At 48.3% G+C, this 123,674-nt stretch overlaps 1 protein-coding gene and 1 long non-coding RNA gene across 3 annotated transcripts; both read right to left on the reverse strand.

The window, feature by feature from the left end:
* Positions 1–5,040: 5,040 nt before the first annotated feature.
* LOC132071565 (uncharacterized) lies at positions 5,041–7,825 on the reverse strand. Its single transcript, XR_009418142.1, has 2 exons — positions 7,744–7,825; positions 5,041–6,287 (listed from the first exon to the last, which is right to left on the reverse strand). It is a non-coding gene; the product is annotated as an uncharacterized LOC132071565 (long non-coding RNA).
* A 5,287-nt stretch (positions 7,826–13,112) lies between these two features.
* Positions 13,113–111,198, reverse strand: GALNT14 (polypeptide N-acetylgalactosaminyltransferase 14). Of its 2 annotated transcripts, XM_059468160.1 has the most exons (15): positions 111,070–111,198; positions 77,232–77,401; positions 53,550–53,648; positions 45,367–45,434; positions 42,893–42,958; positions 40,954–41,075; positions 36,642–36,729; positions 35,935–36,019; positions 34,513–34,616; positions 29,761–29,887; positions 26,414–26,506; positions 24,586–24,669; positions 23,314–23,458; positions 15,676–15,795; positions 13,113–14,736 (listed from the first exon to the last, which is right to left on the reverse strand). In XM_059468160.1, the coding sequence occupies exons 1-15, from the start codon at positions 111,196–111,198 to the stop codon at positions 14,578–14,580; spliced, it is 1,659 nt and encodes a 552-aa protein (XP_059324143.1). In that variant the 3' UTR covers positions 13,113–14,577. The 2 variants fall into 2 exon arrangements, with proteins under 2 accessions (XP_059324143.1, XP_059324144.1); XM_059468161.1 differs by lacking the exons at positions 13,113–14,736; positions 15,676–15,795 and adding an exon at positions 21,844–22,269.
* Positions 111,199–123,674: the final 12,476 nt, after the last annotated feature.

Consider the following 123,674-nt stretch of genomic DNA (forward strand, 5'->3'; position numbering starts at 1 on the left):
AAGCTGGGGGAAAAGTTCACTGCCATCATTTGTCAATAAGCAGCCCACAGCTGTTCCTTCCCAGCTCTGGATGATATTCTTAAGGCATAGGCCAACTACTGAGGATTTTAATGGCTTATTATTTTTAGCAGTACAAAACATTTTAAGGTCACACTCATTTCAGTCACAAAATAGAAACACATCAAGCACCTCAATGCATTCAGACCAGCTAATCAACACATCAGCACAGGCAGGATTTTGAATCTCAAATACCTCACTTTGAGGTGCTCGCAGGCTGAAAAATTCATAAATCAGAAATGACTAATGGCTGTATTCAGCAAATCATTTCAGACAGCACAACTGCATTGGAGAAGCCCTCAATCTGTCCCTACAAGATCAGGAATGATAAAAGGAGGTGACTTTGGGTGTCCCTCTCTGGTAAATGTGTTACCCATGGGGAGCCCCAGTTGTCTGGCCCCCCAAAAACCATCCCTGAGGAGCTGGGCCAGCCTGTGTCCAGCTTAGGCTGTGCTCTTGGCATTAATTCCAGCAGTTGCCCTGCAGGAACCCTCAGGGAAAAGTCTGCAGAAGTTATCAGATTTATTAAAAAAGAACCACAAATCTCTGACACTCCATCCCTGTGGCTGGCTCAACCCTGCAGGAAAAGCAACATCTGCTCCTGGGCTGGTGGGCTGCTGTCTCCACTGAAATGCATGTGGGGCTGTAACAAAGCATTGGGAGGATTTAAAATTAAAATTGCTATGAGGGCAGACCTGCAGGGTGATCCCAAACCCCCTGTCCCACTTGCTGACCCCACAGAAAGGCTCCCATTTGGGTGGGAGGAGCTGCTGCAGGCACTGGAGCAAAAGAGCCCCTTCCCCTCCCTGTCTGCTGCGCTCCCCCAAAATCACCCAACAGGGAGGACCCCAAACCCCAGATGTCACCAGCTCTTTTCCCTGGCTCTCCAGAGGGGCTGCCAGGGAGGAAGGAAAGCCAGGGCACCCCAGGAATCCTCCTCATGGCTTCCCCACCATCCAGGGCTGTGCTACAGCCCATTCTTGTGACAGAAAGCAGCTGTTTGTCTTCCCATCTAAGCCTGGCTCCTGCAGCAGAGACACCACCTGAGCTGGAACACAGGTGACTCTGCACATTTAAATCCCCCACACACAGAGCAAAGATGTCCATCCATTCCTGGCCCTTCCTATGAGGGACATCTCCTGTGCAAGAACACGGGAAGGCCAAAACATGCAAAGGACAGGCACAGAACAGCCACCAGTGCTGAATGAGAGCACCTTGTGCCACGCTGAAGCACCTGCCAGGTCCACTCCCTCTTCCCCCTCCTGCAGAGATCCAATTAAAATGAGCAGCAGCTGCAGCTCATGGCTGGCAGATCAGCCCCATCCAGCCATGCTGCTCAGTGCTGGGCATGGACTTTGGTGTCAGGTACTCTCCAATCAGCTGAGCTGCTTCTCAGGGAACAAAACCCCAAAAAACCAAAGAAAATAAACCCTACCACACTTTTTTTTTTTCCTTTTTTTGGGGTTGTTTTGTTCAGAGCTTGGCTCCACTGGTAGAATTCTGCCAGACTCCAGGGCAAATCACTCACAGCACAGACAGAGGGTTTTCACTGGAGATCAATGTAATTGCTAGCATTTATCACTTTAATAGTCCAATGAAGGTGAGATGTAATTAGAAAGGGTGTCAATTGGAATATGGAGTTTGTTTTACAATTACCTATACAGTGGGTAACCACTGGCACAGAACAGTGCAGTTTATAAAGTTGGTAATATGTGGCATAAATGTTCATCACTGGGTGACTTAAAGTGACCTAAAGCCACCCTCTGTAATTGCTGCCTTTTTTTCTTAAGTGCTTGAAACAAACACGAAAAGGTTGAACTCCTCCCAAGGCAGCTTTTGCAGCCAATGAAGATGGTTTATGCCCATGAAACTGAGCCCATAGAACTGTCACCTCATCACCATTCCCACTTGCAGAGTGATCAGCAGTGATTTTGCTTGAGTGAGTTTTGTCTGTGTAAGCAAGCTCAAATGAATGCAACAATCATAAGAACTCCCAGCAGGGCCATTGCCAAAAAGAAAAAAAAAAAGCTTTTTATGTGTGCTTCTGGAGCCTTTCTCATCAGACACACAAAAAGGTAGAAATTGACTGAGAATTAAAAGCAACTCATGAAATTATTTTTCTCTGTTTTACTCAAAATAAGCATTTGGGTAAAGTGAGTTTTATGCATTTGGCAGGATGGCTGACCCTTGTTTAAGGCAGAATGTCTTAAGGCATAACACTTCTCCTGGATAAGGATCTCCTGCTGCTAAATAGACACCAGGGCTCGTTGCTTGATGGATATTGTGCAGTAATGAGGACTGATGGTGCTGTTAGCAGACAGCCTGACGCTGAATGGGAGACCTGAGAGCCACAGCCAGGAACCACAGCACAAAGTGTGGCTCTCCCCAAAGAGCTAATCTTGCTTCTGAATGAGAAAACAACGCAGTTTTGATTTGTATAATCTCTCGAGGGTTGGTCAGGGTACTGGAAGAGTGGTTACTTCTGGGAAACCAGGCCTTCCCCCTCTGCAAAATGGAAATGCAGACTTTGGTCCTTGTCTAATACCACGAGTGTACCCTACCCTGGCAGGTTTTCCAGGTGTCAGGGCTGTAGGATTAACCAATAACTGGCTGCGCTGCCACCCCTCTGACATTATCTCAAATGGCATTTAATTTGGTGCAGGAGACTGACAAGAAGCAATGGTGAAAATTTTACCTTAAAAAAGTCAGAAAGAGCAAAGATGTGGCCTGGAGGTGTAACAATTTGTGCTGTGGATGAAAACAGAGGGTCTCATGCAAACGGAGGGATGTGAGGTGCTTCCATCTGGTTCATCCTGAGAGGATTCCCCAAGGTCCTACAAACCCATCAGTTTGTGGATTCTGCAGCAGGGGCTTAGGTGGGGGTGGATTCCTAAAGCACTCCCAGATTGTCACTGATATATTTTATGAAAAATCCTTTTGTTAGGATCTTTTCTCCTGAGAAGCTGAGAGGCCTCAGAAATGAAATGTAAACAGTAATTATCTGCTGCTGTGGAATGCAACAGGTGCATCTGTGATTGGTCTCATGTGTTTTTTTTAATTAATGGCCAATCACAGGCAGCTGGCTCAGGCTGTCTGGTCAGTCACAAGACTTGATTTCATCAGAAGGCTAGCAAGGAATAGAAAGGAATGGAATGATAATACTTTCTTCTAGTATAGTTCTAATATATAATTTTATTTTAACATAATCTTCTTTTATATTTTCTTTTAATATTTCTTTTAATAAATATAATTTTCTTTTAATATTAATATATATGAAACAATAAATTAATATATTTGTATATTTTCATATATTTTATTTATTATTATAATTTATATTTATATATTACTATTTTATATATTTGTACATTTTAATATATTATTTATACATTTTCATATATATATATATAATATTATAGATGAAATAATCAATCAGCCTTCTGAAACATGGAGTCAAGACTCTCATCTCTTCCCCTGTCCTGGGACCCCTGTGAACACCACCACACCAGATGACACTCCTGTCATTAGCTGACCATTTAACACTCTCACCAGACGGCAGGAAGCTCTCAGATGTCCCAGAAACATCACCCTGACAGCCCTGAAGGGAATCCCTTTCTGCATGAGGTGAGCAGCTGCTGTGCTTTTGAGAGTGTGCTCACACCCTGGTCACTCTGGCTCCTGACACACAGTCCCAGCCTGGTCTCCATTTCCCAAACAAGGTGCTGTCACCTCCTGGTGGCACTTATTGTCATGAGGCCTTTTAAATTGACTTCATGAAGCTCCTTAAAATTCAGTTTGAGACCTTATTCCCCATTTCCTGTACTTTGTGTAGCCATCTGAAGCTACAGAAAAAGGACATAAATAAACATTTCAGAGAGGCAGCGTTTTGCAGGTCACCTCACAGGGTTTTGGGTGCCCTCACAAAGAAGAGATGTTAGCTCAGATACTCCCCATCCTGTGGCCAGGTGAGCACAGCTTCTTGATATCATTACATGGACATCCCTCACATCTGCACTGGGTGCCCCAACAGGTGGGACCCTGCCAAAACGTGGAGGCCACATGATGACAGTGATGGCTCAGAGAAAGTGATGCTGCTAATTGCAGCAATTAAACAGTAATGACATAACTAATGCAAAAATTATGCATGGCCCGAATCCAAGCCATTGCAGTGCAAGAGGAATTCATCACACCTGGATGAAAATCACTCCTGTGGAGATGGTATCATATCTGCTTTTATGACTTGATCAGGGATAATGGTTATGGGGAATTCAGGGAACACTGGCAGCGGCAGGAGCAGCTGATGGGAATGGCAATGAAACACAAAAGGACTTTAAATGTGAATGGACAAATTGAACACTGAAGGTGAAGAGAACTGAAAAAGTTGTGTTACAGCAAGACCCTCCAGATTCATGCCCCAGACCAAAAAATATCTCATAGAGTGAGATGCAAAGACTGCCTTCAGTTGCAAATAACATTCAAATGGACACTTGGTATTTCCCTTTCCAAGTGCAAGGCAATAATGAGGAAGAGAAAAGTCAACTGGTTCATTTTCTTTTTACAAAGCAAATTTTGATGAAGAGAAGGTTTAAAGATCAGCGTTAATTCAGTATCATCTACAACCTGCATTTCTAGTCTAGTATGTTTTCATTCTTGTAAATTAAAGAAACTAATCTGAGAAATTAAAGAAAATAATTTCAAGTGACATAAAACATTAAGAAATTTCAGTGATATCGCTTAAACCTCAGAAATCAGGTATTCCCAGATAGCTGATAAAAACAGGTGAAAAAACGAGTCTGATGCATTTGCTTCACCCCTGACTCAGCTCTCAGTTCATTCTGCAAATTTGGCTTCTAAAATTTGAAAATCCACTTTGTCTTATTTCAAGGTATCTCCCAACAGGGCCATTAGGAGGACTTGTCAAAAATATGGCTGATTAGGCCTCATGAATTGCAAAGAAAAGATTTTTTTGGTGATGTTCAAAGCCAGTTGTGCCAGCCCACAGTCAGATCACTCAGAGGGCTGTGCCCAGGAACTCTTTCCCACATTTAAACCAGATGTTTCTGGAATTGCTGTTTGTGCAGCAAGAGCAGAGCTGCAAAATCTAAGAGTTCATGCTACAGGTTGAGAGCATTGTATGCTTGTTGGCCCAGAAATACTCTGGATTTGCAAAGCTGGACTGAAAACATGGTCAGTCCCCAGCCTTTCCCACAAATCCAGCCTGAAATATTACTGCATTAAGTGGTGTTTTACTTGAACTGTGTTATTTATGCTTCCATACTGGGTGTCTTAACGTGGCGATAAATAAAACCAAAATGTTTGCGGTGTGTTATCAGACATTTTACTGATGGATCTCCCTATGGACAAAGGCTCCAGGAAAAGGGAAGGGCTGAGGAGTCTCTGAGCTGAGAGCACACAGTGCAGAGCTGCTTTCAGAGGGTTTGGTACCCTGGCCCATAAGCATCCACTTTTAACCAATCCTGTGCTGAACCCAGAATTCTTTCTCCGATTTCTTCACTGGAATGAAGTCACCAGGGAGTTTTGAGAGTCAAAATTAGCATTTTGTTGTACAGCTTTGTCCTCCAGTAGCTTCAGACACTTTGGTTTGTTTGTAGCTAAGCACAGAAAGCCCTGAGGTCCAGTAAAGCAGACTGAGGGTTTGTGCTCAGGCAATAATGCAATGTATTGGCCACGGGGCTTTATGAACATACCTTGTTTGGTGTCTGAGGAGGAGTGATGGTTTTCCATTTAGACTGTGGAGTCTACTGCTTAATAATAAATACACTCCTGACATTGCTAAATGATAGCCTGCTTCTAATAAACCCCATGCTGATGCCTGTGTTGGTTGGAGTGGGCAATTCATCTTGCTGGGCTGTTAAAACTTTAGCTGAGATTACAGAGACGACATGAATCAGACACGATCAGCACGTCCCCTGCTGCTTTGCTCATTTTCTCCCCATAACAAAACGCTGGCTGGTTTTCTCTTCACATTGCAGATCTTGTTATTAGTTGATTTCATTATTAATCGCTCCTGAGGCTTGGGAGGCCTTTTCCAGGCACATCCATAAGGGATCCACGTGGTCCACAGTGAAGCACACCCCTGCACTTTCATGCTCACGCTTCTCCCAGGCTACTTGATATCAAGTTGTAATCCCTTTGTGTTACTGAGTACAGCCTGCAGCCACACTCTGAACACACAAGAATGAACTGAGAGCTCCAATTTTTCCCTTGATTTGCTACCAGAAAGAAAGAGATGGGAAAAAAAAAATAGAAGAAGAAAGGAAAAAAACCCTTATTATCCTCAAATCTAATTACAGCCTCAATAGCTCCTGAGGATTTGGCTTCATGAAGTGGTTCATAAAACCTTCCTTGTCATTATGCCCACTAACACCCTTTGGTCTCATGCACTGATAAGGGCTTGTGTGAGCAATTTTAAATGAGCTGATAACATGCAGGATGCTCCAGGCACAGCCAGGTGTCCTAGAAAGAGCAGCCCCCAAGGAACAATTCCTGATTACCTGGACAGACCTGGCTTCCCACTCCCCTGGGTCCCACCACAGGTAACAGCTCCCTGTGCTGGGGCTGGCACGGGGCCCCAGGAGGGTCACACCAGCAAGGGAAGGGGGCACAGGACACCACCAGGGATCCCCCACGGGCAGCAGGGACGGGGCCCCAGCACAGCCCTGCACTCCTGAGCACACAGCACACCTGAGAGAGCAGGCAGAGCTCTCAGCTCTGGAGCCATTGCCTCTCCAAAGTCACAGCCTGGAGAGCACACAGGCCCTTCCTGCACATCCTGCCCACCCACAGCTCTGCCATCATTATTTGCCAAAAAAAGTTGAAGTCAGGTTAAGAACATGTTCTTTTTCTTTCCCCAGTCCAGTAACTTCTTACAAAATCCGTTTGAGGCACCACAGGTTTTTCCTTTCCCTTCCGGATGCTTGTGTTCTCAGGCACCTTTTGACAACTACCATTAATTACTGTGATAGATGGACACGGCACCTTCCATTTCCACAGCCAAACCAGCAGAAGCTTTGCTTCCTACCATCAAAAGCAGCAAGCCCAGCTGCGAATGTCACCCTGCTCCCTGCAGAACAACCAAAGCTTGGTCAGCCTCAGTCTTTCCCCTACAGTCTCATGGACAACCTGAGCTGGCATCTCTCGCTAGGAACCCATTGCTCCTGGTTGGAGGAATTCTCAGTGTTCCTGACCCACCCTGAGGGAAAATGGCAACGCAGGACCCACAAAACACACCCAGTCTGAGAACTGGAGCTGACAAACCTGTGCTTAGGGAAAAGAAGGGATGGCTCCAGCCCAGAGCTGGACTGCAAATCCACCTGTATCCTCAGCCCCACAGGGCTTCCCAAGCCCTGATACCTCTTAGATACACTACAAATTAGATGCTAGCACACATCAGGGATGCCTATTACAGAAGGCCAAGGGATTGGGAGAAGCAAGGGAGGAAAAAGTGGTGGGCTTGTTGTGCTTAATTTTTTTTCCTCACTGCTTTTCCCTTTAAAGCATATTTCCTCTCTTGCTCATTCTGTAGGTTGGCTACCACACTACCTAAACAAACAGGAACCAACTGAGCACCTCACTGGGAGGACTGAATCAGACAGAAGATACAAGACACCAAATCTATCCAGAAAGAAAAGAAAGCCACATAGGTGACCCTCCAGAGCCACTACTTACTCAGCAGCAGCACAGGCAGAACCTCCCAGGCCAACTTCCAGATCAGCAGGAGCAGTTCAGCATCTTATTTCCAAGGCCAGACCCTCAAAGGTGATAAAGCTGCCTCACTTGCCTGGGTTATATGCTCAGTGCTAACACCACCAGGCCTCCCTAGTGCCTGTAATGTGATTGGGAAATATGATACACCTGTCCTGAATTAGAGGCGATGGGTTTATCTCATTTCAGAGCCAGCTCACGGATGGGTGGAGATCAGATCAGCTGTGAGAAATTCCTTTTATTGTGTGACTTGTTACTTGCAGTAGGGTGAAAACATCTTCTAAGGCGATCTTCTGCACTCTGAGGGATATCTTCTTATCTCTAATGCAGTTTATACAAACCAAATTGGTTTTTACTTCCAGCAGCTTTCCCTAGAAGAAAATCAATTTGAAGATGCAACGGCTGCGATCCTTCACGCCGAGGATCCATTGCAGACACACCAATGCATGCTCTGGCAGCACACAGCTGCAGAGACAGCATGAGCAGTGCCTCTTATCAACACATGGGTCCTGTCCAAATCAAGGTTTCATGTCCAGGGCACTGAATAATCCACTGCCACACTGTTAATAACAGTTCCATTAACAGAAGTGAAAGTATGTTGTAACCAGATAAGCAAACTCCTTTTAATCCCTCCAGCGTTCTGGGGCAGCCATTTCAAGCGCTGGATCAGTCATCAGCCAAAATAAATCCCCCCTGGAGGTGCAGGGTGCTAATCTGAGATCCACCCAGACTCTCTGCACCCCTGGGTGCAGGTGTTTCCATGCTCAAATCATTTGAATTGTCCTTGGTTGCTCCCCACCATCCACATGTTGTAAACCCATCCACCCCTGCAGTGTCAGCCAGTGCTTCCCACCACTGCCAAACTTCCAGGAAACCTCCTTTGCACCTTGCCTTCTGCACAGATCCCAAGGATTAGTAAGGAGGTGATAGCAGCCTCAGTATGGGAAGTGCTCTCTCCCTTGTTCTTCTTCTTTTGGTGAGATGATCATTGCTGCACATCCTTGTTGTCAGTGGCCTCAGGCAGCTGGAGTCCAGTAAAACTTGGAAAAACCATCTAAATTGTGTGGGCTTAGGCCAAGAGGGTCAGAGATGATGTCAGTAATACCTTGGATCTGGTTGTGACCACACATTCATCTCTGGTACACAACACAGGCTGGATGTCCATGGGGATGATCCAGGAATTGTCAGCAGGATCAGAACTCATGAAAACTGCTCAAAGTGCCTGTAATGCTGATTCTTCTGAAAACATACCAAATGCCAGCACACCACCACAGCACCAGGATGCCAATCTCCATTACAAGAGGCTCACACAACTGTTCCAAAGCTGTGGAAAGGAGGCAGTAGGTTTTTATCTGCCTGCTGCAGAGACACAGACACGTGGATCCATCAGATATTCAGGACCACCAAGTCCATGCTGAACCTGACACGAGCACAGCTGGGGCCACAGGAGCAGTGCAGAGTCTTGGGTTCTTTCAGAAAACTGTGGATGGGGGGACTTTGTTCAGGTGCTGTGTTATAAACCTGTCCCCATGGTGCAACTCTGAGTCACTTAAAAATGGTCCTAAATAGATTCCTACTGACTTGCAGACTCCTAAACCTTTCACCCTGGGAACAGTCCTAATTTCGCAATATCATTCTTTTATTGCACCTATCAGGTTACATACAAACTTTCAGTGCTCCTTCTCCTTTATTTTCTCTTGGGTTGGTTGGATGGCTGGTTGGTTTTACAACTGACAATTTAACCCTCTGCAGTAGCAGTACCTCGTCTGGACACTTTTTCATGTAAGTCACAGGAAAATGAGAGACATCACTCATTGTGAGGGATACATAATTATTACATGTGTGCTTACGCAAAACCCAGACATGGCTTCTTTTGTACATCACACAGAACCAGTTTGGGTTTCTTTAGTGCCCAAGCAGTATCAGGGAAAACAAAACAGCCCCCAGCTCCACAAAGGAAGCATTCTTACCTGTAAATTTATGTGTTGCTCTTTGTCAGCTCTGTGCTAACATGCAGCTCCATTCGAAGCTTAATTAGACTCAGTTGGAGAGGCAGTAGCTTGCAACAGGTTTTTATTCTTACAGGGTTCTTGAAGGCACTTCCAGTGATAAACAGAACAGTGGACATTGGGAAAACATCCATAAATCTGGAAAAATGTCACTGGATTTCAGCATGTAAGCCTCAGCAATAAGCCTCAACATAAGCTGGACACCCATACCACAGGCTTCCTCTAACTCTGCAGCCATGCAAAGCAGCTGCACATTAAAACTGGTGCTGGACTGATCATTCAAAATCAATTTAGCCAGAACATTACTGAGCAGCAGAAGTTTCTCCTGTGGCTTGTGTGAAACCTCCTTGACTTTGCTTCCTTTATCCCTTCTACAAACAATACCAACCCCCAGATTTCACTGAAGCTTTTAAGATCTGCAATGTGAGCAGTGCAGATCGCACTGCAGAGTTGTGACCAGAGCCACGAGGAACAGCAGCCTCTCACAGCACAGACCCTGCTTTGCTTAGGGCATGGGGCTGGGCTGGCCCTGCCTGGCAGCTCTGCCCCTACTCCCTCCTTCCCTGCCCCACAGGATGGGAGAGACTCTGACTGAAGGGCAAAAGGGAGAAACACTTGTGAGTCAAGATGAAGTCACTCATGAAGGAAAATGAAATTAAATGAAACAACCCCAAAAACAACCAAGTGATGCAAAGGCAGTCAGTCACCACTCGCAGCCTGATGCCCAGCCAGACAGGGACCTCCTGTTGCAGAACTCCATCCAGTTTTACCTCTGAGTGTCACATCCCATGGTGTGAGATGTTTCTTTGGTGATTTTGGGGGAGCTGTCCCAGCTGTCCCCTGTCCCAGTCCTTTCCCCAGCCTGCTCACAGGGGCAGCAGAGTGAGAGATGGAGAAGACCTTGGTACTGTACAGGCACTGCAATAACCAAAACATTGCTGAGTGTTACCAACACTGTTTTGGTCACCACTCTAAACCACAGGACCTTACAGGCTCCTCATTAACTCCATCTGAACCTTTTTATCTGTACAGGCAGATAAAAGGGTCCATGTTGACTGCCAGCCCAGCACTGCTAGTGTTACATGCAACAAAAAAACAATCCTTGGCTTTTTCTCTCTTCAAAACACCTGGTCTTCACTAAAATTTAGGGCAACTGTGGCAGGGAAATGAAGTAAGCCATCCCAAGCCACTCCTAGGAGCAGGAGAAGGGATCAGCACTCAGGGCTGTGCTTTTCTTGAACCACCACCAGCAGTTCTCCAGTCTTCATCCACCAGCCCCATTTTGCTGTTGCACTGCTGGATAAACAAAGATCCTTGAATTCAGTTTCCACCTCCTTACCACTAAATAACCACCTCAGCATGTTGTAACCTGAGGCTCTGTGCACAGATGATTTGTGCTTTTACCTTATGGTACTGCACTGGTGCAGAGAGAAGATGAGCATGAGACACCTGGAAATCACACAAGCAGCAATGTAAGGACTGCAAGACTTCCCCAGCCCAACTAAAACCAGACAGATTTGTTCTCATGGGAACATGGATCTCCTTTGAGAGGGAGAGGATGTGCTTTTTTCGACTTTTTCTGGTGTGTTTTGGGGTAGCATTAGTTGGCTCTTTAAAAGCCAGTTCCAGCCTTGAGTTTCCTGCTCTGAATCTAAATTTCCCAAGGCACAAGAAGTGACTTACCTGGAGATCATAAAGGCTGTCACAAAGCTCAACAGCCAGGATTAGAATCATATTTTCTGCTTTATCTTATGTTCTTTCAAGTCATTGCAAAACGTTACCAAAAAAAAGCATTGCCACCAAATGATGCTGGGGCTTAAGCAGCACTGGCGTGGGAGCCCATCTAGATCCCAATCAGTCACATTGTGCCTGCTCACAGCATGGCAATCATTTGTCTAGGCATTGAAAAAACACAAAGCAAGAAAAGTTCATCTGTTTTCAGCGTATTTTAATAAAGGGAAGAAACCTGAAGGTACGAGTTGGATTTCAGCAGCGAGTTAACCTTTTCCCTGACGCCATGCGAGGTTTCTCTGCAGGGGTGTCAGGCAGATTTGCTAAAAGCCACACTGGGGTTAACTCTGGAGACTGCCAGACCATGGCCAGCTTTATATAAAGCTCCCCAGGAGTCAGGCTGATACTCTCAGACTTCTCTGAAAACACTGCTGATCCATAGGGATAATCTCATTTCCTGGACCATGAAATAAGCTGTAGCCTAAGGGTTACAGCTGATGGCTGTGTGAGACACCATCACCAGTCTGACAAGTGCTGCTGCTCCCCAGGTCTGGGAGGAATGTGGTGGCTTTTGGGCCTCCAAGAGACTTGGCTGAACTTGGCTGCTGCTCTCTGGTAAGGGACACCATGCTTGTGCTTCCCTCTCCACTGTCCCTAGACACAGTGATCACTGAGAGCATGTTTTGGAACAGGAGGGGTTTGCTATAGCATTTGTGTTTCCCAAAAGGCAAGAGTGCTGCAAAGCTGGTCAAACAACTCCTTCCAAAAACACATCCCTGCAGATCCCATGGGTCCAGGTGCCCAAGCACACACACATGTGTAGTGAGGTAGCTGTTTCTGATAAGGCAAAGAGCATTTAGAGAGCTTTGGCTGTCAGGAGAACAGAGATTTTCAGCTTTGGTGGAAAACAGTAAAGCTAGATAGGTCTGAGGTCCTGCTCAGAGTGTACCTGCCAGGTGCTGAGCTTCCAAACCCATGCCAGGCTGTTCAGCAATTTGAATTTTCAGAGTTGAATTGCCAGGCTGTGGGCACAGTGCAGGTGTGAACGTGTTAAGCTTTGAGCTCCTGGGAGCTGCCTTCCCTTGTAAACACTAGACAGGGAATTACCACCCCTTGCCTGTCATCACCATTGTGAGGATAACATGTGATATGTCCCTGTTCAATTAAGAAGGAGCCCGAGGTCGCTGCCCCCCTTTGTGAAACGGGTCCATCCCTTCTGAAGCGCTCCCCTTTGTTTCCTGGCAGAGTGGTGGCACAGAAACAATGCCACCTCCCACCACGAAATGACAGCTTGCTCCAGCCCTCTCAGAACAGAGGCCCTTGAGGCTGGCACCAAGCGAGCTTGATGAGGTCAGTAATCACTGCAGCACATGAAAAGCATTTTGCACCAGTGACCTTTTGCACATAAAGAGCTATACTAGTTTTGCTTATAAAGCCGGGAAGATTTATACACACGGCTTTCTCCCAGCACTGAGGGAGGAGAAACTGAGGCAGTAAAATCCTGAAAGCCAGCAATTTATTCAAGAAGGGATGCTGAGAGCACTTGAAGGCTTAAAGCTTATGGTATTTCACCTGCAGTTTGCAGCACAGGAAACAAAGGATAGGATTTTCACTAAATCCTAGCATTTTTAGACAGAAACGATGTATTTTTTTTTTTAAGTCACATTGACAGTCCTGTGGAAGTTCTCTTTGAGAGCTGTTACTACACAAGAGCTGTGTGTACCTGTTACCTGTGGCTGTAGTGACAGCTGCCCTGAAAGACAGGCTGGAAAGGACTTTCTATTCCTAACACCCCTCCTGAGCTTGTCAGTCCTTCTCTCCCCTCAGTTCCACACAGAGGCAGCACCTGGCATGATCTCTGGTAAAAGACATCTCCAAAAGCTGGGAAATAATAATATAAATAAAGGAAATAATTTCTGCTATGCTAAGTGACTTGGAGACAGAGGGACATCGTGGCCCAGGCCACCCTGCTCACCAGTGTGAATGGGGAATCCCAAACCTTTTCTTCAGTACTTTACATTGTGGGCTACAAGGTAACTGGGAAGCAAACCCAGGTAATATCCCTCTTCCTTTCTTGGAGCAGTCTCTAATTTTAATTAAAAATTAAACCTTCACCATTCCATCAGTAGCAGCATTTTATGGGTGTCCCTTCATCTGTAGTTTGGAAACTGGGAAACAGAAATATGACACAATTACCTTAAATTAGCAAAAATATTACTTTTATGGAAGAAAAGTGAAAATCTGAATTAGTCCAGATCTGAAGCAGAGCAGTGAGAGACACACAGCAAAATTTTAGGGGATTTTTCAGTGACCCACGGCCTTCAGTGAGGAGAAATGATCACGTTACTGCCTTTCCTCCCAGCTTGACAGAAACGTATATCCTTTAATCTCCCACAGTGAATCCTCTGTTTGCTTGGGCTTTGGAGATTCAACAAGCGCCGTGTGCAGTTAGCACAGAGCAGGATTCCCCCTTCACTCCCTGTTTTGATCCTGGCCACAGCCACCAAGGACTGCTCTGCCTCTGGATACACAACAGGGACGTGCATCAGGCACCAATTCAGAGGTGCAACACAGCTCCACCCATGCTGTCTGCAGAAAACAGAAACATTCACAGCAAAGTGCAAAAATAATTCAGTGTCTTCCACTTGATCCCTGGCAATGTTTCTGAGCATCCCTTGGCGCATCTCACCTTGTGCACCCACCTCAAGCCCCAAGAGCTACTGAGATGCTTGTTTTGCTCAGCCCAAGTCTCCTTTAGGCATTAAAGGCTCTTCTACCTGTGTTTCCAGGGAGATTAATCGATGCTGTGCACACTGAGGTTCTGTGTACCCCAATACCCCTCTAAAACACTTCAGGCTTCTTTTTCTGCCATCCCTCCTCCTTGACCACAACCAGGCCAATACCAGCTGCATGCCTGGCGGTCACCATCTGCTGTTCCACCTGGAGTGCAGTGTCCCATTTTTATCTGGATGCTTCTCCTGCAGGGTTTGGATCCGAGCCCCATGCGGTGCCGCCTCAGCCGCGCGCGGCCACGTCCCGGTGCCCGTCCTGCAGCAGGTCACGACATGAGCATGTCCCAGCGCTGGCTCATGGCTGTGCTCTCACAGGGGTTGATCACCAGCTCCCTGATGCTCTCGTGGGTGTCCCCAATGCTCTCAGTGTCCAAGCAGAAGCGTGTGGCTATGTGCTCGATGTGCGACCCCACCTTGCCCCAGCGCTGCGGGGAGACGACAGGAGACAGGGGTGAAGGAGCTGCCTCTGCTCACCCTGCCTTCACTGCACTGCTGAACTTCAAAACATCAAGGCCACAGCTGCCATCAAGCCCCTGTGGCCTGATCCTGGCAAGTACAAGGTCCCCAAACCCACATTGTCACTGTGGTATTTTATGAAAAATCCCTTTGCTGGGATTTCTTCTCCTGGGAAGATGAGAAGCCTCACCTTCTCCGTGTTGTGCTCCTCTGGAATGTGATTTGGAGAATTGTTTACCCAGCATGTGAATTGTTTTTACTTAATGACCAGCTGTGTCGGGCTCTCTGGTCAGTCATGGGTTTTTAGTATTCATTCTTGTCTAGCCTTCTGATGTCTCCTTTCTCTTTCTCTAGTATAATTTTAGTATCATAATATAATATAATATAATATAATATCTTAAAATAATAAATCAGCCTTCTGAGAACTTGGGAGTCAGATTCTCATCTCTCACCTCGTCCTGGGGACCCTCACAACACCACAGCACACACCAAGCAGAGCATTTCTCCCATCAGCAGCACATTCATTTAACTCAGCCTCTGCCTGGCTTCAGGGAGATAATATATTACTAACAGCTTTTTCCCCAGGTCACTGGTTCAAATGCCAGCTCAGTGATTAACTGCAGGAAATGTTAGCATCTGCTGCCTGACTGGCAGCCCATGTGAACTAAATTGCCAGTTTGGGTTTGACTTCTGCATTGAAGTGTCCAGATCACCACCCTCACTAATAGACATCCTTATCAACACACTCATTTAAGAGGCAAAGGGCTGAACAGGCCAGAGTCTGTACTCCCAAACTGACTGTGCTTCCCAGATGAAGTCAGAGCACAGTCCATTTAATGTGCAGTAATACTGTGATGAAAGAAAGGGAACTTCAAAGGAAATATGGGGGATCAGTGAAAAGGGCTCACCTGCTTGTTGTCACCTTCTTTACAAGGTGACAGCAGCACCTGGGAACCAGGGAAGAGCGTGTACACAGACAGACAGAGCTGCTGCTGGCGCACGTGGTGGTTGTATGTGTATGTCCATTCCTGCACAGAGGAGGAAAAAGAAAGGTGGTGAGAGAGCAGTGCTGATTCTTTCTATTCTTTTACCTGGAAAACAAACACTTTGGCTTGGATCCTGCTCTTTACAAAATCAAACACAAACCTCACTGACTTCAAGAGGCACCAAGAGAAGTCATTGGGATGTTTCAAGCCTCCCCAAAATTGCAGTTGTCATTGAGGGACTGCAGGTACCCCAGAAAATGCCTACAAAAGCTGCTGGAAGAACATGTTTCATGAGACAAAAGATTCCATTGCCAGAACTGGGCTGTGGTTGGAGAACAAAAGGATGGGAAAAAAAACAGAAGAGAGGCAGGAACACTACCAACCACACAATGTGCAATCCTATTTTTTCAGGGAAGAGCAGCAGAGATGCTTTGCAGCTGTCAGTGGGAGACAAGAGGTGATACACAGCAAATGCCTGCAACTCCTGGGGTTCTGTTCCCAAATATCACAAAAATATCACAAAAGAGGAAAAGCTCTGCTTTCTATCAAGGCACTAGGACCAAATTTCAAAGGTTTGCTGAAGTGATTGGCTGTAATCATTGCTGCTCTCATTCCACTGGGCTGACCTGGAGGTTTTTTCCTTTTGCTGCTTTTTCACGTTCACCAGTGTTTTATCAGCTTGTCGGCCCCAGAAATTGGAGGAGCAGAGACTCTTTGTCCTGTGTGATGCTTACCAAACTACAGGAGATCTCTGGGATTGCCATCTTTTTCACCAGTGGATGTTTTTGGGAGAAGAAGAGGAGCAGCTGATAGACTGATGAGGATTTGCAAATGTACTGGACAAAGCACCATGGATGTACAGACACAATGCTTAGCCCAGGAGTGTTTCACAGAAGTTTACTCCAATATTTATTCCAGCTGAACATTTTCTGTCACTCACCTGTGCTCATATTACCCAAGAGCACCTCCTGAGAGAATCCCAGCCTCTCAGGCTCCCTGTTATTTGTGTGTGTGCACAAGCAGACAAGAGCTGGTTTGGCTGATGGGAAACCACAAGCCATGCTTTTACATAACCCTGGAGAGGGACTTCTGGACCAGGTGTTTTGCTTGTAACTTTCTGTGAGCATCAACTTTGAAATTAGAAAGAGCAGGGGGCTGGAAGGGTTTTGTGAGGGCTCCCATCCAGGGTGCAAAGCAGGATGAGCTTCTGCTGTGTAAATGGCTCTGAGCAGCAGATGGAAAGCAGTTTCTGAGCTGTGGCAGGGCAGGTGAGCAGGGCTGGAGGACCAGCAGCAGGCTGGCTTCACTAACATTGCAATAACCCTGCCAGAGACAGCAAGGACAGGGAGCACAAGGCTTCCCACAAGAGACCCCAGGAGCCATGGCAGATGTTTTAGCAGGGTACAGGCTATGAAAACTCTGAACCTGCTGGGAAAGAAAAGGTGCAAAGAGGAAGCAGAACAGCTGGGAGCTCAGCTATGGAGGAGTCAGAGCTCCATGAGAAGTGATGTGAGCAGCAGTGTGGGCAGTGGAGGGGAAGGCAGTGCTCAAACATATGGCTGTTAGGCTGGGGCTGGAAAAATGGGGCTCCTGGGAGACTTCAAGCCTTTCTGAGTGCTGGAGGGGAATGTGAAGAATGGCTGCCCTGCTCTCAGAGCTGGGATGCCTGCAGTGCCCCTGACTTTGAATGGTGGAGGTTCTGGGTTGCATTAGCATGAGTTATTAGAGCAGGGACACGCTCCTGGTCCTTTGGTATTTGTCACAGTCAGCAGCTCTAACTCTTCTCCTCAGCTTCAAAACAGACAGCTACAGGCATTTCACTCCTGGGAATAGAAATCCCACTTTCATTCAGGTTCTTAGCCACCTGGAAGGGAAAACTTGCTTTTGCACAGCAGACCCAGCTCCACAAGGACTTCACACTGTGATCCTCATACTCTGTGCTTCTCAGCCCACTATTCCCCAGCAGCTCATGGAAATCAAGCCTGGCTTTCTGAACAGCCTGCCCACAGCCTCCTCAGCAAGAGCTGCCCAGGATCTGGGTACACAACAAGCATTCATTTCCAAAGCTGTAATCCACACCCTCCTGGCAACCACTTTTCCCTGTCACATGGAGCAGGGTTTACTTGATCCCACAGTGAACACGTCCCAGACATCCCCACCACGCAGGCTGTCAGCTGCTGTGTAAACCACCAGCCTGGGAAATCAGGAGCCAAATTAGTCCAGCATCTGTGAAGAACCAAACCCTACGGGGCAAGCTCCAACATCTGTTCTTGGCACCCACGCTGCTACAAGCTGCTCTGAAAACCTGCTTTACATTTTTAACCAATTGCTGGTCATTTTAGCTCAGGACAGGGCTGGAGCTGCACCCATGAGGCTCCTCAGCAGCAGCCAGTTAATGCTGTAACTTGTGTGAATGTTGAATTCTCCAACTAACCCAGGCCATGGGACTTTTTTGTTTGTTTTACATCTTTACCTTCTTGCTTCACTGAGGTTATCTCACAGAAGAAGACTGCTCCTACCAGAGGTTCTCCATTATTTTTTTTCCAGACCAGGCTATGTTCAAACCCTCAGAATATTCACATTTTCTCAAGGCAGAGCCATCCTCTCACCCAGCAGTGGACTATGGGACAGGAAGGGTGGTGATAACCATTTTCCTTGAGCTGTTGTTCATCCTAACAAGTGAGGGCTCCAGAGCTGGATGTTCCACATCCAGCAGCAGTTCCACAGCTGACACTGGATCCTACCCTCCTGCCCCCAGGCTGTCCTTCCTCTGTCTTTATCTCAGCTGACAGATTTTCACACAGCTCATCTATCTCGGCAGAATGGCTTTTTATGGAAGCCAGCCCTGTTGAAAATGTTTTAACTAGCTCTAATCATGTCTTCTTCCCTTTCAGCCCTAGATGAAAGCCAAGGAAAATTATGCAGAAAATGAAGAAATTTGAAGGGGAAGGAGGAGGGAAGTCAGTTGAACACCACAGAATCCATGAAGGACTTTGAGTTAAAATATATGCCCATGGCCACAGAAATTTTTTTTCTTACCCCTTATCTTCCCTTATTTTTACGAGTTGGGATTAATTTTTTTTCTTTTTTTTCCCCATGAGGAACTACTTTATCTCCTAATCCCTGGCACAATGACATGGCCAGCAAAGCAGAGGTTGTGGTGGATGGGGCAGCCCATGGCACTCCTAAGGAGCCCTGCAAGGAGCCAGCCTGGCTCCAAGGCTGCAGAATTGCCTGAGCAGATGCCATCAGTGTTTAGAGCTGACCCAGGGCCAAAGAAAAACACATCTATGAGGTTAAACAAGATTTCCTGCCTTTTCAAAGGCAAAGATGGAGGCGTGGTGGAGCCAGGAGGAAGAGAGTGAACTTGGTGAAGAGAGCATCACCAGCTGCACAGCACAACCAGCAACTCCCTTCCTCCAGAGCCTCAGATAACACCAACCCCTCATCTGGGGCTTGTGACTCTTTCTCAAGGCTTCAGCATCATCTGAGCCGGCACCTGTCACTGCTACTCAGCATTACTGTGAACTGAGGAGATTATTTTCCAGAATGACCTTTGGCTTGGCATAGCCTGGCTGGCAGATGGAGCAAGGAGTCCCTCAGCCCAGAAGGAGCAATCCCACGGGAGCCCAGCATTCCGTGACAGCCAGGCCTGTGCTGCCCAGAGAGGTCAGCCGTGCCCTAAAGCAGGGGTAGGAGCAAGAGAAAAGCTTTTCTGAAGAAGGTGGAGCAATCTAATAATTCAATTATCCTCTTAAAAATCCCAGGGAAGGACTTGCCAAGGCACGAGTCACCAGAGGATACCGACGTGCTGCCCTCATCAAAGACCCTGGGATGCAACTGGCACTTCCACACATCTCAGGAGAGGGATAGCAAAGTACACCAGGTGCCCAGGACTGTCTCTCTGTTCTTCTAAAGTTCTTCTGATGTTTACAGTTTTGTAATGGAGTTTCTCACGCACTTTTCATGTAAATAATAATTGTTTTGCATTCCTTTCTGGAAGAGGATGGACTGTTGGTTTGACCAGTGTAGTTAGAGAGGTGGCAGTTTCATCCTCCAATCCACAGTCACCTTCAGAATTCTACAAATACCGAGGTCCAGAAATAAATGTGCCTTTTTTTGCCTTCGACATCTCAGCATGTGTCGTTCATTTCATGTCGTATTGTGGCACAGGACAAGCTGGGTGCAGAGATGACACTGCTGTCCCCTGCTCTGCTCACCCAGCCTGGCTCCCACAGCTCCAGCCAGCCCACAGCTGGGGCAGGTCATGCCCATGGAGGAGAAGAACAAAGGCTTTTGAGGGGAGGAGGGTCAGAACAGAATGTTTATGGTTGAGGTGTCTCAGGAGGGTCACAGTCTGGACAGATGCTAAATGCTCTCCAGAAAAAGGCCAGATTTACTCAGCACACAGAGGACCTCAAGCCAACTGGGATGAGCATCAAAGCCACACCAGGCAGGTCATCAGACTGCCTTTCCTTCCATCACTCTGCCTTTTTTTCCCAAGAAGAGCCAAGGTCATGCCACTCAAATGTAGTGGCAGCCGCTCAGCTGCAAAGCCCAGGTATTTTGGGGTGCAGGCCCAGGAAATGGATGCTGCAGCCTTTCCCCTGTTTCCTTGCTTGTCTAAAAGATGCCTGAGCTTTACATTCCTCTAGCAGCAACTGCTTACACGTGTGTTGTATCCAGGTCAAAGCATCTTCAGATTTTTTATCTGAAGTGTGTCAGGTTTCCTGAAACTGCTAATGACTTAAATAAATCCCAGTCAGATGTCTTTTCCAAACTCTATGAACTAATACCAGCTGACACTTGGTTTGAAAAAAAAAAAAACCCAACTATTCACATCTTCATTAGATAGATGAGGACAAAATTATGGTCAATTATTTTCCCTCAGATGCATTTCTCTCGTGAAAAACTAAATCAATCTGTTCATTTAGCGAACGAGACGCAACAAGGCATGGAGGGCTCCAGTGGGCAGGAGCACAGGCAGAGCCAGCTGTGCCCTGGGCCCTGCACAAACATCTCTGCCTGTCACTAGCTCAGAAGCACCCTGACAGCCACCCTGAGCTCCTCAACCACCTCAATCACCCTCTGAGAGCCATCCCAGGGGACAGAGCCCACCCTGACTGCTGCCAGGCCTTCTGCAGAGGGAGGAAAGGGCCACGTGGATCCCCAGGATGGGAAGACAGAGCTCTCCTACACAAAGATGAGGGGTCTTCTTATGCCTCAGTGCCCCTTTCAGTAATTCAGGACCAACACCAGACACCAGCAGGAAGGTATTTTGAGACCTCATAAGGGTGTAAGTCTGATTTCACCACTCATCTCAATTTACCCCAACTATGAATGTAGCCAGAGGTCTCACAACACCCTTCCCCTATACTACAGTTAGAAAATCCTAAAATAAAGAGCAGTTGATTGCCATCTGACAGTCCTGTGCCTCTCTCCTCAAACCATGATCTTCTCACACCCAGTCTCAAGACTTCATGCATATAATGTTGGTAAAGGGCTGGGGCAGCCCAGCAGGGAGACAGCTACGGAAAGGCAATCAAAGCAACCAAATTATTGCTACTATAATAGTGATAATAAAGAATTTGGACAGCCGGGATATTTTCACGGTACTTACTGAGTGCCAAGAAAGCACAGCTTTGATTTAGCTAAGCCTATTTTTCACAAAATGAAGCTTAGGGTAAACAAGACGTGACTTCAGTGCGTTAAAAGTGAAGATTATTGCTCTATTCTGGTATATCAAATGCAAAACCAAGTAGCATTCAGGACTGCTGCATAATCAATCCTACACAGCCTGGTGACTGTAACACCCACGTCATCCACAAGTTCAGGTGGTCTTGTGGCAACTGAGTCATTAAAATATAAGTTTCACAAAAAAAGTTTAAATATCCTGCTTTAATCTGAACTATTCTCCACGGGTAGAAGTAACAAAGAACTATCCTAGAAAGACAGAGAAAGATAAAAAGGAAAAGGCTTTTCTCTGTTCCTGCTGTGTACTGAGTGCAGTCATCCTGCAATCTGTTTGTAGTGCATTTTTCTGTTCCTTTGCAAAGTCAGTCCTGGATGTGCACAAGAAATAGAGTTGCCATCCAGTGGGAAGTGTTGACCTATTGCAAACTGCTGCAGAATCAGAACAGGAAGATGAAAAGTTCGTGGCGTGAAAAATTCCAAAAATTTACTGCACAGAAATGTCAAAACAAAATGTGTTTGGTAGGAATGAAACAATCCAACTTGTTGGCATGACATTTCTCATTTTAAAATACCACATCAAATTGGTATTTCAGAAAGACCAATACCATTTCATTTTGAAACACTAACTTGCAGCAGCATTTTTCATTCTGATTTTCCCAGATTATTTTTTTTAGAACAGCAGATTCATTGGAAGCTGCTGTTGTTAGAATACTTTTCCTTTCTTCTGCAGAGCTGGCCCTGAAAAACATGATGACCTGCTCTCACCAGCTTGCTGTTCGTGTGAAAAGTCCATGCAGCAGTGGAAGAAAAAAAACCCCAATTCTGGAACATGGAAACCAGAGAAAATGTAAGAAGCGTTACTGTGTGGCACTTGCAATTATATTAACTACATTTTCTGAACTGAACTAATATTCAAGTAGTCATTGTTGATTTTGCCATGCTGTGAAACAGATATTAATTTCCTGCCTACAGACAGGCATGCAACTGCATTTGAAAGAGATGCACATAATGACATGCTTTGTTTGCACACACAAATCAGGGGTATTTTAAGCAATCTCCCCAAGCTGGGCTTTTCATATGCACAGCTACCTTGTTTGAATATGTAACCATGAGGGTTAAGGATGTACAGTTGAGAGGAAGCATGCACACCACACCATTTCCTACTGAATTATTTCATGGCAACCATGGAAAAGAAAGGGATTGTTATCCTCCCTCTTTTATAGATGGCAGCACAGAACTTACTGACATGCCCAAAATTGCAAAGGTGAGTTTTGAAGCTGTGTCTATCTTCAGGGTCTTGCTCCAGAAACCCTCCTGCAAGGCACATGTGCCTGCTCTTGGCTCTAAAATCTCCCAGGGAGTGCTTTTGAGAACATCAATTCATACAGCTTTTTCTCATCTCAGTGAGACTGAAAAAAACCTGAGATCATCCTCATTAAATCCTCGCTAGTTTAATGGGCAATCCAATATTGAGAGAATGCAGACTATGAAGTTACAAATGCCACTGCAACTCAGTCCATTCTGAGAGAAAAAAGGCTGAGAAACGAGAGGAAGTTGTAATTCTCTTTGCCTTTGATCTGTGCAGATGAGCATGTTCCTGGGCAGTGGGAAGAGCTCAGCATGGGCTCCCATGGAGATGAGTGGGACAGGCTGTCCTGTGGCTCCTGCACCAGTCCCTGCTGCTGCCCAGGGCCTCCACCAAGGTCAGGTGGAGCTGCCAGGGTTTAATGACAGGCTGCCTAAGGAAATACACTGGCAGAATGGTAAATCCTCCAACAGAGCTTCAGCAACCTTAAGAAATCCTCTTGAAGCTGCCCCCATGGCATCTTCCCATCCAGCGCCATGAGGATACACAACACACCTTACCTGTGCCTTTGGCACTGTGCCCTTGGTGCTGTTACAAGGATTCAAGCTCAGGATGGGGAACTCCTGCTCTTCAGACTTGTGTGACTCCAGACAGCTCTGCCTTTGCCTGATGATCCCGGTCTGGTAGAGCGATTCCTCGGGAATCCTGCGGGAACAGCGTGAAAACGACATTGTAATGCCCCATGCACAGCTGCCCCATGCACAACTGCCCAATGCACAACTGCCCCAGGCATAGGGAGGCTCTGTGGGGTAAGGCTGCACCATTTCACCTCCAGAAAACGAGGGGTGGCCAGGTCTACCACAATAGTGAAGCACTGAGAGCAGCATGTGGACAGGGACGCTGCAGGAGCAGCGCTCGGAGATGGATGGCTGACCTTTGTAAGAGGAAAAAATAAATAACTGCACCAGGCAAACAGAGCAGCCAGAGCCAGGCTGTGAGCAGCTTTCAGCTTACAGGAGAGGGGAACTTCATAACAAACTGTCACAGAGCCCTGGCATTGCCTGTGAATGCTGCTGTGCAATGCCACACATGGCAAAAAAAAAAAAAAAAAAAAAAAAAAAGTAGTAAGAAAATGGTTATAAATTATCATTTTCACACAGTGATTCTGCACTCAGCTACTGCATCGGCAGATCCCTGAAGGTATCTCTAGAACTTTACAATCCTTTCTGAGGATGGCTCCTGATAGAGACCAGGGGAATGAATGCAGTGGTTTCTGGAGTAAATTGGTAGCTAAAAGATGTCTGTGCAAAAGCAACAATATTCATCAAAGCACTGGGCTAGGAGCAAGGCAGAGACATCTGAATCCAAGTCATAAAATCCTAGTGTGAATGGTTTCACAACAGAGAAGCTTGAGTGCCACAGAACAGTGTGAAAGGACTGGAAATTAGGTGCTTCTTTAAGGAGGAGTCATTAAGTACTGAAACAACCCAGCAGAAGCTATGGTGAATTTTCTGCCTTGGGATACTTTTGTAAGGAAAACTCTCTTATTTCCCTACACAACCTGTTCCCCAGCATGGGCAGGAGGACACCTAATGAATTCCTAGGAACAAATGGACATAACTGATGCTTTGTGCCTCACCAGCCCTGCAGCAAAGAGATTGGAAGAAGCAGGTATCACAGAGTGTCACCCTGTGAGCAAGCTGTGCAGCACAAAATTCCCTCTGCCCTTCTGTGAAGCCCAGGGGAGGGGTGCCCATGTCTCTGGGGGCAGGAGGGAGGGATGGAGCATCCCACTGGCCTGCTGGATGCAGGTGGAGGTGGCACATCCGTACCGAAGTTCGGGATAAACGTTCTCCAGGTACCACTTGAAGCTGTGGCATTTCAACTTCTTCCTCAGCTCCACTCTGCTCTGGATGCTGTGGGAAGAAAATATCACAGAGATACAGTGGAAATGATGAAGGTGAGATCCAACACACCACAAAGGGAGGATGAGAGAAACCCATCAGAAATGCACAGGCAGCAAACGCAGGAGCATCAGCAGCTCTGGTTTCTCTGTGTGTGAGCCTGAGCAGTTGTTTTGATCTCTGTCTCTTTGGAGGTCTCACTTGGTAAAATGGCATGATGACATACTGTCATTTTAACAAGGGAGTCTGGAGCTGAGAAGGTTCAGGGAAGAGCACGGTCATTTAAAAATTATCAGTAAAAAATGTATGCTACTATGCAATAACCCTTACCTGAACACATCAACATATTAGGAAATTAAAATATGCTGTTTGCTATTCTAAGTTACTCTTGGTTTGCAGGACTACAGGAGGCCTTGATTTGCAAGAGCACCTAAACATGCTGGTAAGCCAGCAGAAGTTCATCACACAGTGAAACCTTTTTTCTTTTATTAATCAGGACAAAATTTCTGCTGAGGGACCATGCTGTACAGTGACATTTTCAAAACTTCAGCTCTTCCCTGGGCCAGCCTCCACCTGTGGAGCTGTTATGAGCTGGCTTTTATGGAATAGCCAGAAATCACCAGTACACCTCCTTTTCACATAGGTCAACTTCTCTATACCCTAGGCAGAGGACAGAGCTGCTGCTTCATTCTGTGCTGATGGATGGGAGGAGGATATTAATTCAGATGAAACAAGGGAGTCCCCAGGACTTCAAATTATTTATCCTGGAGATTGAAGAGTGGCCACAAGGAATTCAAGTCTGGACTCAGAACCTCCTGGAGTCTGAAGGAAACTTTCTAAGGCAAAGAAAACGTGAAAATGAGAAATGCAACACAAATATTTACAGTCCTCCTGAAAGGCAGGCATCTCACTCCTCACAGAATGAATGGCAAACTCCCTGCACACAAACACTTGTTGCCTTCAAATAAAGCATCAGCAGGCCAAAAACTTGATGATTTTCCTGCCTGTCAGCTGCCACCAACACCTCTGGACTCTCCTACCAAACTCCAGTCCAGGATCAGAAATAGTTCTATGTAATGCAAAGGACAGGACAGAGGCAGAGAGGGTTTTCCCCCACCTGGGTTTGGTTCACTCACTGGAATAAACCAGCACAGCATTTAACCTGGCACTTTATCAACTTCACTGCTGCAGCACATGCCTATCATCAGTGATTTACTGTCACTACAGAAGTGATGTAGCCACATTTCTCTTCACAGAGAAAAGCAAGGCACAATTCTTCCCAAGAACATTTCTGGGTTTCACATTCTCTGAACATCAGAGAAAGGAAAAACAATTCTTATCATTTGCTGTGCCTGTGTTTGTGCAAAAGGAGAATGCAATATAGAGATTGTTTACCCATAGTGATGGTGTTTTGTTTCCTTGGCTGTCAGGGCCAGGTGTGTGTGTGTGTGTGTGTGTGTGTCAGGACTGTTGGGTGACAGTCACGAGTTCTGTGCAGTGTGTGCAGGGTTGAGTGCTTGGCAGATTCAGTTCAGATGTAATGCAATATAGTATGGAATAATATAGTCTAATAAAGTAATTAATTAGCCTTCTGATATTGATGGAGTCCTCCTCATCATTCCTCCTTCCTCAGGGCCCTCTCAGCACAGCTATAAAGCAACACAGCTGGTTTTCCACAGCAGGGACATCTCTGTGGGCACCCACTGCAGCAGGCAGGGCTCAGGCAGGGCACAGGCAGCAGGGGAAGGATCCTTACTTCCCAAAAGGCCTCCCCTGGGCTGCAGGCCGGGCAGCATAGTAGTACTGCTTGAACTCGTCCATCCACACCTCGGCCGTGCGCTTGGTGTTCCTGGGGAAGGCAAGGGGACACGCTGAAACCAGGGGGACATCTTCCACAGTGCACCAAGTGACCCATCTGCCCTCCTCCCGGCCTCAGCTTCACCCAAACCCCCTCTGAGCCAACCCATCCCTCACTACTACAGAAGGTGCTCCTTCCTTCCCATTACTCCAAATCAGGCCAAATAAAGCTTGGATGAAGAATTCACCATTTCAAACTCAGCTGGATGCTTTGCACCCACCAGACCCAGAACTGAAGGTTGTCTCAAGCATCATATCCAAGGCGGGAGTGCCTGGGGTTTTATTTAGTGGATGGGATGGGGCTCTGAAAAGTTTGCCAAAGGTTTGCAAAGATTTCCTTTGTTTCAATCCTGAATGGACTCTCCTGCTTTGCACTCCTGGATTTCACTGAGGCAAACCTCAGCATTCAAAACTTACAGAGAAAGTGATCCCACCCCAGTGCTGCAGCATGAGTGCCACACTCCCACATGAGCCAAGCGTCTACAGAAGGTTTCTGAACCTCAGCAAATCTTCTGTTGGCTTCAGATAGCTCTAACTCCTCTTGCAAATGGATTTCCTGCTCCATGCCTATCTGCCTGTCCCTGCCCTGACTAGGGGAGCTCTCCAGTCTCCTGCTCCAAGGCAGGCCAGTGCCTCCAAGCTATTGCTGCCACACCACTGAGCTGCTGTGGGCAGGCTCTGGACCCAGCCAAGTCTCAGGTGCCTAGAAAAGGGTTATTGTGCACATGAAGCCAGCACTGCACTGGAGCCTGAGCTGTCTCTCACACTGAAATAGGGGCTCTGTGGAAAAGCAATCAGTATCTGGCAGAAAGGTGGAGATATCTTTTGCTAACACCTCTATTTAAACAGAAGTGCTACAGAGCCTCAGATTGCCAGGAGCTGCTTCTCCTCTCCGTCTATACCCTGTAACATTAAGGCTGATAGATACCCTAAGGTTAATAACATCCCAGCTCCTGATACCTACAGGTACATTTCTCCAGACTGACTCTCAGCTCCTTGCTGATTCATGGGCTCCCTCCTCTCTCTCTCTAAGGCAATAGTCTAAGTGCTCTTGCTCAAGAGATGACTAAATCAGTGTCTACATCTGTACCTAACCTTGCCCAGCGCGCAGGGCTCCTTTGTTTGGCTTCCCGATCTCATCTGAGTTTACAAGAAACACGGGGATAAGTGCCAAGGCTCACACCCAGGCATGACACAGCCATCCCTGAAGTCCCCAGGGCCCTGTGCCTGGCAGGGAGGCACAAACCTGTACCCATCCAAGCTCCCCTTGCTCCTCCTGCAGGTGACGCAATGCAGGTGCCACCTTCTCACTCTGGTTTTGACAGGAGACGTTTTGTCACACCCCAGCCCCTCTGAAGTAGTCCTGCTTCACTAGCAAAAGCAAGAGCCCTCCTCTTGTGATCCTCAAATTTGTGCTCTGCTCCTTGATGATGCCCTGTTCTGTCACAGCCATCCCCTTCCACCTCCACCCACTGGAGCAGGTGTTTAAACATCATAATTCCAGAGAAGCCAAATGTGAGGTTTCAGAATGTGACCTCATTTTTTAAATAGAAATAAAAATGTTCTATCTAGTTTTCTTTAGTTAATATTGACAAATAATTAGTATGTACAGTTAGTATGTACATCATTAGGATCTGTACAGGTGTTAAAATGTAAGATTAAGATTTCCCATGTTTTTCCTATCCAAAAAGGGTGTTGGGGCAGAGTTGTAATTTTCAGAGGGACAGTTGGCAATTAGACACTGGCATTTATGAATGGTCATATTACACAGTTGTTTTTTTTTTTTTTAAACACCTGCTCCAGTGGCTGGAAATCACAGGTGTTAGTGAGATGCTGTCATGGACATATTTTATGAAAAATCCTTTTGCTAGGATTCTTCTCCTGAGAAGCTGAGAGGCCTCAGAAATGAAATGTAAACAATGATTATCTGCTGCTGTGGAATGCAACAAGTGCATCTTTGATTGGTCTCATGCGGTTGTTTTTAATTAATGGCCAATCAGAGTCCAGCTGTCTTGGACTCTCTGGTCAGTCACAAGATTTTCTCATCATTCTTTTCCTTTCTTTTCTAGCCTTCTGATGAAATGCTTTCTTCTATTCTTTTAGTATAGTTCTAATATATAATTTTCTTTTACTATAATATATATAATAAAATAATAAATCAGCCTTCTGAAACATGGAGTCAAGATTCTCATCTCTTCCCTCATCCTGGGACCCCTGTGAACACCACCACCACAAGATGTGTCATTTGCACTCCCCCTTGTCTGAAGCAAAGGCTGAGGAAGCTGCAGAGAGCCTGGGTCAGCAGCAGCCCTGTGGCAGACAGCTGGGTCTTCACAAATGCTGCTTTCTGACAGTGGGAAGCCCACACTAAAAGGAAAGCCTGCTGTGTAAGCACTCACAGCTGCAGGTTAGCTCAGAATCAACCCTGCATTTACTGTAAGTGCCCCCAGTGCTTTTCTCTGTCATTCACTTAAGCAACAACGTTCAGCCTCACACTCTTAAAATGGAGGAAATCCTTCCTGACCTCACCAGCTGCTCTGATCATCCTTCCCATGCATATTCCCACTTCTGGATTTCCTCCTTCTTTCCCTGATATTTCCAGGATCTTAGCCCATTCCAGACAGCCCTTTCAGTGCCTGATTCAGCCTGTATTGCTGTGTGTGAGGAGAGGTGCCTGCCCTTCAGCTGGTGTGCCCTGACAGTCCCTTTGGTCCAGGCCAGCCAGGTGCAGCCCACTGCTGCCTCTGCTCAGCAGAGAGCACCAGCCTGGAGACAGAACCACCCTGCCCAGCAGGATGTGTGGCTCCCATCCCCGAGAGGCACTGGGAAACAAATTTTCTGGTTCAGCTGAGCCACACCGAGCCCTCCGCTGAGGTCACTGGCTACTGACAGACATTGCTGGCAGCCTCATTTTAGGTCATTAGAAATGTGTTCTGGTGACCTCAAGGTCTAAACCAGCATTTGCTGTCCCAGCAGTCAGTTCTCAGGGATGTGCTGGGGCCATCCCTTCATTTCTGTGCTGATGAAAGCTACCACATAAATGTCCTATTTCTGTCATATTCTCAACACTGGAGAAATCCTATGGGACAGTTGTATTGACTTACATTTTCTTCAGCTTGAGAAATTCCTGCCCAAGGATATTTCAAAGTTTTCCTAACAAACTTTCCTGCCTGTTTTCTCTGCTCCCCTCTCTCTCTACAAGGGTAAGTCACAGAAAAAAAACCAAAGCAAGTACAAACCACTTACTTGATGTACGTATTGGCATTTCCCTCTGGAAAGATGTAGGGATGTTTCTTCCTGAACACGTGCCCAACACGGCTGCAGGGGATGATTTCCAGGCTCCCCCCACACATCCACACACGGAAAGAGATTTCTGTAAGAGAAGCAGCTTCAGCACTTTGTCTTTCTGTCCTAGAGCAGTCTGAATCCCGGTGTTAGCTCTTATTTCATCCTCTGCAACATTAAACTGGGCTAAATCAATTACCAGACTGGCTTTCCCAGGCACAAGGGCCTTAAAAGCACATTTCAAAGCTTCTTTGCAAGCTGTTTGAAGTCCGTGCACTCGAAACCTGCCTCCAGCACAGCAGGTGCAATCACAATGCTCTCACAATGTGGGACCACAAGCAGGTCCCTTTTCATACACTGCAGAATCTTCTCACACTTTTGTGCCTCCCTCATTACTCCTGCACTGCCTCTTTCAGAGTCACTTCCCTCCAAAGGGCTCTCAAGTTCACCAGGAGAAGCTGTGAATTCTCTCCATTAATGACCACAAGTGTCATTATCTTTATGAATCCACCACTGACTCTGCAAAGTGGACAGAGAGCTGTGCATCCACTGCCTGTCCCAAAACGGACAGGAGCTCACCCTGCCCAGGTACTCTGGGCCTTGAGTGCCAATGCTGCAATCAGGTAAGGCACACACCTGCACACAAGCAAAGGCCAGCGGTGGGAGGCATTATCCCAAAAATCTGGATAAGCTGTCAGTGTGGGAGATGTCTCCCAGTCACTCCAAGCCACTCTGTGGTTGGCCCACAGGGCCCTTGTCAAGGAAAATGTGGCACAACTGACAGCAGAAGTTATAAAGCCCTTGGCAGGGAGCTGGATGAGGTAGGAAGGGTAAGCAGCATGGCTGATCTAATGGGTCCATCTGCTCCTGATGCTTATGAAGCCATGAATCTGTAGCTCTATTGTCAGACAGTACCAGCGCGGAAAAGAAATGAAATTAAAATGAAAAGGCTCCTGCAGTTCTCCGAATCCTATTTTATCATCTGTTGACAGTGCAGAGCTATATGTAGCATGTGTCTACTGCAAAACTAGTAATTCCTTTTCACACACATCCTCCTCCATTTAACTACAGAATTAAGACGGGAGAACACCCATTGTCTTTGCCAACTTGTGCTCCCAGCAGTCCCCTCACGTATGCCAGCACAAGGATGGCATGTCCCCAGGTTGGATGCTGGCAAGACAAGCCCCTGTGGCAGGAATGGGGCAGTGCCAACAGAACTCCTCCTCCTCCAAGGGTTTAGAAAGCTTCCATCCCTTCAAGAATGCTGACAGCTTCAGGGAGCAAAGGCCAATTGGAGCAAGGACCCCAAAAGCCCCCTGAGCACACAGGGCTCAGCCCTGAGCTGCTGCAGAGGTGGGAGCCAGGTTCATGGTGCTTCCAGCACACCCGCCTGCTCCTGAGCTGATGGGAAGGGAAGGCTGACACAGCTGCAAAGCCTTCTTGCCTCAACGCCTGGATCCAAAATTCAAGGCTTTGATCCCACCCCCAACAGCTGGTCCTGGCAGCAGGGACAAGCAATGGCAGGGGTGGGAAAGCACAGCAGGGAGCAGTATTCCTTCCCAGAAACTCCCTCCCCTTCCCTTCACCGCCGTGTTTACATGCAAGAGCTGCCAACAGCAGCTGGAGCCTCACCACTTTCCCCAGTGCTGGGTATTAAGAGGCCAATAAAACGTGTCCTTGTGCCATGTCCTGGTGCTATATTGGGAGCTGGCTTCATCACAGCTGCAGGGAAATGAGATTATGGCAGGAGGTGGCCACTCTGAGCTGCTGCTGCTCTCGGTTCTCCTCGCTGCTGTCACTTGTCTGTGTGTCACAGCACTGGCCACTCTGCTGGCACTGCTGTGTCAGTCATAAGGGCACCCAATACAAGGGGACAACCAGCTGAGCAGCTCCCTGCTGTGCTGAAAGACTCACAGCATTCACTCCTTGCCTGGTTTTTTCAAAGCCTTGTGAAGAGGTCATCTCTGTGCATTGTGAACTGGAATGAGGACACAGCACAAAGGAGATGCTGAGGAGTCTGAGCTCTCTGCACCCTGCAGAGCCTGCTCCAGGTACAGCAGAAACAACAAAAGCACAGATTTCCACAGGAGCCAGATTTCCATCCCTGGAGCCATCCATGGCAGGCAACAAACAAGATCTCCAGACAGGCAGCCAAGAGCTAAGTGCCCCAAGGGAAGGCAGACTGAAGCACCAACTAAAGTAAGGTACAGGGTCAGCTCAGAGGGGCCAGGGGAGCAGAAACCAGCTGTGTGCTTCCCTTGACCCTCAGGAGATGTTGCCAGTACCCTAGGAGGGGGTGTGAGCAGTACATGTTGGGGTGTGCTGGAATTGGCCTTCATTCTAGCACTTCTTGCTGGCCTGCAAGTCCTTCTTGCCACTACTCATCTACAGGGAATTCAGTAAACTTAAGATCCAAACACCTACTGTGTCCTCCTTCAAAGGCAAACACGCTGACTTTTGTTCTGCCTGATGGGACACTCTGCCTTCGACTGTTGCACCTGCAGGAGGTGGAGCTGAGAGCCAGGCATTCTTGGGCTTCTTGCCCATTTCCTGGGCTTCTGCTCCTGGGAAAATGGGCAAGATGGGATCTGCCCTGCTGCTAAGCAGACCTGCACTTTGCTGTCACAATGTTAACCTTGATTTTGCTTTCCCACAGGAGGCCGTGGTACCCCTGTATCGCTGGCTGGGGGGGTACAAATCACAAATGGGATGGGACTGCTGGGAATGTGCCGTGAGCTGTTTTCTTTTCCAGCATCAGTCTCATTACATCGTTATGACAATGAGAAGATGCCACCAGCTCACATTCTAGGCAGCAGACAAAGAACTTAATGTTACAAGTCACTTTATAAGTTTTTTGATCACACAAAGCAAAAGCACATTGACAGTAGTTCTATCCAACTACTATAAGCACATGTACCTTTGGTTAAAACAATGCTTGCTTATTTCAAACACAATACCTACTTGTAAGCCTTAAAACACAATGCACAGAGCTCAATTATTAAGCTTCAAACTTCCTAATACCTTGCTAGATAAACTTTTCTGTAGCTTAGAGAGTTATTCTAGACAAGCATTAATACACAGACCATTGTTCTGTTTGTCCTTGCTTTTCTACAGTTTAAATAATTTTTCTGCTGACCTATCTCACAGCTGCTGCTTAGCTCTAATCACAGTTCTACTTCCTCTGTGGCCTGCCTTTTGCAGTTTTCCCAAAACCCTCTAATTTTGTAGATTCCCACACCCCTGCAGCACTGCCAGTGCATGTTTGGTCAGGAGCAGCCTGCTGGGCCATAGCACCAGCAAGGGAAACCCCTCCTCTGCACTGCAGGATGGGTCACAACCAGGCACAAGGAGCACAATGCCTGCTGTCACAGGGCACGGGACAAGGATGGAGCCAGGATGGAGCTTCTCCCAGGAGCAGGCTGTCCTATCACTGCTCATCTCCCAGGAGCAGCTCCTGCTGGCTGCTGTCAGACACAAACAATGGGCACAGACAGACAGACAGCAGGTCAGGCACAGCATGGCAGCTCCTCTCCTGCTCTTCTCCTGTCCAGTTCCCTTCCTGAATGCTTTGTTTGGGCTACTGATCCAGCAGGGAAGGTGGGAGGGCTGCCACTCCTCTCCCAGGTTTCCTCACAGCCACCCCACTCAGATACTTTGGGTCACTTCAAAGGCAAGACAGAGAGAAAGCATGAAAGAGAGAGAGATTCCTACTGCATAACAAGATAGAAATAAATAAAATACATCCAGAGGGACAAGGCATGTGAAGGAAACACCAGTGCCAGGCAGTGGATGGATTACTGCGAGGCAGCAGCATCTGCTCCCTTGGATGAGTGACAGCATGGCTGTGTGTGCTGAGACACAAGAGCCTTCCTTCCTGGCCAGCCCCACTCCCCAGAGGTGCAAAGCCATTAAAGCCAGGTTCTGATCTGTCTGCCTGACACTGAGTGCCTCCCCCTTCTTTCCTGTTCTGATCCACAGCATCACTGCAGCTTCAAAGGGAGAACAGCACAGCCCCATCCAGCTCTGCTGGACAAGGGACAGGCTGTTACCTCTTTCATGTGCCCTCTCAAGTGTGCTTGCAGGAGATTCTTTATGTCCCTCTTGTCCCATGATAAGGGCCAGAGATCACAGAATTTAAGTGAGCTCAACCCTGTTTTTTTGGTGCAGGAAAAGTGACAGTATTAGAGAGAGCTGGGCAGCCCTCAGCCACCCAGGGATACAGGAATGGATAAGCAGCCCTGGTGCTCTGCCACCTGTTTGCTGCATGCTGATGGAGCTACAGCTTCACGTACTCTGCCAACTCAAGGAGGGACTGATATCTCAGTTCATAGCTTGGAAATGCTGTCATTAATGGATTAAGACAAATTCTTTGCTTTACTAAAGCAAAAATAAGATCAGGAAGGAATAGAAGGGTGCATGTAGTGTTCTCTCATCTGTTGGTAACACCAAAGCTGCAAACTGTGGGGTTGAAGGTATTTACCTACAGGAAATAAAGCAGCATGGAAGGCAGGCAATCCCAAGTGCCAACAACTGCTCACTTCCCATCATTCGTGGTTGCTGGATCTCTCACTCTCCTAAGATCACAACCTATGAATGTAAATGAGGGAAACCACCCAGAACATTCAAAGGGAAGCCTGAAATTACCTTGTATCCATCCTGACTCAGAAAGGAAAGCCAATACAGCAAGGCACAGGAGGATGAAGAACAACTCACCGAAGTTCTCTCCGCCCCAGATGTCCATGGCACTGTCGTACTTGCCCAGGTGGTTGAACCAGGCCTTGTCGATCACAAACAGCCCCCCAGCAATGATGGGAGTCCTGAACAATGCACAAGGACAAGAGGACACACTCTCAAGCACTGCTGCAGCACCTGGATGCACAGAAGAAGCCCTTCCCTTTACCTCCCCTTCCATGACCAGGACATCACCTTCTCACCAAGAAACGGACAAAACACCCCAAAATGCATCTGGAACCTTTCTTTCAGCCACCTTGGTGTTCTGCTGCCAATCATCAATGGCCTGGCACTTAATGACTGGCTAATGCACCCGTCAGCACAACTCCTACAAGCCCAAAGTTGACAGCCCTGATTGTAGGCTTCAGCATCAAAAATGCACTTAGCACTCGGGGGTTGTTCACTCAGAAGGGCTTTTGCCTGGAGCCAGCCTATTAAGAGCACCATTCCACTGGGGAGAAGAAGGCAGAGCCAATTCAGAAGGGCTTTTTAAAAGCCATCACTAGCTGTGTGATCTTTATTTCAAACCAGGGTTATTTTTTTTTCCCTTTGGATTAGCTAAGGAAACTGCACAGAGAAGGCCCGTGGAGGAGGGGAGGGCAGGCCCAGAAGAGAGCTTGAGGAGACTTGCTGCTGGCTGGCACAAGTCCCTTCACCATTCACTTGGAGACAGTGTGGATGCTTGGGAGGAAATGGGGTGATTGCTGTGCCCAGGCTAATCTCCACAGTGCCCTACAGTGATCAGGAATGCAAGGCCAGCCTTTGGGAAGCCAGTGAGAGCTCCTGTTAACAGCAGCATCCTAAGGAGAAGCAGTGCTCTTCTCCCCTGGGAGCCTTCTGAGGCCCTGAGCTTCCCCCAGCACTTGGGGTCTTCCAAGCCTCACATCTGGCTGGGGCTGCAGACACCAGCACCAGGCTTGCTGCCAGCAGAGATTTCCAGCAGAAATCTCCATCCCATGTCATGAGGACAGATGCTCCTGTTCAGCTTTGCTCCCTTCCCTGCACATCCCCATTTCTGAGGAATCCCCAGTGAGGTACAGAAGAGCAGTGCTGATCTGACTAGACACCAAGTTTATCATGAGGACACTGCCTTATTTTTAAGTGGTAGCTGAACTGAGAGAAGTAGCTGTCCACAGCACTGGGCTTTTTCCCCTAACCATAATCCCTAGCACTACCAAAACCCCAATAACCATAAACACACCCCTTCCATCTCTGTGGCATTCTCAGGCTTCAGTGTTGGAGGGTGAAGCTGCACTGCAAAACCCAGGAGCTTGCTAGAGGTACCAGAAGTTCAGAGCTGTCCTGGAAGAGATTCCACACTGCTGTGGAGCATGGGGACACACGTGAGGTCACATGAGAAGCCTGTCCTGCCCCTGGGGTGCTTCCTTTCCCCTCCTGACTTACTTAATGGGCTCAGTGGGATCAAGTCGTTTGGCCTTCTGCTCCGGGGAGAGCTGCTCCCATTTGAAATGCAGACTCCAGTCAAAACCTAAAACCAGAGTAGAGAAGTGCCATGGGGAAATTAGAAATTGATACGGGTTAGGAGGCAATGCAGGCTGCAGAGGCTGTGTTTGATGGAATGTTTTCCCCACCTTCAAATAACTTCAGCCACAGAGATGCAGCTCTTGAGAGGAATGTCCAATGCCTAACATATTTCACTACTACAAATGGACAAGAAACAGCACATTGCATTACAATTTCAAAGTCAAGTGCGCCAAAGGCAGGAAAAGTCAGAATTAAAGCTGCTGCTGAAACCTAGTCCCCCTGTGCACGCTCTGATGGACACTGTGTGCTCCAAATAGCACAGGCATACTAATCAGCACTACACCTGCATCCTCCAGTTGCTGCCTAGCCATCTCCCATCTCCTCCTGTCGCTTCCAGTGCTGCCCAGGGTGGCTTTGACGTGACCCTCCTTTCCTGGTTGACCACCTCAGCCACTGCAGCAAGCACACTGCTCACACCATCCCCCCTGTGTGTGCAGCAGCAGCACTGAGCAGCGCTCATCTGCTTTTCTGTGAGGCAGCAGGAGACAGAGGTGTGGTGCAAAGGCCAGTGCACACTCCCAGCACAGAATGGATGCCCACAGGACATGCACACAGCTTGGACTCACCTCCCCTGAGGTCTGAGGAAGCTGCCACATAGGCAAAAGTGTCCAGGTTGATGATGTCAATAACAGGACTGACCACCCGGGTGGGATCCTGCAAAGCAGAAGCAGAAACACCCCTGACTTCAGGTGACACCATCCAAACTGGGCAAGGGGCTCCAAACTCCTGGGGACACCAAGGGCCTGCAAACATTGGTGTCATTCAGTTTTGCCTGGGACAAGCGTCCCTCACTGCCTCCTCCTCCTCCTCAGACTGTGCAGCCAGCTGGGCTGGATGCAAAGCTCCTTCTGCCTTTTACAAATCCACCAAAATATTCCCCTTTCACCTCCCTTAAATACTTTTAACAGGATTTCAGAAGTCAAGTGACAAACAGGCAATTGAAATGACAGAGGAAAAACACAGCCAAATAGCTTAAATTTGGGTATGTTTTTAAATGCACCAACTACAGCAGCACAGTTAGTTTTGCCTAAGTTGTGAAAGGGTTAAAAAAGAAAGACCTGATTTATTCAAAATAGTTGGTGGTGATTTAATTAACATCTTGTTATGGGCAAAGAGATTATACAAACAGTTATGAACAAAAATATCTACAGGAGGAAGAGACTCTGACAGCTTTGACTGGTCTCTTATCTCCCTTTTTCTTTTCAAAAACCCCAAACTCCAATTATAGCTCAAACTTCAAGGTTTTACCCTCACCAGATCAAATTGTTTTTCACAGCTATACAAAGCAAAGCATCTGAGCACACTTGGGCTTGCTCTCTCACTGGGGAAAGACTTTGTTTTAGAAATTAGTCCTGACAAAGAAGCATTCAAATGCAGTAGGAAGAAGCAACCAAAGGCCATGAGCTGGGAGCTGGACTAAAGCTGATTTTCCAATTGAGCATGACAAATACTTGGTATTTCCACAACAGGGTCAAGCCAGGGGTCTCACCATCACTTTCTGTGAGTCAAACATCTCACTGAAAAGGGCAAAGTCTGCTGTACCTCTGTGGTGCACAGGGAAACACAAGCCACATCCAAGCAGGGTGAGCCTTTCAAACCCTCCAAACCTTTCCTGGCTGCTGCACAGTGCCCCCCAGCCTGCCACAGCTCAGCACAGCCAACATCCTTTAATTGCCTGAGGCCAGGGGGAAGGATTTAAGCAAAGCATCTGCTCTGTGTGCTGAGCAATGCAGGGAAAGGATGGCATCCACTCATTTAAAACCTGTCCCTCAAGCATCTTACTGGGGAGCACTTCTAGCTGGCTGACACCCACCCCTGGTTTCATTTCCACTCTGCTCACTGCATGCCACAACTTCTTGTAAGAAAATCCCCTTCACATCTGGGCTGAGAGCATGACTGCAAGGTGCTAACCTTGAGCAGGGCTGTCCTCTCCCTGCCATGTCCTGGGAACATATATATTTGCTCAGCTTTCATGAAGGTCTCTCTGACCCTCACAAGAAAAGCACGGCATGCTCAAGAGCACAGTGCTGTTGCTATGATTTATTTTGGGCTGAGCACCAGATCTTATTATAGGCAGCTTCATCTTTCTGGTTTTTTTTCTGCTACCCACCCATACCAGGGCATGTTAATATTAACAACAGCCAAACCTTCAATTTTCTCTCACAAACCTGAGCATTAATTTCTGCAATGCTGTTCTCAAACACACTGTATGATGTATGGATCTAAACCAACAGAAAAAAACTCTGAAAATGCCCCTGAAGATAACAGATACATTTCAGCCTTGGAGAAGGGCAGAGTGGCTCTCAGCCTCTACCTCCTGATCTTGTAATGGACAACAGAAAGGGCCACAGTTGCTGCTCTGGCCCCACGGCAGGATTAGGCAAAGATTAGGCAGGCTGCCCTTCATGGGTCTCCTTTTTCCCAGGAAAGCACCAGACTGGGGGTATTTGAGCTGGGAGTGGGGTGGGTCACCATTCACTGGTCCATCCCATTTGCAAACCCAGTTTTGGGATGAGCTTGTTGAGTCATACTGTAAAAATACCGCGGGATGGATAACTACATTTTTAGAAAAGTTACTTGGTTGAAATGCACCATTAATGACTTTAGAGATATTTGTTCCATAAGCAAAAATAAGAGCTCAGGCCCACACTCCCAGCATGCTGGTGTGAGACACTGACCATCACTGCTGCTCCCTGGAACAGGCACAGGGCTGGGATCCCCCAGGCCCTCTCTCTTTCCCCCACTCTCCATCACTTGCTCTTCCTGCTTATTTCCAAATCCATGTGCTGGTTGTGTGCTGCCCATGCCCACCAGAGGAGGGGAAAACCATGATCAGCTGCAGGCAAAGCTCGAGGTGGAGCCTGATACGGGTTCCTGGTGGCACACATGGGCTCTGGCACTTCCCACCATGGAAAGGGGCAGGAATGGCTGCTCTGGCTGAGAAAATAAGAGAAGCCAAGAGCGGGGTGACTGGGCTGTGGTGGCAAAAGTGATGGGTGTGCTTTGAGGCACTCACCGCTCGTTTGCTTGGAACTTAAAGCACATCAGCTCAGAACAGGCTGTTCCTGGGAGCAACAGAGTCAAAAAATGCTCCTCCCAGGCAGCTGATCCTCATGGAGCAGCTGGCCAGGGAGCCCATCTCTAGAGCACAGCCTGAAGGTGGCAGCAGTAACATTTCATACACTTCACTGATCAATACCTTAACCCTGCTGGCAGGGATGGGTACGGTGGGCCTGGAAGGAGATTGTAACTCTGCCCTTATCCTGCAGCTTCTGTGAGCAGTTAAAAAGCAGGCATGCAGGACCCCTCTGGCTTTGCAGGTTCCTCAGCACCCTTTGTAGTACATCTCCCCTGCTGCCTGAGGCTGCAAGATGCTGGGCAAGGTCAGGGCAAGCTCACAGACTGCCTTACTTCTAGCTGGGGAAAGATTCAATCCAGAGCAGTTTACAGAGGTGATGTGTGTGTTTGATGCTGCATTCAGACCACAAGGCACTGGAACTGCTCTGGTGATGCTGCACATGGCATTCACATTCACCCATCCTGTGGATGCTGGACATGGGGCACTGTCCTGGAGCTGGGTGGGAAAGCAGATCTGCCAACTCCCTTCCTGCTGCCTTCACTGCCCTCCTCCTGACAAAACACATCAAAAGCTCTGGATACTCCTTACTGAAGTACAAGCAGGGCTTTGGCACAAAGCAGGGAATGCCTGCCTTTAAAAAGCCCAGAGGAACAAGTGATGCTGTAAAGCTTAGTAGTAAATCCCAGCCTGGACAGGCAAGCCATGAGGCTCCAGTGGGATGTCACAGCATGTGTTCTCATAACTCTACCAGAGCCATGATCAATGATATGAACAGCCCATTTCCATCACATTTCCATCTATCTGCAGCTCTGTGGCCCAGGCTGCAAACTGAGGTTGGGATCTCTCCAGTGCTGGCTGTGCAATGACTGCCAGCAGCACTGACTGCCCTCACCTGTGTGGGGTGGGACCTGCCCTGGTGCTGTGCCCCCTGCCCCTGTCCCACTGCTGACACACAGAGGGGATGCACAGCCCCGCCATCACAGCTGCCACATCTGCAGGTGTGAAAAGCAGGATGCCTTAGGTGAGGGGCACTGTGAACACCAGCCAGGCACGTTTTTCCCTGACCCACCACCTCAGCTGCAACTTATGTCAATGCAACTCAGGAGCTATAAAATTGCTGAGTAATTAACAGTGGCCATCAGGAGCCAGAGGTGTAGCGAGGGTGAAGGGAAAGGATGGTGCATCCACACCCTGGCTGATGGTGGATCAATCCCTGCACTCTGCTGCCAGCAGGTCAGGGCACAGAGCTCCCCTGACTCGAGTGACAAGGCCAGCAGCCTCTGTGTGCACGTCTGGCAGGAGAGACACCGCCAGAGAAAGGGGAATGTCATTGTCTGCTCTGAAATCAGCAGAATTTAAATCCTATTAAATCAATTTATTAGCGCTTAATTTGCATGAAATTAAATTCGGCCCCTATTCAAGGAGCCGTCACTCCCTTAAATCATCATCACTGAGCATTTTTCATGAGCCTAATTAAAATCTCTGCTGGAGCACTGCCCACGTATTCCCCTACCACCACTCAACCTGTGCCTGCCCATTAGAGTCCCACTGCCCCAGAGACACCTTGTCCCACCCACCCACATGCTCCCCCAGCCACACACACACCCCACCTGCCTGCTGGGTGGAGGAAGACCAGAAAAGGCCACTTTGTACCCCAAAAGGCCTCTCTGTACCCCTTACTTGGATGCTTGCATGCAGCTGGTTATGGTGGGATGGTCATGCCCACTGGGAGGAGGAAGAGGAGGGGGACAAGGGGATGCATCCCCTGAGGGTGACTCTGGTGTCTCAGCAGCACTCACCTCCTTGATCCTCTGCAGCAGGGGGAGCAACCAGTCCTTATTCACCTCGCAGTGACTGTCCAGGAAGGTCAGGACACCTGCTGTGGCCACGTCTGCCCCTCGGATTCGGGATCGGATCAGACCTGTTCAGGGACACGCCGTGCCAGCTGCCCCCCACACACCTGGGTAACATCCCCAGCCTCCTCCACTCGTGCTTCTCCTGGGTTTTAACCTGCCCAAATCCCACCCAGATGAAGCATGGCCCAGGCTCACTGTCTCCTTTCTGGTGCTGCAATGTATGCCAAGCATTTCCTAAGATCCCCAAAGAAATAAATGGCTCCACCAAGGTTGCTGATTAATGCCATTTATGCCAATATGTAGTTTGCACAATTAATTCTGCTGTCATCTTCTGGGACAAAACATGACTCAAAATGCTTTCATGTCCCTCTGAAGGCAACAAATATAACACAGATGTGAGGCAGTGGGGAATGGGACAAAGGAGTTGGGGGTGGGAACACCTTCTACCAGAATTAAGCTTTTCCCAGACTACTAATTTTTCCTGCTGCAACCCCTTTTGTTTCCCAGTGATCCCCAGATCTCTGTCCCACCCTGAGGGCACTGCTCGATGGGAACACATTTTCCACCAAGGAAAGAGGGTTGGCTTTTCAAGGTGCCTGACTTATCAGGGTCATGATGGTGAATTTGAAATCATTTGGAGATGGGAATGGTGACTCAAGGGGAGCAGAACATCTTTATGAAGGAGAAATAGTGGCAATACAAGGGGACACATGGGCAGATAAAGAGACAGGATTTCAGGGAACAGCCACACATCAGGTTCATGCAGGAGGTCACTGACTTTCATACTAAAATTCCTTAGGGGAAAGGGCTTAAGCAACAGCCTCTGAGCTGGAGAGGGAACACGTGAACAAAGCCTGGAGCACCCAGAATTTGCCAAGGTCTCCTCCTGCAATGCAGACTTGTATCTCCCTGTATCTCTCTCTGTGACTCCTAAGATCTTGTGTGTAGGTATGCTCTTCTTCACCCACCCCTGCCCTTCCCAAACCCTGGCAGCCCCTGGGGGACACAGTTTAAGTGATGAACTCAGCAAGGTAAGGTTGAGCTCCCACACTGTGGCTGATTTATAGAGCACCAATAACTGCAGGTCCCTCAGGAGCTGGAGATGAGCACACATGTAGTACCCTCATAAGGCAGGGGAGAAAGGTGAGGAGGAGGTGCAGGTCTATGGAGATCTCCTTTAATCTCCTGCTAAAGCAAGAATGTCTCTTACACCCATGGGGCCTGATGCCACCCTGTCACCAGGCCTGCAGAGCTGAAACCTTCTGCAGAAAGAATCCTCAGAGAAAAGAACCTGTTCCACTCCTCAGTCTCCTCAACCCAACACTGACCTGGATGCACACCCTGAATTTGCAGCACCAAAAAACTTCTTTGTCTTTAGTTATCCTAATACTGCAAACCAGGATTTGAAACACATTCAGGCTATGGGGAATGGGGAGAGGTCTCCAAAGGTTGCCAGCAGCAGTCCAGTAGGACATGCATTCATCCTCCATATAGCCCTTCTTAATCTCTCAAATATAATTAATTGTTACCAAAAAAATCCCACAGAAGCAGCAGGAGCAGATCTTCTCTTTTTCATTAGAGCTAACATCTTTACAAATAAGACCCGGGGCTTTGTTTTGCCTGTTCTAATTTTCTGGCTAATAAGCTACAGCTGAGCCTCACTGGAAATCTTAATAGCCCCATCTTTTTCAGCGAGAGAGGGGAGATCCATTTCAAATCCCAGCTCTTCATCACATTTTCCTTAATCAGGGTCCCCCTTATCCCCAGGAGCCACTGAGCTCCTTGCTGACCACTGCATGGAGGGGGGTCCCCACGGCCCCATGAGCATCCCACCTCCCAAAATTTGTGTTTCCCACGTGGGCTGAGGGCAGGCAGCTCTTACCTTCCCGCCGGCCGTTCCGCAGGCACTTCACCTTGGGCAGCTGGCCCAGCAAGCGGCAGTCATCAGCTGGGGACACACAAAGGGAGGACAAGTCACCCCCACAGTGCCTCTGGCAGCAGAAATGGGCACTCCCAGGAGACACTGGCAGCAGGGAAGAGGACCCTGTCCTGTTCTGGTTGATGGTTTGTTAGGGCAATGGAGCTGCCGGGTCACGACAGCCTCGCCCCTCAGTTTGCGGAGCATAAATTGGGCCTGGCAGAGCAGCAGTTTTCATAGAACTTGTGTAAATTCAGCAGATCTACACTGAGAGCAGCTGAATTATGCTCTAAAATCAGCACAGAAAAGTTGTGGTTCGGGTCAGAATCTAAATTTCTGCACATTAATGCAAATGACTATTTTTGGTAGCTGCAAAGCAACACGCAAGCTGTTGATGCGTGTCTGCCTGGCGGGGCAGGCGCTTCCTGTGGTGGCCTGGAGCCTTCAGCAAGGAGAAAGGGATGCTCAAAGAGAGCCCTGTGGAGCAGCTGGGGGCTCCTCACACCCTGGGCAAGAGCTCCATGGGGCAGAAAGGCCTGACAGCCACCTACACCTGAGCTAGGGAGGTCCTGCAACCTTACAGGCAGCCCTGGGATTTGTCCTCACACAGATTTCTGCAGAGTGGAGGATGTCAGGTGTAATCATCATTCATGGGTTGTGGAGGTCATAGTGTGGGTGTGTAGAGGTGGAAGGGGCTGTGATGGGTACACCTCACCTCTCACTCCTCTGCCTCTTCTTCCTCAGCACTACAAACACAGAGGTGAGTGCCCCATCCCCTCTGCCCAACCCCTGAACCCACACACTCAACCCTGAGCACCTTCACCCCCTCCAGAAATCTCTGTCAGCAAGAGATCACTGTACCCACACCAAGGACAGAGCTGGAACAGGGCAGCAGAAGTGGCAGGGCTTGGCTATGGACCCACAGTGAAAATCTGCTGGGGATAGTGAGAACTCACGTGCTGGAGAACTGCATCCCAGTGAATAACAGGTCAGCAGGCAGAGGGAGGTGAGAAATGAGACACAACTGGGCACGAGATAAAAGCACTAATTGCTTGGGGTGGGTTGCAGGGAAAAAACTGACCATGTGTGTGTAGTGCATTATGCAAATGCGTGTATTTTATGTAAATGCATGCAGAGCAGATGCCAGCAGGCTCAGACTATCACAGCAAAGATGTCAGATAGCTGACAAGTGCTGAGTAGCTGAGGGGCTGCCCTAAGTTACACAGGAAACCCCTCTGGTGCCCTGGGATGAGTTAAGACCCAGCCCTGCTGGGACAGGGGAGCTGTGCTCCTACAAAGCTGCCTCCTCCCAGGAAGGCAAATGCTAATTTACCCAAATACCTGCCATTGACTTCCTACACCCTCCAAAAATCCCTCTGCTGTTCTGCAGGGCAGCTCCAGTCCCTGCAACTGCTCCTGTTCCCCTTCACAGCCATTCTGCCAGATCCCAGACTTGCCCAGCCTGCCTGCCCCGTGTGCTGGAGCTGCTCCAGGGCTCACCACAGTCACAGCAGCTCCTTCCCCTAGCTTCAGCAACTTCCCAGTGCCAAGAAGTGGGTCTTGTGTGAAATCTGTCCCTAATGCTCTCCGAGGCAGTGCCTATTTATAACATCCAAGAGCAAAGCCCAGATCCATTTCTTAAAAGAAACCTATCTGGCTTTGTTTTCACGTTTCCAAGTAAACAGCTTTATTTTGCAGCTCCTTGAAACATAAGTGCCACAGACCACTCAGCCAGTTTATCATCCTTTTTATGCCTGAGACAGTGTTTTTTGAGCACTTAGATCTTCAGCTCTCCCATCGAACTAGGCAAGGTCTTTAGCAGGGGTGGTTCCCTGGGAGCCCCTGGGGCTTCAGCTCTCTTCTAGTGGAGACCAGAGCTATTGATTTCCCTTGAGTCACACTATTAACTGGGAGGGAACAGCAGGAGGATGTGGGCTGTTTGTGTGGTGCACACTGCTATTTATGGTGCACCTCAGAAATGGGAAAACCCATGCAGGGAGTCCTCTTTCCAGGAGTAAGAAAAAAAATCAAGAATTGCTGACAACCTACATAAATGTATGCAGAACGTACACATAGGGTCAAGAGGGTCAGACTGCCATTGTCCTGTGGAATTCCAGTGGTGCCGACCCAGAACTGCCCCTGGCTGCAGCTGTGGTGGGATACAGCCGTGTAAGGATTGGATTCACGTCCGCTGGGCATAAAAACGATTTGCCAAGAGCTTTTCTTGCCTTATTTTCGTGGGAAGAGGTTGGATCATCTGGAATTTGAATTCTACACGTGGCGATGCAAACCCAGCACAGCGGGGTTTGCTCTTCACAGCTACAGAGCTTTAAATTTCCTTCCACTCCAGCAAACTAACTCTCCCCTGCCTCAGGGCTAATCCCAGTCTCTCCCAGGCTTTTGGGCCCTTTGCTTTTAAGGGGGAAAGGGTCACTTACGGTCATCACTGAAGTCATCCACGAGTATGATTTCATGGACGAGGTGCACTGGGGTGCGGTTCAGCACGCTGAGGGATGAAGAGAGAAAATCCATGACAGTGCTTGACCAACTTAACAAGCCAGCAAATGGAGTGGAAAAGCCAAGGAACTGACCCCCTGCCAAAGCACAGAAGACCAGGCTTGGATTTCCACAAAGGATATACTAGACAAGAACTCAGAAACCACCCCCCAGGCATCTACAGTGCCTGGCTATCACCCTGTAGCCTGATCTAGGAGCTAAGTGCTCTGTACTCCTAGGAAATAGCTGAGATTCACCCTTCTCACCTTTGTGAGCAAAAGCAGAGCCCCACATGAAGCCAGGAAAACCTGGCTTTTTTTTTCCCTAAATTGGACCAAGATTCCTAACTGGACTTACAGCAAAGCTGCCATCACCTCTCCATCTCCTCTGGGGCTAATGATATGGTGTCCAGCCACAGCAGGGCCAACACAGAGAAAATTACCCAGCTCAAACCCATCTTTACACAGCTCACAGCTGTGGCAGGACAACTCCTGTTTTTATCCACGGGCTGATTGTGCTGCAGAGGCTGCTGAGAGGATAAGAGCAGGGTTGGAGCCCACCCAGGTAATGAAAGAGAGGCAGGAGGATGTGGTTCACAGCTCCCTCCGTGTAGACAAACACTGAAACGTGGCTCAAAGCTAAAATCTTCCCTTAATTAAGCCACCAAAGGTTATTATTGTTATTATTAAAAAATCTAGACCTGCTCTTTCCCTTTCTCTCATGGTGCAGAGGTCGTGGATTGGTTGCACTGGCTCCAGCAATTTAATCTCAAATAAACAGCAGTGCAGCAGTCACCCTGACACGCAGGACATGGAGTTGCAGTTGCTATTACACATGCTTAAAATCCTGCCCCAGCAAAGGGTCAAGGCTGGCTGCTTGAAGCAGAAGCCCCAGAGCATCCCAAGAGCCTCCTAAGTGCTTGAGTTGGGCTTTGATAATGCCAGTCAGATGGTACAGGCTTTCACAGCATTTAAACTTCTTTGCCTTCATCCTGAGCATGGCTCCTCTTCCACAAAGCATTTAAAATCCCCCCAAATTTCAGATCTTCAGACCTCCCACTGGCACAGGAGGGCAGTCACTCAACCACCTAACAATCTTTCAGCCCCTGATCCCCTGCCAGATCCTTATTAACAGGTTCTCTCAGTCTCTCAAGCTTCCAAAACTCTTGCAAAAAAAAAAAAAAAAAAAAAAAAAAAAAAAAAAAAAGCACCTGAAAGTCTGGAAAAACCACATCCCTGGCCCAGACCACAGTAAGGAGAGCTACTTATGGGAAGCCCTAGGGAACCTGGGAGCCATCCAACCAGCTGGCAAAAAATGCAGCTCACCCCACCCCACCCAGGGGGTTCCCCTTTGCCAGGTGCCTTCTGCCTGCAGAAAGAAACAGTTGAACCAGATTTTTCTTTTTGGAGGCATACAGGACATCCCAAGGCAGATGCATGACATAGAATCATAGAATCAGAGAATGGTTTGAGTTGGAAGGGAGATCATCCAGTTCTAATCCCAGTGCCACAGGGAAGGGACAACTTCCACTAGAGTGCTCAGTGCCCCATCCCACCTGGTCTTGAACACTTCAAGTAAATGGGCATGTACAACTTCTGAGCAATTCACAGTAAAGAATTTCTTCCATATATAATCAATACTTACTCCATGGTGGTTTGTTTGGGTTTTTTTTTCCCCTTGGGGAGAAATCCTCTGTAAAAAGGAACTTTCCTCTCAGACCAGAGTAGGTAAGCCTAGCACCTCCCTTGTGGAGCACCTCAAAAACCACTTCCAAGAATTACTTTCTCTGGAAAGACAATCCCAGGATCTTGGAAAAAAACCATTATTTTCCCCCACTTCAGATGCCTTGCATGCTAAGGTTTGAAGGAAGAGAAGGCCACTGTCCCCTCAGCAACAGCCTGGAGCTGCTGGGACCACCCCAACACTTTGGCTTGTGCCAAGCAGAGTTAAACAACACCTCTCCAACACCCACAGCCTGAATGGAGTACTGGGAAAAAGTGGCTCAGCGCCCCTCCTCCCACTGGGGCACACAGAACAATTTAGATGTGCTGTTTCCACCTGTCAAGTGTTTTTTAATTATTGTTATTAATAGGCTTGTTATTTTTTAGAAATCCCCGTACGCCAGAGCTGAGTTCAGCAAATTACCGTAGCCGAGCATCAGTGGAGAGAGACAGGAGAGCAATATCATGCTCAGTGGAATATTTAACAAGTGTTGATTGCCTGGAAACCTAACTCTGTGCAACCTGCAGGAAAGAAGCAGGCTTGTAAAAAAAAGCCAGCAAAATAAATAAATAACCCACCGAGAGCGGGAGGGGAGGAGGAAGCGGGAAACTTGGAACATTCAAGGCCTGCCTCTGCCTGGTCTCCCCTCTAGATCTGGCTGCCAGAAATGCAGTGCAGGGCTTAACTCTGTGGGAGGGTGGCGGCAAAGGGGCTGATTCTGCTGCTTTTGCTGGTACCAGCCATTAGAACTCAACCAAAGCATTGGGCTGTGTAGGCTCAGGCCTGAGCTCTAGGCAGTACTCAGTGCCTTAAAGGATCTCCTGCCAGAGAACATCTATGGAAGAAAAGAAACCATTTCCATTCCAATGGGCCACTTCCATTCCAATGACCCTTCCCACTCCAATGGGCCACTTCCATTACAATGGAGCACCTTCAAGGCCCTGGGATGAGGAGAGGTGCAGCCCAGTCCCAGCTCAGTGCAGGCTCCCGCTGTCCCCAGATTTGCTGCTAACTCTGTGCCTGGGCCTCCCACCCCATAAATCAGGGAAGATGACCCCTAAGTGCCAACAGGGTCCATCTGTGGCACTGACCAGAGCAAGGGGGAAAAGGCCAGCACGCTGACCCATGAGGGAAGGCCATCTCCAAGGTCTCCTCCATGAACTGTCACCCTTCCATGGGGTTAGTGACAGACACCACCACTGTGGGTGGCACACACCCCCTCATCTGTACCACCACAGCCCTCTCCCAGCAAATCCCTTGTGGGACTCACTCACCACACAACACTTTTCCCAAATTCCAGTGAACAGCTCACCCTGGTGAGGGCAGTCCAGAGGCTCTATGGTCCCTGCTGTTTCAGCACACTTTGAGCTCATTATTGCCCCTGCAAGTCAGAGCACTGACCCCAGCCAGCCCCAAAACTGCTGCTAAAGCCAGGGGCCACTTGATGCAGGCACAGAGAGATGCCCAGCAAAGCCAAATTCCTGTCTCCAGTGCATTTTCTGCCTGGTGCTCTATTAACCACATATTACCGTGAACACACAACATAAGCACCCCTCCTGCAGCGTTCCCCAGGGAGGATGGGAAAAAGAGGCATCAAATCCTCCACGTTTTCAACATTACAGTTTTTTTTTTTTTTTCCAGCTAGACCATAAAAGCTCTTTTAAAAATTCAAAGCTGGCTTTTCTATTACTTGTGCCTCTGCTCAGCTTTGATTTTTTTTTTTTTTAAATACTTTCCTTTCTTTATGTCTGGGCATGGCTTTTTTTCCCCTTTTATATGGGAAAAATCAGAAGACAATATTACAGTGCTTTGAAGTCCCTCTGTTATTATAGATTTTCTTTCCCTGAAATCAAACATAGGTAGATATATACTGCAGTGATGGATATATTTGAACAAATCAAAACAGTTTCTAAGTTCTGCTGTGCCAAAGATCACAACATTTTCTCCCTTAAATTGCCAAAAGACCTGTTACCATCAAAATGAAAGCTCATGCCTCCAATCCAGAAAGCGCTTACTCACCCTAATAAGAACAGGTTTGCTGCTGAATTATCTTTTGACAATGCTGAAACTTTCTTTGTTCTGAATTATTTACCTTATGCACACATAGCCATGGAGAATTTCACCTTAAATTTTCATCCTCCTCAAGAATTTGCTGGGATCCTTTTCCACCTACCCAAAAGGTAAGCACTGGATCCAGCAATTTCATCTCCAAATAAATACCAGCGTAAAAGTCACCCAGACCATGTAAGACATGGAAAATGTTTGCAGGCAGGAATTTCGACCTTCTGACCAAGTCAGGGTGGTTTTGGCCATCACCCACTTGCTATAGGGAGGTGACTGTGGACACCCATCCTTGAGAACTCATGAACCTGTTAATTCTCTCCATGGCAACATATTAGGACTTGTTGGGAGAGGGAAAAAACACCTTTGGGAGGATAATGAAGTATGAAAAGGGCCAAGGGTCACAATTATCGAAATCAGACTGAGTATGGAGAGAAAATACCCACCAAAATGAACTGCTTCAACAACCCCAAATGGCTAATTATGTAGGAAGAAAGACATCACACCAAGAATAACCATAATGAGCTTTGATTACACTGCAGCTTTTGCATTTTATTCTTTCAAATACCCACCAAGCTCTTTGAAATTCAAGAGTTCTCTTATGTTAACATCAAAAGGTAAGAGCGCACGGAGGTCTGTGTACTCAGTCACCGCGAGAGATGATTAGCAAATTAAGAGAGAAAAAAAAAAGTCCAGGGTTTAAGCAAAAAGCAGAAAAGAAAAGAAGAAATGAAAAAATAGTCAGCACAAAGTGCTAATTATGCAGTTTCTGTGCAACACCTGGCTTGTTTTTGCTTCTTTAATCAGGCTCATTTCAGTTATGGCACAGACTCAATATGGTGCCTAAGCAAGGAGGCTTTGTCACCTCCCTGCCTCAGATGTGTCTGGATACAGACAAGGCAGTGGCACGAGGGGTGGGTGAGAGGTGTTGGCTGCCCAGGACACCACTTCTTTCACCTATGAGCACTGGAAAATGAAAGGCATGATATTCACTCTGCTAATTAATGATCTAAATATTTGATGTGGTATTCACAGCACTTGCATCAGGACTCCTGCCAAAGGATGTGTTTTGGTTTGTCAGCAAGAGGTAAATAATTTAAGTTTTCTTATTCTTGCCCTGAGCTCCCCAGCTGCAAGTTTGAAGAATAAATAAATAAAAACCACTCAGCAGAGTAAACGGGACCATCTCACCATCTGCCCAGCAGGTCATCCACATGACAGGATTAGGATTCCCTTGCTAAATCCAGGCTAGTATAGGATGGAAAGACAGGAAAGAAGAAATTGTTGTTTTGGAGGGGTTTTACTTTTTATTTTAAATGCCTCTGTATTGCTTATTTTCACCCTTGCTCCTGCCTTCCCACCTTGTGTTTACTCACATGGTCCCATCTCATGCACTGTTGGAGACTCTCACCAGTTTTAGGGACTGAAAGACACAAAACTGAACCAAAGAGGGAAAAGCAACTTGTTAAAAAGTCAATGGTTGAAACAACCCAATGAGACTTTCTGCACAGTAAAAAAAAACCCTCCAGAGCTACTTTGCTACTGACCATCTCCTCCTTTCAGTCATCTTCTCCTGTTTTCTATTTCCCCCTTCTCATGACACCCATCCCCTACTCCCTGGACAGTTGTACATATTCACAAGCATTTATAAATGCTGACCTCACCATTTCCAGAGATGTGGTCCTTCGATAAATTTACTTTTTCTTTTTTTTTTTTCCCCCCTTGCTTTACTTCCAGCTGGCAAATGGTCAGAGAAAAGATCATGAAACTTTTAAATGAATTCATTATTCAACACAATCCACCAGCTTCTCTCAATAACTCTGACAACGCCAAATGTCCATAAATGAACTGTCCCAAGCGCTCCCAACGTGAACTGATTAAGGGGTGCCAGGGAAGCCACATGTTGCTGGTTCCTACCAAGAGCCTGAAGCACCCTGAGCCTGCAGCACAGCTCAGCCTCAGCACTTGGGGAGCACTGAGGCTCTCAAGCATCCAGGAAAACAGCAGGAATAGCAAAATCCCCCCTGCTCAGCAGGTACGTGGTCACTTCTGCAAGAGGCATTCCCCCAAGCAGCACTTCCCTCTGGCTCTCCTCTCTGCTTACATAGGGAGTGCCCCTTTTGCAGGGTCAGTGCCCCATCACCCATGGCTTTGGACCAGCCAAGAAATGTCCCTTTGTCCTATCTCTTGCTCCTGGACAGGGTGATTAACACTGAGAATCTCAATTAACATGAGAACATTGATTCTTCAACGAGGCTGGAAAATCCAACATACTGGAACTCAGGAAACCAGGTCTGCAGCTCAGAATCTTCCACCAGCTGTGGAAAAAATCACCTCTCTGTTCCTCAGCCTGTCCATCTGTCTGTCACCTGGGTTATACCACTGCAAACATGGACTAGGGAGAAGAGGTGCCAAATTTACCCACCACAATGCTAAAAGCAGTTGGCCACAAACTGCCCCAAAAGGCACAAAGCACTGTCAGGAGGACAGAGTTTGTTTTAAATGGCCAAGGAAAATTATCCATGTTGTTACAGCCACTGTGGGATGGAGTCATCTGGAAGATCTAATTAAACCAAGTATTTGGCAAGCAAGAGGGAAAAAGCCCCAAGCAGTCAGAAGGCACAGCAAATTAACCCACAGAGGCTAAAGAGGCAGATGAACCTACAAGAAAGAGGGCTCAGAAGGGTCCCCAGAGCTGGGGAAAACCTCCCCACAGATTAAACATGAGCACTGGAATTGCCAGGGCCCATAAGAGAGAAGGAGCAGTGCAAAGGGGCAAAGCTATGGTGAAAATCACACACGACCAGGTAAGGAAGGCAGCAAAGCCAATTAATCAAGTCAAGCAAATTGAAAAAAAGAGGAACAAGAAAGAAAGTCTTTCTATGCTGGAAATAAGAAACTTCAAAGGACAATCACCTCAAGGAAGAAGTAAAAATTCAATGTACCTGTACTTCTAACCTTGCCATCACTGCAATGAACAGTTCTCTAATGAAGCCAGATATGGGGGATCCAGGCCTAAGAGCTGTACCATGGGTCTAACATTTCTCATGTGACAACATCACTCCTGGCAGGACAGTCAGGTGCTGAGTTACGGGGGAAAATGAGGTTAGAATCCATCCCTGCTCTTCCCATGTTATATTTCAGGAGCTAGAGGACTGCACTTGCCACCTCTGTTACAAATACAACTGGTTCTGGAGAATGGCAAACTTATGCAAGGCACTGAAAAGATGAAAGGGGAGGCCCAGGACTGAGGAGGTGGCGCACAGCACCAAGCATCAGTGTCACCAACACAGCACCAAGCATCAGTGTCACCCAAAATTCACACACGCCAGAGAGAGAAAGCAGTGACAGATTACTGAGTGTGAAGCAGGGAGACAGGATTGGGCATGAAACCATAAAGCAGAGCAGGAATTCAATTTCAGGACTGTCAAACTCACTTGTGGCCCTGGATACGCTCACCTGAAGAAGGATGCTGAGAGAAAAGCTCAGCAATGACATGACAGTGAGCAGGGCACAGCTGAATCCTCCCCCTAACCAGCAACCCCAGTCTGACCAGCACCAGCAATGGCAAGGGGTCCCTGGGGATGCCAGGGCTTAAATTTAAAAGCCAAGACTTGCAGCAGGGCACATGAGATGTGCACCACTGGCACAGAGCACAGCACACCCAGGCTTGTTACAGAGCAACCCACCAGCCCAGAGCTGGACACACCTTCCCACAAGAGAACCTGCAGATTCAAGGCACACCTTGGGATTAAACACAGATTTCAAAAAGCCTGCAGTGAAAATGAAGCCTTCAGTCTATCCACGACAGCAAAACACAGCCAAGAACAAACTGACAAATGAAGGGATGGCCTCATGCCCAGAGTGCTGCACCGTGTGGCTGCAGGAGGACAGAAACCCTCCCTGAGAATCTGCTCTGCATGTGTGTCATTAGGGCTTCTCAATTAGCAAGCCTTTCTGGCACTGGAGAAGCTCAGAGAGCAGCACTGGAGCAGATATCCACAGAATGTCCCTAGAGAGCTGGGCCAAAACACAGCTGAGCACTCCTACCCAGCTGGATAGAAAAGCTCTTAGTCCAGACTCTGTCTAATCTGCTGATGAGCCCTCAAGAGTTTCCCATGCTAGGCCCTGCAAAGGGAAGCACAGCTCCTCACTTCCCTGAGCATCCCACTGTAAAACCTGCCTCTCAGAGAGCAACTTTTAGGCTAATTTCTCCCAGTCTCCATTTGAGACCACAGCTGGCAGGTCTGCTCCTGTTGCTGTGGTGAGGGCAAACAGATTCTGCCTTTTTCATTTGTGATGACCACTGACCCTCTTTCCAGAGGCTCCCAGGAGCTCTTACCTGCGGATTGTCCTCAGCAGGGTGGACCTGGCCTCGTTGTGGAAGGTGATGACCACGCTGGTGGGTGGCAGGTCCTGGCTGTAGTGCAAGGTCGTACACCTGGGGAGGGAGAAGGCAGAAAAGGCTGAATTCAGGTGCTGGAATTCAAAGCCAGAGCTCACTTCACCAACACAGGCAGCACAGTCCAACAGTAAATGGTCTCCAGCCGTTATTACAAAGCAATAAATAAGACTTTTTTTTGTGTGAATAATTTATAGAGGAATCCAGGAACTGCCAAGTAAGCCATTGAGGATTAAAGCAGCAAAGAACTGTCATTAATGGGAAGGGATGAGAAGGGAGGCACACAGCTGGTGGCCCTTTCCTCTAACCAGTGCTTCCCAGCTACCCACCAGCACTTCTCTCATCCCCTGGCTCATGGCACCATGAGAGGTAAGAGCATCCCTGCAGCTCCATCTCCCATCCACCTCACACTCAGCCTCCTGAGGAAGCAATTCCCACCTGCCAGCTGCAAGGTAAACCAAGCCCTGTTTCTAAATTGATTGTTTCCTTATTAATTCCACCTTAATTACATAACCAGACTACAGGGAAGACTGGGATTTCAAACTTTCCAAGCCAGCCTTCAGAAGGTGAAAACCCACAGCTGCAGCCACAGTCCCTGCTGCCTCCTTCCCAGGAGGAAATGTCACAGACTCTGTAATTACTTTGACCTTTAGCTGATTAAATTTGTGGCTTTTATAGACCCACACCAATATATTCCCAGCTCAGAAAATCCAGATACCCCTTACATCCATGCTGCCCTTTCCAGGGCCCTATCAGTCCCTTAAGATGGTCTCAAGATGACACAACAGGAGCTCTCCTGTCCCTCGCCACCCTCATGCCATTTGTCTGCTCCTGTGTCACTGCCCAAGTGCTACCACTAGCACCCCTCAAACGCAGCAGGAAAGAGCACTGAGCAACCACTTTTCCAAAAAACCATCAGCTCACTCCCCCAAAAATTCTGGGCCACAGAACCTGCAAGGTGAAGTAAAAACAGATGGAAAAATTAAATTGGATATGGAGAGGAGAAAACACGTAAGAGCAGCCAGATATTGTTGGTTTATGCTATTCAGAACAGCATGTTGCACCTCTCAAATGCCAAAATGCTCTATTTTAAATGAGGTTTTACATACTTTAATTTTGAAACTGTATTTCTGATTATTTACAAAGTGAACAAGAGTGCACAACAGGAGAAACAATTCCAAAGATAAGGAAAAAATGGTATCTTGGGTGGGACAAAATATTTAAAAGCTCACGCTAAATTAGTTGCTGCTTTCTCTCATTGTTTCACTCAAAACCCTTTCCAAATCCTGCTTGAACTTGACCAAAAGCAGGTTTCTCATTACTCCCCTGCTCTTTCAGCACAGTCATCCACACCAGGAATTCACCTTGGAGCCAATTCTAATTCTGGGTCCATCCCAAAGGACGCCGAGGCCGCGCAGCTATTCCATATGCAGGAGAAAGTTCAGCAGCGCTGCCCTGTGCGACAGCACCCTCATCCATCAACGCTGCATCCCAGGGATGCTGGAAACAGAGCCTTTCTGAATTACGGAACAGCACTGGGTCGTGCCCTGAGCTGCTCCCTTGGGTCACTGCAGCATCACTGGCACCACCCAGTGTCCCGCTCCAGCCCGGCCATCCCAAGCTGCTGCTGGGTTTTGCCATGCCCAGGCTCAGCTCCCGTTTGCTCTGCGGAGCTGCAGGGACAGACAATGGCAGCTGCTCTGCCTGTGCTATTTATACTCGGCTCCCAGATGCGTGTCCTTCCACCCACTTCCAGCAGGGCTCTGTGGAGCCAACAAGGAAAGCTATTTCTGGCAGAGAACGAGCGGGAGTGGAAAATACAAAGTCATCAATACTTTACTTATGCTGTTACAACAGCCCAGGAGCTGGTAAAGAAAGCAGGAGCTGGGAGTGTCTGTGCCTCCCACGGGTGGGAGTGCTGGGGCTGCTGCAGGCTGGCTCAGGCTTCTCCTGAGCAACAACCTGCTTCTAAAATTCCAGATGTTGACGCACCAGACCAGCCCAACCAGACAGTGTGCGTGTGGGAGAAGCTGGAATGTCACACAGGGGCACCTCCAGAGCTGCAAGTCACCTCTGGCTCGCATCTAGTGAGGCTTGTCACATCCCCAGGACAGGAATGATGCTGCTGTGGAGCTCCAGTCTCGCTTCGCCTCTGTGACTGTGGTTATTCATATTGTTGTATTTCGTATTTCTCAAGTCCCATACTGTTATTATATTCCTAAAGTTCATACCTTCTTGGCTGGTTTTCTACCAGGCAGTTCTTCTCTGCAGCACAGTTCTTCGTGGCTTCTCAGGGGCTCCTCCTGGGCTCTCAGCCCACCCCTTTTATTCCAGTTACCTTCACAAGCTACAGCTGCTGCCCAACTAAGGACTTCGCAGCTGTAGCTCATTTGGAGTAACTAGGACCCACTTATCTAATACACAGATCTTACAGGGACTCTCTCCATATGTGACCAGCACCACACCACAGCTGGGACTTGCCTCTCCAAAACCTCTCCAAAACTGGGATTTGCCTCTCCAAAACCAGAAGCTGCCTGCAAAGGGTGAGGCAGAGCTGCTGGATCTTCCTCCCAGGGCTCCTCGTCCTGGGTGCTTTGTCACAGACATCTTTTCATGAAAAATCTTTCTTTAAGATTTTTTGTTCCTGAGAAGCTGAGAGGCCTCAGGAACAAAATGTAAACAATGGTTATCTGCTGCTGTGGAATGCAACAGGTGGATCGGTGACTGGCCCATCTCAGATGTTTATAATTAATGGCCAATCACAGCCCAGTTAGCTTAGACTCTCTGTCCAAAACACAAACCTTTATTATTTATTCCTTTCTATTCTTAGCTTAGCTAGCCTTCTGAGATGAAACTTTTCCTTCTATTCTTTTTAGTATAGTTTTAATGTCATATATATCATAAAATATTAAATCAAGCCTTCTGAACAAAGAGTCAACATTCTTGTCTCTTCCCTCACCTGAAAACCCCTGTGAACACCATCACAGTTCTTTATGGCTCTGACTCTCTCCCCTTGCCCAGGATTTTATCCCTAGGTTCTTTAAGGAGCCCTCCCAAAGTTTCCTCCACTTGGTCCCTTTTTTTTCCCCCCACCCTTCCTCCCCCAATGTAACTGCAACTAAACATCTTGGGTCCCCAGAAGGCAGATTTCAGTTTAAGTTGTTGACTACAAGTGTCTTTTTTTGGCACTTACTTGGGTAATAAAAACCACAGCTTAGAAAAGCATTAAATCCAGCATGTCCAGAATTATTTTGTGTGACAATTACATCTGGGGTAATTTCAATTTAATACCTCACTGCAAGTGAAAATTGCAGCATGCAGCCCTAAAATTGCTGTAATAATGAAAATAAACCTGCTAAAAGCTGCCTGTGCTACCTCAGGCTGTCACTGGATAAACGTTTTGTGCTGCTGATGGTATTTCATAGGTCACCCAATTGCCAACAAAAAAACAAAACAAAACCAAAACCAACACCCACAACATTTTCAGGAAACCAATGAAAGTTTGAGGGGTTTTTTTTGGATTGTTAAAAAAAAAAAAAAGGAAAGAAAAAAAGGACAACAGAAAAGCAGTAACTGCACTGCCTGTATTTGCAGTGTGTTGAAACTTACTGGCTAAAGCGATTTAAAGTTTGATGCTTTGAAACCTTGCAGCAGGACTGGAGAGCAAGTGCAAGCAGGAAAGCTGCCAGGCAGCTCTGCAGGTTCCCAGCATCTGGGTGGGGTGAAAGAAGACAGAAGTTATGCTGGCCTACCCTAAAAACCCCAGGGATAGCATCCAGATGGAGAAAAATTCTTATTTCCTCATGCAAGATGTCAAACTTCAATCAAAAAGTGACTCCTCCCGTCAAATGAAGTTTTTTTTTCCATTCAAAATGGAAATAATTTCACAATCAGGAAGTTCTGAAAGGGGTAGTCTGGCTACAAACACCTTAGGAATCGCTTGGAAAATCCCAGCCTGGACTGGTTGCCTGTCATACTTCCTCCAGGTTGGACAGGGCAGCACATCTGCCCCCACATTCCCAATGTGCTGCTAACTGCTGCGAAATAAATAATGCAGTGCCTGTTTGTGGGGACATGGAGCAGACAGCCAGAGCCCTGCACTCACTGCAGGAATTGCAAAGCTCTCCTGCAAAGTTCTAAACTCTGGAAACTCCAGCACTGCCCTCAAAATCCCTTTCTCAAGATATTTTCCTTGAGCTTCTTCAGCCCTTGTGCTGCTGGTGAGCGCAGGAGTATCACAAGCTGGTGGCCTCCACACACAGAGCTGCCCCTGCATCCTTAGAGATCCTCCTGACAGGGCAGCACACACCCATTTCTAGGGAATCTGAACCCATCTTACATTTAAAAATGGCAAACTTTACTCTCAGTGCCCCTCACCAAACCAAAGCCCACCTTGCCACCACAGCTGCACAGCACAATGGTAAAGATGAACAGCGTGAACAAGATAAGACCTGATGCTATTTAGTTTTAACTTTCATATCTAAAAAGATTCGGTACTGCCTTGGTGTGTGACTCTGAACTTCATATAAAGTGTTAGCAAGCTCTCTTCACAGTTTAGTTAGACCAAAAAATGCTTTTCCAGCCTGAGAGCCAAGGACACCGATGCAGTTTTAGGCTCAAGAAGTACAAACAACAGCAAACTGAGGAGAGCTTTGTGACTGGTCATCCATCCTGCATCCATCTTGGATAGAGCCACAGCTGGGTTCTTGTACTGCCCAAGGTGTATCCTTTGAAGGCCTTTTAACAAATACCTACTTTATTCCTTTAATTCTGCCTAGTCTCTGTTCCAGATCAGCCTCTTTAGGCATCAGACCCTGTTCCACAGCCTCTTCTGGTGCCCCAAGGCTCACCCAACATTACATGTCCACAGTGCAGTGCTGTGTCTCTCAAAATCCATCTCTTACGTTCACCCTCTCTGTACCTCATTAAAGTCCCTCAATAAATTATCATCCTTATCCCCTGGATTCCCCCGGCCAGGCTTCTGCTCATTCCTCTGCTCTACTTCAACAGCCACCACTTGCCAACAGCTCTGCTCTGAATTTTTAACATTTTCCACAAAGTCCACACTCTCCCTCAACTCAGCTCACCACTTCCAAAGCACTCTCTGCATATTTATTTCAAACAGCAGCTGCACCAGGCAGAGCTACACCATCCTTCACCTCCCTGCTGGCTCCTCTCTTCTCCTTGGAAACACATGGGAGAACAGTCTTGTCACCACGCATCCAAAATAAGGGTATTTGGGTTTGTGTGCACTCTGCTGCCACAGGGCTGTTACATCAGCCCAGAGGACCTGCCATCACCAACAGGATGGGTTCATGTTGTATTCATATTTCTCAAGTCCCACACTGTTGCAATTATATTCTTAAAGTTCATACCTTCTTGGCTGGTTTTCTACCAAGCAGTTCTTCTCTGCAGCACAGTTCTTCACAGCTTCTCAGGGGCTCCTCTTGGGCTCTCAACCCGCTCCATTTTATTCCAGTTACCTTCACAAGCTACAGCTGCTGCCCAACTAAGGACTTTGCAGCTGTAGCTTGTCTGGAGTAACTAGGACCCACTTATCTAATACATAGATCTTACAGGGACTCTCTCCATTGGTTCACACCAGCCCTGATGGACAAACCACGCTGATTTCAGACGACATTCCACAAGGAATGTTGAAAAATTGCTCCCATGGAAGAAAATTATGGCCCTGGTGAGAAAGGAAGCCACTACCCACCACAGGCAAGGAGAGAGCTGTCAGTGGCAAGGAAAAGATCAGAACCCCGGCTGTCCTGGCCAACAGCAAACACTGCTAAACAGGCTCTGCACACCTGTAGGGATGGGTGGAGGACATGCAGGCACCTCGGTCACACCTCTCAGGACAACCTTTCAGGGTGGCATACACAACAGTGGAAAACTATTGTGCCTAAGCCCTGTCTTTGAGCTGAAACAAAATTCATAGATCATAAAAACATAGAATGTTTTTATGTGGGGTTGGAAGGGACCTTAGAGATCATCTAATTCCAACTCCCTGCCTTGGGAAGGGACACCTTGCACTGGAACATGCTCCTTTAAATCCCATGCAACAATTGAACACCTCCAGGGATGACATTCCACAACTTCTCTTGGGAACCTATTCCAGCGCTTCATCCCTCTCACAGTAAAGAATTTCTTCCCAAAAACTAACGGAGGAGACTTACACGAAAATATTCTAAAACTTGGAACCCTGGCTAGGGTTTGATATAGAGAGGGACATGATTTGATATATGTGGGCGGGGCGTGCCCAAAGATGGTCACGTGGGCGTGGCCAAATTCTAAATATGGTTGTGTGGGCGGGGCATGCCCAAATATGATCATGTGGGTGTGACCAAATTCCAAATATGGTGATATGGGTGGGGCATGCCCAAATAAGGAAATGGGGCACACCCAAATAAGGTCATGTGGGCGTGGCCAAATTCCAAATATGGTCATGTGGGCAGGGTATGACCAAATAAGGAATTGGGGCATGCCCAAATATGGTCATATGGGCGTGGCCAAATTCCAAATATGGTCATGTGGGCGGGGCATGCCCAATAAGGAAATGGGGGCGTGACCAAATTCCAAATATGGTCATGTGGGCGGGGCATGCCCAAATACGGTCATGTGGGCGTGGCAAATTCCAAATATGGTCATGTGGGCGTGGCCAAGTTCCATATATGGTCACATGGGCGGGGCATGTCCAAATAAGGAAATGGGGCATGCCCAAATATGGTCATGAAGGCAGGGCATGCCCAAATAAGGAAATGGGGGGTGTGCTCAAATATGGTCATGTGGGCGTGGCCAAATGCCAAATATGGTCATGTGGGCGGGGCATGCCCAAATAAGGAAATGGGGCATGCCCAAATATGGTCATGTGGGCGTGGCCAAATTCAAAATATGGCTATGGGGGCCATGTCCAAATATGGTCATGTGGGCGTGACCAAAGACCAAATATGGTCATGTGGGCCGGGCATGCCCAAATATAGGCATGTGGGTGTGGCCAAATTCCAATAATGGTCATGTGGGCGGGTCATGCCCAAATAAGGAAACGGGACACACTCAAATATGGTCATGTGGGCGTGGCCAAATTCCATATATGGTCATGTGGGCAGGATATTCCCAAATAAGGAAATGGGGCATACCCAAATATGGTCATGTGGGCATGGCCAAATTCCAAATATGGTCATGTGGGCGGGGCATGCCCAAATATGGTCATATGGGAGTGGCCAAAGTACAAATATGGTCATGTGGGTGGGGCATGCCCAAATACAGCCATGTGGGTGTGACCAAATTCCAAATATGGGCGGGGCATGCCCAAATAAGGAAATGGGGCACACCGAAATATGGTCATGTGGGCATGGCCAAATTCCAAATATGGTCAGGTGGGCGGGGCATACAGAAATATGGTCATGTGGGCGTGGCCAAATTCCAAATATGATCATGTGGGCAGGGCATGCCCAAATATGGTCATGTGGGCGTGGCCAAAGTCCAAATATGGTCATGTAGGCAGGGCATGCCCAAATATGGCCATGTGGGCATGGCCAAAATCACAAATATGGTCATGTGGGTGGGGCATGCCCAAATATGGTCATGTGGGTATGGCCAAAGTCCAAATACGGTCATGTGGGCCAGGCATGCCCAAATATGGTCATGTGGGCAGAGCATGCTATAAAACAATGCATGCGCCAAATCATATGGAATCTGGGAAGTTCATAGAGCTTACTGCTGGATAGGACTGTGCACCACCTCACCTGACCTCTGGGCAGCACAACCTCTGGCATTTCTCCCAGTTATTTCTGCATTTTGCAGTTATTAATGCATTAAGTCCAGTGACTTGTGCCTGACTGCAGAGTACCTTTCAAAAAATCATTACCTGATGACCTCCAGAGATGGAAAATCCAAGAAGTCCTGCTCACACCACAGTCAGTGCATCAGTCTCATACAAGAGTAAAAATGGGACACAACAATTCAGAATTTGCTTGACCAGAGCGCATAGAGGGGTCAAGTGATCTCCATGGCATTCACCTCCCATCAATACTCTTGCTTCTTGGCTCTCCCCAAGCCACCCCTCCTCATGTTGCCTCAAAGTGTTTTTCATTCAGCTTTGAGAGACCTTCAAAATGCTCCTTTCCATCCAAGTTATGCCAGCAGCTCCTGCTCCTTCCTTGGGTTTGCTTTGCCCCTCCTTAGCCAGGAAGAAGCTGCCAAACAGAGGGCTGGCCATGGCCTGTGCATCCCCAGCACCACCATGGCACCCAGGGCACAGCTGTGAGCAGTGAGACAATTGCTGCTGGCGCATCCTGCATGTGGGGTCAGCTTTGGCACAAAGACATACTGAGAAAGCTCTGGGATTCCCTCTGGTGTTGCCTCTAAGCTCCACCAGGACACAATCTGAGTGTGGAGGTGGCAGCTCAGAGCACAGATGTGACTGTCACAGCATAACAGGAAAACCAGCGGCGGCAGGAATTGCCACCAGCTCCAGACCCTCTGGTCCTGCAGGTCCACCTCGGGCTGGCCATGGCTGTGGGCAGGTGGTGCTACAGAAACACCAGAGCAAAGGCCTAGAGCAAAGAGAGGCTGGAAACACAGCTGGAAGGCTCAGCAGAAGGAAAGCAGCCGTGCCAGAAGGAAAGAAGAAAGGATGCGGAGTCAGATGTCAGCTGGCAGTGCCACATGATTCCACGGAATGCCAGCTCAAGTTTGGCTTGCCAAGGTGAAAATATACCCTTGAGAAAGGTCAGATGGATTTCTCTGTGCTGGACTGGCATGTGCCTCAGGTCTGCATTCCCAAAAAGGGGCTGAAAAATCCCTAGGGTGGTATGAAAGAGACGCTGTCAGGCTGGGAGAAACAGTGGTGGTCCAAAGAGAGGAATCCCTGGTTGAGCAGATGACTTCAGGGTGTACAAGGGCTTCAGCAAGGGTAAGGAGGCACATCTGCAACAAATACTCACTGGTGGTTCCTCACAAGGAATTATTCAGCAGGTTTGAACTAGATGTAATTTGATAAAATTGCAAAGAAGGCCCTGAGGAAAAATCTGCTGGGGCTGTGAACCAGCTCTGGCTGTAGATTAGATGTCCAGAGGAACCTGTCCAAGTCTGCTCCTTCCCCACAAAAATACTAGAAAATGCACAAAAGACTAGAGTCCTGCAAATTGGTGCAGCTTAACCACTGGCTGACCTGAGATCAGTCTCCTTGGGTTGACCAAGAAATACATTTTTCTACACAGCCTCTGGAACCTGAAGCAGTGCTGGATTTGGCTAGCATGCAATTAATATTTCCTCTAACTTGCTGCCTCTTTCAGTCTCTTTCTTTCTTCTCCCTGCAAGATAGGTATCTAAAAAATTAATCAAACGACTAAATTTGAAGAAAAGGGGAAATGCAAGAAGGCAAAAATAACCTTCTGTGCACATGATGTGCTGCTGCCTGTGAACCTCAAAACTGATGAGAAGATGCATTTATAATTCATTAAAAATTTGCTGGGTTTTTGTCTTCAGAAAAGGAGAAGGGAAAAGAAAGAGAATTTACTAAGAAGGAAGGAAAGAATAGCATGGCTGCCTTTAAAAACAAGTCAAACCAGATTGTGTGTCTTGATTTTCAAAGCAGCTCATGAATAATTCAGACTTCTAGGGCCCTCCACACAGATTCAGGGTCTGTCTTGCTTCTTGACTCCCTCCACCCTTCCTTGCTCAGAACTGAGGCAAAAAGAAAAACTGAGCCAACAAAAGTAAAAAGAAGAAAGCAAAACCAGTACAATTCAGTAGAATTTTAAACTGATGCCAATTTTACTGGGATACCAGAGCTGACGGCAGAGTTTTTCACTTAGTGGAAGTAAAAGCAAAATCTGGTACATTGCACTTTCATGGACAACCACCAATCCATTATTAAAGACCTTCAGAAGCCAGGAAAACCTGAAATTACATTTCAGATGGTTAGAACCCTGGATGTAAAGATTCCTTGGGGAGGATGCTTTCTGACCAGAGAGCTTCCTGGCATCATATGGCAAATCAAAGCTGAGAAAGTCCCCATCCTCACAACACCTCCACAGTCACAGCTGGGGAAGCACAAACCGAGCTCCACGCTGTGACAGCTCAAAAACACTTCCAGCATGTAGGGATCTGCAGTGCTCAAAGCAGAAATCCACCCAAATGGCCCCAAAACAAAATGCCCTTTTGCTGCAGCTGATGGACTAGGAACTTAAGGTGCTGGCTAGGAGAAAAAACCAAACAAGAAGATGGAAGAAACTGTCTCATGGCCTAAATTATCATCAGGAGTGAGTCCTGGAGAATTAGTTCCATTATTTACTAATACTTGACTTTGATTTCAGCCTACATAAATGTATTAGGTCAATAGAAATAGCGAGACAAGCACAAGAGTTAAACAAACAACTTCATTCTGTCAGAATTACTCGGAGCAAGTTATCAAAGTAATCGATGGCACATAATAACCATAAGACAAGTGGTCAATATGTTACAGCAGTCAAAGGCAGAGGATGGTTCTAGCAGAGGGTGATCAATGACACCCTGGGAATGCTGAAGCACTTGCTGATGAAGGGATGGCCACCATGAAATCCTCACTGGGCCTTGGTGTGATTCAGGTGGGTGCAGCCCCTGAAGGCCACGGAGACAGGCAAGGGTTTCTCTTCCGTAGAAAAACACCAGGATCAGTCCATTGCAGGGAAGGAGGCACCTGGAGTTTTAAAAGGAAATCCTGTGCCCCCATGGACTGACTGATGCCACTGTCATATTATCTGAAAAATCCCTTCGTCAGGATTTCTTCTCCTGGGAAGCTGAGAAGCCTCAGGGAAAAAGGAAAACAATAATTACCTGATTTGTTTCTCCTGTGTTTTGCTGCTTTGGAATGTGGTTTGGACATTGTTTACCAACTGGTCATTGTTTCATTGGTTTCATGGGAATTGTTTTGACTTAATGACCAATCATGGTCAGGCTGTGTCAAGACTGAGAAGAGAGTCACAAGTTTTCATTATCATCTTTTACAATACAGACAGAAGGCTTTCTGTATTCTTTAGTATAGTTTTAGTATAGTATTCTTTAATATAATATAGATCATAAAATAATAAATTAGCCTTCTAAGAACATGGAGCCAGATTCATAATTTCCTCCCTACAACGGGGACCCCAGAAAATACCACGGACTGATGCTGGCACAGCCACCTCAAGGGCCATGGCTGGGTCTGCAGTCAGTCCTGGTGTGTCAGAGACCCCCATCCCTCCCTCCATCCCCTGGGAAGAAGCCTCTCCCTGGTGCAGTGATGCCTCCCACCAGTGGCTCCTGCACCCACCAACGCACGGTGCAGCATCACTTCCACTCCAGCACATCGCTTGTTCCTCAGGAGCCCAGTGTGTACTTTTCATCTGATACTCAAAATCACTTGCTTTTAAATACAGCTTGTCATTTTTAGATGACTCAAATGTCAAAAACATTTGAGATCTAAATGAAATTTTTCCCTTTTCAGGATGAGAAAAACAGATCTTTTTGGCTCTAAGTTTTCCTGCCTTTTTACTTTTAGATTCGCCAACAGCTTTGCTTTTGGTTTATCCTGAAATTGCCATCTCCTGGCTTTTCTTTCTCTTAAATAACCAAAGGACTGAAACACTATTATTCACTCAGCTCTACCAAGCCTTACCTACCCACATAGCCCCCAAACTCCAGTTCCAGAAATGTGGCACTGACAACACAGACACAGCCCAGGTGTAGGCAGCGAGGTGGATCCCACCACCCACTCAGTCTCTGTTTCCAGCTCCAGGCTCTTGAATAAAAGCAGCAGTGCCTCTCCCCAGGCACTGCTCACCTTGAAATGGAGCAGTTTGTCCTCAGGGCACAGTGACTGGCAGGTCACTGTCTTTTATTAAATTCCCAGCTCTCACTCCTCCACTCCTCTGTGTCCCCCATGGTGACAGGGACATGCAGAAAGATCACTGCTCCACAGACAGATATCTGGGGAACGAGCTTTTATCTCTGGGTGAGTGTGTCACAAAAGTGGAGCTAATTAACTGGGGCTCTGTTTTTGAAAAAGGTTAATATTTTATCAAATGTCTTCTGTCTCGAGGAATAATTAGCCCTGGCAGCAGTAGCTCTGCCATTTCCCAAGGGATTGAGCAAGAGGCTGGAGAGAGACACACGTGGTATTGATGGATAGACAGCAGCTCAACTCTGGGCTAACAGTGCATCTCACCAGCAGGTACTCCTCAACACAAACCAACCTGCCACAGAGGCAAACCCCTCTCTTCAAAGGCTGTACACATTCTTCTGGTCCATTCCATGCCCTCTGGGGCAAGGATGCTTTAAAAAACCAAAGCACTGTGACTCAGCCAAGAGCACTGACACTGGAGAAGCAATCCCTTCTCCCCAGGCACTCTCTTCCCTTATTGCTCCAGCACCCCATTCTGCACAAAAAAAGGGAAATCCCATGGGTTCTCCTAATTCTTCCATCCCAAAACCAAGCCTGTTCTCATGGGGGAACCAATGACTGAAGTAAATTCCCACAGGGACTGTGCAGGAGGAGGTTCCCCCAGTGCCTGCACTGAAGTCCTCAGTACAATGCACAACATCTCTCCACAGGGCTGGGATGCAAGCAGGGGAAATTGAGGGACTGAGAAAGGATGAGGGAAGGGTCATTTCAAATCGACCCAGAACTGGTTTGTGTGTACATTTTTTCTTGGCAAAACGCAGTGGACGGGTGAGTGGGGAATTTCCAAAATGAAATCAAAACTGTCTCTTAGGGAAACAAAGCCAAAATGACTTAGGGGAAAGAAATACATCACTATGTGGGGGGGAGGGAGGGGAGAAGGAAGTTCTCAGCTTTTTTCCCCCCTCTCTGAAACTGCAATTTTTGGCAAGGAACACAAAATAAAGGTACTCTTCAGGGAAAGAACAGCTGGGATGGAAGCTGTGCATGATCCCCTGTGAGCCCCTCAGATTCTCTTTGGGAGGATGCATCACTATGTGGGGGGGAGGGAGGGGAGAAGGAAGTTCTCAGCTTTTTTCCCCCCTCTCTGAAACTGCAATTTTTGGCAAGGAACACAAAATAAAGGTACTCTTCAGGGAAAGAACAGCTGGGATGGAAGCTGTGCATGATCCCCTGTGAGCCCCTCAGATTCTCTTTGGGAGGATGCCTGTCCTGTGCAGATGCTTTTCCCACCCAGGGGCTGGGAGGTGGGACAACTTGGATGAACAAACCTCAGCAGTAAGAAATGCACCATTATACCAGGATATTTGCTGGAACAGTGCAGTCATCCCCACTGCCTGCAGACAGGCCCCAAGACACTGAGTCCCCACAGACTCCCCCAGGACCCACCTGCCAATCCCCTTGGGCCTGCAGACACCTTTCAGCCAAGAGTACAGCTCAGGAATGGTTTCTGCTCACTGTGCAGACAAGTGCCATAACTCACACTCCTTGCACAGCCCACTCACATGGAAGTAGCTTTGCCCTCCAGAAAAAAAAAGAGTAACACAACCACTTCACTGGCACATCCTCCTGCATCATAAACACCTGCCCATACACTTCCATCAGCTCCTCACAGAGTCCAGCTCACTCTTCAGCTGATTCTCAAGTTACCCTCATCCTTCTCATGCAAGAAAAAGAAGAGGGGATGAACAGCACTGAAAATCCACCACTGCAGAATAAATGCTGTCACATCTGCCACCTCCCTACAGCAGACACAATCTAAACACAATCAGCCCTGCTCCTGGAGAAACACCAGCCTCCCCCAGGCCCAGCATTCCTTCCCAGAACCATTTTTAATCAAAACTCCTCAGCCTGCCTTTTCTCTAGGCAGCCCCTCAAGACACAAAACTGCAGCATCTCACCTCACCTCACCTCCTGCCCCTTGGTGACAGCCAGCATCCAGAGCCCATGACTCCAGGGCACGAGTCACAGCCTGGGATCGCTGAGCTGTGCTCCAAAAGCCTGAGGGGAGCCACCACACTGCCAGGGTGAGGAGGACACAGCACCTCTGAAACCAAGAGGGTGGCAGGAGCTCGTTTTCCTGGGATGGTGACAATGACCCAGCGTTCCTGCCAAGGAGGCAATGCTGAGTGAGCCAACCCAGCATCTCTACCTCGAGGGAGGGATTACAGAGCAGTACCATAGGCTGCCTCAGGCATCTGGGTTTGGATTGGGATCTCGGTGCCTGAAAGCCTCTCTCCTTTCCATGGAAGTCTGGAGTGGTTTGGGTGTCCATGATGCCCAGGAAGCACAGCAGCTCCCTGGAAAGACACGGGAAGATTCAACGTGGGCAATGGCAGAAGCCCTGTCACATCCAAGGAGGGAAGAATGGATTCACTTGAGGATAAGTGAATGTTGGGATGATGGTCTAGCCAGGAGTGCTGGCCAGAGATCCCAGCTCAAACATGGGCAGCCATCCACAGGGAATGCAACTTCTCTCATTGCTCAAGCCCACAATAGCAGACCCAAAGCCCATTTCATGCAGACCCTTCTCATCTACTCCTTCTTCCCCTACCACATTCAAAAAACCACCAAACCCAGAAGGCTTCAAAAGAGGACAGTATGTAGAAAGATATTTGAAAAAAGATCACTGCATTCATCTGTTTTTGTCCCCTGAAGCCAGCTGTCCCTGCCTCAGAACCCATCAGCTCAGCTGAGCCCTCCACCTCCACCAGGAAAAATGTGGGGCAGCAAATGTCACAGACACTGGGGCGGCCACAGATGCTCCAGTATGGGGACTTGGACACTCCCCAGCTATTTCCCAGGATTGTGCATGTCCAGCTCAGTTTGCAGTTGGCAAATCCCCAGAGAGACTCATCACACATCTGCATGAGCTCTCCAGGAACAGAAGGTGCAACAATCAGAAAGAGGCACCTCAGTGCAGGTATTCCCACACCTGTACCAGACACCAACTCCAGCAGAAGCAGGAAAACACAAAATACTGGATTTCTGCAGGGCTAAAACAATCCAGTGAATATTTTTGTCCACTTTCAAACAACGTAATGGAGTGGAGACTCCATGGGATTTTTGTCTTTGACCAAGTTTTCTCAACCTCACTGTTGGCAAAGGCTTGCAGTGTTAAGCCAGAGAAGATCCATGAACATGGTAGTTAAAATAACCCAAAAATGATGAACACCAAAAGAGGAGATGACAGCACCTCAAGCAACTTGAAAATTGTTTCACAAACACAGGAAGCTGGGGGGAAAGAACTACAAATTCCACATGCTGCAACCAGGGTTTTTAAATTACATCAGCTTTTACAAAATGCTGGGGGGCAAGCCTAACAGGCAGGAGTCCCAGTGGGCTCATTGCTTTCTGCATTGAGACAAACCTGGGCTGATTACACAGCTGACCCAGCTTGGAGCAGAAGGCTGGATCAGAGACCTCCTGTGGTCTCTTCCAGCCCAAATTATTCTATGATTTCATGAAGTGCCAGTTTCTGATTAATAGCTGTCTTGCTCTCCTTGCTTAGCTGCCAAGAATTGCCAACCTCAATACTCCTTGTTCTCTGTGCTACCTGAAAACAATCTCTCTGTGTTTTGATCACACAATGGTTCCTCAAACCCCCTTGCAGTTTCCAGTCCAAATTCACCCAGAAGAATAAGTGCAAATGCCACTATGTGAGGTGAGCACTCCACATAAACATGAAAGTTTCAGATTTAGGCCACAAAAGCCATCTGATCAAGGGCACAACCAAGACCTTGAGCAGTTGTAGTTTATCCCAAAGGAAAAAGCCAGCCCCTACTCTGCTTAAAGGACTGTTCTCATTCATGCTGAGATATCTCAGCCTAGGGAGATGATGGAAAAACACAGCACTGAGAGCTAACCTCTTGGGGTCTGGTGTCCAAGGAAAAAAAGCAATCATGCTGTTTCCTAACAGAAATACTTTTGTGTAAAATGTGTTTTCTGCCACTGATTTGTGTACCTGCTCACCTGCAGGGTCATGCTCTGCTCTTGCTGTCACTAGAAATAAGGAGACCAAGACCAAAGGCAGGAGTATCCCAGATCTCATATTACCCAGCTGTTTCAGCACCAAAATGCTTTGCAGGCAAAAGATCTGGACAGCCCTCACACATACAGGATTTTGCTGAAATGTGATAAATCTTATTTTGCAATGAAATGACAAATATCCTGGCTCTGCCCAGAAAACAGAGTAACAGCTGGAATAATAAATCAAGTGACAGAAAAACTCCTCAGGCCATTGCTGACAGCCACCCAGCAGCTAATGAAGAGCCCCAAAGGCAAGAAGAAACCTGGACCATCTCACACCCAGCCACCCCAAGCTCACACAGGGTGCTGCCACCCTTCTAATGGGGGAACACCCACACAAGAGGGTACAGGAGAGAGCAGAGCCAGCAGCACAGACACCTGGCCACACCAGGACACCTCCTCCAGCTCTCACCACTGCCACAGATGTGGCAGCATCTGAGCAATCCCTTGTCACAGACATCTTTTATGAAAAATCCTTTCTTTAGGATTTTTCCTCCTGAGAAGCTGAGAGGCCTCAGGAACAAAATGTAAACATTGATTATCTGCTGCTGTGGAATGCAACAGGTGCATCTCTGATTGGCCCATGTTGGTTGTTTCTAATGAATAGCTAATCACAGCCCAGCTAGCTCGGACAGAGAGCCAAGTCACAAACCTTTGTTATCATTCCTTCCTATTCTATTCTTAGCTGGCCTTCTGATGAAACCTTTTCTTCCATTCTTTTAGTATAGTTTTAATGCAATATATATCACAAAATAATAAATCAAGCCTTCTGAAACATGGAGTCAGATGCTCATCTCCTCCCTCATCCAAGAGCCCCTGTGAACACCGTCACACTCCCTCTCCCATCCTCCTCACCTGGCTCCCTCCTTCATCCAACCTCATGGGCAGGGTTCATCCATCTGCCCTGCACTCAAGGCTCCTCTGCTCAGCCCTGCCCCAAGGAGATGCTCCCAGCAGCACCAGACACAGGGAGACCACGAGCACATGCACCCCTGCCCACACCAACCCCTGCCCTGCTCTACCACACAGCACCCCCTGAGCCAGCAACTCATGAGACACTGCTTGAGCAAGCACATTTTAAAAATAATAATCCCCCAGGACTTAGTCTGCATTACACAGGAAAGTGGATTAGCCCAGCTACACTCCAGAGGCCAAAGTAAGAAATGTGTGGAGTCAGCAAAGTGAAAGATAACAGGAGACCTAAAAAATCTATGGGTTTGGTTTTGCTCTCAACTGTGCAAGGTCCACCTAGGTCCCTACAAACCCTCCCTCAAATTCAAAGTGGGTTTGGTCACCTGCTAGGGATCCTAGGGACTTACCTGCTTCTGCAGGTCTAATGTTCAGGCATCACTGCGGACAGCAGAGCCCCCACTCTGTCCTGCCTGGGCTTTTCCATACATACTGGCATCCAGACATTAAGTTCTTCCTTTGGGGACTCTCAAGAAACCAGGAAAGAATGGTAAAATGCCTAAATTCCTATGTGGGGTAAAGAAGAACAACCTCAAAGTGGTTTTGGTCTGGTAGGAAAGGAAGCTGGAAGAAGACAAGGCAATGTGAGAAGTCCAAGGGCATCATAAACACTCCAAACCAAAGGCAATGCTGCCAGCTTTTCTCCCCTTCGACTCCTCATTCCCAAGAAGACATCACCACATTGTCAGTGCTCGTCACTGCTGGGGGGCAATCACCAACTCACCCAAAAACAGAGCCACTCCTGGGGGGCAATCTCACCTCACCCAAAACCAGAGCAACCCCAAAGCCTGCACATGCCCCAGCTGCCCTCTTGCCATCTGCACAGGGATGCCAACATGCCACGTGCCAGCTATGCCCAAGAGGGACACAGGGAAGGGCAGAGAGCCATGCTCAGCCCCAGGTGCCCACAGGTACCACACCCAGCAGAGGTGACCCTCAGGACCACCTGTTCTTTCCAGTCATGCCCACACTCAGCACAGCCAGGCAATTTTGCCTACCCCAACCACTGTGATGTGAAATGTGCAAGCTCTGCACCCTTGGGATGCAAGCTGAAATTAATGGGTCAAAACAGCACTGCAGTGTGTAATGCTCCTGCTTGAGGGCTGAAATCCTGGCATTTCTGGACCTTGAGAATACAAGACAGCAGCTCTCTGCCTTAGGAAAACCTCACAGGCATCACCTGCATCTTCCCTTCCCTACAAAGCCAGTCCATATGAGCAGAGCAACCAGTCCTAAGCTGCCTTCCTACCCAGGGGACACTCTCCAGCTGGCTTAGCACAGGGATTTAAGACAAGAAACCTGGAGGAAATCTTAGGAGTGCATGCTGTTGCTCTCAAAGAGAATAGGACTACAACACTATAACAGCAGAGGTTCTTTTAGGGAGCACAAGCTGGCAGGACCTGGCTTCTGGGCTGCCAGGATGCTCTCACCTTCAGCAGACAATGCAACACCTGATCTTCGTGCCTGCAGCATCCCTGCCAGCCTCATGTTTCAATCACAACTTGATCTTAGCAGCTGCTTTCTCTGTCTCTCACACACACACATACACACCCCTAAGCAGCTGTAAAATTAAACTTCAGTTGGGTAGGCAGGACCTCTTGTAAAGCACTTGAGACTCAGGGAAGGAGGGAACTTCAAAAATGCAGTCTTGTGCTAGAATTTGAGAGGGCTCCATCCTTGGCCTTCTTGCTTTATCAGCTCTTGAGACAGCACTACTAAACGTGTACCGCTGAAGTAAGAAGCAAAACAAACAGAGGAAAACAGACGCTGGGAGATGCCTGAAGCTGGCTGACGTGATTTGCAGCAGCTGGAGAAGTCTGCTGGAGGCTCTCACCTCTCATCTCCTCTCCTTATCCCCTATTTCCCCCTCAGCCTGCACAAACCCCCGCCCAGGCCGGTCCCAGCGAGCCTGGCAGCCACAACAGCATCCGCGCATCCATCAGAGCCAGCGGGGCACGGCGAGGCGGGGGTCAGCCCAAGCAGCATATGGAGCACTGGCGTGGCGAGCACCAGCCTCCCCAGGAGCTGTCTGCCACAGATGGAAAGAGCCCAGGAGCCATCAGGATGAAATCTTCTGGCTGGGGGCGACACGTCCCGGCTCCTGCCGGCGTTCCGAGCGGCTGAGCAGTGCTGGAGAGCTCCGCTCCTCTCCCCCGGCACTGACTCATTCGCTGCCGCTGCGGTCCCGCAGCGTGCCGGTGGGAGTTGTGGGAGGTAGGGATGAGGTAATTCCCAGTGCATGTGGCTATCCTGGTGGAGGGAGACTAGCCACCCACTCCGGAGGAATGAGCTGGCTGTGCACAGTCTGGATAACCACCAAGCTCCAGGTCCGGTGTGCTGATGCAATCACAGGAAGTTTTAACCTTGAGTTTTGGGGAAGATGGGGTGCAGCAGAACAGGAGCATCCAAGGTCTCCTCCTTGGAGAAAGGCAGCCCTTTATGTGGTCCAAGGGTGTCTTGGTTTGGAAAGACAGGAGTCTGCTAAGGAGGGCAGGAGCCTCCCCTGAAATGGAAAATGTAAACTCTCCCCACCCCTCCGAATTGCTATAAATTTTAAATTAAGGGGCTCTCAGGCAAAAATATGGGAGCAGGAAATAACAGTTCTTTAATAGGGAAAGGAAAAAAAAAAGGATAAAATAAACAATGCAGCACACTACAACAACACTGACAGAGTCAGAACCCAACCTGACACTCTGTGGGTCAGGGTGTTGGTGCAGTCCCATTGGAAATGTGGCTGCAGCCCTCCTGCAGTGTCAGGGGTGGTTCTGTTGGAGCAAGGGAGGTCCTGTAGAGAAGGATGTATTCTTCCTCTGAAGATCCAGGGGAAGAAGAGACAGCTGCTGTTCTTCTGGGGAATCCAGTGGAGAAAGCCATACTGGTGTCTCAAAACCTCTGGATTATATCTGGGTAGCAATGCTTGGCTCCTCCCTCTGGGCGGAGCATCTCCCAGTGGGATGTTATAGTTCTTCTCAGCCATGCAGTGACATTCAATAGTCTGTTATCAGCAGATGTCCCCTCCCGAGGGAGGTGTGAATGTGGTCACTCAGAGAGATAAAGCAAACTGCACACTTGACAAAGGTAATCTGCCATACAGATGGTGATGGAAAACATCTTGCATTGCAATCTTCAACAAAGAGCTCAGTCAATGTGCAACCAGAAATGCAGTGAAACAAGGAGGTCACCAGGAGCAACAGTCCAGCTGTGATATCTCCCAGGCCAGGTGACACAAAGTAGTCCTCAGAAAGCATGACAGCTCCCTGGCTGAAATCACCCACAAACCAAGCTGAAGTTCATAGCCCTGCACTAGCCAGAGGCAAAGAGAGCCACCATGGTTTTTCCTGCTCTGATTTCTTGGAACACTGCAATTCCTCTCCATCTGAAACTATTCCACTGGCTGCAATTTAAAAACAAAATCAATCCAGCAAACATTGCTAAGCAACTGGCTGTCAGTGCCACATCCCATCCCATTGAAAGTATTTGCCCTCTCCATGACCTCCTGGCAAGGAGCTTGCTGCTCAGCCCTTGCCAGATTTTGTACATTCAGCTATCGCTGGCAAGTCCAGATGCTTGGCTGGATTAGCAGAGATAACACCAGGAAACTTTCTGCAACCATCCCAACGAAAAACACCCCACAGAGAAGCTGTAAGGAGCAGCATTCCCACATCCCAGTCCCTAGGATTAGGATCCAATGTGTGAGTCTCTGGGCATTACCATGGTCTGAAGGTCCATCTCAGTGCTGTCACACATCACACACAGGCAGAAAGGATGGAGAGCCAACACACTGGAAACCTTGTCACAAAGCAGAGCACAACATCTCACCGAGAGGCTGAGAGAGAAGTTGCTTATCAATGGCAAGGAGTGGAAATGATGGATGAGACCCTCTCCAAAGCCTCCAAAACCCTTGCACAAGCTGGGCAGGAGCCTCTTGGCACAGTGGCACCCCTGAGTATGGGGTCCTGAATTGCCTCAAAGTCAGGTGGAGTAGAATTGAGGCCTAACTCTCTGGGTTCACTCTGAGCAGCTTAATCCCAGTTTTCCATTGAAACCAAGCCTCTAAACACAGCCTCCAGTGCAGCAGGAGCACTGCAGGTGTCCCTCCTCCCTCAACAGCCCGCTCCACACAACCCTGCTCTCCCCTTCACAGGAGGGCACCTAGTCAACCCCATGGTGCATTCCATTTATATGTCCTTGCACAGCCCCCAGCAACTTCTCCCTCCTCCGAGAGCAGGTCACGCTTATCCATGCTTTCCCACACATTTCTGCTGCACAGTTCAAGACCAGCTTCCAGGCTGCACAGCAAGGCCTGACCATCACCTACAGCAGCTCCCAAGACACCTGTGCTGTAAGTAAGGATTATTTTTCCAGAGAGGGCTCAGCTCTGCACTTTCCTCTCTCCCTCAACCACCAATCCCAGATCCTTCTCCCTCCTTCATCGTCTCCATCAGCGCCTGCCTCCCCCAGACCTGCCGGCAGCTCCATTTCCTCCGTGGCTACTCTAATGCTTGGCTAATGGTGCATCATCCGCAGCATTCCTCAGGCATACTCAATAAATCAGAATCCAATTACTGGGTTAAGGAAATTGGAAACAAATTAAATTAGCCCCAGCCCCTCCCACGTGCTGTGCCCTCTCTTCCTCCTTAATGAGAACTTTTCCTTCACAGGAGCACTCAGTGCCACATCTGCCCGCCCAGGAACAAGGTGGCTGCCACTGCACACTGAGGGTAGGCAAGGGGCAAGCGAGGCAATCTTCCCTTTTAATAGGGCAGATGGTTAATATCCCTGGCATTAATTCTCTCCAGGAATAGCACACTCGCTCTCTGCTCAGCTATAACAGGCGTCCGTCAGGGCTGACAGCTCCTCTCCGGAGAAAGGAGCATCTGGTCCTTACAACAAAAAGTAACTAAATAAATAAATAAGCACATGGCTTGCTACAGAGGGCTGGGGAACTGGTGCTGTTTCAGCATTTCAGCCCAAGTGCTGCATTTGAACTGGAATGGGGGAAGTTCAGAGCTGGGTCAGCTGCCAGGAGTGGAGTCACTCTGATCTGGGAGCAGGGTGCAGCACAGGCAGCAGGGTGCTATGGCTGGGTCCAGCACAGAGCTCCCCCAGAGCAGGACTGCCTCAAAAGGGCTCCCAGGACAAGGCAGGAGAGACAGCTGCTGCCTGCAAGCTGGGACACAATGCCAGGCACAGCTCCATGGAAAGAGCTTGCACCAGCTCTGGAGTGGTGACTGACAGCAGGGGCCAGGCATATGCTGTGTCCTCAGGTGACAAAGAGGAAAACTGCATGGAGGGGACCTTGGGAGCTTTTCCTTCACCACTGGGACATCCTCATATCACCCCATCCAGCAAACTAACAATTAACCCCACTGACCTTCAGCAGGAAGGGCAGCTCTTCCCTAGTGAGATTGGAAAGACAACCAGAGGGAGACTAAAGCTGAGACCTCAGGAAGCAAGGGTGCACCAAAACTCCCATCCCACCCTTCTCACACTGACAGGGGAGTGCAGCTCCATCTGCAAGGCAACAGTTGCTGCAATCCTCCCTGCCTTTCCCAAGAGCTCCTTTGGGCACCAAAGGACATCTCTGACCTCAGTGGAGCTGGAGCAGCTAGTGACCCAACAAGTTCTTACCCTTCTCTCCTCTTCACTCAGCAATTACCCCTTATTCCCCACTCCTCTCTCTGCAGAGCAATTTCAGCACTCAGCAGTTATTTTATCCCCCTTGCATCAGCAGAGCAAGAGCTCCCAGCACCCGTGAAGACTTTGCCCAACAGCAAGACTTGCTCTAGCAAACCCATTACTTTTTGGAAGGGAAAATAAAGGGCTTTCCTTTCTTTCCCTATGGTCCTGGAATAGCTTATACAGTTTCAATTAACAGGTTTAAAACTTCCAGACATGCCAAGAAATCAAGCAAAGGGAAACACTCAATCCCAGAAACACAACCCAGGCAGACCCAATCCCAAGAGCACCCGAAACCACATCCCTGGAGGGGAACGGGACTAGGCCCCTGTGAAAAATGCATGTATTTTATGATTAGCTTTTTGCAAATATTAAAATGAATATTATATGTGTTGTGTTAGAAAGTAATGCTGTATTAATTCTCTTAAGTAGTGTGTTAAATATAGTTTTAGGTTATAAAAAATGTTAAAATAGAAACTATGCTATGTAGGATACTTTTTTCAAAGAAAGGACTCACAGTGAGATAGCAGCCACAGGACACCTAAATCTTTCAGAGAAAAAGAAATTTAGAGCCCTCTTATCAGAAGAAACCAACTTCTTCCTGCCTCAAAGGTGCTGTTAGGATTCAGAGGAAGAAGTTGATGATGACCAGACAGAATCCTGTGTTTGAATGGAATTTATGCATCATGTATGAGGTGTATGAATATGCAACAGGCTGTTGCTTTTAAGGGTTAATCCTTTGTTAACGGGTGTCCTTTTTCAGGCTCGTGCTGCCCAGAAAAAGGTACCCAGACGTCTGGAGCTCTTGGTATTTATTGTCTCATATTGTCCTAATTCAATTTGTCCAAATTATTATCACTCTAATTGTATTACTATTTTTTATAACCATTTCATTACCACTAAACTTTTAAAATTTTGAAAACAAGTGATCCGCGTTTTTCACGGCCCCCGTGCCACGAATGTGACCTTATCCAATAACTGAAGTTAGGTGAGGAAGAGGAGGAGGCAGGGGGAGGCAGCACCTGTGGTGGCGGGTGTCGCGGACAGCGCGGTCACTGGGGATCCTCTCGCTCTCGCGCTGGTTGAAGGCATGCAGCCGGTACGGGTCCTCGCCGCCCTTCCACCTCCGGGCGCTCAGGTACCTCCGCTCTTCAAACTGATCCCACAGGTCGTCCCAGTCCGCCTCCGGCTCCTGCGCGCACAAAGGCAGCCCCGTTAGACACAGCAGAGAGCGGAGCGCGCCTGACCCCGCTCCAGAGCTCCATCATCCCCACAACTCGGGCAAGTGCTGCAAGAGCAGCCAGCGAGGAGCTCTGTTATAAGTAGCCTCTTCCAGCCAGGTCTCATAAGCTCTCTGAGGTCTACAACACATCCAAGATGGCTCAGCTACCTTTGGAGGCACAAAAATCAGCAGGATGGCTTCTGCTGCAGTGTTGCAAACAAAAAGGCAAAATAACAAACAGAGGAAAAACCCAGCCAGGTGCTAGAGGTTCTTGCTCCTGGTAAAGCACCTTACAAAAAGCGATTAGTTTCTTTGGTCACTTCTTTTTCTAGTAAATTGCCCCAAAGGTGGGACTTTTTGGCTTCTGTCCAACTACCTATCCTTAAGTTTGAGGTGAAGTCCCCCAGGCCTATGAGGTGGCTTTTTCACCTAATGGAGAAAAGAAACTTCTGGGCTTCTTTCCTTTTTGAGGGGATAAAGGATAGTCTTATCACTCTGTCAACAAGAGGCACACTCCTACAGAGTCCTATAAGGTCTCCAGGGTTTATTTTTTGTCCTTACTTTCTGAAACAATATGTCAAAGAGAGCCTGTCAATTTGAATTAAAAGGACTAATCTGAATCCAAATTCAGGTCTCTGGTGGATGCCCCTCTCAAGCAGCACAAACACTTTGTAAAGGTTTTAATGTCTCTCTAGGCAAAAAACAAAGTTATTTTACAACACATGACCCATTGCCCCCATAACCTTTCAGGGAGGAAAGGAGTAATCCTACATTTCCACAGCCACATCCTAGCCCCAGCTCCAGCAACAGGACCCTGGAAGAAGGGGGGTATCATGCTCCCAGCCCAATTTCAGTCCATCTTTGCCACCACACATCTCCCACCAAGGACTTCAGCCCTACTGCAGGGAGAAGAGAGGGAATCACATCCCCCCCTGCTCCAGAAGGATGGAAGAGCTGCATTTCAGCATTACCCAGCAGCTTCAACAACCTTGGGGGCTTTAAAAATTTCTTGGTGGCTCGCTGCTGTTGGGGTTGAAGCATCCCTGAGCAGCAGAAGCTGTTGGGGGTTTAAGCATCCTTTGGCAGTGTCTGAGGCAGGCAGCACAAAACAGCGCCGATAAGATCTCATCGCTACAGCAGCACAACCTCTTTGATCTCAGCCTACCTGTAACACTGAGAGATGCAAACATTTACACACATCTCAGCCCTAAAGAAAATTGTGATCTTATCCAATAATTGATCTTTTCTTCTGCTTTTCTTTTTTTTCCCCCCTCTTCAGTTCACACCACCTCAAAGCCGGTTTTGCCTGCTAATAGCGCAAAATGAAGCTTTTGAAGAGGGCGATTTTTATCCCATAATTGATTTTACTCACATCTGGCAGAGCATTTTTTGTAGTCACAGGAAAGGGAGGAGGGAGCTTTGGCTCCTGCAAGTAAACCACCACAGGAGCAAGTCAGGCACCTCCAGCCTGATACCCCACATCACCCTGTGTTATTGCAACATGAGCACTCCCAAAGAGCCAACAAATTCCAGGGATACAGGGGTTTCCAGATACAGGGTTGTATTCATCCTCCCCATGTGTGACCCCAGGACCTCTTCCAGCACCTTCCCCAGTGTGAGGAGATCAGAAGAAACCCCTGAGTCACCAGCCATACTGAGAGGAAGTTATTCAGGACTGGAATAAAGTTACTCAAGGCTGGGAGAAAGTTACAAAACCAGTAAGGTCCCTGCAGGAGTTTTACGAGGAGGATGCACATAACCCAGCCGCGGACTTTCAGAAGGGCTGACGTGCACAGGGTGATAAATGCTGTTTATGTTGGGTTTTTTCTCAGGCATCTTGCAAAACATGATGTAGCACGGCAGTAAAAGATCAGGGAAGAGTGAGGCGATTGCATGGCGCAGCCAGCGACAGCCTGATGTTTATAAGATTTCACGATGACCCCAGGAGGGCCTGGCGCTGCTGAAACAGCCACCGGAGCTGCAGTCCCTAAATTTTAATGCTGTGAAGAAAAATAAAAGTTGGTTTTATCAAACTTAACAAGAAGAGAAATGGCTTTCAAAAGTGGCCACACAGCACTTAAGGCTGTAAGGTGCGTGCGTGTGCTGTTTTGGTTTTTGTGATGTCAGGTACACCCAATAGCATTGGATCAGATAGGAGGGTACAGCTGGGCAAGAATCTGACTGATGGCTCAGGTGGGAGGGCTGGTGGATCCCTGAAATCAAGAAAACTGGAGCTTCTGCACCTGATACAAGTGCAGCAATGCTCTGGTCAGGCAGCAGAAGCAGGGTTTGGCACGTGGCACGGTCCTCCAGGGTCTGGGATGGCATTTTCCATCTAACTCCACTCATGTGCTGTTACCAGGGGTGGGGTCCCAGCAGGAAATGGACAAATACCAGTGCCATACTCCACAGTATTCACCTCTCATCCTGCTCAGGATATACCTTGCATTCCAGGGCTGCATTCCTCATTCACTCTGCAGTGACTAATTAATACTCCTGTGCAATCTCCACCTGAAAGACACCAGCCCACCTTGATTCACCAAGGTTCTTCTTTTTGAGCTGAGGAAAGCTATCTGTGGGATGGATAATAAATACTGGGTAATTAAATACACACTTGAGATCTACAGTAACTAGATGCCAGAGATTAAACACTTATTTCAATCCCTATCTGGCCACAAAACAAGACCAGGGATCGGGTTCACTTTTTCAGCCAGAGGTAGATACTGGGGGTTGTTAATTTGCTTCTGATCTGCATCACCTGCCTAAATCTTCTGGGTGTTCTTTCCATCCCAAGCCTCCCTAAAAGGGTAACTGAAATTGGAGCAGAATGCTCAGCTCAGACACAGGTGCACACTGACCTCTGCAAAACACAGCTGCTCAAAGCAGGAGAGGAAAGCATGAAAAGCTCCCAGCTCTGCAAGCAGCAGGAGGCAGGAGACCTCACCAACCTGCACACTGGGACTCACCTGTTTCTCACCTGCACCTGATCTGAGACAGGGAATGAGAGTTAAAGCACCAGGAGAAATCCCCTTTGCTCACCCAGGGACAGCACATTGGTTACAGGTTACCAGATAAGGTCTTCATTATAATATTTCCACAATGTATAATCACCTCTTCCTCACACCAGAATTCTGTCTTGGGAGTTATTTAACTGATGTGCTGAAATCTAAATTTAATTTATTATGATCTAACTCACTTTAGAGGCCAAATTACCCTGCACTAGAAAAGGATCAAGTCAATATTCCACTTGCCTTTCTATTTATCTTCCATAGGGCTCATCTCTCTGAGTTTCCTATTCATTTTCTCTCACGTACTAGTAATAAATTTTCATTTTTTTTTTCTTGGAATTAGGTAATTTCTCTTTCAACACTGCAGTTTAATGACTGGTATTAATTATAGGAAACACAGTCAACGCTTAAGAGAGTTTGAGAGACTCAATGAGCAGAAGGAAAGAGAAGAAAAATACATCCAAGGAGGGGCTGTCTGCTCTTGGCAAACAAGTGTTGCCTCTTCGAACACCACACTGGGGACTCCCCCAGGGGTGCTCAAGGACAGGGACACCCACAAAAAGACACTGACAAAATTATTGTGGAGAGAAGCTTCCATCTCGCATCAGCACCCAGCCAAGAGCAGGGGTCACCAAGAGCTTTGTCTGCCATTTCAGTAAAGCACCCCCCAAAAAATGACCCACTAAAGGCACCTCCTCCAAAACCACCCATCACCCTTGTTGGCTTAGGGCACACAGCCCAGAGCAGGCACAGAGGCAGCTTTTCACTGTAACTGTACATTAAAGATTAAAAGCCTCTCACTGCAAAGATGCAATTCGTCATCTGCCTCTTAAATCACAGCTCAGAAACAAAACAAAACAAAAAAAAAAAAAACCAAAGAAACAAAGAAGGGAAAAAATAATATTTAAGGAAAAAAAAAACAAAACAAAAAACAAGTGGTACTGCAGGGGGAAAATGGGTCATTAGCAGTAAAACTACAATTTCCTGGCAACTGCTAATGCCTTGTTTATGTGGATTTCTGCGAATATGACATTTTAACGGCATAATAATTGTGTGATTACAGTACAGCAGGGATTGCTGGAGCGGGAAGGAGGAACAAGCAGCGGCGGCTGCTGCTGTGGGGCTGTGGTGTCTCCTGTCAGGGCACAGGAGGCCGGGCCAGGCTGGGCACTGTCAGGGAAAGGGCAGCTGTGACAGCACTTTGGGCACCCAGCACTGCAAGGGCATGTCAGGTGAAAAGCCTCCCCAGAGGAGCCAGCAGGGACAGGGACAGGGACGGGCAGGTCACACCGGGCCCCAGGGCCAGCCTCCAGCTGCCCAGCAAGACAAGGAGTGGGCAGTGCGAGCCAAAGGGAGACTCTCTCTTTCTTCTTTTGTGGCACTGTTTTAACATAGAGAACTTAAGCCCTTGCTAAAATAAAAGCTGTTTTCCTTTTGGGGCTGCTGAGTTCTGCCTTCAGACCAGAGTGAATCAGACCAGTGCCATGAGCACGGTTATTGCAAATGCAGGGCCACCGATGATGGGAGAGAATGATGCACCTGACTCCATCCTATCAGAAAGCTAATTTATTATCTTCTTTTACTGTATTATATTAAAGAATACTATACCATACTAAATAATACAGAAAAGATACTTACTGAGTGCTAAAAAGATAATAATGAAAACTCCTGACTCTTTCCAGAGTCCCAACACAGCTTGGCCCCAATTGGCCAAAGAGTCAAAACAACTCCCAGCAGAATCCAATGAAACAATCACCTGTGGGTAAACAATCTCCAAACACATTCCACATGAGCACAACACAGGAGAAGCAAATGAGATAAGAATTGTTTTATTTTCTCTTTTCCTCTCTCTGCCTTTCAGCTTCCCAGGAGAAAAACCCTGTGCAAAGGCATTTTTTCAGAGAATGCGAATGCCACACATGGCATTTCAGGAGGCAGCAAACCCAAGCCAGCCCAGGGGGATGGCAGAGCTGACAGGGTTTTCCAGGGAACCCATCTGGCCACAAAAAGGGTTTTGCTTGTGCAGGTGTAAAGATGACCCCAAAGGAATCTGGTAGCAGCCAAATGTGCCTCTACCTCCATTCCTCTCAAACCCAGCTTTCCCTGGAAAATCTCATCCCTACAAAATACCTGACTGAGCACTTGCCACTGAGCCCATTCCCTGGGACTCAGGCATTAAAAAACCAGGAGGTGGGGGGGGGAAATTAAAAATTACATCAGCCTATCACAAGGTCCAATAAGCAGGTGAAAGCTCTGGAAACTCAGATGCCATGCAGCACTCTGCTGCTGCCCAGTCACGCTCTGTCACTCCTCTGCCAGCGAGGACATCCTTGTGCTCAGCAGGCTCGGGGGCACTGGAGGCAGAGGGCAATCTTTCAGCAGGAACTGCAACCAGGCATTATACAAATGAGATTTAGGAGTCTCACTGAAGCGCAGGGGCCCTGCAAACAGGAGGTTCAATTATAGAGCTGCCGCTGGCCCAGGCGCTAATGCCATCTGAAAGGATTATAGTACTTCAAACAGGATAGGGCTCATCCCTCCTCGTCCCCCGGTGCCAGCACGTGCACTTAAGAGGGTCAGCAGCATCAGAGGGAAAAGAAGTGGGACAGTGTCAGACTGCCTTTGTCCTCATCCTCGAATAACCCAGATGGAGCACTGAGGTACAAGGTCCTTCAGTCAAGTTTTGGTGTACTTTTCTCAACCCCAGAGCCCAGTGCCTCGGCTTAGCCCTGAGTGAGCAGGGCTGTGCATCCCAATGGCCTCAGCCCCAGGATACAAGGGGGAGACAGGCAGCACCACAGCCAGCCTCTGTCCCATCCAAAGAGGAAGTGGTGGTGCCAAAAGCAGGCTCTGGGTCTTGGGAAAACAGGCTTTGTACTCATCCTGCATCACATCCTCAGTGCATCAGGTACCCTTCAACACCAAATTCACAGCAAACCCTGGAAGTCACCTCTCTCCTCTTACCCTCCTTCCTCAAACTGCACAATCCCTGAGCCAATCAAGCACTTAAATACAAACTTAAGTGACTCCAGGCATGTGGGAACCAACAGAAACCCGTTTAAATGCTTGAAGCTAAGTACTTGCTTAAGTGCTTCACTGGCTCAGTGGCCCTGCTTTGTGCTGACACAAACCACACACTGGGAATGGAGGCAGCTCCGGCCCCGACCACGATCTGCCTTAATTACTTTTCTGACCCATGGATATTTTAGCTCCAGTTCATTTATTTGAGGGCTGTGAAACTCCTCTTCCTCCTGCACTGGTCCCTGGGCACAACATGATGAGCACCTTGGTGGCAGCTCCTCTGTGACCCCATGGGGACACACAGCAGATCCAGGATCCCACCCTGCTCCAAGGAGGACCAGCACCTCCCCCTGCTTGGAGGTGATTCTTTTGTCTCTCAAGGAAAAGCTTCTGATCTGAGTCTGTTCTGACCCCGCTTTGGAGGAAGCAAGAACAAAACAAAAGAAAAATCAAATAAAATATTAATACAGATACCTAATTAAAGCAAAGCACTTCTCCAGCAAAGCCTGCCCTCCAGCTGGGGTCCCTGGAGAAGCTTTGAACATTCACCATCAAGCTTCTCATTGCCACTGACCCTTTCCTGCTCATGCACATCCACAGGCATTCTGCTCCATCTTCAAAGGATGGAGCATCTCCATCTCCTCCTCCTCTGCTGGCTCAGCAGGGAGCACAAGTCCTTGAGGACCTTTCAGTGTCCCACTTTCTCACCTGGCCCTGAGGCCAAGACCACACTGTCCCCATCTTTTCTGCCCTTGCTGCTCACACCTCCTGTGTGGGCAGAGCCTGGCGATGCACACACACATTTACACAACCAAGGCACCTGCTACATCAGGCAACAGGAGTGACAAAGGCTGGAAAGGGGCCAAGGAAGATGTGACCTTCAAGAACTGGAAGAAGACTTGACCCTCACAAAGTACAGCTGCAACTTCAGCCTGGATGGAAACATCCCCCCCAAGGCCTTGGAGAAGGCTCTTTGGCATCTTCCTCCTGTCATCCCTACACTCAGACATCAGCTCAGGTGGTTGGCCACTGGGTCAGTGCAAGGAGCTGATGCAGGGCTAAGGAATCTGGGCCACCATTAAGGCAATCACAGATAGAACCAGCAATTTGTTTATCTTCTTGCCTGTATCTGTGGCAAAAACTACACATGGTCTGAAACACCTTCCAGAGGCTTAAATCTGTTGGAGTCTCCAGCCAAATACAACAGCATGAAAAGCCACTGGAGAATTACTGGTGCTTCTTCCAGTAAGGGCACCGAAGCTTTAATTTTAAAATGGATGGCCAGGGCAGGCACCAAAATGGGGAATTTATTTGCAAATCAGGAGCAGGGGACTCCGAGCTGCACAGAGGGAAAGATGACAGATTCATTGCTTTGATGAAAAGCCAAATTTTGTTTCAAGGGCTTCCCTTAGGAGAAAACAAGTCAGCTCGGAGTTCACACCACACTTATCAGCAAGCAACTGCTGCACTGGCAGTGGTGCCAGGTTAAAATACATCCACATCTCCCACAGGCAGCCAGAGCCAGAGCTCCATACATGGACAATGCTCCTACCTGCTGGCTGTAGCACCAGGCCATCATGTCCCTACAGAGGGACAAAGCATGCCAGCAGCCAGCATCACACACCCCAGAGAGACCCCAGGAGTTCCCATGGTGGCCCTCACCAGCTCCAGCATAGTGAAGAACCTCATTCCACTCTGTGACAATGGAAAGGAATGCAAGTTCCACGCCACTGACCTCTAAAAACAACATCCAGCAACAAAACTCCTTGCATTTCCACCTAGAAAGATGCTCCTTCATCTTGGATCCCCAAAATCAGGTGTGTTCATAACAGTCTCACTACATAAAGAACACAGATCTTAACTCTTTAGAATTACAAATTAGCCCATAGGATAGCCTGACACATGGAGACAAATCCTGTGTAATTAAAAAGGAAAGGAAGCCGATTATATCCTCCTGGAGAATATTGCTGCCTGCTTCTGTTTTATTTATACGTTCGAGTGTATAATGAGCTGAATATTTAGGAGGTCAGCACAAACCAAGCTGCTGACTGGACAAAAGAGAAGACCCAGCTCTGTCTGTACTGAGAGTCAAGCAGAAGGATGGAGAGGATTTTTGGTCATTTCCTCCCACGTCTGCCCACAGCTCTCCTGGGATGCTGCAGGGCTTCTCAGTTCAGCTGCTTGTGCTTGGGCTGCATCAGTCTCCCCAAGTTTCTATCTAAAAATGGTCTTTGGGTTTTCCCACAGCCCCAAGAAAAGGATGAGCAATGCCAGTCCAAGTCCACTGGCACCTGTGAACCCCTCTAATGGGTTTACAAATGGTAATTCTGGATGGCAAACCAGACAAAATAAGTTTTAAGAATCTCTGCTTTCACTGAGATTTTAATTTTTTAAGATTTCAGGTTTTAAAAACCCAAAATAAGTGGAAAAGTTGAGAATCAATTCCCAAACCAAGTTCCCTGAGCTGATGGGAGCAGCCCCCCACCAGTACTCCCAGTGCCACTCCCATCAGCAGTGGGATGCCCACAGCACCTTTGGCCCCTCTCATTGTTCTCCACCTGCTAATTTCCAAAAATGCCTTTGTCCCCTGCCAAAGGGGATCCCCTCAGCAACCCTCTCTGGGCTCACCAGGGTGCCAGGAGATGCCAAAGAGCATCTTTGGGGCCATGGTGCCACACCAGCCACGTTCAGCACATTTCCAGCATTACCAGAGGTCAAATATACTGAGAAGAGCCCAGAGCAATGATGGGTAAATAAAGTAGCAAAAGGGAGTTCCTACATGGACAGACAGTGTTTTGTTTTCCTCCTGTGCCTTTCAGGACAGACATGAGCTGCTTCCCAGCCATGAAGGTCGAACCAGCCTTCCCAGGCTTCAGCAGGAGCAGCAGATGATTTAGTACTTAGGAGCCCATAGCTCTACTCAGTCTCCAGCTGAGCTCTGCTCCTCCTCCTGCAGAACAGCCAAAACTCCCACCAAACCACAGAGCTGGAGCACCTCAGAGGTCAGGGAAGGTCTCCCCTTCCCCATGGAGCTGTGGCTCCCACGTGCCAGAGGACAGCCTGGGACAGGGCACATCAGGGCAAAGGAAAGGGAAAAGGGATCAGGGAGGGGAGAATAAAGGAGCCAGCCAGGCAGATCCCTGCTCTGAACCCAGCCCTTTAAAAATCAGGAGGTTAATCCCAAGCACTCCTCCCAAGAAGGAAGGGATGTGCTGTTAATATAGTCAGCATCCTCGACCCAACATGGCCTTTTCACAGCAGCAAAGCCAGGGGTAATCCATCTGGTAATTGCTTCCATGAGGATCTTTACACAGCTTTAGAAACTAATGCTAGTATCCTTCCCTGAGCAGCCACCCTCCCAAGGCAGGCAGCAACAGGAGTGATGGTAACAGCAGCATGTGAATGTGAAGTGTCTCCAAGGGAGGGAAAGGTTATAAAAAACCACATGTATCATAAAAATAGGTATTAACAAAAATACAATAATTGCAAACACACAGGATAGTTGCATGCATGGCTTTAGCTGCCTTTAAGAAGCCACCAGCTTCACCTTTCCCCCTCCCTCTGACAGCTAACTGCTTTGGGGAGCAGAGATGTACCAAGACAGCACCAAGGCACAACCTGCTCCAAGGAAGGAGCTCAGCAAGGACAAGAAATGCTGTCAGACCAAACTCTCTGTTTCTGCACTTGATTTCTGGTTGTGGAAAAGCCCTGGGCTCCCTGCAGCCACGCCTCAGCTTCCCTGCTCCTACAGTTCAGTCACAGGGCTCCCACTGGGCAGGAGCATGGCCTGTGCTGAGCAGCTCCAGGGCAGTACCAGGGCTGCTTCTCCCTTTTCCCACCTCTCACCTCTAGCAGAGTGGGAAGAGCAGAGGAAAACCCTTGCTGGTGACTAACCCAAATGCCCTGAGCCCTTGCAGAGAGCCTTCCTGCCCTCTGTGCAGTGATGTGCTGCAGCCCAGCCCAAACCATACCAAGCAGCTATGGTGGCAGCAGTGCAGAAATTCCTGGACAAAGCAAGACTTCCCCAACAGATTTAAAAGCATCATTGGGAGACATGAGAGCTGCCCTAACACACATGATGCAGGAGGATGCAGGGGCAGCAGAGGCTGTGGGGTGCTGACCTATGGGGCAAACTCTCAGGGCTCAGCTGGAGCTCAGGACCTGCCAGTGCCCACCTGTCAGACACCATGCCCCTGTCAAAAAGCACTGGTGACCCATGTCCTCATCCCAACACACACATTTTGCAGAGGAAGGTGTTTCTGTAGCCCAGAGCTGGTCCTCAACACACAGGTGCAGGGAGATGAAGCTCAGGTCACAGCAAAGATGCTCCAGGGTGTGTGTACTCCTCAGATGTACCAGCCCATCCTCCCCCCAACTCCCCTCAAGGAGAAACTAGATATAAAACATTTGTGACAGCAAGGACGGATCTAAACCTTTGATCCTCAGGTACCTGCTGCTGGAGTGTCTGCAAGATCCTCGGCCTGGGTGCACCATGACTGACAGCACCGGAGATACAGCAGCATAATTTAGAGCACATGTGTCAGCCCAGCCTTCCTCTATCTCAGCTCGGTAATAGAAATAAAAAAAAAACCAGCACTGGCTAGTGAGAAATGCACCCTAGGAAGGAATGGGATGGCAAGTTTGAAAATAATCCAGCCTGCTGGGGAAGGACTGTGAGTCCTGGCCAGCCGTGAGCACAGGCACTGCGGGAGCCCTGAGTGCTGTGCCTGGGATTGATGCAGGCTTGGCTGGGGATGGGCAAAAACAGAAGCAGGACATGGCTGGTGTGGCCTGGCCAAGCAGATCTCCAGGCTCTGGCCATCCTCCAGCAGCACAGCCCTGCTGCGTGCATGGGAAAACCCTGAGCAGAGCCACGTCTGGGCACGGCAGCCGCAGCACGGGCATCACAAAAACCAAACCCATGCTAAGCCTAAAAACCAAACCCATGCTAAGTCTCCTGATGCAGCAAACTCAAAACATCCAAGAGCATGGGGATCTGGAGGGAAACCAGGAACCAGCATTAAGCTTTGCTGTTATTATAATAAAAAAACCCCAATCTGTATTTGGCACTGATTCTCTCCCTCACATACAAACACACGTTTCACTGCAATAAGGAAAAGAGCATTTTTGAAGTCCTCAGTCACGAAAACACAGTATGGAAGTCTTGGTGAGCATCTCCTGCTTGGGCTTGGACCAGTCCCCTTGTCTGATACAGGAAGAGATTTCCTCCACCCAGGAAGTGTGGCTCATGGCATACACACATTAAACTCCACAATTCCACACACTGCGGGGGCAGCAAGCCCTGCCACATATCTCAGTGTCTCAAACCTCATCCCCTTCCATGCAGACACCAGGGCAGTCCTGTAGATGACATTCCGTCACAAGATGCGTGTGGGCAAGCAGAGCACTACAAGCCAGCAGCAAAGCTCAAATGCAGGCAGAAATAAGCTGCCCTGAATCTCTTGGGTTTTCATGCTTTGGCAGTGGCAATGGTCATGGGCACAGTTCAGCTTCTTGCAGCACAGCTGGGTGGCAAGAAAACATGTGTCCCACTTAGTGGCCCAGGCAGCACAGAGGGGTCACCACACAAGGCTTGCCCACCCAACCACCACAAACAAGCTGATAGGCAGCACCTCCAGGACCTCTGAAGCCAAAGAATCACATCTGGAACAGCCTCATGCTATCTTCCATGGGGAGCATCTCATGCTGGGGGGGACACATCAGCTGCACCAGCAGCTGGGCACTATCTGCTGAAGGCAAAGCTCCCTGCCCTCAGAAAGCCGTGAGAAGGGAGGGAAGTCCCCTGTGTGACACAAGCAGAGGCTGGACTCACATTTAGGCAGTCCCATCACCCATCTGGGCCACATCCCAGCCCACATGCCTTTGATCCCCCTTGCTCCAGCAGCACCACGCCGCCCTTGCCTGCAGAGCTGCATTAAGGATTAGGTGGGATCAGACACGGGATAATACAAATCAGGTCGTGTTTGCTGCTGGCAGGAGCTGCAAGGAAATGAGGAGCCAGTCTTTCCAGCCAGAGGGAAACAAGACGCTGGCAAACTCTGGCCAGGCAGGCAAGGAAAGGAGGGATATGGCTGAGACCTGGTTAATGCATGCAGGTTTAGATATATAGTGCCTGATGGAAGGGAATCTCCTTGCTGAGGAGCCATGCCTCCTTAGCTGACCTTCCTGGTGGAAACCAGGGCAGTAGAGATTGCAAAGGAGGTACGTGCTGCTGGAGGGAAGTGTCTCACACCACTCCTGCTGGGCCTGTGTAACCAGAGATGAAACACAACCTTCTGTTGTCTGGATGGTCCTGAAAGCACAAGGCAAATCCCAAGTTGGTGATGTTGCTTCTCTTAGGCATCCACTGGGCTTGTTTTTTCTCACAGACCTTTTTCCATCCTTACCCTCTCCCACACACTCCAGCAGCTCTTCTCTTCCAGCTCCAGGCCTGTCTCTATCTCCCCTCACTACCCCAGCCCTTGGCACCAGTCAGCCTTCAAACGTAAGGGAGAAGATGCCTGGGGGTACACTGAGGCTTTGAGAGGCATGCTGGAGCAAGCAAAAGCCACACCACCTCAGGGAAGAGCAGAAACCATGTGGGATAGAGAAGATGTGCCAAGCAGCAGACATGCTACTCCATGATCTTGCCCAAAAACACAGCAGCCAGTGCAGAGGTCCTATCAGCTGTGCATAAGGCATCTCAACCAGCACTACAAAAAAACCCTACCTGACTGCTTTTATACTTGATTTACTGTTGTAAAAGCACCTCCAGAGCACAAAGCTCCAGCTGAGAGCTTTCATAATCTTTATACCCTCGCTAGAGCCTGAAGAAGAAAAACCTCATGAGATGTGAAGAGCTCTGGACACAGCACCACAGGCTCCCAGCTCTGAGCTGGATGACCTGCCCTGGCTCATGCACAGCCCTGGGAAGGGAAGGGAAGGGAAGGCAAGGCAGGGGCACAGAGCCCCAGCAGCAATGCCTGCCACTGCCCCAGCCAGCCTGCACACAGATGGTGACAGCACTGGTCCCTGTGCAGCCAGCAGCATATGCTGCTGCTACTGCTGCCCACATCAAGGCAGATGCCTGGAGAGATGCACCAGAAATAACTGGTTACACAAGCCAAGACTTTTCATCTATGCAGTCAAAAAGTTTTAATCCCAAACTACTGGGTACAGCTCAGCATCTGAATTCATCCCCCCTCCACCCTTTTTTTTTTTTTTTTTTGCTGCAAAAGGAACAATATCTCAAGGGCAACAAAATGGACCTAAAAATGTGCTGAGACAAAAGAAGGCCAGTGGGATGTACTGGTGGCTGCAGACAGCCAGGCTGGTGAACATCTGTATGGCAGAGAGTTTCTGCTCCTGCTCTGCCAGCAACCTTTATGTCTGCTTTAACACGGGGCAATAATGCTCACTTAAGAGTTTCATGCTGAATTAATCATTGCAAAGTGCTCTGTGGTTCAGCCAGGAGAGATAGGAAGGCAGTGCTAAGCACAATCATAGCTGTACTCAGCAAGACTAATGGTCTGTGCTGTGCTCTGGCCCTGGGAAGCTCTGCTTTAGCTCCTGAGCAGGATGCACAGCAGCCCCAGCAGGGATGCAGCCTCCTCCTCCCTGTCCTAGATAGGCACACAAACATCTGCCCAGCTGCCTGCACTGGCAGGGGCTCAGCTGGATCCACCCAGCTCTAAAACTGCTGAGCTGAGGAAGGTGGTGCTCAGAGGAGCAGGGCAAAAAGAGGATCTCATTTAACTCTTGTCCAGACCTTTTCCCTGTGCATCTTGTCCTGCCACTGCTGGACCCAGCCAGACTTTCAGCACCTAAAAAATCCAGTTGTAGAGGGGGTTCCACAAGCTGCTTGTGTCCCAGCACACTGAACCTGCCCCTGCCAGCTTTCTTTGACAATCCCAATTTCGCCCAGGAAGAGATGGGAGCTATTTCCTATCCACCATTTGTCTGCCATTAATGACTTTACAGACCTCCAGCACAGCTCCTGTCCTCCATCCCAGACTGAGCATCCTGAGGCTACTTCTTGCAGAGAAGCCATCACCTTGTGTCCCCCCCTGTACCATTTCCAGCTCTCCAAGATGGCAGGGAGCAAAAGCAGGCAGGATTTGCTGTTAATTCACATGGCAGCACCCTGCTTGTCCTCACAAGTTACCCAGGAAAGGCTGCTCAACAATCCCATCCTCCACCTCCCTACTCAAATGGGACTACAAAAAGAAAAGCAGCAAAAGCCTCCTCATTCTAAAATACCAATCCAGGCTGCTAAAAGGCACCAGGATCCTGGTAGAGCAGGACAAGATGGTTTTCCCCTCCACAGGGCATTTGGCAGGGGCTGTGCTATTTCACATGTCACAGCTGAGCTCCAGCAGGGTCACTGTGGCTTATCCCTCACTCCTGCCCAGCTCCAGCAATGCCAAACAGGAATGGGCAGCCAGCACTGCTGGAGCAGGGCTCAGCTGCCAGCACCAGGCTAAGCCCACCAGCCTTTTATTTCCCAAGTGGTGAAGATGAGGAATAAAATTAAAATTCTTCGTTGTGTTTAGATTTAACATTTTATCTGCGCTGGAAGCAGCAGGGGAAATGTGGGAAATGGGGAGCAGGTAACCACTCCATGGCAGAAGCAGCCAGAAGAGACACTAGGGCATCTAGGGCAAGTTCTGAGAAGCTCATTTTAAAATGTTCCCTCCGCCAACACAGATAAATATTTGAGAAAAAAAAAAAAAAAGCCATGAAAATTCAGTTGACTCATGAAGAGCAAGCACGTTAAATATAGAAAATAAATTAAATAATTAAAGGGCAAAAGAAACGGGATTTTAGCCCTGCTTTGAGCATAATTTTCATTACAGCCTTGCCCAGGGAGCTGCTTTTCACCACCAAGCTGGGTGAAGAAAGTGGAAAAGTGAGCTTGTGCCATGCTTCTAGGCCACATTCCCAGGCTTCCCACTGAGGAAGGGAAGCACTGAGCAGTGACCTGAGTGCAGGGTGTCCTGCTCTGTGCCCCCAGACCTCCCTATCCTTTCTCCATGTCCTGATGGGACACCTGAAGTGTGGAACAGTGACTGCTTGGCCCACAGAGAACCTGAAATTCCCCATGGGATGTAAACCCACTGGGAATATGCCAAAAGCTGTTAGCCCACATGCTGGGCTATCCCAGAGCTGCAGGTGTATGTGGCAGCTCTTTGGGTTCGGTCCAATTCAAGCATAAAAGAATAAAATTAAATTAAATTTTTAAAATCCAGCTCCAGCTAGTCTCAGAAGCCTTGGGACAGGATGAAATTTAGGCTACAGATGTTACAGCCAAATCCTATTATTGCCAGGAACTCAGCCCTGCAATTTAAAGGTGCCCTGGCACAAACCCACACCAAACACAGCTCCCATCATCTGCTGCACTCAGAAATTACACATCTCAAAAAGGGCAAGCTTTTGCATCACTTGTGAAGCATCTGCAGCACTTTTGGGAGCTCAGAGCTGAGCTGGCTCCCCACAAGTCTCAGCAGCCCCAGGGCAGAGCAGCTGAGCTCTGCTGGGGAAGCCCAAGGCTGCCCAGGGAGGAAAGAGCCTTTTCCAACCCTAGAAACCATTTCCCAGCACTGAGGCAGGAAAACTCTCCTAGCAAGGCTGTGCTGGCAGGTGCCTGCCATGGGTAGGGGCACAGCAGGGATTTGGGGCACCAGTGTCCATCCTGACAGCTCTCTACTTCCACAGCCTGCAAGACACAAACCAAGGATGTGAGCAGCAGCCTAACAGCCAGGGAGAGGATGAGCTCAGGGTCAGGCTCTTTTATTAACATCCTTCTCTTTTTTCTGACCCTCAAAAAGGTCCTTTTTCTCTTTCTGAAGTGACATCCTCTGAGTCTCCACTGCAACAGCAGCACAGGGGTGACCTGGTCAGCCCACAGAGGTAAAACAGGAGAAACAACTCCAAAGCACATTTTTGTGCTGTGATCAGATGGCTGAGAACCAGCAGCATCAGCTCCCTAAATAGCACATGGCATCTGAAGCTACACCACTGATCTTGGCAACAACCCCTTCCCTCTCAGCTGCAGAAAACCTATATATAGGAAAATACACATATGGATATGTACATGTATGACTTCCACATTACTTTGCCTTTTCCAAGCAGTCCAGTAAGGCATCACAGATTTGCTTTGCCCAAGCAGGAGACTGGCATGGCCATGGCTAAGCAATGTCCCCCACTTGCTGTGCCACAAAGTGTCAGCCTCTTGCTTTTCCTGCCTTGCTTCAATGTGTGTGGCTCACTTTTGGTTTTAATTGCAAAGTTCCCACATTCTGCAAACTAAATGCAGCTGGAATTGAAATCAAAGAGGAAAACCACCCACCAACAAAAATCAAAGCATCACACCGCCAAAAATCAAGTGGGATGCACAAAGCAGAGAGCTTAAAGAGGGAGGGGGGAAATGGAAATTACACTAATAGCATGTTTTCATTTGTAATAATCTGAGAGCTGGGTAATGACACTGGAAGGTGAGATACCCTTGGCCCAGAGAGAGGTGGCTGTTTATGAAACCATCTGGCTGTCAGCAGCTCAAACACCACGTGAAGGAAGAGTGCAAAATGGGCAGGTAGAGCTGGGCTGTCAGCAGCCCTCTGGGTTGGGAGAGGATGTTCTGTCCTCTACCTGACAGAGGGGGAGGAAAAAAAACAAACTAGAAATTGTCTGCATTTTGGGGCAGAGTAGTAGTCTGTGGTTTATGGGGTTGGGGGTCTTTTTCATTGTATCTAACTTGTTTATTTAAGAGGAGCATTATCAATCATTCTTTTCTCAAAAGCGGCACTACAAACAGCTACAGGAGAGTATTTATTCCTTTGTTTTTAAGAAAGCATTGCACAAAACTGATCAGATCTATTTAATGGGCTGTTGAACAAGCGTAATGCCAGCCTCTAACCTTATTGTGGCTCCTAATGATTTTACAAAACAAAGAGCTGGAAGAGATCGACTTGGCATTCCTGGCCTCTGCCATTACATTCTGCTCAGACACAAGCAGCACAGCTGAACAGCAACAGGTGGGATGATATTTAATGCCCACCTCTATATCCTGACATTGTCTGGTTTGAAATAGAGTCCTCATGCCATTTACTGGCAGTGAAACTAATAGGATTCTGTAAAAATCAATCCATAAATGCACAGACGCTGAAATGAATGGTTTCCTCTCTGTTCCATTTATGGGAGGGCTCTTTTATGGATATCTATATGCCAGCATCAAAATTGCAGGAACAACTTTCTAAGTCTTCATTAAATTCAAGGGGACTTTGATAGAGAAGATTGCTTTAAAAGAAACTGCTATTTCACATGGCAGCTCATTATTACCCACAAACCCAAAAAAGCTACACTGGCTTGTGAGAGCTGTCCCAGCTGCCCCACATTCCTGCTGGGCACACTGGAGCTGCAGGAGGAAAACTGAGATCAGGGTTAGGATGGGACACAAGCCCACCCTGCCCAGCACAGGGCTATTGAACTGAAACTGTCCAGCCAGCACAGGTTTCCAGAGAGGAGAAATAAATTCCTAAACTAAACAATGCTTCCTGATAACATATTTGATGGAAGTGCATGAAACAGAGAGATGTGTTTCTTCCTTGCACTACCCACCACGTTAAATGGCAGGGTGTTGGTTTTTGGGATTTAGGGGTTGTTTTTTTCTGGAGGAAGCCCAAAAACAGCATGACCTGTTTGTCACTCCTGAAGATATCAGTTTATCAGAGCAGTCTGCAAACTGAGAGATTACTTATATTTCTGCCTCTACATATTTCCTGAAAACCTCACAGTAATTCCTGTCCCAGAAGCCAACTGGGAATGCTGAGCAAACCCCTGCACAGCTCTGCACTCCCTTCTCATCCCTCCCAGGAGTGCAGGCTCTGGGCTTTGCCTTAGGTCCCACTTTGTGGTCCCCAGCCCCACTGCTGCAGGCAGGGATGCTTCCACACGTGCCCTCCTGATTCTGCACCACTTGGAAAAAAGGGCTGGGATAAAACAGCTCTGCCAGCTCTAAGGGCTGAAAAAAGCTGGGCAGAGAAGAGCCAGCTCAAGCACAGCCCACAAAAACCACTGATCCAGTCCCTCCTGATCCATAAGCTTTCTAGCTAATGGAGGAGGAGATGGGACCCCATGGACTGGCTTCACCACTGCTGGCCAGGATCACTGACACCCTTGGTTATCCACTGGAATTGTCTCAGGGAAAAGCCAAAAGCCAGAAAGCCATTAGCACATCACCAGATCCTCTACCAGGGATAACTTTCCATGGGGCTTACAACTATGTCAAACATAAATTGGGATAAAGGGAAAAATGTACATCCAAGCCCTTTGTACTTCTGCAACAATCCATCTTGTTTCTGTCAACTTAACATCTGCAGAAAGATGTAGCTCTGCTGGAGGAAAAATAGCTCCTAAGCGCTCCTGGTCCTGACAGATCCCGAGGCACACAGCAGAAGTTCCCCACATCCTCCTGGCCAACAGCCAGGCTCACAGAATTGGATTTCATCTTACTCTCTTTCACCTCCTCCTTCAGCCACTTCAGAGGCTTTTCTTCAGCTCTCCTTCCTCGTATTTCACTTCCAAGGGCACAAGACTACAATAGCCCTGTTTTTTTCTCCACACCCAGCCTCAGAAAAGGAATCATTCCTGACCCATCCAACCAGGCACCTTGTGTCCAACATAGAGCAGGAAGGTGCAGACCTCTCTGCACTGACAGCGGCACACAGCTCCCCTAGGAGTGATGCTTTGCCCCATTTTTCTGCCCTCAGGATACCATCCTGAGTCATGAGACACTTTTTGCCCCCATCTCTTTTTCCTCTTACAAAAGCTGTGGCTGAAGGCAACAAACCCTCCTGCTGCCAGCCACCAAGTGCTTCAAGCCACAAAAGCCTGGCAGCAGTGAGGTCCACAAGACAATTACTCTCATCTCCCTGCAACTAACTTCCCACCACCCACCTTAATTTTTTCCAACCCAGGATCTCTCCAAATGAGACACCCAAAACTCAGCAGCATTCCTGAACGACCAACTGGTGTTACAATTTCATCAGTGCTACTAAAGCCTCAATTTCCCCTTCAATTTCTGCTTTCCCTCCATCCAGACTGACAATTCTCCAATGATTTTTGCTGAATTTAGCTCATTTTTAGTTAATTTGGCTAAGATTTTGCTAAAGTTAGCTAAGAAGCTAATTTTACAGAGCGTCTGCCATTAAATCATCCCGTGCCTCAAAGTCCCTCTCTATAAAAAGAGACTCATTATCACTGATTTGTCTCTAAATGACGGAGACTTTAAATCACTGCCACACAACATCTGGTTTGTGGCCCACAGGGAGCTGCCAGGCTCTGTTCAGCTGGATAACAACCCACAGGTGGAGATGCCACTGACTCAGCTCCAAACCTCCTTCTACATCCCCAAAACTCAGGGAGACAGAGCACAGCCAGCTCAAAGACCTAGAAACTGCTGAAATCAGTAGAAGGCTTAAGCCTTGGGGGCTTTCAGCCTTTCACCAGCAGGAAAGTGCTTTAAAACTCAACAAAAAAGAAAAAAAAAAAAAGAAACCCAGCTAAGGCAGAAAGCAAATGAAGGGTTGCAACCTTAAGAGCTGCAGAGACATTCAAACAATAGTATCTCAAACCTTCCCTGCAGCTGTAGCCAGCAAGACTATAAATTGGCCCCTGATTTAGCTCCATTTGGTGCCCTCTATCCAGCCCACGCGGCAGATACCAGTTTCCATCCTTATCTCCACCATTCATTAGCTGCTGTCAGCAAGTGTGGGGGCAAGGTGGGATGCCAGCACAGCTCTGCATGCATGGGAACCCCCTTTTCTTCCCCCAGCAGGTCCTCTTGCAGCACCTCCAGACACTGCTGTGCTGAGAGGCCTTGGCCATGGTAGATTTTCATCTCATAGCCCATCCATTGTTGAGTATGCTGTTTTCTTCCCAATTTTTCCTTCTGTTTCCCCCTCCTTTTTTTTCCTCTTCTCCCCCTTGGTTCATTACATCCATCATTTATATCCACAGCGCCAGCCAGCTGATTTACTGCCTCGATCAATGCAGCTCCAGCATGAAAAAGAGACGCAGCAAGCTCAGCATGCAACGGGGACCCAGCTGTGGGAACCTGGAAGGACAAGAGGGAGGGACAGGGAACAAAATCACCCCAAAAGCAAAAGCCCCAGCAGCACAACTTGCTGTACTGAGAGGGAGTGCACAAAGTCTGCAAGGACAGGGCAGTGCCAGGGGAGATCCTGCCAGACACTCCTGGAACACAGGAGCTTTGAGGCTGAACACTCTATGAGCAGAAGAGACTTGGGCAAGAATTATAATTTTTTTTTTGCCCCTAACCAAGCAGCAGAGAAACATACTCCATCAGGATCGACTTGGAGCACTTCTGCTAAGCACCTCGTTTGCTCTCCCTCTCCTAATGAACAGCGTGACAAGCTCAGAAATCAATGGAGGCCCCGAGCGCAGCTCCTGCCGGCGCCCAGCCAGGCATCCCCGGCCCTGCTCTCCCTAACTCGAACCGACGGCAGCGACTGCCCGACAGCTCCGCTAATGGCCGCCCTGTCAGGGCTCCTCACACACACCCTGCAGGGCAGGCCAGGCAAACACGGCGTTTGTGGAGGTGCCAGCCTCCTCCCCAGCAATAGGTGTGCACAAAAGGGGGGATGCTGCAGTGCCACCGGGAGCCGGCCTTGGGGAGGTCCCCAGCACTTCCCTGCAGCTGAGGATGCTCGGCTTGGTACTTCTCTCCCGAACAACCACTGAAGTTTCTGGGCCCCTGGCCCCATAAGGAAAATCCAAGTCTTCTTATGGCTGGATAGACACTGCACATTTTGGGCCAAGTAGGAAGTGTGGGGACACCTCCAAGACACGGCAGCTGCTGGAGATACCTGTGGCTGAGCAGGAGGGCACACCAGGGACTGTGAACAGAGCCCTGGGGGACAGAGAGGGGCACAGAGCAGACCAACAAGCAGAACAGGATGCCAAGAATCTGCTTTTGGCTCTTTTCCCTCACATACCTGGCATACTGAAGATGGTCTGAGGCAGCTGAGGCTGCACATGAGGGACACGGCTTTGTTGTTTTAAGTAGTGCAAGAATTCTATTATCATTATAAAGCAAGGATTTCATATTGCCGGAGTTTCATACCTCCTCGATGTTTCTCGTAGGCATTCCCTCTAAGCACTGACTGTTCCTGGTCCTTGCAGCAGCCATCTGACTTCTCTGACTCCAGTTCCCACCAATCCACTCTTTTATGCCTTTAGTTCTTATTGGCTACAGGTGTTGCCTGTTATCATCCAGCCTGTTCCTAATCTTCAGTAATAGGCTCCAGCTGCAACTCATTGGGGGATAAGATTACATTCTACATTCCCTTCATTTACCCATACTGTGTCCCCCTACACGGCTTTGCTGGAGTAATAGCTGCATCCCAGTGCCAGACAAGGAAACACGGGAGCTGTGGCAGTGGCTCAGGCATGATGGGGTACAAACACTCCCCAAACCCAACAGCAAGCAGGAGCAGCTCCCCACCCAGAAGAGGTTAGGATGCAACACGGCTCTCTCACAAAAAACAGCCCCTAGCTTCAGTTCCAAAAGCCTCCCCACACCACAATCATAGCACCCCCTGCTCTGCTGCACCCCAAGTACATACCAGTGTATACACACAAATATGTATGACTGAGTTTGCTGCTTCTGCCATCTATGCCTGAAGAGAGGATGAGGAGAAGATGTATGCAAAGCACTGCTGCATCAAGCATGGGCTGCCCTGAGCCCTCCAGCTCCTGCCCCTCACAGTTCCCGTGCCCTGTTCTCTTAACCTCTCTGCAAGGGGCTCATTTCCCATCTTGTTTCACAGCTCCAAACAGTTCTGCTGTGCTTTGTTTGCTTAAAAAAATGTCGTTAAGAGACAGCAAAAAAAAAAAAGAAGTGGACAAACAGGAGGGATTTAACTCTGCCTTTACATCTCCTGGCTGGAGGGGCTTCACACACTACTCACTGTGGCATTGGTGATTTAACCATCAATGCAACACTACTGCAAACAGCAGCAGACAGCAGAGCTGGCAGGAGTAATGCTCCCTCCAGCAGCGTGAATATTAAGGGCGTTTAACAGCCCTTGTAATCACACTGTGGCTCCTTGCAAGAACACAGCCAGGCAGCACAAGGGAAGGCACTGAACCATGCTGCTGGGTTATCAAACTTCCCCATGCTCCTCACGGGACTGAAATCAGCCCTGCTCACAGAAAAGCGAGCGCTGCCTTCCCTGAATGCTCTCTCCAAACCAAATCCCATTGTCTTATATGTTACAACAGTTCTATTATCATTTATAGGTTGTCTTATATATCAAGAGTTCTTTTATCATTGTAGTGCAAGGATTCCATATCCTCAGTTTCATACCTCCTCAATGTTTCTCATAGGCAGCTCCTCTAAGCACTGATTGTTCCTGGTCCTTGCAGCAGCCATCTGACTTCTCTCATTCCTCTCCCTCTAGTTCCTACCAACTCACTCTTTTATACCACTGTTCTTATTGGTTACAGGTGTGGCCTGTTAAGATCAGGCCTGCTCCTAATCTTTAGTAACTGGTCTAACTGCAACTCGTTGGGGGATAAGATTACATTCTATATCACCCATACTGTGTCCTCCTATAAAATCCCACATGGCAAAAGCCCTTAAGCACACACTGGGATGAACTGGGTGGCTTGAGAGCCTCCCTCGGTGAAAGCCAGCCTCTTGTGGAATTTGAGTCCTTGTAACATGGGGCAAACATTAGGAGCTTGAGCAAATTAATCTCCTGTACCTGTCTGATGCACTGGGAAAGGATTACTGGGGGAGGAGAGGAAATCCTGAGCATGGCATGAGTTTAGCTGTGCCTCAGGACTTGAGATATATCACACCTTTTAGGTCAAGCATTAGTTTGTTCTCAAAGAAGAAATGTCCCCAGCTTTTACACTTTGGAAGTTTTTACTCTTTCATTGGATTAATACAATTCTGAAAAGTTCCCTGTGATTTTGAGGCAAAAATAGCCAGTTATCAATGACATCCTACTGTAATGGAACACCTGTGAAACACAGCCACTCCTGGCCTACAGACCTGAAACAAAGCTTCTGGAAACAAGGGAAAAAAGTGGAAATTTATCTGCTTTATCTCTTAGATGCAGTAATGGCTGCTGGTTCTGCCTGAAGATGGGGAGAACATCCTGAGAGCCAAGCCTGCATTCAGAGAAATGCTGGGTTGTCCAAAGCCACACACACAGCTGGTGCCAATGCACAAACCAAGATCAATACAAGGAGATCAGCAGCAAAAAATAGTTGATCCCAGTTGATATTTACACATAGAAACTCAGGACTGTTTGGCTCTTTTGGCTGGACTAACATCTGCATTGCCAGGAGCTCCCTCTTCCAGGTTATCTCAGCGCAGCCTGTGCACCAGAGGGAAGGGAATTAGCTACCTGGCCTTCCATTCACACCTTTAATTATTCAGCTTATATTGATATAAAATTAATTGAAGCAGAATAAGCTCTTCTCCTAAATACAGGTGCCCACACGCAGGAATCACTGAGATTAAAAGGTGCAAATTACTTTATTTAATGAGTTAATTTCCAGCTATCACATGGGCAAATCCCTGTGCTGGGCCTGTACCTGCTGCTGCACCAGCTCTGCCCCAGTGGCACGGCTGCTGTCCCAGCACGATGCTCTGGGTAAACAGAACATGTGCAAAGGTTTGGTTACACAGCAGAGATATGCTTCACTCTGTGAATGAAACTTCTCTTTCATTCACAGAGCCACGATGATGGCAGCAGGAGCTGCGGTCCCAAGGATGCAAGAAGGCACCAAGAGCAAGGAAATGCCATTTTCCAGAACGCCCCTTGTGCCTGTTGGGGAAAGCTGATCGCCCTCCACCTCCCAGCAGCTGGTGCCCTAAAGCACCAACACCATTTCCTGCTGTTCCCCCCATGAGAGCAGAGCTTCTGCCTGCAAAGCCAAACAGAAACTGCCTTTCCTTTGCTGACATTGCCTTCAGGAGGGAAGGTGTCCTCACCTTGCTGAAGAACAGCTTCTGAACGACCTTCCCCAGCATTCAGATGCCTGCTGGAGCTCACTCTCACCTCTCAAGGCAGATTGTGTTTATATTTTATGACTGATTTTTGCTTCCTGGTGCATCCAGGAGGTCCCTGCTGAAGAGGCACATCCCTGCCCAGGTGCAGTGACAAAGGCCACATCACCAGGCAACGTAACACTGCTCTCATCATTCAATTCCCTTTCTCACCACTTGCAAATCTAATTTCACTTTTCAGATATTTCACTTTCTCACCGTTTCTAATGCTCCTGTGACCAAACCCTTCACACAAGGGGTCTGCACCCCAAAATCAGCTCCTGCCATGCCATGGCTGCCAGCATACTGCTGGGCTGAGGGCACATCCCCAAGGGCTGCACAGGGGTTGGATATTTTTTTCCCTGAAGAGACTTAAAGCAGAGATCTTCCTGCAAGATCGGAGGGCAGGACAGGAGGTTCTTCTTCACAAAGCGTTTTGCTGTGCCACCGAGAGCAAACCATATGCAGCCTACACATCGTACGCGGTTTAATCCAAGCACTATGTGTATATTCATCCATTTGGATCCCAGTGGCAGCAGCAGATGGCTGGGTAATGCGTGTTTGAGTCTGCCTCTCTCCAAATTACACTGTATTGTGGCACCAGGAAAATGCAACGGGCATTATGGATGCCACGATTCCTCCCTGCTCCATTCCTGTGGAAGGCAGGACCATGCTACACAAGTCTACTTCCCAGTTTGGCTTCCACAGTGCCAGAGATCCAACAGCTCCCAGTGTCCTTCCACTGTTCACCTCACCAGAAAATGTGCCTACCACCCCAACCAGACCCTGAGTTTCACATTTTGTCTAGGTGAGGTCAAAGTGCAAAGGGCTGCGTGCCAAGCGTCCCCCAAGGCAGATCCCAAAGGATATCAGAGGATATTATTCCATCCTGAATGATCCTGAATCAACCCACTGGGTAAAGCAGATTACCTAGACCCAGATGAAAAAAACTTTATTTAAATAAAAATATATTCTTTTTAAATCACCGTTTTGTAAGAAGAACTAAGCCAGCTGTTGAAATCGAGTCTGCTCACACCTGTACTCCTCCCTCTCATCTTTTCTCCATCTCACCTAACAACAAGCAACTAAAAATTCAATGCACAAGCAAGAAAAGATGTGCAGAACTCCATCCAGCCCGGGGGGGGGCTGCAGCCAAGGCACCACTGAACATATTCATGCCTTATTTGTGAGCCATGTGTCTCCATAACGGGTTATGAGGTGTGGTTGTAACTGGTGGATGCCGACGGTGGTCCTTGAGGAGGAAATGGTGTGTGTCTAAATGCAGGCAAAGCTATTTGCAAAGCCAGGACAAAGCAGCCTTTCTCTGCTGGCATGGGCCAAATCACATCCTTTGGACTTGCTCCTTCAGTGGCTTCAAAAGAAAAAGAATCATCCGTCTCAATTTCCCTGGCTCTGTGAATAATGTTTGGAGAATAGAGGGTGATTTCATAGCTCATTTGTTTTTGCACCGCATGAACTCTGCTCTCCTCGTATCACTTTCCAATCAGGTTTATTGCTGATGTTTCCACAAGAAAACCAAAGAGGAAAAGGCTAAGACCATGAGTCTCACTAGAGATTGAGGGGAAAAAACAAAAGTTAAAAAAAAAATAGGAAAAAAAAAAAAAAGGAGAATCTCTCTTTCCCTTGTCTTTCAGCCTGATCTGAAAATGAACCTGTTTTGCTTCTGAATCAATTCTCTCCTGGCACTGCACTTCCCGCAGTACTTTCCGAGATGAGATGCAATCATTAGCTCGCTTGCTCCTCCAAATAATATCACAAAGCTGGAGCTCGAGCTGCTGTGCAGTAAATCATCACTAATTTCTTCCTGTGTGTGGCAAGGCAGGGTTTGGCCAGGGGACACAAGCCCTGCCACACCCTCCCAGTGCCACCACCCATCTGTGCACCTGCTGACTGGGGACAGTACAGCATCCAGCATGGCACCTTGTGGAGAAGTGACACTGGCACATCGTCCCTTATTCAAACACCTCTCCAATGACCCACAAAGGACCACCACACCTCTCACTCCCTCAGGCTGCACAAAGGGTTAACCAAGGTGCTCAAGGGGTTTCCAAACAGCAGGACTGAGGAAAACCATCAGTACAACTAATGCTACCTCCATGAGCAAAGGGGTGAACTCCTGCTGAGCCTCTCACCACTGATCATTTTCAGCAAAGGCACATGTTAAAGACAAGAAATCCTCCTCCTGCAACTCTTGTGCCACTGGCACCCAGAGCCCATCCCACAGCAGAAGGCCTTCCAGGTACCCTACAGACTGATCCAGCCTGACCTAGAGCTGCCCTTCCCACCCCAGCTCTATGGGAAACCCTATACCTAGGCAGCCTCACTTTCCCAGCTCCTCTGGAAATATGTAGGAAGAGTGGAGTAATACTGACTTAGATGAGCAGGAGATGGGGAGCAAGATCTCCTCTTTGGCTTACTCTTCCTGCAACACTGATTCCTGCTGAGATTCTGGAATCAAAAAGGGTAAAGAGGGTGGGAAATCAATTTAATTGCAGCTTAGTAAGCAACTGCACTAAGCGTCGCTGGCAAAATCCGAACATTTTGCTGCGAGAGAAAGGGGGAGAAATGGCTTTTTCATTGCATGGCAAAGTGGATTGAGAGCAAACTCCCCCCCATCATCTGCTCCTCACCCCTTCCTTCTTTAAACAGGAGGAAGCCAGCAAGAAACACCGAGCTAATGCCAGCAATCTCCTGCTCCTCCAATTAATAGTCAATCGCTGCACCCTTTGTCGTTAGGCTGCACGTAATTACTCCTTCACGCAAACGTCTTCCTTAAACAGACCCTACTCCTGCTTTCTCGCAGATACATTCCCCTTAATTGGTTTTATTGCACCAAATGCTGGCCTGCCCTCACAGATGAGACTCTCCCAGGCGGAGTACGCTGCTTTTGCGCCTCCACAACTTCTTCCAAGCTCGCTTTTCCCACTGGCAAAGAGATTACAGCACGGAGAAGCACAGCCAGAGGTACCAAAGTGGCATCCCTGTGAGCTGTGCACACAGAACACACACATCCATGCACCCAAGGAAAACCCTGGGCACACAAAACCGCAATATTCAGCTTCCCAGGGATTTGTCAGCATGGGACAATAACGCTGCCCCTGCATTCATGAGGGATCACAAGACAGTTTTATTCGCAAGGCTGAATCTCCTGGCAGTGCCCTTCCCATGCTGGAGCTCGCCAAGCTCACACCTGCGGAGCCACAGCAGCTCAGCGGTGTGCCCTCCACACTCAGCCCTGGTCTCTACACAAACAACCAACCTCTCAGCTTCAGGAGGCACAAAACATCTCCAGTCACAGCACCATGAAATGCTCCCTGGACCTGCCTTCCCCAGGCACAGCATTCCCATTTATAGCTCTCACCCTGCAGCCATGCCATGTGCAGAGTCCCCTGCCTGTGGGGAGGCACAGGTCACATTGCAGAGCCAGGCACAAGAGATGTCTCAGCAGAGCAAGCAATAAACCCAGCCAAGACAGGCCCTGGGCCATGAGCCCATCAAAATAAATCAGGATGATGCCTTCTTATCAAGAAAGGGAAGAGCGAGGAGAAAACAGTGAGTTTTTGAGTAAACAATCCAGCTCTGTGCGTGTCTGAGGTGGTGAAAGGATAAATAGGACAAAGCATCTTCCCTGATAGTCAACATCTTTCTCAAGCACAGAGACACGTCAACATATGTGCTGTGTCTCTGAAGCCTTGGCATCCAGACACAGAGCTGATTTTGGAGACTTCTCCACTCAAAAGTAAAACTTTTGTCAAGCCTAGCCCTAAAGGTCACCAAGGGCTCCAGGCTGTGAGCCAGAGCTGAGTCCTCCAAAAAACCCATCAGCAAGGGCTTGAGCCCTTCTCTGTTACCTAGGAAAGGATGATGCCACCCCATGTCACAACAGCTGAAGAGGGATGCTGCAGCCTGCAGCAATTCCACGTGCAGGGCGCTCTACAGACCTTGGCAGGAGAAGCAATTTACAAGAGAAACCACGACACTCCTGAGCTCAACCCACCCTCAGAGCATCACCACCTCCAACACCCCGTCAGAGTGAAGCAGCAGGACTCTTCCAACTCTTTCTATCCTTTCAGAGCACAATAAAAAGTATTTTTCTTCTTCTGGTGCTCAACAGTTCTTGTCAACAAAACACGTACCACCTGCACAGAAATTTATTTATACTCTTACCAGAAGAGAAGCAGAATCCTTGCCTCCTTTCCTTCCCTCCCTGATACTTCTTCTAAAAGCACCAAGCTAAGAAAGGCACCTGTACATTCAAATGCTCACTGTTTTGCAAAGCAAACAGGTCTTGTTCAAGCAATATTTATGCCCCCATCAGTCACAGCTGCAACACAGAGCTCCACCACAACGTAATGGAGGCAAAATTCATTCATTGCAATTACCAGTGAAAAATTAGGAGGGTTTTCATTGACTGGTTTTTGTTCCACAGGTATCCCAGGGAGCGCTGTAATGCACAGCAGGCAGGTTAATTAATCAGGGTGCACCAGGCAGGCTGCTCACCATTTGTCCACAGCTGGTTTGGCCACTGAGGAGAATTCCTCACCTCACCCCTGCTCCACCAGACCTGTCCTGCCTGATCCCACAGATGAGGGCTGCCTGGGCATGGCTTTCTGTTTTATCCAGCACTAAACACACAAGCAAGAGAGAGAGGAACTGGATTCCATCACAGCTCCTTCAAAAGCAAAGCTCTGCACATCCTAGAAAGCCTGGTTTTGCTCCTAGAGATTTCAGAGTGGGATTTCACCAACAAAGCAGGAAATAAGTTTCCTCTTCTCTCACATCCTGGACCTATCCATGTCCCCAGCCAAGCCCCAGTCAATATAAGCTTCCTGGGTATTAAACACTCTGCCTATTTTTTGGGTTTTTTTTGTTCTCAACAGCCTTGCCACTTAAATCCCTTAATTGTCAAGATCTGAATTTTTGCAGGATACACAGTTATTTTAATCTGTTAAGTGGCTCTGCTGCTATAAAACTGACAGGAATTTAATATCTGGAGACTGTCAGCTGAGCTCCAGGTGCTGAGGCTTTCTAGATGGCAATGATGCAGAAGGAAGCGCAGGCTGGTGGTGCAAGGCACACAAGCACAAAGCTGTCAAGGTCCCTTTGCACTGAGCTCTGACCCTGCAGGGTGCTGAGCAGTGGGGCAGGCAGCGAGGCTGCTGGGCTTCTCCACATCTCCCAGGAGCCATTCCCCAGCTGCCTTTGAGCACACTCAGAAAGGAGATGTTGCATTGCAAACACTAGTACAAGTCAAGTAGAACAGGTCATTCTTTTTTAATAAAGGAATCTTTTCCTCTGTAGCTTTTCTCCTGCAGTCAAGCCCATCACAGACCTGCTTTCCCTCCAGAGGCTGTCAGCTGTGCTTCAGCCATACATCAGAGGGAGCAAGCTAGCATGCAGGAAGGAATGAAGGGAAATAAAATCCCAAACCAAACAAAAACTAGATTTTTTTTTTTTTTTTTAAGTCCTGCCCCTCCTGCACACATTGCTGGCCCTGAGTGTGGGAGCCCAGACCCCAAAAACCCTTCCCTGCTGCAGGGCTCTGCCACACAGCCACTGTGGTCTGATTCAGGTGCAGAAAAAGAGATGACCAAGGGTTTATCACTCACCTGCTCATGTCCTGCTCCCTCACAAGCATCCCCAGCTACAGCCTGGCACAGGACACAGGAGCCAGCACGCCAGCAAAGCATCGCTGCAGAGCCAGCTACAAGCACTCCTCACAATTAATTTGGGATTTCGCTTGTAATTAATCCCGCGTATCAGTTCCCCTCATTATTCCTTAATGTAATTAAGTTATTAGTTTATATGTCCCCCCCAAAAGCAGAGCAGGGGGATGGATCAGAGGGAGGCAGGGGAGATGCCAGGCAGCAACATGGGGCCATGAGCACTGGAGCTCATGCCAAGCCCCACCACTGCCTCCCTGGGGGACTTCAGGTGGGTCACTGGCAGCCTCATTTTCCAAGAGGATAAAACTATTCCAATTCCTCTGGAGTCCACCAGAGACAGAAGGGTACAAAGTTCAATTAGCCTCTCTGGGTCCTGGTTTATCCAGCTGGAAAACTGCCGGGACAAGGAGACAGGCTGGAACTAATTAAAGCTTGCAAAGTGCTTGGAAACCCTCCGCCAAAAGGCAGGGGAGGAGGGAGGCTCAACGAGTCCCAGCTGATCCATGACCCCGGGCAGCCCCGTGTCCTCACAGCCCCATCCATCAGGCTGGGCTGGGTAAAGCTCCCTGGCAGGGGCAGGCACCCTGCCACAGCTCCTCCTCCCAGCCAAGTCACAGGACTGCACAAAGGGCAGCAAAAGGGCGACTGTTCTAACAGGGCTTGATCTGCCCCTTGGAAGAGAGAGAAAAAACAACCCCCAAACCCCAAGTAACAGAGTAAAAACAGCACTGGAGGGACTGGTGAAGTTATCCCAGGAACAACTTCATGATCCTAAACACGGCCAGTTTTGTTTTTCCATACCCTACCAGCCCTGCAAGGTTGCTACACCCCCCGGCCAGGAGGGAGTCCCACACCCTAAAATCCAGCCCCAACCTGCTGCTGCTGCCCTGGCATGCACCACCAGCAGCTGCAGGCAGCAGGGAGGAGGAGGAGGAGGGAAAGGAGGTGGCAGGGATTGAGGGAAGCAAGGGCTGGCAAGAAGGGGGGCCTCTGCCTGCCTACCTACCACTGGGCAGCAGCAAGAGATCCACAGAGATGGACTGCAGGGGAATACAAGGGAAAAAAAATTACAGGGCAAGGTGAAGCCAAGTTAATTACAACAGACTGCTGCACCCACCTCGCTGGGCATGAGCAGCTCAGGAAAGCTCAGCTACTCCTGCAAGACCTTCCCCGAACGCCTGTCCTCACCAGGTCCTTAAGATGCCAAGCCAGCAGCGTGTTTTGGGTAAAGCAAGGACTCAAATACTGTATTGCCCCCCCCTCAAACCAAGTTCCTGCCCCTTGGAGCACAGGACTGCAAGAAAAACATCACAAGCTTTCCTTTGGGAAGCTGCAGCCTGGACCTGGCTTGGGATTTGGGGTAAAGCAGAGGGCAGGGTGCAGACTAAAACAACAGTGATTGATGGGCATCCATGGAGCCAAGGGCAGCAGCTCTGTGAGCTCCCAGCAAGCCACCAAAGTGCCACAGCCAGCCAGGGAGCTCGGGCACTGCCATCCTGCATGGATGTGTACTGGGAGCCCTGCTGGGGACAGGCACGGGCGGCAATGCCAGCTGGAGCTTAACTGGAAAGGTCTAAAGGTTAAACCTGCACAAGGCATGATACACGGTGTGCCCATATCCACAGAAACACAGCTCACCTGGGAGAGGAGAGGGGAGGGAACAGCTTGGAAAATGCTGCCAGCAAAGTTTATGTGGATTTGCTCCATTTCCCCTCTGTAGCTGTCTTACCATGTTTGAGCTGCTGTTAGCAATCCATCACCTCCTCTGGTTTCCCGAGGAATTTGGGAGGACAACCCTTAACTTCTCAAGTTTTCATCAGTAGCAGCCAGTCCCAGTGGCCAGGGCAAGAGGACACAGCACCAGGCTCCTCTCTGGAGCACAGCATTCCTGCCTCTGGTAGCCCAGTCAGAAGTGTTAACTGAAGGGACACCACATCCCCATGCTCATAAGCAGCTTATAAGTCATACTGTTCCAAAGGAGTTTGCAAAGCCAAAAAATTCAATGCATTAAAAAAAAAAAAAAAAAAACCAAAACAAAACAATCTGCACTTTATGAATCTCAAGGGAGATGCAACTGTTTGGATGGAAAATTCAGAAGAAAAGAAGGAGAGGCAATTTAAGCAGTCAGATTGCTGGAGTTATGGCAACTTGGCAGTGGCAGCTTCAAAATGTGGGGACAGATCCTGCGTGGCAGAAGTTCCCTTCACCTGCTGCGGGAGCCAAGACCAGCCTGTAACAGCATCAGCAACCTACACCCCGAGCTGGGGAGCCTTGAATGGGAGCAGAAAGTCAAAATGGGCTGCAAAATGGCAGTGATTCAGCGGCAGCTGGTGCTAAGCGAGAAGCAAGGTTCATTTCAAGGAGATTATAGTAGCCCCTGTCAAACAGGGGAGGTCTTTTTTTGCAATCTTTACCAATACAGTTCCAATACCAAAGCACAGTTCTAGTTAAGAAAGCCCTCGTCTCCTAACTCTGCTTTCAGTAACTTATTTATTGCCTTCCCCAGCTTAAATAAATAAATAAACGTATAGATAATTATGTCTTTTTGGGGCCTGAAGTCACATAGAATCATTCCCTTCTTCTAGGATTGAAAGATTTACAAAAGCCTGAAGAAACCTCCTCAATCATTTTTATTTAAAAAAACACGGAAAACCAATAATTCCTCAGGATGAAAAAATCAAAGTAAGCTTTATGAGTTCTGACTTTTTTTTTTTCCCAATCAAGTCGTTAATTCAGTTGCTGAGGTGACAGACACATATATGAGACTCTCCAAAGATGAGGCAAACATGTAAATTTGTCATATATTGTGGGCCAAACACTGCTGGGTGTCACTGGTACAAAGAAAAAGGGGGGGAGGGCTCACACTCTTCCACTGCCACAATAACCCCAATCTCGGAGTATTTTCAGGAGCTGGGCTTCTAACCCGGATTAATTAATTCAAGATTTACAACAGTACAACTAAGCAGCATCTGATCTATGTCCTTTGGAAAGTTAACCCTCAGCTAAACCCCAGCCGCTCTCAGCGAGGAAGAGAGGACACGGGAGCCGGAGAGGAGCCGGGACCTCGTTCAGCCGAAGCTCTCGCAGCTCCCCTGCTCTTCGTCTGGGCAGCGAAACTCCTCCGATTCACTCACTCCCTGTGTGCAGGAGATGCTCCTCGCATCTCTGCCGTGCTGTCACTCCGGGCACTCAGACACGGCACGGAAAGCGCGACTGAATGCACGGGCACTCTCGTCCCAGCCCGGCCGGGGCTCCCAGAGCAGCAGCATTGCCCGATCCTGCTCTTCCAGCCCCGAACAACCCGCGCTTTAACCGGGCTCGCCCAGCCCGCGTACGCCGAACGCGGACCATGCAAGTCCGCTCCCCTCCGGTCCTGTCAGCCCGGGCAGGACCGAGCCCTTCTCCTTCAGGGCAGAGCCCGGGAGCACGGCGTGACCCAGGGGGAAAGGAGCCGCCGGTCCCCCAGCCGTGACACGAACCACGCGTCTGGTTCCCTTGGGGAGCACCGCTCCCCTCGCTCCCCATGGGATGCTCCAAGTTGGCGGCGGGACAAAGGGCCGGTACCGCCGGGGCACTCCTGGTGGAGCGGGGCCGGGGGGGTCGCGGCTGGGACTGCCGCTGTCCGAGACCGAGCGGAGGGGAGAGGAGGGGGAAAACCAAGCCCAGGGGGTACGGAAAGGGCCCCAGTGCCCCCCTGCAAAGGCACAGGTCCGGTACCAAACTTGAAGGGGAACGCGATGGGGTGGAGGTCCCGAAAACCGCCGGGAACTTCTTCCCCGGGCGGCGGCATCGCGCCCAGGTCCCGCCGGAGCAGCCGCGGCCCCGCCGCCCCTTCCTCACCTCCGGCGTGTGTCCCTCGGGCTCCGGCGCCTCCAACTTCCTCCGCGCCCCGAAGAAGAAGAGGAGGAGGGCGGCGAGCCAGAGCACCCCCAGCAGAGACAGCGCCAGCCGCCGCGTCGGCCGCCTCATCCTCGGCAGGAGCGAAAAGTCCGGCGGGGGCAGCGTGAGGCGCTGAGGGGGAGCCGCGGGCGGCTCGGGGGGCAGCGGCAGCGGGGCTGGCGGGCAGCACGGTCTCGCCCGCCCGCCTCGGAGCCGGCGATGCGAGTCCCGGGCTGTGCATGCTCTGCAGGGGAGGGGAGGGGAGGAGGAACGGGAGGAGGAGGAGGCGCCGGGAGGAGGGGGGGCTGGAGCCGGAGCCGCTCGCCGGGAAAGGTGCAGCGCGCAGGCAGCCGGGCTGGTCCCCGGGGAGCTGCCGCTCTGCTCGCTCCGCGCCGGCGGGGAGGCAGCCCCGGGAACGGGGACGGCGAGGGGTGCGGGGGTGTCCGTGTGTAACCGGGGACGCCCATCCCTCTGCCCTGCCTCCCTGAGTGAGCCCGGGCCGCTTGCACGCCAAGGGATGCGCGGGGCTGGGCGAGTTTGGCCCGGGTCGGTCCCGGTGCCCGTCCCCGCCCGACTGCGGGGCGAGAGGAGGCCACCGTTCAACAACACACAGAGGAGGCTCAGACATGATGGGAAGATTAATTTAACCAATTGAAACAGCAGGGGGAATTCAGGTAGGTGGAATTTAATTACTGGATTTGGAAGAGAAGATGTGTGTCTCCAGAGCTGTCAAGAACACTTAAAAAATAAAATCATAATCATCAGCTGTTGGTATTCCGGCAGCAGCTTAGTGCCGGGCCGTGGTCCTGCAAGGACAGCCCTCAGCTGTCATCCCTGTCCCATAGGGTGTTCCCTGCTGGCTTCATACACAGCCCCAGCACAGCAGGCTTGCCCATATAGGACAGCCAAAGTGGGAATTACAGGTGAAAAAAACACCTAACGCAACTCCAGAAAAGAGCTGTCTCACCCAGCTATCCCTGCTCACCTGCCTGAAGCTGCTCCTCCGATCTCGCCACTGACAAGTATTACATGAGCTGAGCAAACCTTTGCAGAAGACATTAGAGAATAAATTAAGTATTGGAGCAGATGTGAGTCATTCATGTTAGTGCAAAAACTATAGAACAAACCCCATAAAAACTGGAATCCATGCATAAAGTAACATATGGAATGAAATAGAGATAAGATGTCAAATGCTGGAAAGTCCAATGCACATGTTGTAAACAACCTCTCCTATGCATTTCCCCACACACTTCTCCTGGCTTTATTATTTCCTGCAGTTGTTTTCTGTCACTTGCTAATTTATCATTTGCGATCTTCATCCGCTGTCCTCCTCTGATTTATTTCCAGGGCTCAATAAGCCCTTCTCCCTAACATAATCCATGCCTCTCAGGCCCAACATTCACAGAAAGATGCCCAGATAAAAATTTCATTAGCATCCACAAAAAGGGACATTTCTCTTTCTTTGTTTTAAAGCTGTGTGACTTTGAAACACCTTTACCAGAAGCAGGAAATCCAGGTCCATCAGGCAGTGAATTTGAACTTTGCTTTACAGCCAAGCAAGAGAAGAACTAACCAGGTGGGAAGAGGGCAGAAAGCTCTCATGCCCTGGTGAGCCACCAACCTGATGCTACATGGGAAGCCTACACCAACCTGAAAATGAGACCTGTTCCCATGGCATGCATCATTTCTCATGCCAATTAACCTTCCTCAGCCCCACGTTCAGGGTGGCTGGAGCATCACACTGCACCTCTGCCACCATGAGGCATCTCTGCCCAACCTAGCTGGGACCCACAGGTGCTGTTCTCTCCAAACTGCTGCCTTATGCTCCTTCCTGACAGCCAAGGTAAAACACCTGAGCAGCTTTCAGCAGCTGAGGCACATCAGTGATAGCTTTTACATGACTTATAGTTGTGTTCTTGCTTTCCTGCTGTTGGGACAGACTGGTTTCTACCTCTCACATACCTCCTTTGGATCAGGAATGGCTTTCTGACCAAAAAGATCACTTTGCCACAAGTAGAAAATAGCCACAAGTATTTTCCTGCCTGGGACAAAGTGACCTTGGCTGCTGGTAAACAGTGTTCCCCCAACACATTTTCAGAGGGTGCTGAGTTTTTCCTACCAGACCTCCCTCTGTGCAAGGAGAGTTTTTCCAGATAAAGGCACCTGGAGGGTGTTATCATTCAAAGCTGGATTAAAAACCTTGTCTTTTTTGTAGGTCAGGCTTTCAGGGGAAGCTATTACAAAATACAGAGGGGAAGTATAGAAAATATCAAGGAAATACATTACAAATTAGATTACAGGTAAGGTAATAAATAGGACATACCTGACAAAAATGCAATCAGATAATGCTTTTCTTATTACCTTGAGAAACAACTCCCTCTGCTGAGGGAAAGCTTCACTGGCAGGGCTCGGTGCCGTGATGGATAACTCGCTGTTATCCCGGCAAAGGGCCGATGTTTCCCTGCTGGCACTGCCACCATTCCAGCCAGGGGGGACACTGCAAATCCCAGCTCTGTGCAGCTGTCCCTGCGGAGGCAGGAGCCCCCAGGAGCTCTGGCAATGCGTCGTTCTCAAGGAAGGATTTTCCTCCTGACGGTGTGCCTGTGTGCTGGGACAGATAATATGTCAAGCAGATGATGGAAACAGCTATTTAAACAAGAATACAAATCTGGAGGTTCAGAGACTTGTATAAAAAATAATAATAATAAAAAAAGTTTTCTGTTGCATTATTGACCCATATCTTTCCCGTTTCTCTAATTTTTTTTATCTGCCAATCTCAGCTGCTTCACAAGTGAGGTCCACAACGTATTACCTGTTTCCAACACAAGGAAATTTACAGGCAGTACAGCCAGAGACAGAAAAACAATCTAGGAAATGGGTGGCTGGCATTTTTTGGTATCAGCGTTGAAAAGCTGATGAAAATGATTGCTTTGTGAAAGGAAAAATATTTTGGACATGATTTCTGAGTGGGAGGGGGACTCTTCACAATCACAGCTTCAGACAGTGGCCCTTCAGGTCCTTTGAGGGATGGGTGGAAGGGGAAAGTGGCTTTCCTTGCTGTTTCAAGGACATGTGTAAAGCATATTTCAAGGGAATCTAACCTCAATGGGTCTACAAACCAGGTGGACACTGCTTCAGTGCAGTTTTTACTAGGAGTACTCTGGGGTTTGTGTTCAGTTCACATCTGAGATTCCATTCACAGAGTGTTTCTTTTCCAAAAGGATCACAAATACTTTGCAGTTTTTTCTCAGAAAGTTGAAAGGGGCTCCAACAGAGTCGAGAAGTGATCAGAGGAAAGGATCAAAATCCACCCCCAGCTTGGGGATACTGAGGAGTCTCAGCTGAACGTGGGAGGTTATTGTGAGATTGAGGAGCTCCACTGAGCTCTGGATTGAAAGGGGCTTCTAGGACAGAGCTCCCCTGCCAGGGGAGGATCTGGTTCTGGCAGGGGTAGCTTTAACAGGAGTCTGGTTCAACTTGGTGTAGCTTTAACAGGAGTCTGGTTCAACTTGGTGTAGCTTTAACAGGAGTCTGGTTCAACCTGGTGTAGCTTTAACAGGAGTCTGGTTCAACTTGGTGTAGCCCAGCACTCAGTGCTGTTCATGGCAGTGGACCATCCCCATGAAGAAGTGCTGCCTCCAGTGGCGCATATATCAGAAAGACTCTGCAAAAAAATAAGACATCAGCATTTGAAAGGGTCTGCATGGTGATAGGTGGCTATACAGGGGGTTGGATTTCATTCAGTGGTGCATCCTCCAGGCTCAGGGGAAGATGTTCATTCAGAGGTTTCTCTCCCCACCCTGGCAGAAGGTGTGCTGGTGTGCTCCCAAATTGCTGTTCTGGCAGGTGCTGAGCACTGGCCTGTTTCAGCAGGAGCCCAGCTGTCCCTCGTCACCAGCAGCAGAGGTGCCAGCCTGGGTGCAGAAGCTCCAGGACAACAAGCCAGCACATGCCCTGGCCCAGCAGCACCCCAGAGCCCCAGCCTGCTCCCAGAGATGACTCAGAACCATTTGATAGCCCTCTGTGGGTGGAGCTGTGCTTCAGATGTGAACAGCCATGTCAGTGACTTCGATATTTAATATGGGAACAAAATTCCTTTTTCTGACCTGCAGCTGTTCAAAAAGCCTCCGGGTCACTTGGTCAGTGTGAGGAGAGGGAGGGCAGAAGTCCCTTGCACAGGAGCAAGGAGGTTGTTGCTTTGCCATGGGGGTCCCCAGCTCTGCAGCACTTGACACCACTGTGCTGTGGCCCTGTGGAAAGCTGCTGCAGGGGTGCAAGTGTGTGCTGAGCTGATGGTTCCTACCCACAGCTAAATCTCACACAGCCCTGAGCACTGTGAGGGCAGCCAAGGCTCTCTGCCACCTCAGGCAGAGAGTGCTCTGCCATCTCAAAAAACACCTTTCATGATGGCTGTTGAAGGTAATGTGAACAGTATTCCACACTTTTTGTGGCAGGAAAGATCTGCCTTTGTTTTGTGCTGTAACAGAAGCCAAAAAAAAAATCAGACCAGTGCTTATATGAAAAATGTTCTCTCTGTGTGCCCTTGGAGAAAACCAAAAATGTTAGAGGAGAGAGCTCTGGCCTAATACCAGGAGAATTGTAAGTTAAAGTATTAAAAAAACAAAACCAAAACTTTTTATTGGCTGTCTGCTCTCCCTTGCTGAGGTAACAGAATTGTAGCTTGTCCTACATCTGCAGCTTAAATGGGAGGGTCAAACGTGAAGCTGTGAAGCACTCACCTTCTCCTCTAGGGTGATGATGTTGCTGTGCACCTCCTCACCTACTGCTGCACTCAGAAAGGGAAGTGCAGGAGTTCCTGCAGGCTTTTTGCCACCATCAGTGTTGCAAGCAGATCTCTTCCAGTACCTCTGAAGGATTTTTTTCCTTTTAATTAAACCGCAAGCATTCTTCTCCAGCAAACTTTCCACGATGGCATCTCCAGTTAATTAAACGTTTAAGCTGTCAGGAAATGCCATGCATTAAAAAAAATAAAATAAAGAGGAGAGCTGCTTTAATAGCATTTGTTAATTGAAACTCTCATCAAGTCAGCTGCAGCAACAGAAGCTGCTTCCCAAGTCGATGGGCAAGAGCACACACCCAGACATTTGCCTGCAGCCCCTACAAGTCAGACTCCCACCTCCAGGCTAGTGTCTGTGGCACTGATGGATGAGGCAGAACTGAGCTCCCTCACCACTGCAACAACTGCAAACACTTCTCTGTAGTGAAATTGAGGGAAGGCTGTGGGAATTCTTGCTTACCTCAAGGTATTTTCCATTCCCAGCAACTGCAATCAAATGGGCACCCACTTTTACTTGTGTTCCATTCCCATGATCCCCAGTCCTTGTCTCCATTTGCTGGAGCACAGGTTTTTCTGGACTTGATGCAGCCTTTACTCACAGCATTTCCAGGTGCCCAGTGATGCCAGTTCAAGCAGGTGTGGGAACAAGGGGAAAAGCAATGGAGATTTGAAGGGAGACACATTGACTTCAGTGTCTGACTGAGGGACATTTTAGCAAAGAACAGTTCCCTTGACCTGCCCTGCCTCTGGACTTTATTGCTACAGTAAAGCTCTCTGGATCCTGTCTGTCCCCAGACGTCTCTGGTGCTTGTTAGTCTCTCCTGATGTTCCTATTTTCTGGAAAAAGCCCCCAGATACCCACAGCCTGTTTTTTCCTTGTTTTGGTGGGGTAAGCTGCCTAGCTCCAGGTCACTGCACCACCATCAGTGGCAGGCACTGCAAATGGCCACAAAGGGGTATTTGAGACCAAAGGCAGCAGAGAGAGAGTTTTATGGGCCAAGCTGCAGCACACAATCAATAAGCAGAGCACAGGTCGGGTGAACCTTTACCAGCAGCAGCTGAACCTGTGAGGTCCTGGGCACCCTGCAGCTCTCAGCTCTGGTAAAACCCATGTTCCCAGTGCTGCTGGGGCTTCCAGGGTAAGCAGAGCTGCTCACCTGTGCTCCTGTGTGCATTCACACACATGCACACCCCCCCCCCCCACCCCCACCCCCATATCCATCTCTAAAAGCAGAGAACCCTGCCAGAATTCAGACCAAACCCTTTTGTTGCTCTGAATGTGCTAAATCAGTCCCTTTTAGCCAGCTGCAGGACTGTGTGTCTCAGACACATTGAAGCCCATAATTGTGGTTTGGACAGGTGACACTCAACAGAATAAAGAACAAGTCATGTGATGGGTGAGAGAACACATTAGCTAAAATAAAGCTTTGTCCTTAAAGCACCTTTAATGCCTCTGTCCTTTTGTGTGCAGGTGTTAAGCAGACTTCAGAATTAAATCTCTATTTCTGGGATATGTAAGCATGGCCCAATGCCAACTGGGATCTAGGCATCTATTAACACAGCTGGCAATATGCAATATTGCACCAGGCACTTCTGGGGAAGGAGGGTTTTCACAGCTGGGTGGAAAGTTTTACCCTCTTCCCCCTGTAAAATTTTTCACAGAAAAAAATCCTGACTGTTTATCTTGCCCTTCTCCTGGGGGCACAAACACTGGAGACAGGGAGCCACACATCACCTTACTTCTTAAGGTTTTAATCCCATTATTTAGGTGAGGTGTCTAGGAATAGACATTTCTTCATACACAATCCAATCCTTTAAGCATAAAGACAGGGATTTCTATTTGATCAGGCAACCTCCCTCTCTCACAGTACAAAAGTTCCAAGGGGCCGACAACTACAAACCCCACAGCTCCCTGACAAATAGTTAACAAGCAGTTAACTATTTGTTAACTTTTGTACATTTACTCTGTACAAAAAGACTTAGTAATGTCAATGGCTGTGCTTGCTCCACGTTGATCTTTTCACACGGATCCACTGTGATCTCCTACACAAAAACACACACGGTGCTAGAAATCCTGCCTGCCTACAAGAGAATGGTATTCTACCCTGAACGTGCTCAGGTGGATTAACATCTCCTTTCCCATCACCAAATCACTGCTGTTGGTCAGACAGCAAAGCAGCCGCTTGATTTTCCCATTAGGAGGACAAAATTTCAAGGCTGCTGTTTAGAAAACAAAGTAATGTTTAATTGCACACATTTGTTTTGCTGTTATTGAGCAAGAACAAGTCAGAAGCCCAACAGCATTATTTTTCTTTCCCTGTGTAGAACCTCATGAATGCATTCAAACCTGTTAGTGTTTGTTAGTCCCAGAGGGTCTTGTTGAACCAGAACGATCAATAGATGCAAACAGAGCAGGTAAAGAGGCAATCAGGGCCCTAGAAACTTGAAATATTTTCCATTAGGACACCTTAATAACTTCCCCTGAACAAGTATTTCAATGGCTGGTGCTACAAGCAAGGAGACATCCCAGGTAGGAGCAGTCTGGGCGAGACACGTGAGGGATGAAACCCATCTTGATTTTACCACCCAGAGCAAAATGTGCTCTGGACAGCAAGATGTTCTCCAAACACCTTGGGCCATCCCATGCAGGAGAGGCATTTCACAGGAACTTCTGCATCTGGAAGATAATTGGAGGGAACTGCTCCAACGTTCGGGGTTCTGATCTCCTCGCAGTAATGAGCACACAAGCAGGGGATGCATATGCATGAGAACATAATTAGGAGTGGTAAAACCTGGAAGATTTTCAAACTCTGTGGCAATTACCAACTTAAACACACAAAAAATTAAGATAGCCTTATACCCAAAGGAAAGTTATTATTCCAAGTGCCTTGCCTCATTATAGTTAGCTGGAGCTCAAGCAGCGGGCTGGTGAGCAGGGGAGAGCTGCCTTCCATTAGCAGCAGGTGCTCTCCCTGGGATGGAGGCAGGATGCTGGCATCCTTCTGCTCTCTCCCAGACATCTCAAACGGTCCCAGAATGCTTCATGGGAACAAAAATAGAAAGCACAGGGCACACATGACTGGCAGCTTGGCCTCCCCTGTTGCTCTTTGGGCTTCTCTGGTAAAGAGCGTTCATGGACAGAGAGCTATCCTGTGTAAATAGATTCACTAAATAAATGTGGTAATTATACTGAATATTATTCTCAGTAGAAATAGCAGCAGGCAAATGATTTGCATAAGAAATGTGGATTATTCATGTAAATGGATGTGTTATTTGTTTGTAGAAAAGATTAAGTCTTGTCTAAAGACCTAGAACTCAGCTATACATAAAAGCAAACACTTAACCAGCCTTTCATGCCTCCACTGTGCTCTGCTCACCTTTATCAAATTCATCTTTGCAGTACTACCTATGTTTTCCTCATCAGTCCATTTTGCTAAAGCTCAAGCTCAAACAGTGCAGGGGATAGTTCATCTTCTCTAGGGAGCTTGTTTGGGCTGCCACTGAAGAATCTTTAGTGGAATCCAGGCTTTTAATCTTTGTTTCAGCAAGCTGAGCCTAGTGCCAGGAGAAAAAGGAGTGGTTTCTAGGTTTGAAGAGCTGTACAAAAAGCCTGACTTGTAAGGATGACTCCTTTAATTACCCTCCTCCATGTGCTGAATGCAATGAAGGGCTTGGATCCCAGGCTGGCTATCCTTTCACAGTCCAGAAGTCTCAGTTTTGGAGGAATAGGGCAGGTGAGGATATTCTGGGCAGCCCCCAAGAGCTGGGCTACTGATGGAGACCCTGTGTGCCCACTCTCCAGCCACAGCCTGCTCATCCATGGAGTTCTTCCACCCTGCTTCCCAAGCAATGCAGAAGGGGTTGATCCCACTGCAGCCACCTCCTGTTAACATCAGAGCAGCCTCATCCCTCACTGCAGCAATCCCCAGGGTTATTCACCAAAGGAAAACACTGGCTTCACACAAAGAGCAGGCAGACAGCCTCAGCTGATGCTGCAGGGTCTTCACCCTGCCATTCAGGCCTGCAAAGCAGCCAGCTCAGCCCTTGGACACAGCCTGGGAAGGGCACAGCACCCAGCACAGCCTCTGAGGAAAGCAGCTTTACCAGCAATCAGGAGACCTTCTCTCTGGGCTTTGTGAACTAAAGGCAGCTCTTCATATATTGCCAACCACATCCTGGGCTGCATCAAGGGAAGCAAAGCCACCAAGTCCAGGGAGGGGATTCTCTCCCTCTGCTTGTGAGACTCTGCTCTTGTGAGACTCCACCTGGAGTACCGAACCATGTCGCAGACATCTTTTTATGAAAATCCTTTCTTTAGGATTTTTTTTCTTCCTGAGAAGCTGAGAGGCCTCAGGAACAAAATGTAAACACTGATTATCTGCTGCTGTGGAATGCAACAGGTGCATCTGTGATTGGCTCATGTTGGTTGTTTGAAATTTAAGGCAAATCACAGCAGAGCTGGCTTGGACAGAGAGTCTGAGGCAGCTGCCTTTGTTATCATTCTTTCCTTCCTATTCTTAGCTTAGATAGCCTTCTGATAAACTATTTCCTTTATTCTTTTAGTATAGTTTTAATGTAATATATATCATAAAATAATAAATCAAACCTTCTGTAACAGGGAGTCAGATCCTCATCTCTTCCCTCATCCTAAGACCCCTGTGAACACCGTCACAGAACCAGCTCTGAGACTCCCAACAAAAGATGGATGTGGACCTGTCAGAGTGAGTCCAGAGGAGGCCATGAAGATGCTCAGAGAGCTGGAGCACCTCTCCTACAAAGACAGGCTGGGAGAGCTGGGGTTGTTCAGCCTGGTCCATGGAGACCTAAGAGAACCTTCCAGTACCTTAAGAGGGGACATAAGAAATGTGGAGAGGGATTTTTTACATGAGCAGGTAGTGGTAAGACACGGGGGAATGGCTTCAAACTGAATGAGGGTAAGAATTAGACTAGATACAAGGAAGACATTTTTTTCCAATGAAGATAGTGAATCACTGGAACATGTTGCCCAGAGAGGTGGCAGATGACCAGAGAGGTGGCAGATGACCTGTCTCTGGAAACATTCAAAGCCAGGTTGGATGAGGCTCTGAGTAACCTGGTCTAGTTGAAGATAGCCCTGCTTACAGCAGAAGGGTTGGGCTGGATGACCTTTAAAAGTCCTTTCCAACACAGATTATTCTACGATTCTATATGCCAGGTCATTGAGAAGAAATATTCTCAGCTGGTCCTAACTTTCAGGCATATGTAGCAGCATGGGCCACCAGAGGGTCTGTTGCCTCTAAATAATTTGACAAAGGAAGAATGTCTGCCTTGCATCAGGAAGGGCTTATTTCCTGTCACAGTGAGCTCTCCAGTGACAGCTGTGTCTGTCTATCTAGCTCAGGTTCTGGCTCCTTAATTCTGCAAAGTATTGTGGACTTCTCAGCTTCCTTCAGCTCCATCGGGTGGTCCGAACTGACAGAAGTTCTTTGGTGTTCTACAGATTTAAAGCAACGTTTTTCATAATTTAAAAAGTAGTGTTGAGGAATGGCACCTCCACATGGCCTTACCACCAAACTTCTCTTGCCATTTTGTATTTCCAAGTACTTGTAAACCATAAAAATAAAAATAAAAATGAAGAATAAATGGGAGTTCCTTGTACTGGACTCAGCAGTTCATTCCTGCAGCATATGAATTATTTTCTGGTAATTCATCCCCTAAATTCTTTATGTGCTTAGCTATGTGTTGGTTTGATAGAGTATCTCTTTCTTTTTTGCATTTGATACAATTAAAGTTCTGCAAAACTCAGCGATTTAAACTCTTGGAAACTTGTGCACATTGGAAAATATTGATCCATATGGGGGAGGCTGTGAAGTGCCCAAGCCTTGCTCCCACGCTCTGCCCTGCACAAGTAGAAAAGCAAGCTGAAATGGAAATTGAGTTCTCAGTAATGTTCAACTCAGCTGTTCAAAAATAATGACCCCTTCAGACCAAACTATTTTGGAGATGCTCAAGGTTATCCCTCCTGTCTGGATCTGCCTGGTGAGTGCTGGGAGGCCAGCAGTCAGAGTCCCTGAGGATGGGCTTCTTAACATCAGGCTGACATTTCCCCAGCCTCACTGAAAGGTAGAAGTTGTGCACAGGGATGCATCCAGCATGGACAGTACCTGGGTTTCAGAAAAAGGCTCTGAGACAAGCATGGCTCCAAGATAAAATGAGAGCTCCAATGGTCTGTGCGACCCCTCTCCTGGGACATGTGGTCCCACATGAGCCAGTTCCTGCAGGAGTTCAGACATCAGTTTGCAGAGCTGGAACTGATGGACAGCTGGAGTTAATGTTGGCCAGAGGATCAGGGGAACACCTCAGCCATCTGTGTTAGTCTTTTGCTACAGGCATTCCTGTGCTCTAAGAGTAGGAGACTTCAGGAGGAGACAGTTGTTAAGACTAGGGTTATGACTCTGCTGAGCTCTGAGATCAAGGAGCAGCTAGGAAGAGTGGGGGATGCTCATATTGTTTTCTTTTTTCATTTTAAAAGGAAACACAGTAAATTACAATAAACACCCAAGTTGCAGAGAAGGGTCGACAAGGGTGGGTGCTCCAAAGGAGCACAAAAAGCAGCTACTCCATTAATGGGGGGGAGCTGTACCCAAAGACTCACAGAGCAAGCATGGCCCCTGTAGCTGGAGCAGTATTCCAAACCAACTCTTTGGTTTTGAAGAGGGCTATGGAAAGGGGATACTGTGGTAATGGGCCACCCACAGACATAATCCCTCTCCTGCATCCTCTGGAAGCTCAGCATTGAGCTGCACAGGCTCCAGGAGCCCCCAGCAGCCTCAGCCCAGGCAAAAAGCAGCACTGCTGCTGCCAGCAGCCAGGCTGAAAGCACCCACTCAGGCTAGCTTAAGACCAAATTTCTCACTCTTATGCTCCAGCTCTTCAGCAGTGCAGAGCAGCTTTCAAGCAATAAGTCATTTATGTCTAGCTGCAGCATATTTATGAGAGAGAAATCCTGCTTTTACCTGAAGAAAAAAAGCTACTTTAGAGCAACTACCTCTTTCATTTCACCTCGCTTAATGAGCACCAGCTATAGACATCCTTCTTGTAGCCACATTTCCAGGAGCATGAAGGGCTCTGCATGGTTCTGCAGGGTGCTTAGCTCTTAACCCTTCCCTCCACATTTGATGTGTGCATGACAAGTTAGGGAAGGAAAAAAAAAGGTCTTTAAAAAATGTAACATTTCATAGCAATCACATTTTGGGTCTTTCAAATCTGAAAACACAATTCCCACATTTGTACGTGGTTCATTGCAAATATTCCATCAAAATGTGCTGCAAGAGAAACCTGGATTTGTAATTGCTGCTCTCTTAATGGAGATCCCCTGTGCTAGATTATGAGTGAACATTTTCCTCCTCAACAGCAGTAGCAAAGTCCATTTTTCTTGTCTCACACAACAGCTGAAAATTTGTACAAAAAACAAGTTCATTTTCAACCTGACTCTTACTGTGGATTTGAGTTCCAAGGATCAACACAATGGTCCAGCTAGAACATTAATAGTGATAATGGGGACATGTAATTCACCCTAGAATAATTTTCTAGGACACTTATGGCATTACACACTTACTCAGTAACAAAAAAGTAGCAGATAAGCCCAGGTAGAGAGCACTTCTGCCTGGTATCTGCAGCCACCACAATGCCAAGGGTGTCCTTCACGAGTGGCATCACTCTTTGGCACTGCCAGCCTGGGTAGAATTAGTCAGGATTTTGTAGGTTTTTTCCTTTATCTGTGGAATGT

This window comes from Ammospiza nelsoni, chromosome 3 (assembly GCF_027579445.1).
Source record: "Ammospiza nelsoni isolate bAmmNel1 chromosome 3, bAmmNel1.pri, whole genome shotgun sequence".
In the NCBI taxonomy this organism is placed as follows: domain Eukaryota; kingdom Metazoa; phylum Chordata; class Aves; order Passeriformes; family Passerellidae; genus Ammospiza; species Ammospiza nelsoni.

What these genes read in the sequence shown, in the direction of transcription:
- GALNT14 (XM_059468160.1), bottom strand. Translation starts at nt 111,198, where the DNA reads ATGAGGCGGCCGACGCGGCGGCTGGCGCTGTCTCTGCTGGGGGTGCTC. An exon ending in CGCGACACCCGCCACCACAG is followed by an intron (nt 53,649 to 77,231) that starts GTGCTGCCTCCC and finishes CTCCCTCCCCAG; the next exon opens with GTGTACGACCTTGCACTACA. An exon ending in CTGGGGCGGAGAGAACTTCG is followed by an intron (nt 29,888 to 34,512) that starts GTGAGTTGTTCT and finishes CTTCTCTTACAG; the next exon opens with AAATCTCTTTCCGTGTGTGG.